The sequence below is a fragment of the Megalops cyprinoides genome, chromosome 2 (genome assembly GCF_013368585.1).
Source record: "Megalops cyprinoides isolate fMegCyp1 chromosome 2, fMegCyp1.pri, whole genome shotgun sequence".
Lineage (NCBI taxonomy): Eukaryota > Metazoa > Chordata > Actinopteri > Elopiformes > Megalopidae > Megalops > Megalops cyprinoides.
This window is the reverse complement of record NC_050584.1, coordinates 43,867,313-44,007,471: the sequence shown is the minus strand read 5'-3', so window position 1 is coordinate 44,007,471 and position 140,159 is coordinate 43,867,313. Positions and strand designations below refer to the sequence as shown.

The 140,159-nt window shown below is 39.6% G+C and overlaps 9 protein-coding genes across 14 annotated transcripts in view; 6 read left to right on the top strand and 3 right to left on the bottom strand.

The window, feature by feature from the left end:
- The first annotated feature begins 7,643 nt into the window (after positions 1–7,643).
- ctdspl3 (CTD (carboxy-terminal domain, RNA polymerase II, polypeptide A) small phosphatase like 3) lies at positions 7,644–15,915 on the top strand. Its single transcript, XM_036522732.1, has 11 exons — positions 7,644–7,935; positions 8,665–8,782; positions 8,936–9,067; positions 9,421–9,529; positions 9,797–9,908; positions 11,275–11,361; positions 12,523–12,585; positions 13,095–13,174; positions 14,926–15,052; positions 15,180–15,275; positions 15,704–15,915. Exons 1-11 carry the CDS (start codon positions 7,828–7,830, stop codon positions 15,767–15,769), a joined length of 1,098 nt encoding a protein of 365 aa, XP_036378625.1. The 5' UTR covers positions 7,644–7,827; the 3' UTR covers positions 15,770–15,915.
- Positions 15,916–26,391: 10,476 nt separating this feature from the next.
- On the top strand, positions 26,392–28,916 carry LOC118771365 (transmembrane protein 79-like). Its single transcript, XM_036519344.1, has 4 exons — positions 26,392–26,665; positions 26,774–27,325; positions 28,327–28,540; positions 28,646–28,916. The coding sequence occupies exons 1-4, from the start codon at positions 26,392–26,394 to the stop codon at positions 28,914–28,916; spliced, it is 1,311 nt and encodes a 436-aa protein (XP_036375237.1).
- A 599-nt stretch (positions 28,917–29,515) lies between these two features.
- Positions 29,516–34,751, bottom strand: LOC118771360 (proprotein convertase subtilisin/kexin type 4-like). The gene is made up of 16 exons (XM_036519331.1): positions 34,599–34,751; positions 34,390–34,494; positions 34,149–34,250; positions 33,881–34,003; positions 33,713–33,789; positions 33,421–33,509; positions 33,130–33,302; positions 32,507–32,719; positions 32,239–32,339; positions 32,031–32,134; positions 31,757–31,874; positions 31,307–31,486; positions 30,684–30,808; positions 30,298–30,417; positions 29,893–30,030; positions 29,516–29,661 (listed from the first exon to the last, which is right to left on the bottom strand). Exons 1-16 carry the CDS (start codon positions 34,749–34,751, stop codon positions 29,516–29,518), a joined length of 2,067 nt encoding a protein of 688 aa, XP_036375224.1.
- A 7,215-nt stretch (positions 34,752–41,966) lies between these two features.
- On the bottom strand, positions 41,967–45,779 carry gamt (guanidinoacetate N-methyltransferase). Its single transcript, XM_036522123.1, has 6 exons — positions 45,473–45,779; positions 44,173–44,318; positions 43,969–44,032; positions 43,730–43,797; positions 42,741–42,851; positions 41,967–42,454 (listed from the first exon to the last, which is right to left on the bottom strand). Exons 1-6 carry the CDS (start codon positions 45,645–45,647, stop codon positions 42,314–42,316), a joined length of 705 nt encoding a protein of 234 aa, XP_036378016.1. The 5' UTR covers positions 45,648–45,779; the 3' UTR covers positions 41,967–42,313.
- Positions 45,780–50,896: 5,117 nt separating this feature from the next.
- Positions 50,897–72,161, top strand: dazap1 (DAZ associated protein 1). 3 transcript variants are annotated; one of them, XM_036520771.1, is made up of 13 exons: positions 50,897–51,024; positions 53,664–53,704; positions 57,339–57,505; positions 57,827–57,892; positions 58,432–58,539; positions 58,827–58,875; positions 62,394–62,476; positions 65,351–65,477; positions 65,853–65,882; positions 67,557–67,709; positions 67,815–67,982; positions 69,534–69,623; positions 71,499–72,161. In XM_036520771.1, exons 1-13 carry the CDS (start codon positions 50,993–50,995, stop codon positions 71,666–71,668), a joined length of 1,284 nt encoding a protein of 427 aa, XP_036376664.1. In that variant the 5' UTR covers positions 50,897–50,992; the 3' UTR covers positions 71,669–72,161. The 3 variants fall into 3 exon arrangements, with proteins under 3 accessions (XP_036376664.1, XP_036376663.1, XP_036376665.1); XM_036520770.1 differs by having other exon boundaries at positions 65,351–65,504; XM_036520772.1 differs by lacking the exon at positions 69,534–69,623 and having other exon boundaries at positions 65,351–65,504.
- A 4,555-nt stretch (positions 72,162–76,716) lies between these two features.
- Positions 76,717–80,608, top strand: rps15 (ribosomal protein S15). Its single transcript, XM_036521734.1, has 4 exons — positions 76,717–76,760; positions 77,367–77,452; positions 79,159–79,393; positions 80,449–80,608. Exons 1-4 carry the CDS (start codon positions 76,758–76,760, stop codon positions 80,560–80,562), a joined length of 438 nt encoding a protein of 145 aa, XP_036377627.1. The 5' UTR covers positions 76,717–76,757; the 3' UTR covers positions 80,563–80,608.
- A 4,198-nt stretch (positions 80,609–84,806) lies between these two features.
- On the top strand, positions 84,807–99,176 carry dpp9 (dipeptidyl-peptidase 9). Of its 2 annotated transcripts, none has more exons than XM_036521095.1 (21): positions 84,807–84,927; positions 88,291–88,381; positions 88,584–88,822; positions 89,421–89,533; positions 90,130–90,303; positions 90,404–90,572; positions 90,853–90,963; positions 91,607–91,735; positions 92,425–92,486; positions 92,590–92,690; positions 93,279–93,456; positions 93,765–93,924; positions 94,216–94,295; positions 94,393–94,545; positions 94,742–94,877; positions 95,716–95,861; positions 96,065–96,211; positions 96,515–96,667; positions 98,055–98,197; positions 98,675–98,786; positions 99,046–99,176. In XM_036521095.1, the coding sequence occupies exons 2-21, from the start codon at positions 88,326–88,328 to the stop codon at positions 99,136–99,138; spliced, it is 2,655 nt and encodes an 884-aa protein (XP_036376988.1). In that variant the 5' UTR covers positions 84,807–84,927; positions 88,291–88,325; the 3' UTR covers positions 99,139–99,176. The 2 variants fall into 2 exon arrangements, with proteins under 2 accessions (XP_036376988.1, XP_036376987.1); XM_036521094.1 differs by having other exon boundaries at positions 90,401–90,572.
- Positions 99,177–102,823: 3,647 nt separating this feature from the next.
- On the bottom strand, positions 102,824–110,710 carry LOC118772770 (angiopoietin-related protein 4-like). The gene is made up of 7 exons (XM_036521367.1): positions 110,128–110,710; positions 109,036–109,146; positions 108,799–108,880; positions 105,825–105,938; positions 105,155–105,250; positions 104,315–104,593; positions 102,824–104,224 (listed from the first exon to the last, which is right to left on the bottom strand). Exons 1-7 carry the CDS (start codon positions 110,626–110,628, stop codon positions 104,040–104,042), a joined length of 1,368 nt encoding a protein of 455 aa, XP_036377260.1. The 5' UTR covers positions 110,629–110,710; the 3' UTR covers positions 102,824–104,039.
- Positions 110,711–130,697: 19,987 nt separating this feature from the next.
- The window catches only part of kank3 (KN motif and ankyrin repeat domains 3), a 16,191-nt gene continuing 6,729 nt past the window's right edge, over positions 130,698–140,159 (top strand). The window contains exons 1-4 of one of the 3 annotated variants that reach the window (XM_036522004.1): positions 130,698–130,835; positions 138,240–138,346; positions 139,148–139,232; positions 139,312–140,159. The exon at positions 139,312–140,159 is cut by the window's right edge and continues 1,069 nt beyond it. In XM_036522004.1, the coding sequence (XP_036377897.1) occupies positions 139,196–139,232; positions 139,312–140,159 (885 nt within the window). In that variant the 5' untranslated portion in view covers positions 130,698–130,835; positions 138,240–138,346; positions 139,148–139,195. Of the gene's footprint in view, positions 130,836–135,818; positions 136,386–138,239; positions 138,347–139,143; positions 139,233–139,311 lie in introns of those variants that run through there. The other 2 variants (XM_036522003.1, XM_036522005.1) reach the window with 2 other exon arrangements.

Below are 140,159 nucleotides of genomic sequence, written 5' to 3'. Positions count from 1 at the left end.
CCTGTTTGCAAGGGTATGCAGGGTGAGGAATCCTCACCCCACAATCAAATAGGAGACTTCACCCCTAGGTCCACCTAACCTGCTGTACATGGAGCTCTATGCATTCAAAGGCAGATTGCAGTGGGAGAAGATAGGGTAATGGGAGAATGATTCCATGATTAACAAGCCTTAATGTAGTCCTGGAATAGGAAAGGGTTGATCGACATGATGTAGACCTCAGCTTTAGACCCAAAGTTGGTCTCTGTGCCACACCTGCAGACCCTGACTGCACTGCTGACATTGAATCATTCTGATGATTGATTCCACATGCTAGCAATCCAGTGACATTAATGATATTGTCTTTACTCTACCACACCAGCCCAAAACAGTTCACAGGGAATGACTTTAGAATTACTATACATATTACAGGTTCATATCTACCTAGATTGAGGTGAATAAATCCAATTGATTGATTCATTATCTCCATAATATTCTTCCCCCAACCTCAAAACAGTAATCAGTGGTGATATGCAATTATAGAATCTTAGCATTATCCTGGCATATAAAGGTTTCTCCTGTTTCCATAGTGATTACATGCATCCATAAGGGAGCACTTTGCACGTTTGTGATCAATCATGCTTGTTTAACCCATATGAGAGGAATCAAGTATCTGTAGCCATCACTCCATCTTAGCAGCTCATCTTTTATTCCGGTACCCTGCCAAATTGTACTGCTGTTCGTTGCACAGACATATTTTCAGGGAAAGAAAAGTACAATCTGAATATTTAGTTGTTATGACTATCATTTATAGAGTAATACCTTTCCCAAGTACCATTATATGCAGTGTATCTTTGTTAGACCCCTGTTGAGAACCACTATAGGATCCTCTATTTGTTGTACAAGATAAGGCCATCTGAGCAGTGGATATTGTACAGTCGGAGAACTGGTATCCAAATGTCATGACCAGCTGCTATGTTGTTATGACTGTTATTTCTCAGAATTAAACTGTTACATAAAGGGAAATTTCTTGTGTGCCCTGTCTTCCATTTTCCAATGGTGGGCATTTTATTTGCCCAAGGGCTTTTTTCCTCACTCTTCATTGATACTTTAACCAGCAAAGTTTACTGGCACACTGTTCACAAGAAGTCTGTAGCCCTTAGCCCCTCTCTTAGCACAATCTAGCAGATTGATAGTGGTCTTGATGTGCTTTGCAAGGTACATGAATCAGTCTGGTGGCTACAGTGGTTCTCACTCTCTGGTTTACAAGTCAAATAAAGAGCATTCATTCTTGTAGGTTTAGTTTATTTAAATATTGCATCCGGTCAAAGAAATGGAGATAATATTTTTCAGTAACAGTCTTATTGGTCCTTGTGAGATTTGTTTTTCCAAGCACTTGGAACATATTGGAAAATCTGCATGAGATAATCATAGCCCCTTTACAAAAGCCCCTTGGAAAATCCCATGCCATGAAATATTACAAGAAATTAATTATATTTATGTCCTCTATATTTGTCTCATTTAGTTTTCTCAATGTAAAGAATAAGCAGTTAGGGAAAGTGTCCTCCACTCTTATCCATTGTGTCAGAGAACTCTGTGCTTGCAAGATACTTTCTTGAAAGTCATATTTTCACCGAGCAGGGCTCACACACAATGATAAACTATAGATGACACCAGACTTACCAGTAAGTTTCTGTTTGTACGCTGTATTCAGTCACACTGTACAGTATATGCCACATATCAACTGCTGTGCAAAAGTGTAGACATTTCATTTTAGACATGTTGTATTTTATAATATAATGCATAGGAGAACCAAAACCTTATACTTTGTGATAGCTTTTTGTGTTCTCCTTTCTTAACAAAGGTTTTCCTAGCACAACACACCCTTAAGTCCTGATTTAAAGCGCAAAGTTAATGCTATTAATGTATGGATAGTGACACCTGGGCCTTCTGCAAGCTATGTTGTCAATGCAGTTCTTGTCCTTCTCTTCATTATGCCAGTCATTTTTAGTATGGTTCTTTTTTAGATGGCTTTTTGGATGGGATTATCATTGACAGATACTGCTTCAATGTTGAATTTGCTTCTCACACTTTTAAAATCAAGTCATGTAAGCTATTTCTCTCAATGTTTTGCCCTCTTTATGCTAAGTAGGTGTGAACATGCATGCATTTTAAGTTCTAAATGTGTCTAACATTTTTGCACAGCAGAGAGTGTGTGTATATACATACATGTTTTATTGTTACCTCTGCTGTCACCAAATAGAGGGAAAGATTTATTTTCCAATTATATGACTCATGCATTATTCAGGCAGGAAAGCTCATCCTCCAACACTAGCTACCAAATGTCATTGTGCAGGGCAGAATTACAGCAGTCCTAATGGTCTTGTGGTGTCTCCAGTTCTTTTGCACAGGTTCTAGCTCAACCCAAATAAAGCATTTCTCTTCATTCTCTTGATAAGATAAAACCTGCCTGAGCGAAACAATGTCTGGAAAACAATGTTGCCAGCATCTGTGCATGACAGTTCTTTCCTGTGAGTGCTGATAGAATAGCAAAAATAGTGTATGTAAATTTTATTGTCCAGGAATCCTTATTGGTCAGATTCCATTGTAATTGTTCATTGTATGCATTAACTATGGTCCAGAAAAAAACCCTCTGTATCAAAGGATTGAAAAGATACCGATTTCCCCTATTTTGACCTCTGGTTGACCTTTTAGAGAAAATTCACTTGCTCTGAGAGTGCTAAACGTCCTTGGCAATGTGGACATAATATTGCTGACAAAAGTGTAGATGTTGTGATGTGTTGTGGCAAAAAAGGATGGGGTTGGTTGACTGGAAATCAATCTCAACTGTCAGGTCAGTATTACTCTTCAGACTGACCTCTTAACCTCCTGGTCCCTTGGGAGATATTCAGGTTTATGCCAGATTATTGCTCCATTTTAAGTCACCAGGGTGGAGTGTACGCAAATAACTTAGGTACAAAGGCCAAAGCTGTTTTATCGTTTGTTTGAAACACCAAGGAATACAAAACCAGTACACTGTGTGCGTGTGTGTGTGTGTGTGTGTGTGTGTGTGTGTGTGCGTGCATGTGTGTGTGTGTGTGTTATATTTAGCATTCTCAGGGAAGATTGATTTAGTTTGCTTTTAAATGTTTATCAGGAAATGTTACAACAATGAATACCTCATCGTCCTCTATCCTGTAGACTCTGATTCTGAAATGAGGGCTTCTCTACCTCGCAAACAAGGTTTTACAGATTTTATCCAGTGGGTCAAGATGGTGTACTTCTGGTGTACCACCAGAGGATGCTCCTGCAGGAGAAACAGATTTTTCATAGGGGCAGAATCATGTCAGAATGTCTAATTGTATCAGCCGTTTCACTTTGGTTGGTGAAATTGTTTCTGTTGTTTAAAATGTATGAGGAGACTGAGGAAACCTCCACTGGTGTGTGGTTTCTGTCGTTTAGGCTGGCACTTCGCAGCAGTTGGTGTCATCTTACATCTTAGTTGGTAAAAGGGGTTCAATACTGGTGTTTTTAAAGTAGGGTCATTAAGAGGTATGAATTGTCAGAAGGATTTCTGACTTGCTTTCAGTCCACTTGTTGTCATATGCTGTTTTATCAGTATGGTTTCTTTGTAAATACTGAATTTGCGTGTATGTCCTAGGGTTGTTCTGTTCTTTAGCTGGGCATGCATATCAGATTAGCTTTGCTAATAAGAGGCAACCGCTTCAAAGCTGTCATGCAAAGCTTTTATGTGGGATGACTTGCATGAAATTAGCATAGCCAATCAATTCAAACTAAACAGGATCTTCTCCCTGCCATTAACAAAAAAGGAGCCTGGATTTTTGTAACGTGTGATTATTTGCCACACCCCATGGCAGAGGCTTTAGTGCACAGCAGCTTTTGTCTGGACTGTTCCACTGACGTGCATATGAGATATTTTGGAATCTGCTGACTGTAGGGCTTTAGGTGTTGGTCCTGCAGTGTGGGGGGTGGAGTGGTGGTAACCCACTGCCACCACCTAGTGGATTCAGACCACCACTACAACAAACTGGTATGAATTATGAATTATGAATTAAATTATACCTTATCTGTTTGATTACTTTTTTGCACATGACATAGTGATTCATTCAATTTGAGCATCCTGCTTTTCCTTTTCTGCCACTTTTATGAACATGAGATGAATTAAGTATTGGGTTTTATTTACACTGTTAGGAAAAAATGGAGTTGGTGGAAAAGCAATTTTTTTTAACCCTGTAAATAATGAAACAGTGGAAGATGTTAGGATTAGGTTGTCTTGCTTGTTATTCCATTGTCTTTTTTTTTTTTTTTTTTACAAAATTTGTAATCATAGATGCCTGTTACCACAAAGCAATCACTGCTCCTGTTCTTCAGTATAACAAATCAAATAGTGACAGACAAGAGGGTACAGTGTAATGCTCTGACTAAATAATAACCTGCTTTCATATTTATTCAACAATTCTAAGGATGTTAAAAATGTTTCATCATATAATTAGTCAGCGTTATAAATCACCTCAGATGTTGCAGAAAAGATTCACTCCTCAGTAGCAGCTGTGGTGCTTATGAAAGGCCTATTATGTATTCAAATGGATAATTCCTGGAATGGTTTAGATGAGCTATCAAAAATGTGTAGTTTCTTAAACAACCAAAAAGGTTATGTCGGCATTGTAGTCAAGTGTGTTAAAATACTCATGTACACCAGGGTTCAAACTGGCAAGAGCAGGGTGTACAGCCTTTCTGGAGAGTTGCTGGCCCACTGTGCAAAAAATTACAAAAAAACAAAAAATGTTCTTCCCAAGGGGTTTAGTTTGATTAAAATCAAGCTCTAATCTAAGAACCCTTGAGGTGAATTCATCTGTAATGAACTCATAACCACAGTGAGACCTGCTATTATAAGCAGAATTGTTTTCTTTTAATGTGGAAGAAGCTAGCTTTTGTATGTTTATTCTGGGGTATCTATTGCAAGGATTGCAAATGAGAAAATGCCACTGAATTTTTGGCCTTATATTTAAGACAATTCATTAAAAGTGCAAGCTTATTCTAGACAACTAGGTCAGGTAGATTGTATATTGCAGGGACAACCAAACTGTATGTGAAGACTTTGAAAAACAAAAATATTAAGATAAATAATGGATGTATTTTTTTCTGTAATCATAAGATGCCTTATGCTGTGACAATTCTTCTTTGAAATCGCCATTATATAAAATTATTATTCTTTAAAAAAAAATGGCTTTTGAATTTTTTTGTTCAGTTTATTCTTTCTGTCGTTAATGGTCAACAGTACTCCAATAAATATTATTTTAGAGTAATTGACAGTAGAAAAATGAAAGACTTAAAGGTAAACCTGAATATCTTTAAGCTCTTGATTGTGGGTATATATGAACTCTTTTAATAAAGATTATTTTGTTAATCATGTACAAAAAAATTCAGAATATGAACAAGGCATTTGTCTTTAACTTCTCAGGAAATACACTTCTACCTCCAGTTTTTCAAATTCATGCATTCTAGGGCTACAATTTAAAGTGTGCAAGGGGTTGTGTTATCATTTTCAGGGTGATAAAGGGCATCTAGAGCTGTCGTTTAACCTAGAAGTGTCATTTAAAATGTATACATAATTTGAGTCTGAAATGATCAGATTTTTGAGAGAGAGGTTCTTGGAAAATAAAGCACACATGAAATGAATGGCCTTTACAGGGATGGTGTGTAAATGTTTGGTACATCCAAGCATTTTCCTGGGATTTATTTTCTTATAGAACAAACCTACAGTCAGTGCCCTTTAGGGAACAGTCTTCATGTAGCACTTTTGATTTGAACAGTTTTGTTAAAGGAAAAAAATCCTGCTGCAGCCTACACACAATCTTTGGAGAATACTTTAATATATGTGTGTTCCTGTCCTGTTCCTGTGTGATATTTCTGATTTCCCATACTAACACCAAACTGGAAGCTGCTTGAAATGAGAGGAAATATGTTGGATTAAGTGTAAGTGTGTGACATATCATGTTTGTACAAAACCAATTACCATCAAGGTGCAGCACAAATTAGCTTCAACAACATGTCCTTATCATTTTGTTTCTAGAAAGAATCAAATGTAATGTAGCCTCTTCACAACTTGTGAAATATATTCAGAAGGGTAAAGAAAATTGTTGCCTATTTTGTAAAAATTGTTTGTATGCATGACTAGAAGGTTTATATCAAACACATACAAAATTTGAAAAAATCCTCCAAGAAAGTCAGCAGATGTTTTTACAGTCAATTTTTGGAGGTAAAATAATGAACAGGTTGCAGCACAAGATGATGATGAATGTGTAACAAATTTAAGGAAATGTTCATATGTGAATTCTCAAGATGTTGAATTTTGAACTGCACGGTTAAACATGGAGTCACATAATCCACTTTCTAAAAATACACTGTTTGCTTTAGTTTCCTTATTTGACTGCTTGAATTGACTGTTGGAAGGCCTTTTTTTCCAAACCAGAAAAAATGGTTTCTGGCATTGATCTACTATGTTTTTGCAATGTGAGAAATCATTATACAGCCTCAGTAAAAAGGGTGTGTTTTTACTTTCTGTTTTATTAGCCTTGTCTTCTATACTAATGTACAGTACATTGTTGCTCTCGATTTTTACAAAGGTTAAGGTATTATTGGTTTGTAAGTAATTAAAGAGCAAAATACAAAAAAAGTTTTAAAGTTTACATTTTCTATGGCATAAATCATATTTCCAACCTCTAAATACTAAACCAAAAATGGAGAGTTGCAACTGTTAACAAATAAATACTAAAGACTATTAATAAAGTACAGTTCTGATATTATGTAGACTGTTGGTCTTTATTGCTGTTTCTCTTCTGGTTCAGTTTCTTTATTGCATCAAAATACTGAACAAAACTTTTCCTTTGAAGCTTATCTCACTCTAGAATCGACTACTGTAAATTCTGTAAAAACTTCTTAACAATACAATATGCAATATGACGAGGAATTGTTTAGAGGTTTTGTTTATTAGTTTAGGCATAAAAATGTAAGCATTTTGCAGTACAGTGAACTTCAGAAGGATTTGTTGCACATAGATTCCTTTCCATGGTTGTTTTCTATTTGGATTTGGGATTGGACTGGATTCAGTGGATTGATAGGCCGTTGGCTTTTTAACTGTCATACGACTAAAGGATATTTTAAGAGACACTTATGACTTACTGCGTTTTCATGGGCATTGGTTCAGGACAGGCGTTCTGAGCTTTATATCCCTGGTTGCGCTGCTTGTGAAAACAGGTGAAAATTGTGCCAATAAAATGCTGTAGCAATGTATAGCTGCGCGCTTGGAGACTATGAATGTGCCACCTAATCAACCGACGAAACATTGTTGGCATCTACGTTCCTTTTAGGCTCCATCCATGGTAGATTCAGAGCATGTAGGTTAAATCTATAAGAGGGTCTGATATTGCTGTAGGCCAAATGTAGTGTAGGAAATACATTTCTCCAACTCTAGTGCGCATCGCATCTGTCGACATGTTAACCCACTTTCAAATGCATGCAACCATGAAAGCGTGCTGTGTAGTGTAACGTGACTGCGGTATCACGGGGACCGGATCAGATTCTGCTGAGTTGTCGCACCGCCCAGTCAGCTGGTTGCTAGAATGGTTTTGGTTCGGCTAGCCCGGTAGATTTAAATGAATGACGCAAAATGGAAGGCGAGAGAGGGAGAGAGGTCGAATACACATGAATAATCCATCCAATCATATGAAACCGTAGCTCAGATTAATACCCGTTAATTTTATTCAGGTTACAGACAGTTCATTTATGTGGTATTTGCCGGGGTAGGTTGCCCTCTCGTACTCTAGGGAAATGATACTTCGGTCTCGAAAGATACCTGATGGCCCTCCAACTATTCATCGTCGTAAACGCTTCTCTACCAGGAGAAAGACACGGGTGGCAAACCAAGCGAAGGAAAAGGTAAGCGCTGGATGTGTGCTATAAAGTTCAGTTAGATAGCTAATACGTTATTCATACATAGGTCAGGTGTCACAGTTTATTCCACGGTACATTGATAGATAGCGAACCAAGTAGCTGGGTATCCTAGGTACTGTTTGGTCATCCGTTTCTTTTCCATCAACGTCCAGAAAAATAACCATTTTTGTTGAAAACAATATGATGATTCTCGGCTCAAAAGCGGTAGCTGGGCAATTAACTACACTGTGTTGTGGTTACGTAGCTACCTAGCTAGCCGTCTCAATACCGTACCATATATGAAGTTACCTATAGGCAAATGAGACAGCTTGCTCACTCTGACTAGCGAGTTTATGAAAACAATCACGCTATGGTATTCCTTCAAACGTGCTTGAGAGGTTGTATTTCACGAGCATACTAACTAGTGTATTTCACTCCACAAGTAGGTCTGGGGGCAGGAGACAGTTAAATATAGGTCGACAGTCTGGGGGCTTTGTCTGTCTGTAGCCAGCTAAGTAAATGTAATCCATGTCTGGTTTCTGTGTTGTGGTCATGCTAGCATTACATTTAGTTAAAGCTTCTGAGACAAATTCTTAGGTTTTTTTTTTTTAGCAAATTATGTATTATATACTACCTCCTATATTGGTCACGTGTGTCTGTTTATTTACGATACAAATCTGCTTGATCTGTAATCCCTGACGACCTCTTGCTCAATGCATGTGCCGCTGTGTGCAGGGCAAAGAGGGGGTGGTGTCAGACAAGGCAGCACAGTACTCTAATGGGGAAGGGGAAGGTATCCCCGTTGTGCAAGCAAGAGCGAGAAGAAGGGCAGCGCCGTGTGAGGACGACAAAGGTACATGAGACATTGCACAATGTTTGCTGTAAGCTGGCTGAGTATTGCATTGATAGGAATAAACACAGCATGTGCTTAAAAGGGATTTGAAAGAAGGGCAGATCACCTGCTGGGCGTTTGACCTTGCCCTCGTCTTTCCCCTCTGGAGTTTAGATTTCATGATGCCAGCCTGGTGCCGAAAGCGGAATGTGCATTTTGAGACAGGGGACAACTTCTCATGCACTAATATAACAGTGCAGAACATTTACCCTCCAGCTGGGTGCTTCCCAACACCAATAAAATATGGTAAGTGGACTGGAGCTCATTGTGCTGTCTGTGTTTTGGTCAAGTTACCTCCTTTATCATGTGCTCTCACTGGTGAGGATGGTGCAATGCTTGTGTCTGTTGTTTTTTAATATAGCTATAAAGATCACCTCTGCAGTTCGCGTATATATTTGGCTGCTTCTGAACCAAATCCAAAAATTTTGAAATACATTACTTAATAAACAATTGTGTTGAAGATGTAAAGTAACATGTTCGGAGACACGGTGTGTGTGGGCTCCCCTGAAAGTAACATTAGGAGAAGGAAAATGTTTCTTCCCTCTAAGGACTGTTAAAGGATAATGATAGCTAAGAGTGTGGCATCTTCCTCTTTGAAGGTGTGACGTGCCCTGAGGAGGAGCTGATAAGCGTAGAACAGTGTGTGTTTGGATACGATGCTTTCAGCTCACTGCAAGACGAGGAAGAAGATGACGATGTGTTTAACCCGTGAGTCTAATGCTGAGCGGGCACCGCTTTATTATATTCAGAAGTGTTGCATCGTCATATAGAATTTCAGATCTCTTGTCCTGAAGTCACAGGATATATATTCATATTCATTCATATTTCATATGTTTATATTTCTTACATCTGATTGGATGGGTAGTGGTCTCCAATACTGTGTGTGGTTTTGTTGTCTTATGTCCCTCTATAAAATATGTGGGGAGATCAACTAGCAGCTTTTCCTCAGACCCACTCTGTTTCCTGTCTGTCCAGGTACCACTTCATCAAAAACATTCCCCCCCAGTCCCAACAATCTAAACCTCGCACTCGGGACATCCCAGTCAAGACAAGGAGCACCCCACAAGCCACACTTGTTTTGGATTTGGTAAGTTTTTGCCTTACTCCAAAAGTACTCCAAAGCATTATACTCAGCCTATCAGTGTGCTCTGTACTTTGGCCTGCTGCATAAAATAAACCTGGGGAAATTGTTTTGTTGGATGTACCAAACAGTAATGAAGCTTCCTTAACTTACAGTATGCAAACAAATCCTTGTCTGAGTTTGATTGTCAAAAGTGAACTGAAAGCTACTGTTAGGCTCTTAATAGATGGTAATAATAATAGATAATAAAAATATATAATAAATGATAATAGCAAGGTCATATATTGATAGTTTTTCAGAGAACAATCCTCTACCTTTGCCAGATGATTACTGCTCTTTTTAAGGATAATATTTTACCTGGGATGGTATGCATTCAAGCAATTAAGAGTTGTCAGACCTTGACTTTTTAGTACAAAAAACTCACCTAAAAGATGAATGGCATCTGTAAAAGATCTTAACTTTTATTATGACATGAAATCCTGCAAATGGAACATTATGATCACATGCCATTCATTTCAACCAGTTAAACTGATGTTTTTCCAGAATGAAGTATTTTGCAAAAAATGCTGTTGAATCACTCTGCATATTAATTCTCACTTATTTGTACATTGATATAACAGATGTGCCTCTATACGCATTTGTGATGAGGAATGCCTAAATAGTCCAGTACCATCCCAGAGCAAAGCAAGGTGGAGGAGCAGCGAAAAAATGAAAAAGGGACAGATTTGTCTGTTGTGAAGCTTTCCCTTCATGTTATGTACCAGAGGTGAATGTGAAATGCACTGGCATATCTCATGAGATCACTGTCTTCGAGAAAACAAGTTGGCTCTGATTAAGGCCAAGTTATTTTACATTACATTACACTATTGGTATTGTGTCCAAAAGGTTGCCAGTTCAATTCCCCACTTAAGCACTGCTGCTGTACCCTTGGGCAAGGTACTTAACCCACAGTTGCCTCAGTAAAAGTAAAGATGCACACAGTTCTTTCCCAAACAAGATAGTACGTTTGTATTGTTGTAAAGCTCAAAATCTTTCTTTCCCAGGTGCAGGCTCACTGCCTTTGTCCTGCTACCAAAGCTTTTTGCTTGCCATTCATAACCTGTTAGGAAGGCTACTGAGCACAAATCAGAAGTACTGTTAGGGCTAATAATTATTGATTTCTTCACATGACTATCTTTTATTCTCACCCTTACACATAGCGCAGTTTTGCCACAATTCTCAAAATTGTTTTCATGCACAAGTCACTCTGTGGCTTTATGCATACAGACCCCAATGTATTTCTTCTTGATTACTTCGTAGTTTTATCAAGGATGTCTTTTGCATATTGCTCATCCGTGAATAATGTCTTGTTTTGTGTTGTTGTGTGTTTCAGGATGAGACGCTAGTCTTCAGCTCATTGAATGTGATTGAGAATGCAGAATATACTTTCCACACCCACTTTCAGGATCATGAGTACAAAGTGAGTGAAGCATGATTCCTCTAATTTATTCTGTGTTTATTGTATGTTTCTTACTTTTAATTTAGACCAATCATCTGACAGCAAAGAGATATGGATGATTAAATCCTTAAATGGGCAGCAGATGTCAATAATGAATCCTCCTCTAGTAGATGCCGTTTCAATTGTGATATGACTGATTACTTTGCTGTGAGAACTGTAATTGTGTATTGTGCAACCCCCAATCATGCAGTGTAAAAGGTGATATGAAAAATAATGTGTAGAGGCTGTAAGGGGAAAAAAAAACCTTTGAAACTCTCATCATCATTCAGAAGATTCAGCACATGATTGAGCATTCAGCATGATTGAGATTCAGCACACAGGAAGGTACTATTAACTTATAATTATGTAGTGTCAATAATTATGGGCTTTAAATGAAATGGGAATGTGCATATTTAATAAAGGCAGATAAATCACTTGTTATTGTGAAAAGGGTACTGGATATATTGTAGAAATTGTTACATTAGTCCTCTGAAATACTTCTGTTACTATACAGCAACAGTGTTTGGTTAAGATATTTTTCTGCTTCAGACTTGCTGCAGTTAATTTAAAAACAGTATGTAATAAATGCCCAAGTATATGAGGCATTGTTTTGTAAATACAAATTGAGGTTGATGTTCTCATAGACAGATGTTATGCACATGTAGAGAAACATAAAGTTAGCTTAGGTTATTTCAATAAAACCAATGATTGTGCTCTTGAAAAACTACCCTGCTTCCTACCTACAATAGCAGTATGATAAATGGGAAAAGAAATGCTTAATGAAAACATATCCTGTATTTATTTTGCTTTTGTCACCAGAGTAGCACATGTACCACATGTAGTGGTTGTTGACATGTTCATTAATGTTACTACACGTCATATAACAGCAATGCCTCAGACAACTATCTGTGCTGCAAGGTAAAGTGGCTACTTTCCTTCATAAACAGCACAATTGTGTATCATCTCTTCAGTTTCAGACCAGATGTAATTTTGAAAATGGTAATTTTTTCTTGGTATTTTTCGCATGACAACAAAATTGGGAATGAAAGACTACTTGCTCCCAATCATTTTGCTAGTTCGATTTGCTAGTTCAGTTCCCTTTTCAGCAGGAACCAGCTAAAATGGTGTTTGTTTTTGCTGCAGGTCTTCATGATCCTGAGGCCTCATGTCAAAGAGTTTTTGCAAAGCATGTCAAAGCTCTTTGAAGTAAGTTTCTTACCTTACAAGTTTTTGCGAAATCATTTGTCAAAAGAACATCTGATCCTCTTTGTCTGAAAGTGGCTATGACAGTGACAGCCTCTAACCCACTCTGCTTTCAACTTTCAACATTCAGTTTGATTTCTATTTTGAAATTCAGAATTCCCACTTAAAAAATAACCCAAAAGTTGTAGTTATCATGTGTGTCTAATCAGAGTTTGAAATCAGTTGTAACCATCCTAGAAAAGTCAGTATATGTTGAAAAAAGTATTCAACAGTGAACCTCTTCACGGGTGTTTGGAAAGTACCAATCACACACTAACTTAATGTCCCCTTCGAGGCTAAAGTTGCAATTTCTTGGTATGTCAAACAGTTTTCCTCAGTTTTATTTTCTTTATAGAACCATCCGAGGTACCTTTTAATCTCCCATCCATCCACTGTGTTCAAATGATGCTGCTGCTTGCAATTTTGGTTTGGCTTGACTGTATTTCTCTTCAGTGTCAACTTGTATTTTTCAGATGTTTGTTTATACCTCTGCCAAGAAAGAGTATGCAGAGAAGATCCTAGACACACTGGATCCTCAGAAGAAGCTGTTTCGGTAAGCATTTTTCCATCCAATTGGGATTGAATAGTTTTTCAGTATACGTTTGTCATAACAAGTATTGTAGTATTTTACTCTACAGCAAATGTAGCATTGCTGTCCATATATGATTTTTTTTTAAACTGTTATCAGTAATTCCAAAACCTAGTAGATCAGTTTCCCCTGTACATGTGTCATGGGTTACATTTTGTCTGAACAAACTGAGTGTAAAATTTGTAATAAACCACAAATTAGGTGACATAGTTTGCTTTAATGTAGAGGATGTGGCCCGGTCAGAGCCTACAAATGAAGAATTTTTAGATTCACTTCCAAATGATACTAAATATAATGTCTCTTCGACAAATCAAAACAATAGAGGCATTGTATTTTTGTGTGATTTTAATGAAGTTAAGTCACCTAAAGCAGTGTAATGTTTTCCAAATTTCACTATTTTTAATACTCTGTTGCAAAGTGTTATCAATCCCAGAACTGGTTGCATGCCCAATGGTAGAGTGAACCTGTTGAGCTCTTGTGTTTTATTTTTCAAATGCAGGGAAGGTAATTTTGCATCATAAACATGCATGCTTTCTGTATGAATGAAGTGACAGCCAAATGATGTGAACCAATAAATGCTTGTCATTCAAATAACTGGATATACTATAAAATGTTGGAGAATATTGCTGCAATATCCTTTTACACTTGCCTAAAATTAGAGACCCTTCATCTTTACAGGAAGAACCACTGAGAATACTAGTGAAAATGCCTAGTAACGCAGAGAAAGGCCAGAGTAAAATATGATTAAGTCAGTAAAGATGTCAGTAAAGGCTGTGAGCAATATCCATTGTAAACATTACAATGGCTCAAGAATGGAAACTGGTGCTTTTTGGCATGAGAAGACAAGGCTAGCAAATAACAAATTCTCCTTATCCTGCTGCAATCCTAAAAGTTCAGAGCCTTTATCCTGTACCACAATAAAAACAACATTTCAAAAAGAACCAAATAGTTTTATTTGTGTTATACCACAGCAGTACAACAGTGTCACATCGAAACAAACTTTGGTAAATAAAATGCGTCAACCTCATACTTGTGCAAAGAAACAGCTGTCTGTTGGCTGCACTGCCCCCTGCCTGACTGGAGAATGCTGAAGTTAAAATGAGCTTTATTTTTGGCAGCAGCAGAAGAACCTGCCAACAAACCACGGCTTCTCCCGGAAAGCCACTTCTGCCACCTTACATTTAACATTTCTGCTGCTGCTGCAGTGCTGGTTTTTGTATACAAGCACTTTAATATTTCAGACAGCACAGAAATATTTTTGATCGGGTAATTGCTGTTTTTGGCTTCTGTTGAGCATACTCTACACAAGTTAGTGGAGAGGCACAATTAGTTAATAATTTCTTGTGATTTTATCTAGCTAAGTATGATATCCATGTGAATTTGTTATGTTTATGCAATGTTACGTTTATGTGAATTTGTTATGTTTATTTTATATAGAAAAATGAGTAATGATTTCAAACTGTAATCAGGGCGCACCTGCTGTATGTGGCTTCTAACATCAATTAAAATATGCTTTTATTCATTCATGCTGTATAAACATAAAACTGTAACATCTGTTTCACAATTGCTTTATGTGGTTATGTGCTGTGCAAGTCAAATACAACAGACATATGCCTTTGAAGAGATTCCATGTCATGAAAGAAACAGGCCACACTTCTTATACTTAAATTATCCAGCTTTGTTAGAATTGTAATCCTCCTCTGTTTTCCCTGAAGACATCGTTTGTACCAGGAGGACTGTGCTTGTATTTTTGGCCACTATGTCAAGGACCTAGACGTGCTGGAGAGAGACCTGGCAAAGACGGCTGTTGTGGACAATGCGCCTCATGCCTTCCCTTACCATGTAAGGCTGTTTTGGTTCACGTGATGGTTTTATTTGCTGTTTGATTTTCTCACAACACTTCTGGTAAATTTTAGCTTGCAGCAAATTTAAATTTCGAGATGAACTTTGTTTTTCAATTTGTTTGTAGCTGATGAACATGATCCCAATTAAGAGCTGGGATGGGGACCCGGAGGACAAAGAACTGCAGAAGCTGATGCCCTATCTCGAGAAACTGTCAGAAGCAGTAAGTCAGCAGTGTCCTGGAGCCTCAACTTGCTGTGTTTATCTTCAGTGTCATTCTTCTTAACTAGTACAAGCAAATCTTTTCTTTAAGCACAAAAATCCTGCAGATTTTCTGTAAATAGGGAAATACTAAGAACCTTAGCGATGTTTCTGCCTGCATTCAAGATCCACGGGAAGCCTACCACTATATGAGGCAATATCTGTGCCAAAAATTAATTATTGAATGGATTAACTCTATATCTATCTGTCTATATTTGACATTTTGAATAAGTATTTCTCAGCTTGATTGAATATGCATGATTTTCATTAAAAAGCAAGATGTGCTCATTCATAACTGTTTCATTAAAAATCGGTACAGCGCACATTTTTTTCTGTGTTGACTGTTTCAGAATTTTTTTTGGTAATTACAGCATCTGTCTACTTTTATAGGATGATTTTCGGCAGGTACTGAAGAGGAGGACAGATCATTTGCACAGACTGCTGTCTGAAGACTGATTAGTGCTGTGTGACTAATGAGTCAATTGGTGACACTTATCCAGTAGACTGCTCATATAAAGCACCTTTCAAGCTTGTTCTAAATTGCACAGGTTTTAGTGACATGAACACTAAATGTGGATGGCAAATAATTTTAAAGGTTAGTACAAGGGAACCTGATGTGATGGATGACATTTTATTTTTAAATTAAATGCTAAAAGGATTCTTAGTTTGCATTTATCGTTAATTTGCATTTATTTTTAGTTTGCATTTATTGTGTAATTTATTGTGTACATAAAACTTGCATAATGTGTATACCTTATTCCTCATTCATTTATTTCATATAATTTCATTTGTTTCATATAATTCATATAATTGGGCAGCAAGGTGGCTCAGTGGTTAGCACTGTTGCCTCACAGCAGGAAGGTCCTGGGTTTGAATCCTGGCTGTCCCAGGTTCTTTCTGTGCGGAGTTTGCATGTTCTCCCCGTGTTTGCGTGGGTTTCCACCAGGCGCTCCGGTTTCCTCCCACCGTCAAAGACATGTATGTTTTGGTTAATACTCCTGTCAGTGCACTTGACCAAGGCACTGGCAAAAGAACTGGAGTTGGTCCCCAAGCACTGCACTGCGGCTGCTCACTGCCCCTAGCTCCTGGTGCGTGTGTGCTCCTGGTCTGTGTGTGTGCTCACTGCTAACTGTGTGTGTAGGATGGGTCAAATACAGAGGATGAATTTCCCCATGGGGATTAATAAAGTATACCATTATTAGTATTATTATTATTATTATACTGTTGGATGTTTGTACCACTACCTGGGCAGATTAAAAGCCGAGCCTATTTAAATTACTTATTTTTAGTCCGAACAACATGCAGCATCATCATGTGTTTCAAAAATAACTGCTTTTTTCCAAGAAACAAAATTATCAATTGTACTCATATCTTTGTCATAAGAATTTATGCATCCACCTTTGGCTGGGATAACATATACTATATGGCCAAAAGTATGTTGACACCCTCCTAATTATTGAGTTCAGGTATTTCAGCCACACCGATTGTTAACAGGTGCATAAAATCAAGCACATAGCCATGCAATCTCCATAGACAAACCTCGGAAGTAGAATGGGTTGTACTGGAGAGCTCAGTGACTTTAAACGTGGCACTGTCATAGGATGCCATCTTTGCCACAAGCTAGTTCGTGAAATTTCTGCCCTGCTAGATCTGCCCTGGTCAACTGTAAGTGCTATTATTGTCAAGTGGAAGCGTCTAGGAGCAACAACAGCTCAGCCACGAAGCGGTAGACCACGTAAACTTACAGAGCGGGGCCGCCAAGTGCTGAAGCGCGTAGCGTGTAAAAACTGCCTATCCTCTGTTGAATCACTCACTATAGAGTTCCAAACTGTCTCTGTCTGCAACATCAGCGCAAGAACTGCGTCGGGAGCTTCATGAAATGGGTTTCCATGGCTGAGCAGCTGCACAAAAGCCCAACATCACTATGCATAATGCCAAGCGACGGCTGGAGTGGTGCAAAGCACGCCGCCACTGGATTCTGGAGCAGTGGAAACGCATTCTCTGGAGCGATGAATCACGCTTCACTACCTGGCAGTCTGATGGACAAATCTGGGTTTGGCAGATGTCAGGAGAGCGCTATCTATCGGAATGCACAGTGCCTACTGTAAAGCTTGGTGGAGGAGGGATAATGGTCTGGGGCTGTTTTTCAGGGTTTGGGCTAGGCCCCTTAGTTCCAGTGAAGGGTAACATTAATGCTACAGCATTCAAAAACATTTTAGACAATCGTATGCTTCCAACTTTGTGGCAACAGTTTGGGGAAGGCCCTTTTTTGTTCCAGCATGACTGTGCCCCTGTGCACAAAGCAACGTCCATAAAGACATGGTTTGACGAGTTTGGTGTGGAGGAACTCCAGTGGCCTGCACAGAGCCCTGACCTCAGCCCCATTGAACACCTTTGGAATGAATTAGAACGCCGATTGCGAGCCAGGCCTTCTTGTCCAACATCAGTGCCTGACTTCACAAGTGCTCTTTTGGCTGAATGGGCGGCAGTGTAGCATAGTGGTTAAGGAGCAGACCTCGTAACCGAAAGGTTGCAGGTTTGATCCCCGCTGGGCTGCTGCTGCTGTACCCTTGGGCAAGGTACTTAACCCACAATTGCCTCAGTAAATATCCAGCTGTATAAATGGATAACATTGTAAAACAACTGTAACCTATGTAAGTCGCTTTGGATAAAAGCGTCTGCTAAATGAATAAATGTAAATGTAAATTCCCACAGGCACACTCCAAAATCTTGTGGAAAGCCTTCCCAGAAGAGTGGAGGCTGTTATAGCTGCAAAGGGGGGGGGAGTTGGGGGGGGGGCAACTCCATATTAATGCCCATGGTTTTGGAATGTGATGTCCAATAAGCTCATATAGGTCTGATGGTCAAGTGTCCACATACTTTTGGCCATATAGTGTAGAACACAGCAGGAAGCATATCTTCTTTATTATGTTGTGGCAATCAGGAATTTTCACCAAAATCTTTCAGGGAGAATTCTTCCAGTTCCTTCTGATTTTTTGGTTTGCTTTTCTTTACTGCTTTATTGAGTTAAAACCAGAAAAGTTCTCTTTTAAGGTCTGGAGCAGAGGTCTTCACAGGTCTAAGTGATTATATTTGACTATACAGGAATCAAATGTTACAGTCCACATCCGACCTGACCAGACCATATTTAAGGTAAACAGAAATACACTGTGTAATGTGCTTAATATTCTCTCTGGCCTGTTGAAAAAAAAATCTGTGAAATTAAGCAGGATGTGATTTTAACTGGGTTCTAATCCAATCTGTTCCAATGGAACTGCATTGCAAAGGTATTAATAAACAGATCGCCACCCTTTGGAAAAAAAGAAGTACTATTTTGGCAATTAGTACTTTAAAAAAACAAGACACAAAGAAGAAAGCTGACAACTGCTTAGCTAAATACGTTCCATGTTTTAACCAGTTAAAGCATTTAAAGGCCAAACAGGCAATTGAAACAAATGGCTAGGTGCAGAAAATGTGCATGTAACTATCTGAGCACTTGGCGCGCTTAATGTAACATTCTCAAGAAACGGAACTGAGGAAGCTGAAGCTCAGCAAGTACCAGAATTTTTTTCGAAACCTTTCACACTGGTTTCTGTTCCACTTGTGCTGTTTTTTCACATTAAATTTGAAGACTTAACTCACAGACTCCTGAAAGACAGCCAGTGATCCAGCTAGAGCAAGTTACTGAAACTCCACTGGTTCCATTTTGACTATGTACATTCTATGTTGCCTTCAGTTGCTCCAATCCTCCCTGAACTGACTGTCAAGACTGGGAGAACTGGGACAAGCTCACTGGCAAGGGTTATGCCATGCACAGTCAAATGGGGCTGTGTTTACAAATAACGAATGGATGCAATCCATTTCTACAGAGACCTCGGGATTAAGCTTTACAGTTAACCCCAAACAAGCATATGCCATCCTCAGGGCAAAGGACTAGTCGTTACTCACCTGCATGTATCTCTGCACTTTCCTGGCAGATTGGGAGCCCAGTGACAATACTTCATTTTTCACTTTGCATCTCATGAGATGGAAGGCGTGCATAGCCAATCCCAGTGGTGGTGTGCACTACACTGTTCAGACCAGACATGGGCAGACATCACCCACCAATTTGCCTTGTAGGAAAATGTGAAGTGGACCAAGTTATACTTTCTCATCCTTAAGCAGTAAAGGGATCAAACCTCAGTGCCTTGAACAATGCTTCAAAATCCTTGAAATGCTTCAAAACTGTCAGGGTGCAATATCTTATTCACCAGGGTGATTGGTTCATATGGGGTATGCCTAGGAATCAGGAATGCCTACTTCCACATCCCAACATGGCTAGATTGCACATGACTTCTGTGTTACCTTTCTAAACAAGTAATAGAAGTGTGGTTGATAGAAGTATGTATGGTTGTCTCCATCGCCCCTCACAAGGTCCATGCAGTCCTGGGATCTACAGGACTGATGTTTGAGGATTCTGACTTGTATGATGAGTGGCTTCAACACACCATCAAGAGAAAGGTCTATCCACCATAATACTCTGATGTCACATGTTGGTGTGACACCAATATAGATTTTGCAATACTGTTCTGTTGGGCCTTATACTTTTGTCTCCTTCATAATCAGCCTTGTCCTAGCAGTCCTAAGATGATATGGCACAAGTGTGTTCCTGTTGGTGCTGAAATGGCTATGATATGGGGATATCAGGCAGCTGTATCTTGCCACTATTCCTTCTTTTGTGTCAAGGGTGCTCAGTGTGTTTTGTCCCTGGCCTTCTGAGAATGCAGTTTACCGCAGTATGCTGATCACTGAGTTTGTGTGGGTATAGTAGACTGTTGACTGTTGTTCTTAAGTCTCTGTCTCAGACAGTACTTATTAGAGCCAGCTTTGGTATGTATGTGACACTTTATGGGACTTTGCTTATAAAGCTGGATTGCAGTACTGTAAGTTGTAGTCTCAAGCGGACTCAGCACTCTGCTCCAGGGTGTTCCTGTTTACAGCTGGTTTGCTCCACACTGCAGCATCTACTGTCATGTGAGTGTGTTGTTTGGGGAATTGGTTCAGTTGCTGAGAACATCATTTGTACCTATATGCCTCCTTTAACCCTGACAGGTCACTCTTTTGTGTTGGCAGTGTTCACATTCTCTTCCTTGTAGCATACTCCACAATGTTTTACAGTCTGCTATACAGCCCAATTGCTGTTGTAGGAACCATTCGTATGGGTGGTATGGTAAGATTGTTTTGGTATGTCGCTTACCATGACAACCTCTCCATACATGCAACAGCACTGATGAATTGATGTGAGATGAATGCAATCTTCTAATAGCACTCACACAGGCAACAGAAAAAATCTTGTAAAGACATCAAATAAGATTAACTATACACAACTGAATGAGCAACAGAGTCAGACCAGGCTAACAGTACTCCCAGACCAGTGAATGAGCACAACACCTTTCAAGCTCTACCACAAGTTAACTTGTGCAACCTGACTAGACAGCCTACAAACTAAGAGAAGGCAAGTATACACACTACCATACATCACAGTCACTAGATCACAGAATTATTCACACATTGTGATACTACACATAAAATAACCAGCAAATAGCAGGTGCTAGGGGGTGGGGATTGAGGTGAAAGCAGGATGAAAAAGAAAGAACTCACCACTGCAACCTGAGAGTAGAAGGACAGTTGGTTATCAAGCATTACCCCAAGACTTTTGGCAGTAGCAGTGCTATTGGTGAAAAAGCTTGTAGAGTTTAGGCTGAGGGAGAGGTCTTGAAACAGGGAGAACCTGGAGGAGATGTAAAGCATCTTATTCTTAGCCAAGTTAAGCTTTAGGTGGTGGTCCACTATCCACAGTGAAATATTCTATAGGCAAGCTGAGAGTCAAACATAGACTTGTGTCTCAGATGGCAGAAAACACAGGAAACTTTCAGTGTCGTCAACATAGAAGTAGTAGGAAAAGCCATGGGAGGAGATGACAGATCCAAAAGATTGCATGTAAAGACGGAAGAGGAGGCAGAGCGCAGAGCCTTGAGGGACACCCATAAGCAGGCTGTGGAGTCTAGACAAACCACCATTCCAGGACACCCTGAAAGAGCTTCTAGAGAGAAAGGATTGAAGCCAAAGAAGAGTAGTGTAGCCAGGGTAGACAGAAGTAGGGTGTGGTCCACTGTATCGAAGGCTGCGTATTCAAGAGTTTTAGAATGATGGTCTGCTGGAGAGGTGAGGGAATGGGATCTAGGGCACAGTTGGTAAATCGGTGTGATGTCAGGAGTTGAGTAACATCGACATCTCAAAGTGGAGAAAATGTAGAGAGAGGAGGGGAGGAGAGTGGGAGGGAGGAAAAAGAAGAAGAGGAGAGAGATGAGGGCTATAGTGACTTGAAGTTTTGAATGTCTGTAGTCAGTTGAGGTGTCTGCATGTATGCCCCCCATTTCCTCCTTCAGTAAAAGAGTTATTCTGAAGCCTGCTGCATTCTTCATCTACCTACGTTCTATAACTTGAGGGATTGCTAGGACACCATAATACCAATATCTCTCTCCCTTACACTTCCAAGCTTTACAGGTAACCTGCTAGCTAGCAGGTATGTTTGGAATCACATATCTCTAATTCCCAATACTAGAGAGATTGACAGGTGCCGTCCACAAGAGTGATGTGAGAGCTCGTAGCTATAGTAACAAAGCAGTAGGCTGAGAATGGTCAGATTTCATATCAATTTAGATCATGGTCTTACACACAGGAGTGAAGAGGCCTTTGAAATGAACACAGAACTTACAGCACAGAGTACCTAATCTGTATACACAATGTATATGTCTGTATATATAGTTAAATGGCAGTCTACTGGCAACTAGTCCACGACCAACCAGTAGATTGCTATCAATGGGTTGAGGGCCCCTACCTTAGACAAGTATAGTGAAAATTACAATTTCTAGACCAGATCCAAATTTTGCTGCCTACCCTGCACCACGATGATGGTTTTAATAAAATTTCAACAATGAAATCCTCTCTACAAAACTGGGTACTTCAGTCATATGAGCAGTAGCAGTAGTAGCTGTAGTACAGTAGTAAGAGACGGGGTGTTTGTATGGAGAGGTTAGTGGAGGCAAAGGAGTGACTGGATCGATGGATGGTGTTGAGGGCTTGAATGGATGGATAGATAGATGGTGTAAGGTGTAGTAAACATGGGAGAGATACATGGTAGCTGGCATGCCTGTAACTGTGAACAGCTGAACATTGAGCAGCTGGTTGGCCTGTACCTGTAGGGGTGTCATCTTGGTGGTACTCGGATGAAGCAGTCTCTTCTGACCCCTCTTCTCCACTTCCTGATGATCAATAACCACAGACTCGTGCACATCACCTGTGCCACTAATTTACTGTTACATAACAGCTATGTTGTCTGTTTACAGACAACATTACATAACAACTGTGTTGTCTGACAGATGGACAGTTGAGTAATCTAGCTAGTTATCGGGCATATTCTGCTGGCTAGCTCGCCCCCTATTAGTAGCCCAGTAAATTAGCTAATGTGAGGTTAGCAAGCTAGGTCAGGCAGGGGGATAACTAGGCCTACCTTCATCGGGTGATGGAATTTCACTTTAAGACACATCTTCGGTTACGAGGTAATCTTACATCGGGCTCAAGTCCAATTTCTAGCCTGCCCTCGGACATTGTGCACCTGGTCATTGTCCCAAAATCTTGTTTAAAATATCTTGTTAGAGAAAGGCCGACGGGTTAGAAACCACTTTATTATTTCATTTTCTCATATCTTCTTTTCTTTAAGAAAAGCAGATATTAGTGTTTTTCCCCAAACACGGACTTAACTGGTTGTTCTGATGAATTCCCCCTCTTTCACTGTGTTCAGACCCTCAAAATGTCAAAGTTACAGTGCATATCTATCTAAACATCTCATAATAAGCATTTGAGACATCCTTTGAGACATGCAGCATAAAATCCTTCTCTTGTTCACTCCAAAAATGTTGCCTTTCACATTTTTTTAAGACATAGGCTATTGGCTAACTAGCGTTGGCATCTGCATCATAAGAAATGTTAAAAAGAAAATTATATTTCAGCGTGATTAATGTGTTTAGTATTCCTACAGTAATGCCACATATCCTAGTGTGATTATGTTAATGGTGATTACGATCTTAATCACATTAAAATAATCAAGGTAAGGTGTTTACAGACTCAGAGTATTGTCTTAATCGCATCAGCCTATTAACGTGCACATAAACGTGGCCTCTCTGCTTACTGTTGCATAGGCCTACTTCATTTTTTTCCTTTTCCAGGGGAAATGTTCATATATTAATACATCTCAAATACAATAATAAATCTATAATGAACTGGCCAGGGTATTCCTATCAGATGGGAATGTTATAGTTTTACCTTTATATTTGCTCCATTATCTTGCCTTTGATACCGATGATTTCTGTGCGGGTGCTGACAAACTTGAACATCTTTGGAAGTATTAGGCCTATGTTGCAGGTTATTTACATATATGTGTTTAATGTGCATTTCAAACGTAGCCTAGACAAATCTAAAAATGTTCGTTCATGTGCTGGCTTTTGTGTAATTCTCCGCAACAAAATGTTCCATTAATTGATATCAAATTAACACATAATGATGTTTCTTAGCTGTGAAAGATTATAACCTGGTACAACTGAAGATTTAACACTCTTATAAACAATATTTATAGCCTACATATGCAGTGAGAGAACTGTCAGTCTGCATTGTTCAGGTTTTTATATTTAATTTTAAAATCTGAAGTATAACAAATCTATGTCAACTATCAGACTAGCGATTTTGCCTAACTGGCAGTCCTCTTGCGATGCTCTCCCAACCCATGCTTTCCGTGGGCTACATGTAGCTGGAAAACAATGGTGCATATCGTCTGTATTGCCTCTGCTCCAGATAAAATCATCTCCTTTACAAATCATTCACCTCTCAGACACAGTAAAAGAAATCCAACGACCTGGCACAACGTGCTTTCCGACTGATGTTTGCACTTTTTTGCGTCATGCTTCGCTTTTCCAAACTAATATCTTAAATATACATGCGAATATGCTTGATATGGGTTATGGATAATTTTATTGCAACGTCAAAAATACGTTTGGTAGTACAGCGCTTAATGTTGACCATTGGGGCCATTGTTTCCTTGATGCTGACAATCAGAAGTATGGATACGACGGAGGAGCTCATTGAAACAAAGGTAACTTAATATAGGCTGCCACCCGTAGGCCCACCCCTCCCAACATCCCAAAGATTTGTGATTAATCACATTTTTATTGTGTTCCTGTCTATAATGAAATATTCTGTACTCTACATACAGAAAGTGTGTGCTGAATGCTACGTGACAGTTGTAGTAAAATATACAAGCAATGAAACCAGCAAAATAAAAATATTCCTTTTAAACCAGCCTACGCACAAACGCCCCCTCGGATATATCCGCTACGCAGTTATTCGCTCCATATGGTCAATGTGACGTGCTTCCAAAAAACTATGTGGGCGGGTTTTAAAGTGTAGTATTTTGTCTGACTTGAAATTTGATTCAGTAGTTTGGAGTATTGAGAGGAAAAAGTGAGCGAAAGATAAGGGGAACGTCTGACTGGATCCGACGTTGTTAGTGTATTTTGAACTTAGAATCTACTGAATAAACCCACGCATTCCTTTTGAGTTCCCCCGAAAAGTTTACAGTAAGTTGAGTTTTAGCAGCTTATTCTAGGCTACTCTAACTTTAACGGTCAGTGTTGGAGACGACGTGTGATGCATGCATTGTTAAGATTCATTTATGCATTTTGCTATGGCTTTATAATTCCAGGAATATTTCTTTTTGGGGCTTTAATGTTAGTTTCTCGATTTATCGGAACACAGGAATGATAAAAAAAATATCGCAGTAGGCCTATTATTTGGGTTATTTTATTTTAGATTTCTGGTAATCTCCAGTTAAAGTTCTAGCGGTCATTTTATCCGGGCATGTTATAAAATATCATTATTCACTACTGTGTGTATTTTCTGTGAAAATATTAGTTTATTTTTTTCTGCAACCAAGCACTTCAGTCTTGTGATTGCTCCTGCTCCATTACAGATATCTGCTCATTGTGCATATTCTACACATGCAACTTAGTTGGGACATAAGCTTTCGGTTACCGTCAGCTACCTAGAGCATTCAAAGTAATGGTAGGTGAAGTAAACGATTCTAAGTTGGAAACCGTTTCTATGCTGAAGTAACTTGTCTTTATTATATTTTTCTCTTGATAACCCATAAGAGTTTTTGCTTCTATAGGCGCAAATTTCTTTGGCAATGAAATAAAACAAGAACAAAAGGCTATATTAAACTTTAGTGTTTGAGATGTTTTTTTTTTTTTTTTTTTTGCACAAAAAGTAAAGCACGTGAACTTTCCACAGTGTTCTGATGCTGTTACGCGGGTGGGACAATGTGCCCTAGTTATGACGTGTGTGGATTTAGAGTACCTTCCACTTGCGTGTCGGTCTTTAAATCAGAGTAGGACCCGCCCGCCAGTGTTGGCCCGGCGGTCGAATCCAAAAACGAATTCCCAGATGCTCAAATTTACACAGCAAATGGCTGACGAAAAAAACATATTGACTGAAGCTGAATCTCAATAAAAGCCATTGCTTTGTTCACATATTGGAGTTGCATCTGGATTGATAAATATTTTGTGTCAACCTATTTGTTTCATGAAAACTTTTTAAATTGTACTAGAAAACCAAGCCTTTTCACCTCAGATTAGTGTGTTGCAGTGGAGCAGGGGATTAGCTAGAATTAACATAATGCAGTTATCGAAGAGTTCGCTACCATGTACAATGTTTTATATTTCCCACACAGTTAAATGATCCAGGCCTCTTGGCATTACTGCTATAAAGCTTCATCAGAGTAACATCACTGTAATTTATGGCAGTGACTGCTACACTGCCACCCGTTCCTAGTAGTACCACCATTTGCATGTCATTTTCTTTGACTTATACAAGTGTATATTCACTCTATGCTTTAGATGTGATATATTGCACAGACATGCCCTGAAAACCACTATATGTGTGGCATATTTGATTTCTGTTACAATTATTCTGTAGGCTGTGGGACAATGACATCAACAGGGCACCTAGCCAACAACCACCATGATGTTAAGGAGTTTGACAGTGTGAAGGAGTCTATCAGTGACATCATCAACCAGCTACAAGACATAGACCCTGCCCGACTGTCCTTCTCCCCATTCCTGGATCTGGACACACAGATCTCCTTGGCTCCAGTGTCAGACAGTCCTGAATCTTCAGTGGAGGAGCTGCGCTCCCCCTCTCACTCTGTGCCTGGTTCACAACACTCCCTAGAGCCATTGACGACAGGGGACCATCTTGACCGTAAGTGACGTGTTCTCTGTTGAATGCATGCTGATGTTGAATGTACACCATAGAGTGAGGATTCCTTTGGAGATGTCTTGGAATATCTGTGCATTGTCTCTTTGACAGAGGGTCTTTCCTGCCAAAGTCGATCCTGTGATAATTTCGCAGAGCCACCTCAACAAACGGAGCAAGGAGAGCTGGAGAACACAGTTGCCAGTAATATCCCTTTAGAGCAGACACTGGAGGAGGATCCTTCTGAAAACTATAACAGAGCCCCACTGCCAGATTCTCAGGGTGACATCCCCAATGGCAGGGACAGAGAGCAGTGGAACCCCTTGGAATCCACCAATCTAGAGTCAACAGTTGATGAGGACCACCCACTCATCAGGGCCCTACCAGAATGCATTGAGATGGGTGTCTGGAACCCACAGGAAGAAGGGGAGTGTGAAGCCATTCCAGACAGTGCAGAGAGGGAGCGCTGCTGTTGCTGTAGGTGCTGCCGAAGTGGCCGCATTCCAGCTCTGTGCTCAGTTCTGGCATCGCTTTTGTTTCTCCCAGGGATTCTATATGCTCTCTACTTCTACGTACCCTTGGATGCCCCTCATTGTCCAGACCTGGTCAGCCGCCTCTCTTTCACTCTCCAGTGTTGCGCTGTTGCAGCTGTACCCGTTTTGCTGGGTATGTCAGAACTTGGTTTTGAAATATCATAGACTGAGTTGTATAGTAATTGTCATTATTTCTAGGGGCCACACACATTAAATATAGTATGTCGCGTGATTTTTAAGTAGCACAGAAAAAAAAGAAATATTGAAATATAATATGTGAAAACTGATTTAAATCAGCTGATGTAGGTCAGTGGATTTAAAGTCTGTTAGTGTCTGGCATTCCAGTCATTAATAGGTCCCTACGGGCATAGGGTAGTCAGAGTTTTATAGGGAGTTCAGAGAGGAAAAGTAAATTCCTCTGCTTATGTAAAGAAGTTGAATAAGGTGAAGGTGGTAGGAAGGTGTGGCTAATTATGGAGCTAGGTTTGGAAATCAAAGCAGGGAAAGGCCTGAGGACCTGTTTACAAAGTTCAGAGATACTTGTACTCACAGACAATAAGAATAAAAATAGTGGAAAGGTAGAAGCATCCAAAAAAGGTCATCTTTCAGCACCTTTGACTTTCCTGGTAGTGGAATATTACAGTTCCAGTTATTTACATAAAAAACACCAAGTCCTCTGGCAAACATGATAGTGAGACATTTGTTCTTTAATTTAGGTGTGTTGTGTGATGTTATGTCAATTATGTAACAAATTAATATCAGGGCTGATGACTGAATTCAGGCAGAATTTATTGTTAAAATTTGAGGTGCTTTACATTCAGCACTATTACTGATGAACCTGTTATTTGCAACTGTTAGTTTTGCACAATCAACAATACAATCATGAACATGGTCAGTGGTGTTCTGTATGCTATGACTTTAATGCAATGTGCATTATAAGATAAGACTGTGTACTAAATGACAAAATGTAACATAATGTAATGCAGTCCTTGGTGAAGCTTAAGGACTTAGTTGTAACAATATGTACTTTGTGTGCAACATTACTTTTACATACCCAATAAGGAGGGAAGTAAGGCACAGCTGCAAATCTTGGTAAAAACAACAGCTACACTAATCACACTCTCTTCCTCTTAGGCATGCTGACAGGTGCTGTGTCCCGATTCTGCACTGCATCCTTGGACCCAGTGCAGGTGATCCCCAGAGCACCTGCCCTTCTGCAGCTATTTGTTACTGCATCCTTGGAACAGCTTTCTCTATACACCCTCAACCTTGTTGTCTTGGCTACCTTTCTGCCCCAAGCCCAGCTGAAGGTAGTGCCCATTTTGGCTGGAGTCTTTGTGGGAGGAAGGTAATAGTTTGGAGTGAGCGGAGAGCTATAATGTTCTCATTTTAAGTTGTTTTATTCAGTTTAAAAAAACCTCTCAATGTGTTTTTTCCCTCCCTTCTCTCTCAGGCTTGTTTACTGGCTGTCACTCCACGTCTGCAGCTCATGGCGAGGGTTTGGCTCAGGGCTTACTTTTTTCCCACTCCTGGTCATGGTGGTCTTCAACCTTTACTTTCTGTTTGAGCTTGGCTTCAGTAAGCTCTTCCCTGGAACTGAGGACACACTTTCTGTCCTGACTACCCCTTCTCCCTGGCCACTGGAGATGCCCAGGGGGTTAAGAGACACAGCAGATCAGTTCTTGCCCACAAACCGCTTGGACATACAGAGAGGCAGAGGATAGTGTTGGGCTCTGTCCCTTGGAAACTCAGCTTGTTCCAAAAATATTCCATTCCTGTGGTCTACAATTTTGCACAGCTGCATAAAATACCATTACCACTAACCTCCAAGCTAGTAAAGCCTAACTTAAGTGGCATTTTGTTCCTTATAGAGTTCACAGATGTTTTATGTAGATGAATATTCTGGACCTGAACTTTGGAAGAAAGCTTTTTCTTCTTCAGCTGTGGAAAAAGTCTGAACTACAGTTGTGCTTTAAGTCTGTTTTCATACAAGCATGGCTAGTAGCAGTATTTAATGTTTTCAAAACACACTTTGGCACAGAATTTACATCAGCACAGGGATGAATACTGTTCCAATTTCTCTGAAACTTTTGGTATAACCACTCAACAAAATTTTAAACCTTAGACAAGATTTATTTTCACTTCAGATAAAAAATTAATGACTAAAATTCAAGTCAACTATACTGTAAAGCTTTTAAATGCTGGCTTATTTCTTGTTTTTATATTCACAATAGACCAGACTTCCACCCAGGACCTCTGAATAAACAAGGAAAACTAAAGTAAATATTATCTTTTGGCTTCAGCAAGCTTCAGTTGAAAGGTATCATGTCTCCTGGGAGTTTTCTGTTATGTCATCAAAAGTGCTGTTCTCGTTGCCTGTTGTCTGATTGTCTGTGGACACACTGACTGTCACTGTGTCCACTCTGATGACCTGACTGGCATTGCTGCTGTTGTTCACCTGGTTTGAAGCTGTAATGCAGGGTATGATGAGTGCATTCACCATCCATGCCGTGGCCCATACCAGGAACATGACCACCAGGGGGCCTCCCAGGAGGATGCCAAGCACTGCTGCTGTCCGCTCCATCCTATCTGTTACCTTCCGTCGATGATCCCAAGGGTACAAAGGAAGGCTACAGGTACCCAGATGAGGGTTCAAAGTGGAATAGGGTGGACAATCTAAACAGCTATTCTTTTCCTCACCGAAGCAAGTATGGCAGCTCCGGTGGCATGGTAGGCACTTCCTTTCAGACTGGGTGCCGTTGCTACCTGACTCATAGTAATGAGGGGGACAGGCCTCCAGGCAGATGCTCTCAAACATATATAAGGGGTAGACACACTCTGAGTCAAAAAAAGAAAAAGAAACTCTTTGCTCTTGTTTTTGCTACATGTATTGGTTTAAATAACAATTGTCAGATATAAAGATAAATCTTTTAATCATCCAAAGTGGTTTTGTTTTTGTTTATAAGGGTTGTGTCCAACATTTACAGTAATTTGGTTTTATCTACATGCTAGATTTCAGAAATGTTGATTAACTTTCCAGACAGCTATCATAAATCAATGCTCTAAAGCATACTGGCCAGCACTGTAGGGCACGCTGGCACCTACCTTTACAGGTCCCATTGGAGCTCCAAACTGCACACTGATGAACCACTGTCCGCTCCATGCGACGTCTGATCATACGCTCCTCAGTCCCATACAGTTCTAGTTGGAAGTGGGTCAAGATTCCTGTAGAAATATGGAAATATTGGTAAGCAGATATTATTTTGACCAGATAAAACCACCCAGCCACCACTGCTGCTGGAAAGATTCTTTACTTTGCCCATCCAAATGAACTAAACAGAGTTCCTGCTTTGAAGAAAATGCATTTCCTAGGTTTCTTCTCCCACATACTGAAATGAATCCTGTCTTCATATTCCCACCGAAGTAAATGTAACTTGGATGCTCCTTCACTGTGTTGAAAAGCAGTGTTTCTGGTTTGGGCCTTCATTTACCTCTGTTGGATAAGTCTCCCTTGTTTTCTATTTGGAGAGTCCACAAGCCACTAGGGTCTTCATCCCAGCTATGTATGCTCATAAAGGCCCAGTCATCATATCCCCTTGGAGATGTATCAAAAGGCCTGAATAAAATAACAGACAATGCAAGGAAAATACTCAGTTTCCTCCATCTCTGATTCTACAACAGTTCACAGTTGCATTACACAATAAGTAAAATACATTTACATTTATTCAGTTGGCATACGCTCTTATCCAAAGCAACTTACGAGTGAGGCAGAGTACAACACAAGCAAAAAAAATATTTATGTACAGTATGTTACAGGGGGCATACCTCAAGCTTCTTTTACCCTATTGAATTTGGTATAAAAGTTTCATCCAACTTACTTTTAAAAGGGTAATACTTAATTCTGAATCACTCCACTTCCCAATCTGTTTTACAAAATTAATCCTCACAAATGCATGACTATACATAAGGCAGCCATAGTCTTAATCACAATGAGGGTGTTGTCATAGAGTATATACTCTTCTTGTATAACTGTTTACTCCTATACGTTAGAAGGTAAACTTGTGGACTACACAATGAACATAACCTAGTTATACTGTTAGTGTCTATTCCATGCCTGAAGGTGACCAGATGGGAGCGGGTGCCCAGTGGACTGATGAGAATAATGGACAGGTCTCCTCGTCGGGTGTAGGACAGCGTGAGCCGTGCTTGGATGTGTTCCAAAGAGCGAATCCAGTTCTTGGTCCTCAGGCAAGCTGTCTCATTCCACTGGAATACCAGCCTCCCACGAATCTCACTAAAAAACAGACAGCCAACCAGACATGTAGGGACAGCAGATCAAACAAGATGCCCATCGGATTAGTGTTCATAAGATGAAGACTAAACCTTTATTAGGAAACATTTATAGGAACAGCAAACTGTTAGAACCTGATTCAACCAATATTTACATTTTCTCACTGCTTTCCATACACAACCTGTCTCCTGAAGTTGATCATTTTAAACACAGCTCTACTGAATTGTCAACTTTCCTACAAAACAAAACTACGGATGTTACTATTTTCTTTACTGGGGCCTGGTGATGACATCAGTGAGGCACTTCCTCTGAGGTTGTACTGGTTTCCATTTCCTGGCCAGGTCAACCAGCCTCCCAGCATCCAGCAGCCCATACCCATAGTAATGGCTGACTACAATAAAAGACAGCATTTACAATTATGCATATCACACTAGTAAAAAGTACACATTTTAAATGAGATAATTTTTTGTGTAGTTGGACTTCTAGTCCCACCAATTCCTCTGTTTTAGAAAATATACTCCTATCATTTAACTGTCCACAATCTCACCATGTCTCCCCACTCCATTTGTGTGCCAGTCTTTGGTTCTGAGATCAGCTGGTCTAGATGCCCGCACTGTGATGTGTTGCACATCACGCCAGGTCAGTGTAGGGCTGCAGGAGTGGTTAGGGTATTTCAGTGCTTTCAGTTGTCTCTCATAACTCAACGATTTTTCAAAATGCTTACTGAGCTCTAAAAATTACAGGAAAGTAATTACTTTGCCTCTAAAGCCAGTGCAATGATTCCAGCAGCCAGTGGAGCAGATGCAGAGGTTCCTGTATGATCAGAGGTACAAGAGTGTCGCAGGTCTGTGGTGACCTGGAAATGGGAGGAAACAGGATCAGGGAAAATGGGCACGCTTTTGTCAACTTCAGCTACTTTTGTAAATGCCTGTCATGATACATACACAAATAGGCAGAGGATCCCCAAGCTAAATTGTGCCTGCTACATGCAGTCTTATCAGCTTACAGGATAAAGGGTCTTACAATTCTGCGGTAATGCTGGCTGCCACCACTGTAGATGGCTGTTATAATGGCAGAACAAGGCTCGCTGTAGGAGGGCACAGTTCCCCTTTCAGTTGTACTGCCAACAGAAAGAGTGTATATGCTGTTGGCATATCCATCACAGTTGCAGTTGTCAGATGTGGTTCCACCATTTCCAGAGGCCCATACATAAATTGAACCCAAGCCACTGCGCCCCTGCAAAATAACATTTTATCATCAGGTTACTATTTTTTGTTGTTGTTGCTGGGAACTGAATGGGCACAAAATATTTGTTCTCATCACTACTGCTGTAAAAGGTTACATATTAGATGACATATTTTTTAGCTCAACAAATATGTAGAGAATATACATTATTGCCATTTGATATACAGCAATATATTTCTGCTTTGCATTAATATATCTTAAATGTATTTACAATATATTCTTGGACTGGACAACATTTTTCTCAGTATATTACAATATATTTCATTTTCATATTGGCATCAATAGGGGAATCAAAAGTGGAGAATATATACCAGGTACTACAAGCCATTGTATTATAAAAATTGGGAGCTGAAGTGAGTGTGCTAAACCAGGTCAGACACCTGATTCCTACAGTATCGTACATTACTTATGCCTCTGACAAAAGCCTCAGAGGCCAGTGTGCTAGGCCCATCCACGGTACTGCCATCATCCTGGGGGCCCCAACTGGCGCTGTAGATATCAATGTGCTCCGGATTCAAGGTTAGAGATTTGGCTTCTGTTAAATCAGTCACATGACCATCAAGCATGCGAATACCTAAGCAAAAAATGTACGAAAATAGAAAACAGGAGAATCACAACAGATATCTATTCAACTAGTGACTGAACGATTATTCATAAATATATGAATAATATTCTGAGCAGTCACCACTTGCCACCAATCTTAGCCTGATATGCTACCACAACTCCACACACACTGTTGTTCGCCGCTGCTGCCACCTGTCCAGCACAACGTGTCCCATGCCTATGTCAAGTAGAGGATCAAAATCATCACTCATAACTGATTATGAACAAATATTCACATATTTTTTCTGGGCTATCACAGCAGACTTTCAAAAATATTCTAATACATGGGTGTTGTTCTTGGTAAAATTACAGAAATTACATATTAATGTCCTCATATCTACCAAGTGTTTTGCAAAGCATAATATACCCCCTTCACCATACCTGTTTTCATCAATTTGTGTGTAGCGAGGTTCTGGATTGGCATCATCATCATTCATGTCATAGCTGGCCTGTGGATCCTATGAAAACATGAAGGCATGAGAGTGTTTCCTAATTCCCCTTCCCACCAGATCAATCAGGTTTAAATCTTTAATATTCAAAGGAACTCACATAATTTTCAAAAAGGTCAGGGTGGCTCTTCTCAATGCCATCATCTAATATTGAAACTACAACTCCTTTTCCAGTGTACCCGTGTGCCCAGGCTGCCACAACATTCAGATTAAATGCTGTACTCTGGGGGAAAAAACACCACATAATAAGGTCCACTGAAAAACGTCAAAGGCAGTTAGTAGTGAGCAAGTGGGAAAAAAAACTGTTATAAAATCTGTAACCATCGTGTAATATTGGGAAACTGAAGTAAATTACTTTTTGTTCTCACCAAAAACCATTGCTTGCTAAAGAGGGGATCGTTGGGGGGTGCGCCGTTAGAAGGATGTCGTCTCCTTCGAGTCTTCCCAGATTGTTGCGCGAACCACAAGACCTAAAATAGGACAAATTAAAAGAAAACTGTAAAATGAAGCATTGCCTTCTCGTGTGTTTGCGTGAGGGGGCATTTAGTACATCGTTACCCAAAAGTAGGCCTAACCCAGGTGGTAATTAAAGGTTTTGTGTAGGCCTACCTTAGGGTCCTTTTTCAGCCGAAGGTTATATAAACGGTGCGATTGCAGTGATCGTTTTGCCACCCCTCTCTGCTTCATGTGGTAGTAGCTTCCATCTGCAAAAATCTTGAATGCATTCACGTAATTAGCAAAGCTTCCGACGAACAATGTTTTATTCTAATCTGGTTGACATTAGCGTCTTCAAACCACAGATTTGTTATAAATGTTACCTTCCCTAAATTGAGGAAGCCGTATTTCCATGTAATCCTGTCAATTTGCTCAGGGACGTCATTTAAATGAACAGCCCAGCTGTTGGTATAGATGCGTTCTCCGAAACAAACTGTACAACTGCACAGAGCATTTAGAAACCAAATGATTTTCATTGTGGTATGTTCGTCGTATCGCAGGGCAATAGTTTTCTTAATGAACATACTTTATTAGACATTTCGCTGTTTAAATCGATGTTAATAACAGTAAGCACAAATTTGTGTTATCGTGAAACCGTTTTCTGTAACGGCTAACGGGAAATTTGAACATAAGCACGTGCGGAAACCGATCAGTTTCAATCTCTTGAGTCCTATTTGCTAACTCGACAATTTGCTGTACATTCGGGCATTTTCATCCAGTTATTATAATGATGGAATCGTTCAGACTGTTTACAAGTTTTGATATCAGATAGGCTGTAGATTACGAGTTATCAGGGTATCTTGGTTATCAATCCAGATTCCCGGAGGATTATGTAAACAGGGTTTCACTTAAACAACTTCTCCAATACTTCATTATGGCTATAACCTTATTTAGTCAGTCTGTCATTTTTAGCTTTTTGCTTTTTGTAATGATAATTACTGATGAACAATGTGGTCTATCTGTGCCCTCGATTCATTTTTTGCTACTAAGCGCATATGTCTGTCAACTGCTTTCAAAGTCAAATCAAAGTCAGCATTCAATTACAAAAGGTATTTGTGCTAAAATTGCCTATACAAATAAAGGTGTTTAACTAGGGTCTGAGTATTGATGGTGTGTTGGCAGATAGGCAATATAATTGTTATTATATGAATTAGAAAGTACATTCTAACCACTGTGGTTCCATTATAGCCACATTATACTCACTTTGTAGTTAGAGTATAATGTTAAAATTTCCATTGAAATTAATTCTAATCATTGGGGTTTTTTTTCCTAAAAATTAAATTTTGACCACATAGGTCATCCTGTGTGAAATGAAACCAGTTTTAGCATCCCACATTTGTCTTGAAAGTTGGCTCATACACTTGTAATATGGAGACTGACAACATCTCATTCATTTTGTAAATGCATTTGTTAAATGCTGTCAGTTTAAACATTTTGGCCATGTAAATAACATAAATATTGTCTTCAGTGTGATTATACTGATGTGAGGAGGTCCCTGTGCTTGGGCCTGTCTCCTCTTCCTGCTTACGAAAGATTAGAATACTGAGCTGTATATCCTTAACATATGCAGAAGTCATTTCCATCTTCGATGTGCTGTTTCTGTTTTCAGTCAGAAAGGTATAGAGCAGTAGCGTCGTTAGGTCCGATCATTCGGGGCTATAGCCCCGAATATTTTAAGCCTAGCCCCGAATATTTTTGCCCTGAAAAAGGAGGTGTTTATAGCAAAACAACAGACAGACTGTGTAACAGAGTGGAACTTGACTTGCAGCGTCCAAAGGTGTGATAATATTTATTATAAAGGTAGATACAACCTCCCCAACCTACCGACGCCGATCTCCTTTCAAAAAAAAAAAAGACAAGCCCCAGGCAAACTTGACTTAGCCCTGGATCTTTTCAATACCTAGAAACGTCCCTGGTATAGAGGATAAGATCGTTATGTATATCCTCATAGTTACCATTTAAGCAGTGCAAACAGAATTTGTGAGCAAGGGTGATGGGATGTCTAGGGTACTAAACTAACATCACAGAGCCGGAGAAGCCTCTCTGACAGCAAATGCAGTCTTCTATTGACTCATAAATTTAGCTGTCTTAAAAAAGGTAAGGTACATAGCAGGTCCAGACCTCTTTCAGCAATTTCACAAAGCCATGATCATGGAAACATCTCTTGAAAGAACTTCTGAAGCCATCATTTGAGATAACAGGCCAAGAGGTCTTTATTAACCATATATGCATAGATATTCGTGGCATGCCAACTAGGCAATACATGTGGGCTATTCTTGAAAGATGATGCCTTTAGAATTTACTATTTTGAAATTCGATGCAATGTTTTATAATTTGCTACAAATTTCAAAGTTGCAACTAAACCAAATGACTTACAGGCACAATTTTTGGTTGTGGTTTTAAAATTAGTTGTCTCGCACCTACTATGGCACCTACCAGAGTGTATATGTCTGTGGTATATTATGTAATGACTCTTACTATTGCATTGTGACTGTTTTAGGATGGTCTCTGCTTTCAGCCTAACCCTCTTGTATCCACTTTTGTAAGTCACTCTGGATAAGACTCTCTGCTAAATGATTAAATGTTGGAAGTCTTCTACAACACTTTGTAGTTCCCACTTCAAACAACTTACATAATAGTGATAGAACAGGCAGCAATGTGGTGTTAGAAGTCTTTTTGAGTTTGGCTGGAATCCAGTTGCTTTCAAGATACTAAATAACTATGTTTAAAATACCATAACCATGTTTAAATTTGATGGTTTATGTCTAAGTCCTGCAAATTTGCCTTCAGTCAGTTAAAAATAGTTTACCTTCTCCTTTTTTGGATAGTAAATGTTGAATGTGCTACAATGACTTTTTTGGCTACAAAGTTTAGATGGTCCTCGAGCCATACCCCCCTACTCTCTGATTGGCTTTGGGTTCAAAAACTGCTTGTCAAAGGCTGACCAAGATTACACGTGCAAAACTGGAAGAGAGCCATACTCCATACTATGCCCCAACATGACAACTAGCATAGCAGACTGAATGGGTTTTCTGAGTTGATTATTTGTTTGAATGTAGTGGTGTCAGTTTAATAATAAAATAAACTTAATACATCAACATTGGATGGATTGGACATACTTAGTAAATCAACAGTGTGAAATTATAATATGCTTCTTAATAAACCTAGGGATATACATAGAAGGGTATACACAATAAAGCCTGTCTGCCTTCCCTGGCCTTCAACTCCAGTCACTGGGGTGCAGAATCAGCCTTTCTACTTATTATTTATGTCTATGGAAACACTGAGAGATGAAAGTGCTTAACTTCAGAGCTGTCAGAGAAAAAATGACTTTCTAGTTTCGTCTATAGCTTTGGTAATTACTGCCATCCACTGGCTAACTCTGGTATTACATTTTAATCACAAACTGAAAATGGCATTTTAGGAAACTCTGTTCTTCTATATGACTATTTTGGAATGCTGCTTTTGGTAATACGGCCCAAATTGTTTGTTGTATCATGTTAAGGGCAGACCTATATTTCCAAGTTTTAAAAAAATAATTATGGTTTATATATGTAAATTAACTATTTATGATTTAAGTTTTTATGGTTTATATTAAACGTAAATAGATTATATGTTTTTATACTTAAAAACTTTCAATTGTACATTTCAATCCTTCTTATTAAGATGACATATTTGTCACCCAAATAGCAATGTTGTGCTACCAGCTTAGCTGCTTGAAGTTCTTGACAAAAACTGTGTTAGCAGGTAACAATAATTTAGGTTTCTGTTAATGCCGAGTTAGAGTTCAGGCAGAATTTTGTATGATGATTTTGTTCAATCTTGTTCTATGATTTTGTTTTGATGAATTAGTGTAGATGTTTTTTTGTGCTTATTTATAGAGAAAACTGATAAGTGGAATAACCTGTCCAGTAGTATTGAAATTATACAGTTCTACTATGAACTGTTAAACATGTGGTGATACATATATCTTACATTGATCTTTGTAGAACTTTGCAGAGCCTGTTCAATGTTTGCTGTGCAGACTATTATAGGATGAAACTGAAGTAGAGAACAGGGAGGAAATATTATTTGTTAATTGAGTGAACAATCTAGAGGTTATGGGAAGGACTGCATTGCTCCATATGTTTCATTTATTTACTTATTGATTCACTGAGATAAAAACAGTGCTGTGACTACCAAGGCCTTTGGATTTCTAAGCAGCAAATGGGGGGGTGGAGAAGAGATGATCTTGTGAACTACACATGTTGGGTAAGATCTCAGCTACAGTGGCTCCTAAAAAGCCCCCCCCCCCAAAAAAAAAAAACCTAAAAAAACCCTTATTTTGACAATCTTGTTTTTCACTAGACAATATTGCTTGCATCAGCAAAGGTCGTTTCCTTGGAGAAGTGATTAGCAAGTACGATCAGAGATCAACAATTTTGCAATATCCTAGCAGCAAACATGAGCGAGAACCTGCTGGAGAATTTAGTGTTTATCTTCCCAGCAGTTCTCTGTAGCCCATTGCATTCAACATGGTGTGCTTTATAATGGAAGTGATGCACATGCTGGCACCATGCCACGACATGGACTTCTTTAATGTAGTGTTCAGAGCTAGCTCCAGACAGGCTGAGGTCATGACTGTTGCTGAGACCCTGACCAATAAAATGGCCCCTTGCCCGCTGCAAGATATTGCTCACGAGCACTGGACGAAGTAAGAGTTAGAGCATTGTTCTATGCATCGAAAGTTAGTGGGTTTGTGTCTAAAGTAGGCATTGCATATTTGAGAATGGTACAGTGCCTAAAATGTCATGGTAAAAAGACAGCAATATAAATGGGTAGTAGTATTCTGTAAAGTGTAAAATTGGAAAGACTGGGAATATCTTGGATATGGATGTTAATTACATAAATAATTTATATCATCTGCTGCTTCTGTGTAATCTGTTCCTGGTTCCTATTGTATGGAGATAAAATCTTGATGACACAATGTATTTTTGCTGTCTTGGAAAATGTTGATTAAAGATGCATAATACAATATGTCACATTATCTCCTTGTATTTTTTTCCTTTATAGAGAGCAAGTCAGATGATCAGTTTTTTTCAAGACTCTATAGACACACAGTCAGTGATACAAGGGTTTATAAACGCTATACTGGAGGCAGTGCAGCCAGATTGAAAAATCCAGATTTGGAATTTGACCTGCACCTCAGGCCTTTGTGATAAGTGTCATGCATCTTTAATTACAACATTGCATAAGGTTTAATGTTTCATATGAAAGATGGAGCCTCTTACAACAACAGAGGACTGATTTTTGAAGCAACACAGTCATTATTGTGTCACCGTTACAGTCATTACTGCAATCAACTAGTTACTTTTAAACAGCCAGTTACTTTACAACCCAGTCCTTCAGAAGTTTGAAAATAATGATCTATGTCATCTAGTCTCCAGATTTGAGTGTGAAGCATATTTGAAACCTTTTCTGAGTTTGGTAAATAATTTGAAGAGACTCTTTTTAATATTAAACTTAAATCTTTACATTGCTTCATGAAACGTCCTCAACACAGCGCTGAGATAACTGATCATCTGGGCAGCCCTCTCTTTATTTGCCCACCAATACCATGTCCAGCTCTAACCTGTTTGTCCCCATCCAAGTCCTGGTAAGGAACAGTCATATTTTGCTTTTGAGACAGCTGTGCCAAGAGGTGGCTACCATAAATCCTGTATTGTGGTCCCGCACTGCGGCTGCACTATACTGGTAGATATATTGCTCAGGTGTTGGAAATGAGCATCTGATCATTTCATTTCAACACTTGTTTTGTCAATATTTTTTCACTTAAATGACTTGACTAGCCTTGGTTCGAGTTAGCTGGTGTCCATTTTAATTGAACAGCTGTTTCTATTTTGGTTGAGCAGCTGTTGCTCTAAGTGTAATCCTGTCGGCTAGAAATCGTACACCCTCAAGACATCCAAGCCCTAATGTTTATATCATGTTACACTCAGTAATATTTAATCTGTGTTTCCAGTCTGTTTGTTACATGTTAGATGCGAAATACAAGGAAACCCAGTTTTATTGGAAAGTTTTACCTGCTTGTTTTGTGTGTTCCCCTCATCCTGGGCTGCCCACCCACAGCAGCAGCCTTACCATATGGCACTTTGCAGCCGCTGAAGATGATCAAATCTGGAAAGAGAATGAGTATCTGGTACCTCAGGTGAACATTTAGCACTCGCTCTGCTGTGTAAGGAACATGAAAGGTCTGTACCAGGTTGTACAGCTCACTCCAATCACCAGTGTCATCACTAGTTGAATTAATGGAAATTTCCCCTAGCTGCTTAGGCAGCACATTAGCTAAGTCTCAGGGGTGGTGTCGCCCCTGAAAGTGCTCTCCTACCTGCAGTCCTACTACCTTTATGTAGGATCCAAACTCTTCTACCATTGTACATCTTGTAGATGTGAATTTGCCTAACTGATTTGACCAGTGTGTTACTTACCCTGGAGATGCTCTTAAGGACAGGGTACCTGCAGTTCCTGGTTGTAAAAATGAAATCCTGTATTATCTTATTTCATACTAAACTCATTTAGGCTAGTGACCATACTATGATCACAGCACACTTTTTGCAAAAAAAAGCATGCTATTATGTAAATTCAGTGCTGAATTTGCTGGGTCTCAACTGCCATTTGTAGCCATTTTCAACATAGCAGATAGTTTGTTTCTCATTGTGATTCAGTTGCATTTCATCTTAATATTTCAAAAATTCCCAATAACAGTAATTTTAAGTTCATGAGCCTGAATCACTACTACAAAAAGCAGGAAATGTGAGAAAAGGATGCATCTTAACATTATTCAAGGTCATTTGCATATCTTTACTGAAGCAATTAAAGTGAAAGTGCCATATTGAATGGTACAACAGCAGTGCCCCAGATAGAATATGAACATACAATCATCTTTAAAAATACATCAATTCATAAATGGAAAACAGTATAAAAGTTTTAGCAGGTTATACACTAATGGGAAACCGGTTCCATATGCTGTCATTCCTATCCCATCACTATAAAACTTCCTTACATAAATGACTGCTGAAATAAATGTAAAAGAGTATGGATGTTTTTCCTGTAGATTCAGATGAAATGCTTTTCTAAAAGCGGCTTAGAAATAAACCTGTCAATGAAGTCAAAATTTGCTGAGGAAAGGTAGTCTTTATGCCCTGCTTTTGAGACTGTTCCTTCTATGGCCACCAATGTTATCACTTGCTGAACTCACCAGCCTTTTATTTTGGTAACTTTATTCTGCAGTGTAGTTAACACTATTATGTGGCTTTTCAGTTTGAAAGCTATGCAAAGATAAATTCAATGAGTGTAAGCATACATACTGTCTTACATTGAAAAAATTTCATATTGTCTGTTAATGATATACTTGTACTCTGAACTATGGTAAACTTTGTATAGGGGAATGAAATGCATGCAAATGCAAACACAGTAAACAATTTTGCTAATATTTAAACATATTTATAGTATGAAAAGTCCTATTTTATTCTTTTTGGTGCCAAATTAAAATAAATTTCATGTATAACTTTTCTTAAAAAATAAAATCAGTGTGGCCGTTCAACCTGTATTTAAAGCTTTTTGCTCCAAATACTTAAACTATCAAAGGTGGTTAAATTGTTTACTATTTATAATGAAGAAAAAAGAACAATGTTTATTCAAGTCACTTTATTAAAATTTTATACTGTCAACATCCATAAGGGGTACTATGCACCAAGTGAGGAATGCCATCTGAGTTCCCAGTAGGTTACAGCAAAGGTAAGAAAAATGATCAAGAAGAAATATCACTTTAACAACCAGACTGATGAGAAAAACAAGATACCTCTACTACTATTGTTAGGGGAGACATTGAGGGGGGGAGGTGAGAATCTAAACAGGAATAAATCAATACAGATTATCACGGAATAGGCACTTATCAATCATAGGAAACAAGAGAAGAGGAGGTGTGGGTATAACAGTTTAGAAATGGGGGATGAGATGGAAGGTTATAAATGTATGGCAGCAGCTGGTGTCTTTATCCTCATTCCTTGAGGATTGTAGGTGTGATCATCTTGTGAAAGGCATAGTATTTACACTCAGAAGGGGGAATGATATCCAACAAAGTGGCGCTCATCTTCTCCTTCTTGAAGCCTGCCTCAACTAGATGAGGTACCTGAGTCTCCTGGAATATAAAGAGCACCACAAAATCATGGCAAGTTACATGATGGGGTATAACAGAGTGCATACAATCAAAAGACTCCATTCGTGAAAAGCATTTCCTGTGCTTGTGGCTGGAGACAAGACCAAGGTTTTGTCTGCCACCTCTCACCTTGTATTGCACAACTTATATAAAGAGAATAAAAGTGTTATCAGTCAGTGGGAGAGGACTGCTTGAACACAGCACTGGAAGGGTTGCCATATATGGTGCTGCTGAGCATGCATGTAATTATGTACTATAGGTGACTCACCTGGAACATGGTTTCGATGTTATTATATTTAGTCTTAAGAAGCTCGCCCCAGGATGTCAGGTTGCAATAGGTCAAAACACCACCAGGTTTCAGCAGCCTGTGGGCATGGGCCTAAAAAAAAACATTTTTGTGTCAAGAGGAGCTTTTAGGAAAATGTGATAGGGTGACTGGAAGTGGATAAGATGCACCATAATAATACTTCTGCTCAACAGGTAGAGTAGTATAATAGACAGCATATTATTAGTTGAATATTTACATATTTGAGAGCTATGACTTGCTGGGATTATAGCAAACTTGGAGGAAACTGAATAATACAACAGCATGGAGCTTTAGGCTGATGTGATCTGCAGGTCCATGTGAAAACAATTGCATCATTACACCCCCATTGGCTGTTGAGTCTCTTACTTTTTGATTTAACTTAGATTTACTTCCTGTGTGCATTGGTGCATGCAGAGGGAGAATGCATTGTCCCATGCTTGTTGAAGTGACATGACACCTTCTGTACTGAAATCAAGAACTATTAAAAGAATACTTATAGGTATTTTGCACAGAATAATGTGAAATATGGTTGAACTTGTTACAAATGAATATGCTTTCTGCTTCTGTTCGCTGTCATGTCTTTTCCACACCCTTTTTTTTTAAAACCCTCAAAACATTTTCATATGACTCGTGTTTGCCTTTGACCCCTATATGATCCACCATACTGCAAGTATGTCACAGTTTGCCTTAAAAACCTCCTTTGTGCCATGCTAAGAGCCATGAGTGACACTAAACAAAATAAACTAAATCTGTTTTTCAAACTGAGCAACACAGCTGGAGAAGGCCAACTGCTGGAATGCTTCCTTCTCCAAAACATCTTTTATAAGTTAGCAAACTTGTGTTCCATTTATGAAATTTCACACGTTGGACTTAGCCTTTAGAGTAGCCGCCACTGTCACAGTTTTTTCTTCATTTTCAGAAATGCAAAAGTGAAGGGATTAATGACTTACTTTGATGAAGTTGAACTGGTGTGTGTGCCAAGTGTCCTCAGACAAAGGATAAGTATCATAGAGAATGCCTGAAGTACAAATACAGTAATGAGCTGTAGTGCAACATTTGCTTTCCATGTAAATGCTGAGGCCAAATACTCATATACAGCATTGAACACAAGATATCAACATAACATCGTTGCCAATTATATTAGACGTTCATAGTATTAAAGAAGCTAAAACTGATTTAGAAGTCTTACCATCAAAGTGTCCATCAGGTAGGGTGGGCACAACCTCTTCCCATAGGCCTTTCAGAGGAACAATCTATAAAGACCAAAAAAGTAAAGAAATCAAGACAAGTTTTAGTGTTCTTTACAATAAATAAATAAAAAAGGTCATCTTTGTGCAACCATACCCAAAAAGAAGCTTTGTGGCAGAATAATTGAATGTAGTGAAAATCTCACTTTGTGTGGCTGTATCTTGGCCCATTCCTGCAACCTCTGGAAAACCCCATCATTGCATTCGATTATCCAATGCTCCTCAATGGGAAAGGACTCTATCTTGGTGGCAGCAATAGCCATGCCAAAGCCTATCTCAAGAACTCGACCCCCTGCAAGACAAAGCAGAGTGAAAGCCTCATATTCCATTTGTTGCCAGAATTTGCTCAATGTAAACATTTTGCACTTCACGTCCACATTATCACAGTCTACATTTTACGACATTCTGGAGTTGATATATTAAGTAGTACTGTGAAAAGCATAAATATATGCAAAGGCTAAAAACCACATACAATGTGAAACCAAGCTTGGTAAATTGGTGAGAATGGAGCAGGTTTAGACATATGGTAAATTACTCCATGGAGTTCCACAGCGCAGTGTAAAAATAGCCTGAGCTGGCAGAACTAAACAAACGGGAGTGCCTTGAACCCTACTGCCTGCTGTTACTGTAAACTGCCAAACTAAATAGCCATGTGCCTATCGCTCCACATATCTTTCCACATGCAATACTTTATGACCGTATGGAATATTTGCTCTTGCCTCTCTTTCTGAGTGTGAACACCGTTGGTATACTGAAACAATTTTGTTAAGAGATACCAAAATCACCTTGTATGAGTTTAATTTCAGCTGACATGACTAAATGTCCATGTCCTCGATACAGTCGTTACATTTATCAGTGGAGAGTCGAGCGTAGTGAACCTGTCCTGGGTTGACTTTTCCAGCAACTCCACCCCCTTGACCTCACGTAACTGTGTTGCATAGCTGATTTACGGCTGCTCTGCAGCATTCCCATGTTCTTAAAGTTCTATATCATGGTTAAACAGTAAAAGAGTGGGTCGGCCGATATCACCGATTAATAATTTAACAGTAAATGCGATCGTTAAAATTACGATCACATTCATTAATGTCTGCGCAGCAGCAACAGCTGCTGTCATCGCCATATTATTTTCAAGTTTAATTACTTCATTGTTAAAACTGCTCTAGGAAAACTGTGTAAATTGTTGGCTTTATATTGGGTGGATTTACCTCTTCAGATGTATCAAATATGTTACTATGTATGACACGGCCAAGTTTGCACGGAGGAAAAACCCTCGATCTAACAACCCATAGAACAGTGGGCAAAGTATTTCTTCACTACTATAGCAAGCAACTAATTTATTATAATCAGCTGCACAAACCAAAAATCAGTTCGATTCCAGGGTAACAACTTTGCACTTTACAAAAGGATGAAAACAGCTGAAGTTTATTTTAACGTGTTTAGACATACCTTTGGAAGCTGCTACAGTAGCAAGCTCGTGCATGTATGGTGTCTCCCAGCGCTCCATCACCGGTTTGCCCATAATCTCGAGGTGTGTGTCCGCTTCGTTGTATTGAGCGCTCGCGTCGGTCCATACTGGCTTGCAGTTCTCTCCCTTGGAAAATATAGGTTGTGCGGTACTCATTTTAAGCTGTCTGCAAATAAACCTGAATGGTAGGCCAACTAAAAGAAATCTGTTGACAGACGACAAGAAAGCAGGAGAGAGAAGCGACGAAGCCTGTGTGTGAAGCGTGAAGAGGGAGCTGCCCAGAGAGGCCGCTAGGGTTTATAGTGGGCAGGACTGCTGATCTTGCAAGACACTGTAGGAGTTGATAAGTGGAATTCACTGTCGCGGGGGAGGCTGAGTTCTTGGACAGCTGGAACAGACCGTAGGCTACTGCACGTGTCTTTTTGAACTCTTGTCCTTTCCTGGTTTCTGTTCACACTTTCTGTGACTACTACTACTACAAGCTAATATCACTATCAACATTCATCATTGGTGTAGGCTCATCATTTTATTATAAACGGATACCAAAAAAGTTACAGAAGTATACACTGTATTTTCAAAACTCTATAGTTCAATAATAATAATAATAATAATAACAACAACAAGGCTATTATGAAGCATTATAGCATTGATTATAGGGTACCTATATAAAATATGTATTAATATGATTGTACTTTTAAAATTATATAACATACAAGCCAATCCCAATAAGGTTACAAATTAAACTCAGGGTATGCAATGACTACAGAAGTGACCTTTTAAAAATCAAACAAAACACATTCAGATTGTCTTATCACATTATACTGATAATTGACTTGTGCAAGCTGTGTGGCCAGTATGTTATCCACTCACAAAGCAGTACCTCATTTAGTAGTTGTAAGCCATTTATATTTTGTCTCTGAACGGATGTTGATGGGCAGGTGTGAACACTGAAAAGACACATTTAAATCTACACTGATCAGATCTGCATAACTACATGATCTGTGTCTAATAGACACAAATGTTCTATCAGAATGAGATCCGGCAGTCATGATGTCCAGACCTGAATGTTGCTTTAGAAGCCTTCTTATCCATAATCATGCTGAAATGTCAATTTTCAACAAAGCTTATTATCAGTGGGAAAGGGTCTTTAACTTTTCCAAACTGACATAAAAACAGCATTTTCACCTGTTTAACTCCCTACTTAAAGTCTGATAACTTAATAAGTATGCACTGTAGAGACATGGTTCAGTGCTTGGTGTAACCCAGACAGCCATGGCCTTAAAACTGTAAAATTGTGTGAATTTGTAAAATTCAGTTTAGGTGTGCAATGATAAAGTGTTCAAAAAAATAAACAAAAACAAAGTAAGATAATCACAAAACTAATGATCATTTCTAGTAAAAAATATTTTTAATTTACATTGACATTACATGAGCTAGGAAATGCTTTTTGCTACACAACTTCTCCAATGAACACTGCAAGAATTTTTAAAATTGCAAATATTTTAGAAAATGTTTTCTGGGCATTTTCCATATAAAACATAGGCTACAGAAAGTGGTGCCGTCTCTTTAAATTGCCAACCTCTCCCTCTGTTAAGAATCAGCTGGTTTTCCAATATATAGCTCTGATATGGGCTTCCTTTCTGATCTCCATGTTTGAAGAATCAAAAAGGTGTACTGCCAGCACTCTAAATCAGGGTGTCATCACTTTGATTCCAAAGGTGAACCAGAACAGCCTTTCTATAGAAAATTGGAGGCCTATCAGTCTGTGGCATACTGATGCAACATTATTTGCTTTTGTATTTGCCAAAAGAGTTAAGTAAGGATCAGAAGACAGTATTGAGGAAGAGCAATCAGAATTTATTCATGGAAGACCTATTAGCAGTATTAATAGATTGATTTTAGGTATGGTTGATTATGATTGCTACATACTGGATGAGAGTTGTATTACATTTATTGAATTTTTCAAGGCAGTTGACATTTTGGAGCAGGGTTTTATTTTTAAAGCTATGGAATTTTTTTTTTTGGTTTTGGCTGTTCAAACATAATACAATTGTGTACAAGTTCTATGAAATTAACACCTGGAACCTCTCAAAGTTTTGAAACTGGTCAGGGAATAAGGCAAAGATGCTTGAGCTTCCCTTTTTCATTTTTGTCTGTGACCTAAACAATGACCATTCATATAAAAAAATACACTTTGAAGGCATTTCAGCTGTAGGAGAATTTAAATTATGTCAATTGACAGATGATACACCTGAAAGATAGGAATGTGGTTAACAAAACAGTTAATTGTTATAATCTCATGTCTGTAAATTAATATTAACATATTTGTTTTGTTTACATGTATATTTACATGTCATTTGGCATCTTTATCCAAAGCGAAGTGAGGCAGAATGCAACACAAGCAAAAACCCACATAAGGAGTCAACAATATTAGAAGTGCAGCATGACCAAGTTTAAATACTTATCCAGACGAGGTACAAGCTAGCTTGTAGAAATAAAATTGCATGAAACCATTGACTCATTTTTTTTTTAATGGAAAACAAAGTTTACTGATCTGGAGACCTGGAGAAGGTATGTGGTGTCCCTATCAAAAATAATGTTACTCACTTAGGAACAGTAATTTGTAAGGATGAAAAGCAGTGAAATTATTTGAACTTTAACACAATTATTGATAAAACAAATAAAAATTCAATATGTGGTTAAGAGATTTATCATTGAATGGAAGGGGTTTTTTTGTTTAAAGCTGAAGGGATATCAAGGCCAGTTTATGAATCTTTATCTGCTGATATGCCTCTGAAAACCTCCAAACAAATGGATAAAATACTTTTTAATTTCATTTGGGGAATAAACCTCATTATTTGGAAAAGTATATTTTATGCAGTACAAAAAATGTTGGCTTTGAAGTTTTGAATTATGAGATGTTGAACAACACATTCAAAGTTAATTGGACTTTACAATACTTTAAGAATCAAGATTGTATTTGAATACTTTTCAGAATATCTTTTTAGCTTAATTGGTGGCATTGAAAGTTTGCTGAAATGTAATTAGATCATAGATAAGATACCTGTGAAATTAACCGGATATCATAGACAAGCTCTTTTGGCATGGGCGTTGGCTTACAAACATAATTTTACCTTTCATAGATACTACTTTTTTCATTTTTTAATGAAACAGTTTGATAATCTTTTGGTTGGACACTTACTAAATAAAAATTCATATTTGCTTTCATATGGTGAATTTCTTGATGAGTTCAATATCCCAGGTATAAACAAAAATATGCCATTGTTTTTAATGCGATTCCAAGAGGGGTATCACAATCCATAACCAACTCAATTGATAATAATTTCCTTTTAACAGATATAAAGGGAAATGTATTTATTGGTAAACTTAATGTTTAACTGATGTTACATATCCACCAGCAAGGTTTTTTTGATCTCCAGTTTTTGGTGACTTGGACTGAAGTGAGGTATGGAAGACCTCATGCTGTGTAAATAATAACATAAAAGAAGTCTCTTTTAAGATATTGAGTGGAATATATCCTTTGAAGCATTTCTTAGAACATTTTAAGTTGAATATTTGAAATTTTTTGTGATTTTTGTGTACTAGAAAGCGAAACAATTTTTCATCTTTTATCATTGCATATACAATAAAGTATTTTGGATTGGTGTGGAAAATTTTATAATAAGAAAAAACTTGAGAGTAATTGAGATCCAAGGTGTTGATAAAATGATATGCTTTAGTAATGATGTGATTGAGAGGGATTGAGTTTATTTGATAGAATTACCAATGAGGAAATTAAATATAGTTTCTACATAAGGTTCTTTAAAAAAGGCTTTTGCTTTGTAACTCAGCTATGAACACCGCATTCATGCAGCCCACACTAAATGGGAGTTTTTGAGATGTCCTATCTTGATGATTCCAAGCATCCCATACTTTTTGAATGTCTCCAATCATTGTTCCTGGGATTGAGTTTGCCTCTTGAATACTTTTCTCTCAGAAAGTCATGGCATGTCCTCTTTCTGGCCAGATAGCAACCATCCCCCAATGGCCTTGAATTTCTTGACAATGCATGCTACACTGTAAACTCATATGTTCAGCTTTTGTGATTCTTAAAAGCATTGCTTGACTTTTGGTGGTCAATGACCTTTTGCCTGGAATTTTCAGACAGCTCTCTGACGTTGAGCATTATGATGTCTGGTGCTGCTAATGAATTACTTGCTCTAAAGTGCGACTGCTTTTTATACCCTTGTGGTAATATTGGTGTTGTAAGTTCATTTCTACACAATAGACAGTTGATGCTGGTTCACATTTACAAAGTTTTATTTTACAGAATCTCATGCTGTGAATAAATATTATTTCAGAAAATATAAAATGTCCCCCATATTTATCTGTACTAATTATTAAAAAAGGAATAAAACATGATGTAACAGAAACATGTATTGATGTTTTATGAAAAAGTATATATTGAAACTTCAATCTTCATAGAACTGCAGAGAGCTAATCTAATGAATGAATGAATGAATGAATTAATAATTTCATTCCAGAAAACATTAAGGTCATGTTTCATTGACAGTTTAAGTAATCTCTTTAATAATATCCAACAAAATCAAATCTACACCAAAATTCTGTTTTTTTTTTTGAAATACAGTGGAAACGTCTGAAACAATACAGAAACATCCACAGGCTTCCCATTTTAACTGTTACATTCTTGAGCAAGTGTTTACATTGAATGTGAAAATGTCTTGTTCATTCAATGTTAAATGTTTGTGTTACAAGTGTTTCCTGACGATTCTTGTGTGAGGGGTGGGGTCAACAACGGTTTAAACTTGAATACCAGTAAAAATTACACCTACTTATACAGAGACAGGCTTTTAATATAGGATGGCTAAATGAAGCTGAAACAACATACTGTACATAAACATAAACTGCACCGCCTTCCTGAAAAAGTCCGATCAGGACAATTCATAAAGACGCATATGGTACATATACGGTTGCAATGGTTTGTTAACTGCTAGCTGCTTTCTTTTAAGTCATGTGCCTTAAATTGTGATGTATGCTTGACATCATACTGATTCATGTTTCGAGAGGCGAAACTATTTTGCAAGGTTGTATGTACTACCTTATACAGTAGCTACTGTAATTTATACATTTGAGAAAGTGGTTGTACGATAAGACAGTAAAAGGACAGAGTACATGTGACAGAATAATAAAATCTTGATATTTCATAAGGAAACTTTTAATAGCTCGCACATAAAGTGTGTTTGTTCTATGTAGTCTATGCGATAAAACGGCCTATAACTACATGTCCCATAAGGCTACCGTCTGTTTGGGTGACGCTTTACCCCCTGCAGGGGGACCCCGTGGCAATCGCGTCGTTGTTGCGCAGATTCAGTTTGAACCTGGAGCGGAGTGACCTTCCCGGGGTGGCTAGTTGAAGAGAGGCAATACCACCAGCAGACCGGTAGCTATACACATCACAGTCCGCAGCACCAGCCGCAGAAATGAATAGCAACTTAGCAGGGGACGAAATCGGGTAAGACTTAACATGATATCAAGTGATGAGATCCAAACGAATAGTTGGCTATATAGCTTGCAAGCTGCCGATTCAATGTAAAGTACCGGCCTGCGCCGGAGCCTCGGTATTGCTCAGAAAGGGGCATCTTGTAACGTTAGCTGGATTAGCAGGCTAACGTTAGCTTTATTCGATATGTCAGATTTTGTAACATCTCGTTAATGATGGCGCCACAATTTAAACAATGTAGTTAACTTGCTAATATGTGTTGTGTAGAAGTATGAGATGGAACTGTCATCTGGATTAGCTCGCTCAACTTTAAAGTAACTATTCTTGATTGCTAGCTAACAACATCAGATAGCCAGCTAGCTGAGTCAGAGTCTCACGGTCAAGCAGAATAGGTAGCTAACATTAACTTAACATTTGCAAGCTAGTTAGATCTAACGCGAGCTGTGTTATGTGTTAGTTCTCTCTGATAAGCGATCTAACTAGTTAGCCAAAGTTAACTAACTTTACAAGATCAGGATTAATCTTTTCTTGTCATTGCTAGCTTGCTCGATAACTTGAAGTGTTTTACTAGATTAGCTAACTGGCTAAATTACGTTACATTGCTATCTACTGCTCAGAAAAATATTTCGCCGGCAACTTTAACTTGGCTAGCTCCAGCCGACTGAAACAAATGAACAATTCAATTCAACTAGCTGCAGAGAAAGTGTCAATTTTGAGAACAACGCTGTCATCTAGCTAGGCAATTTCTGACGGTAAATTAGTCCCATCGTTGCATGGACCTGTCACTGTTTGACATTTGTGCTCGGCCTCGTTTGTAACACACACACCGACAACTGTGAAAGGCCATTACATACGACAAAAATGACTGAAAGAAGCAACTACCAAGCTTTGAACTAGCTAACGCAAGGGCACGGTGTAAACTGATGAGCAGGAGGGACGTTTGCAAGCTATCTGACGTTAGCTGCACTAAAATAATGTTCCAGGAGTTATCTGTGCAAGCAGATTGACGGCATCGAACGCTTGCTTTTGTGATATCCCGTTGTCATGAGCTGAAGACGTGATAAAATGCACGCTGAAAATTGAGATACACCCTTGTGTGAAAGCTAAGGTAATTTTCAGAGTGTGTGTGTATTCGATGACCGTCTAGCTAACCCATTGACATCAAACGGTGGCGAATGTTAACGCCGGGAGACGTGGCAAGAATTTTTTTAAACAAGACTTTTATTGTCCGACCTTAAGACAAGCTGTACCTTTGCGGCCACGTTTGGGTGCGGAAACAGCAGATTATGTAGTATTAGTTAAACTGAGCTAGTTAACTCGTACGTCGTGTAACTATATTAGCTAGTTTGCTAATATTATTTTGTGAACAATTCAAAATACGAGTAGTGTATTGTAGCTAGCCAGGTCATTCACTGTTACTTCGATTTTCAAATAGTGTGCCATCGCTACCATGTTGTACTCCGCTATTATGAATGGGTTTTTCTCATCGTTGCTTCAAAATTAATATTGAATTCGAGTTTACAGAACAAGAAGCAAACTGAATTGAGGATAGTAGTTTAGAAATGTACCTTATAAGTGGGATATGGTAAATTCAGCTCTGTCAAACGTCAGATGCGTTCACGTAATAGTAAGCGGACCACAGCGATAGTTTCCAGTGTGTTTCATTTCCTCTACTCGCGCGTTCGTGCGCTAGACATATCTACTACGTGTGTAGTGGCGGAATCATACGTTAAATGAACATTTCCGTCGGTGACAGAACTACTCAGAAGTCACGGAATCGTATGTGTCCAAAGTGTATTTAAGACAGTTTACTGCATGTACAGCCACTGTACAGGAATTGCTTAAAAAGGATTACTAATGATGTCCTGATGAGATTCGTCTTAACATCCAGCCATTACTTTGCTACTGCACATTCTTGCTTTGGAGCTGTGTTGCAAATGCATGTCCGGTGAAGGTGATAGTGTTGAAACGAAGGAGGGAGATGCAGAAAGCAAGAGGGGTCAGACGTATTGTACCAGTGAATATCAGGTTACTCAAATATTCTGGCAGAGGAAAGAAAAAATCTGTTCAGTAGATCAGAGAGCATCATAGGTAGTGCATTCTAATGGTCACATGTTGCTTTGCAGGAATGCACTGTAAATCCATTAATTTTACGCATATGCAGGTGTTTAATAGATGTAGCAGAACTAGACTAGTGATTTTCACTTTTTTCCACCACAAATAGGTTGAGGGAAATGATTGATTTCCGTGACCCAAAATTGCCAACATGTTTTGATACAGATTTCATGAAACACTAATCAAATTAGGACAGAGTATGAATTTGTTTTGAACAGACTTTTCCTGCCTACTAGAGATCACCGGTCATGTCTTTTGGATGTGGCTAAAAGTGTGAATTACACCCATATAGAGATAGGAAGCATTGCATTAGAGGCAGGGTTATTGATGCTGTTGCCATTGTGTGCAGTATGTTTAGCGATCTTTATAATTTAAATCATAAAGGAGACACAGCACTTGACATTACTTTATTTGAAAACCATTGCCACATAGCACATTTGATATTGTGTGGATACAGTTTTGACTGTAGTGAAGATTTATGCTGTGTTGTGTTTTTTACTCTGCACTCTGTTGACTGCACATTTTCCTCATTTTAGGAAGCTCTTTGTGGGTGGCTTAGATTGGAGTACCACGCAGGGTAAGTTGATAACCATCCAACTTCCTTAACACCTTAAAAGATACAATCCTGCTGGATAAGCTTGTCACCTTCTGGGACATAAAAACCGTTTCTGCACTGTTAGTGAATCCCAGATTGCACATATACTTTATCCTTTCCTGGATTTGGGGCAGAAAATTGGAAGAACCTTAAGATGCATAGGCAGGAATTTTGGCCTAAATTTTTGGTGTCTTTATAACACATGTGTTGCATACTCAAATGTTATCTTGTTCTAGATTCTTTGAGGTTTGATTGCCTTCCACCTTATCACAGTGACAATAGCTTTGCCAACACAAAAGCATGTTTTACACTTCCAAATGCTCTTAATTTGGGACAGTGCAGTATGATAAACAGCAGTTTTGAGTTGCTTTTGTCCGGTTCCTTTCCTCTGATTTCACACTCGTTCAGACTTGGCCCGTTTTATACTCCGAAGAGGACGAAGGGTACGTCTGTAGCTCAGAGGCATCCGGAGCTACTGTCTGAATCATGCACGGTTGGGCAGTTCTGCTACAGAGCTTTCACTGCACACTGTACATGGTATTTTCTCAAGTCGAGTGCTCTAGTCATTGCGGAGCTCGTTTCTTTGGCACCTCCCTAGGGCTTTTAATGACGAGCCAAGCAATTATCAGCCCTCCACTTGCTGTGAATTTTTGTGTCAGAACCTGTGTCCTTCTGCCCTCCAGGATGTAGTGGCTGTTGTTTGAACAGTTATTGGAGGAAAATGCACTGTGAATTAAATTGAGCTTTCAGTTTCACTTGCGAATTTGCTTACTTTGTGAAGTGGTGAAATTGTGATGTACCTAACCACGTCTGACAAAATACAAAGTACATTTTATATGGGCTGCCAAATAGTTCTTAAAATAAACGATGTTAAGCAGTTTCTGTTTTCACCTTCAGCAGAGTAGTTGTGTAAGCTGAGCACTTAAAGTGACAATGTGTTGTTTTCAGTATCCCTAGCAGTGTGTCATGCCTTTGTCAAAACCTTCCTGTGTTGCCACTATACCAAGCTTATCCTTTGGGATCAATTAACTTCTGTCCCATCTGCGAGAAGGCTTTTACATGGTTTCCTTATTTAGTGTTACACCTGTAATGCATGGATTAACTTATTTCATTGCTTTCAAATCATTTGAATGCATGCATTTTTTCTTTTTCTATATACTGCATTTTCTTTTTATTGTATTTTCCAAATACTGTAGTAAAAACTGAACAATGTGAATAAAGTTATCAAGGGTCTTTGTACAGCATTTCTCAAATCACATTGAAATACAGTAAAACATTTTCTTTAAAAACCAATGAATACATTATGCATGCATAATATTTAATTTATGATACATATATAATCTGTGAGTGTTGTTTTTCATTAACCACAACAAACAGACAGTTTTCCATAACAGAAGTTGTATTACAGGGGGTGGTAGGACTGTTTTAGGTTAATTAGGTTGTAAGTAACTGGTATGGTGTCCTGCAGGAAAATGTAGGTCATACCTGCGGCTTCATGCACCTGCTTTGTACTTTCTACATGTCTTAAAAAAATACAAATGTTGTACTGAGAATGCAAATTCATTAATCCAGTGATGTATTTTGAGATTACTGGGAATTGTTTTGGGTGTTCCACAGAAATAACAACAGTGACCTTTAGGTTTAAATCTTTACAGATGTTTACCTCTGGACCTGGACACTGGGTCGTCTTCAGTGTCCTCTCTAAAATCATTGTCACTTCATTACATCCATTTACAAGAAAAGAGAACAGTGGCACTTGGACTTCATGTATTCACAAGTATACAACTTGTAAGGATGTATAAGTGGTGTTATTTTGACAGAAGACCTAAACACAAATTAGATGTCCACCATTTTTATTATAAGGTAGTCGCTCAATAAGCAAAACTCTTAAATATTACTCATACAAAATATCATCGGTTGTTAGAATTGATGATGTTATAGATGTTAGAAGTGATAGTTGTTAGAACTGTGTTGGTTGGTCTGTTCATTAATGGCAGCTTTCTTGATTACATCATAGAAATCATAATCCCCAGGCCATCTAGCTGTGCCTTGAATTCATCACAGATCACACATATTTATGTTTAAGCAATACAGGTAGCTGGTTATCTGGCTAGCTGGCCTTACTCTGTGTGTTTAATAAGAGCCTCCATATTGCTATGTCTCTGTAGCTAGATACATATCTAGCTAGCTGTATTTTACCCCAGCAAGACAACAGCAAAAACACAGCTGTACAGATTGCAAACGAGGGCAAGGTTTAAATCCATTGTCAATGCAACTGTTCACAAGCTATCCCTGTGTGGTAGCTTACCAGAAAGTTGCAGTTTTGCAAGGAGCTTTGCTCTTGAACACAAATGGGTAGTTTACACATTACAACTCCTTTGATGTCTTTTTTGTCCATACCTTTGGTTCAGTGTTTGCCTGCTTGGGGTGAACTTTTAAAATCTTTAGTAATGACAGCTGCTCAGTACAGTTGATTAACTTTGTATTGGCATCGTTTTGGCTCACAACTGCATGCCAAAAAATATTGTTTTTTTTTTTTTACCTAATATGTGTACTTCATTTTGAATAATGTTCTGAGATACATTTTACACTTACATGTGTTATAATTGTTTCCCTTAAATACAAACAGTCAGTGAAACAGAATCAAAACAACTCGTTTAATTTGGTGTTCAGGGATGCAGCTGAAGACTCAAATACTTCAGTTGTTACCTCAAAAAGAGAAATGCATAAATGCAAAAGATTCATCTCAAAACTGGGGTGATTTCACTGGAATCTTGAAAATTCTATAAAGGCATACAGGAAAATAAGATCTCATAAACATGTTCATTGGAAGCTCAGACCCCTTGAGTCTTCAAAATGATAGAAGTTTTTTCTTATGTGTTGTTCTGTGTTGTTTTACAAGCGCAACTGAAGGAAGTTTCAGTAGTGGTAGTTTCAGATGTTTCATTGCAGAAAAAAAAGTAATTGAAGTTCCTGTCTGTTAAGCTCCAGGCGAATGCCTCTGTAAGGCATGACATATCACTGTTATAATTTTACCTCATTATAGTGCACCTGAGCAATTTTTAAATGTGTAATGCTGCTGCTTTGACCATTCACTAGAAATCCAAAATAATTAGATATCCATTGCTCTTTAAAAAAGCCTGAATAGAACAGGGAAAAAGAACTGCTTTAAGTTAGTGATGTTCAATGATGCAAGGAACACGTTACCTTAAAATGCATGTGCTTGGAGTCATCCCAACACTGGGGGATTTCACAGAAAATGTTATTTTTTTTAATTCTGTTTTGCTTGTGATTTTATCTGAGTTTGCTTATGCATTTGTTATATGTTTATGCACAAAGCATAGTTATTATGAGTGATTGGGCTAATATATGACACATGCCCCCTAGTTTTTGCACATCATAACATCCTTTCTGGAAGAAACTCAAATGGCACAGTCCTCCTAAATATACTGAAATATTGAAAAATACCAAATGTTCTTGCTAGTTCTGGTCACTATAGGTAGCTGGTTTGTGGACGTAAATGGAAAGTGCAGGGGAGAACAGTGTATGGGGATAAATGTGTTTGTGTGTTCATCAGCTGCCATTCCACTAATATTAATGTGCTCTTCCCTACCAGAGACGTTGCGAAACTATTTCTCTCAGTATGGGGAAGTAGTTGACTGCGTCATTATGAAAGACAAGACTACAAATCAGTCACGAGGTTTTGGGTTTGTGAAGTTTAAAGACCCTAACTGCGTGCGGACAGTGCTAGAGACGAAACCTCATAACCTGGATGGTAGGAATGTGAGTGTCTGAAATAGAATCTAGTACTTGACCTGACAAAAGGAAATCTTCTATTTGTCATTGCAATGATACATATTTTTAGTCAAAATAATGATATGTTTACTATTGAAGATTCATAAAACAAAAATATCAAAGCTTTATCAAAGTAAATCTTTTATTTTGGAGTGAATTTATTTATATTGTATTGTAATGGTGAATAATTTAGCTTGTTCTGGATCTCTTCAGAAATAAGATTCAGATTTTAGTTGAATTTAGTTTAGTTGATTTTTTTTGTTTTGCAATTACTGATGGAAATGGCAAAATGTCCTCTTTTAACATCAGATTGACCCAAAGCCATGTACCCCCCGTGGAATGCAACCTGAAAAAACAAGATCAAAGGATGGTTGGGTAAGAAGTGTGTTTTATTTAGACTGCACTGGTTCTCAGGAGGAATACAAGGACACATTAGTTTGGAGGAGCAGTCCTGGTTCTATGTGTTTCAGCTCTCTTGGGACTGATCTGCCAGACATTGATACTTTCTTTTACAATCTTCTGTTAATATCCTGGGCCCTGCTTGCCTATAAATCTGATGATGAACAAGTCAGTCTGATTTCAGATACTGGATTTTTAAATTAAATTATTTGCAGGTCATTGTTTCAAGAAAAAACAATGAGGTAGGGAGGTAGCTCAGCTCTTAAAATGTATCGGAGAAAAAGCAGAAGAAAGTACAGTTGCAGTCTCTGGCTAGAACTAGTTGCTTTGAAAAAAATTATAACTGTCAATCCAGGTTTGAGAGAAGAATATTTCATGTCAGTGTTTTATCTTATGTTTTCACTTGCACTAGATGATAATGCTGTCTTAAACATCAAACTGCACCATGTTTATTTTTGAGATCTGACGTGGTCTACTTAGAGTTGTCTTCATTGATTTTTTTTTTGTTTTGGCAGAAGGGAAGCAAAAGTGACAGCAATAAATCAAAGAAGATCTTTGTTGGTGGAATCCCTCACAACTGTGGTGAACCTGAACTCAGGGACTATTTCAGTAGATTTGGAGTGGTGAGTTGTGTGAAGATTTAGCAAGAATGGGAAGCTTTTTGTATCAGAGCGAGAAAGGGGGATAGGTGGAAATGTTGCGTTACAGTGAAATAGTGGTACAGGCAATGCTGAAGAAAGATAAAGGAATAAATATTCTTCCCTTTTTAAACAGAATCAATTTTGGGGATGTGCCCACAGTGTGTTGATTTGTCCTGTCAGTGTAAGACAAGTAGTGCAAGTTGTGCAGTCCATTGGTCATTTTTATCCTGAGTGGTTTTATTCTTGCCTCCTTGCTTGTCTGGTTATAGGTTACAGAAGTGGTAATGATCTATGACGCGGAGAAACAGAGGCCCCGAGGTAAAAGCTGATCCAGTTTTCTTTCCATAACTCCATCTACAATCTCATGACAAACTATTCCGACCCAAAGACGAAGGCCGCATTCGAAATCCACTGATTATTATTTGTCATATGTTACTCTGGTGGGACATGCCATGTTCATAATTCACTCACTCTGTCATGGATGCTGCTGCACTTACCATATTGCACTTTTTCTTCATGTGATCAAGGATTCACATGGAGAGAAGGGAAATCAACAGCATCGCCACGTAGCTCACAGTCTGCAGTTTCTGATCATGGTTTTGTTTGAGACAATCATTTTCTGAAGCGTTTACAAAGTCTCATAAATACTTTTGTAGTGTAAGTGTAAAAAAAGCATCATTTTATAAAAATGTGGTCAAAACAGCCTTGCAGTCTTATTTTGGCCTATTGGTTGAAAAATGACTGATAACATGTTATACATTGTTTTTCATTTCGTGCTACATTTAAAAATACACAAATACAATGTTTTGTAGGTGTATCGAATACTTTTAAATACATTAATTTGAACCTTAAAATTTTATAGTTTACAGAAAATGTACGTTTGAAATGCATCCAATCAAAAGGAGCTGGGCAAACAGAATTCTCCTTACAAACAGCAGTGATTCTATAGTTATATAGTACATCTGTATGTTCCTATGTCAATATAATTTATATTCAGAGGACATTTGAAATAACCTCATTTTATAATATGATTTCAGCTGAAAATAAGGTTTATAGGAGACCTTACTTGACCGCTTGGATGCAAAGTATCAGTTGACTGCGTGGCTCAGTTTCCTCAGAAAAGCTATAGGTGCTTCCACCTGACTTGTCCTACATAATGCTGATAGAGTGGTTAATGATTCCCTTCTGTGTTGAACATTGTTTTATTTGTTCAACACTAAATCAACTGTAATCTCTTTGGGGGAAAGTCAAAGGAATAGTTTGTCATCTGAAATTTTCTAGTGTAATTCAACTTCAAAATCCACGTGATGCATTTGTATATTTTTTAACGGAAGCTCATTTTTATGTTAAGTATTGAGTAAGTTTTATTTGTTTATTTTAATTTAGACTCAGCTCTTGACAATCTAAATTACATACTAAGTGTTTTCCCGTATATAAAAGATAAAGTATTTTGTAAGTAAGCCCTTTCTATCTTTCTTTTTCTGTCCTCTCTCTCCCTGTGAATTGTTTGAGTGTGATTAACGGTGTCTCTTAAGATTTGTCTTTTCTCCTCTAGGTTGTTGTGTACTAAGTTGTACCACAGAGGTACAGGCCAGTTGTAAAATAGCAGGGTTGGGCTGGTAATGCCATCAGTTGGGTGTGTAAACAAAGTTTTTGTTTGTTTTGTTCTTTTTTTTTTGCTTTAATTAATCATTTGTTTCTTGTCACTATGGTAGTCTTTACAAGCTAATCACTTTTAGTTTTAGTAGCCCTCCACACTATGAACTAAAGGAAGGGAAGGACTCATTTTATGAAAATTACATTATTATTAAAAAGCAAATGTGTCACAGAAAACACAAATTAAATGATAGATGATTGTGTTAGTATTTGATGTGGACTTTTCTGTTGTACAATGCGAGTGTCTAAGAATATTCATTTTGCTGTGCAGTTAATGTTCAATTGCGATTTTACCAGAATGTTCATGGTTTTCACATTAGCTCATTTTAAACATTAAGTTAACCAAGTTAAGAGTTGTAGAGTAACGACAGAGGACACAGAGATAGTATTTTTAGTGCATCAAGAAGTTGGGGAATACTTGACTTAATATCGGAGATTTGAAATCCCTCAGGTCCCACAGGACACTTAATTGAAATCAGGTTAGGTCCCCCAAGTGAAGATGTTCTCACAACCTACTTCTGCAGCTTGTGAAAGTTCTTGTATCAAAATTTAACTGGTTCACTTCACTCATGTCTAACAGCTGCAGGTCTTGTAAAACTAGTTTTTCATTCATGCGGATAAGTACGTTGATAGTATATGATAGTAATATTCAAAGTTGAAGGTCTATAAAGTTACAGCAGCCAGCCAAAATGAGTGATGGGCAATTGTTTCTACCATTTAATAATATTAAATTAAATTTCCATTGTGTGGTAGTGTTGATGTCCTTCAGGCCTGGTTCAAGGTTATTCAGATGCCAGAAAAGTTAATATGTCTTATGTTGTAAAAAAATGGATTTGTCTGTGACACGTCCAAGGTTGTAAGCTCTGTTTCAGCTGTCAGTGTTGGCTCAGTTGGCAGTGTGGCTCAGAGACTGTTAGGTCCCGTTAGGTAATTCATCGTAATTACATGGTTGCATATGAGGCTCCCTGGCACAGATTAATAACAATTGCTGTGGAGTTGTATGCAGTGGCACACAGCTCAGTCTACACCTCTGGCTACATGGGCCCAGCTGTCTCACGTTAGATCAGTCATTCTGTCATCTTTTATTCAGAGAGGTGAGAGATTTCATTGCATTGAACAGGAAAGCTTTTGGGAGGTTGCGGGTCATTTTTTTCCTTAACAAAGCCATTGCCCATTTTATTCATTTTTGTGTGATTGTACTTTGCAGTACTTATCTTGTGTTCCATTTATCTGCAGCTTGTGTGTGTCTTTTGATTTTACAAAAATGTAGCAAGAAAACGTTGTCTACACCCCTTAATGATGGCATCATCCATAGTTTATATAATTTTTCAATATTTCTGTCAATGCATTACTGATTTAAAAAAAAGAACATTTTGGCCTATATCTTTGTGTTGTAATTGTAAGCTATTTCTTAATTTTCCATTATGGGCTTATCTTGGCTTGCCCAAAAAATAAGGTTCTTGGGAAAGCTAGGAGAAAGCTTTAGACATTGTACAATTTTTGGTTGACCATTTTTTGTTATGCATTAACAATGGCTGCTGTCAGCATTTGCTGCAAAGCAATACACCAAGGGGAAAATCAAGGTGGGGTTCGGATGAGATGGCATGGGAAGCTGTGCAAACACTGCAGGCCCAATTAGCATTTTTTTTTATTTTGCCTGCTCACGATTGAGACTGCTCAGTGAACAATTTGGTCATCCATAAAAATAAGATCTGAATCTATAATGGGTGTACATTAACTCATCACTCACCATAGACTGGTTAATAGTTTTTAAATCTCACTTAGGAGTAGTTAACCAGTCAGCAGATTCCTATAATTCTGCCTTGGTTTTCAACATCATATTTAATCTTGCATGTAATTCGGGCCACCATTCTTTCCAATTTTATATAAATGCTAACATTCATAAACTTCAAAGTAGCATTGAGTAGAATAGATTTATCCTTGCTTCCTTTTAGAAGTCCTGCATCGGGTGACTAAGCACCTTTGTGTGTACAGGGTGGAAGGCGCTGGCGTCTCGGGCCCACCAGCTTACATTGTGCTGCAGGTCTGCGACGTTATCCGAACCCCAGGCGCCTCTAGCCCACTCTTGATGGAACCCCTTGGGCTGCCCCCGATACTGTTCTTCATCTTGTGTTGTCACAACGCCCTGCTACCTTGATTCACTCTTGGTCGTTGGCTAGGTTTTGGATTTATTACTTTCGAGGCCGAACAATCAGTGGACCAGGCTGTCAACATGCATTTTCACGACATCATGGGCAAAAAAGTGTGTAGTTGTAGTTTTATTTTACCCTTAAGATCAGACTGAGGCTTGGGCGATGTGCAGTATTAGCTCCTCACAAACTAAAACTTTTGTTCTTTAGACCAACTTCCATAAAAACGTGGTTGTTTTTTCTTCTCCAAAAGTGCCAAGCCATTGGTCTTTACTTTATTTGTTCTTTCAGCTGCATCAGAATGTTGGTGTTTCAGTTCCATTTAAATATGTGAGGTAACATATTTCTGTAACCTCATTCATGTTGTTAATGCATTTTTTGAGGATCAGCCTGATTTGCCTGAAAATCTGCCTTTACCTAATGAGTGGCACTTAAAATACTATAGATTAGAAAGCTGAACTGACCAAGGCTTATACCAGAATTTGATTGGTTTCTGTAGAAAAATACTTTATGGAAAAATACTGTATGGAACTTCTGTAGTCGCCCAAGGCTTGGTTTAACAGTACCACTCCTTTAGGAAAGGATGTTTCATGTCTTCAGTTCCTATTACAAAGGCTAGAGGTAGTTGTTACTTTGAATGGGGAGGGCTCGAGCTGGAAGGGGAGTTAACAATTAAAGCTGAATCCTGTGTCCACCAAAGAGTTTGCATTGAACTTTGCCATACAAAAGCTTCCTAAAGGACTGGTAGCTATTTTGATTTTTCATTCTTTTCATTTCTTTTATGTTTTTGCCAGGTCACTTACTGTTTGAGTTCCTTAAAAGATTTCTTTAACAAGATGTTGTGTTAAAAAGGCAAACAAAAACCTCAATTAAGTGACCTCAGATTCAGAATCTCCATACTGTGTCGATCATTTCTGAAATTGACTTGAGTTTGGCGGATGGGGTGGGGGGTTTGGATCTACTTAGGTTTTACATGGGTTGGTATTTTTCAAAGACTGTCCATCCACAGTATATATTCAGTCTTTTATATACACTGTTTGCTGAGCATGCTTGCTTCTGTTTATTTGCTGCATCCTCACAGTGGGGGTTTGAGGTTAAGTAGGACTTGGAAGTCATAGTCCTGTAATATTGGCAAGCAGGTATTTAATTTATGACTCTCCGAGTCAGCATTAATATGCATGAGCTAAATGCTTAAAGTTTTACTTCTTTCCTAGTCACACTGCTATTTATGCCTGAAGTTACTGGTCTACCAACAGTATTATGCAATACTGTGTCTATGACATAGATAACCAACTTGAGGAAACTATCAAGAACTGATTCACTGTGGCAGTGAATATCCGTTTTCTCCATAACTTCAACATCTTTAGTCGTTTTCGTGGACACTTATTTGTTGAATTGTCCTCTTATGACTTTTCCAAGCCAAACCCATACATGGGTGAATATTGCTTATTGCTAAAATAGCAAAGTCAAAATTTTGTTCAAATATTTTTTAAAAGATAGGCGAGCAGCAAAGTTGTACCTCCCTTACACCCATTCACTCCCAGGCCTACTTTTCCTTTCTCCTTATGCCAGCAGTCTCCTTGGCTGTGTCCTGTTTTCCAGAAGGAATCAGGACTCTACCTGAGCCATTGTTCTTGATCTGACATTACCTTGAGCGGGGACTTGAGGGGGTGGGGAATGTAAGTTACAGAATTAGAAAGTAGAGCACATCAAACTGTGTTGCAAATCCCAACTCTGGTGTTGGGGGGTGGGGGTGGGGGGAGCACTCATAAGTCCTGGAATCCATCACTCGAATCCCATGATGCCCGGGGGAGCGGGCCCAGGTAGATGTAGTGCGGGCTGCAGGCCACTTGCTGAAGCATGTGTCGCTAATTAGGTCGACAGAGAAGGAAGAGGGGAGGCAAAGAAAGTGTCACCGTGTTTAAACTACTTTCAAACAGAAAAGAATATCGTGAGTAGTTTTCCTCTTGCTGAAGGTGACCCCAATAACTCAACCTCTTTAGAGTCTATTTCTGTCTTATTTCCCCACTTTTCTGTCCTGGTAACTGGTGCTACTTCTGTGGCTGAAACGGCTAGTGATAATTTAAAGAGAAGTGTTTAGGTGGCTGGTCCTTGCCTTGTATGCAGTGGTCTGAGCTGTGATAATCCCCGCAATATAGGTTTATCCCCATCGTTAAAAAAGGGTTAGGTTATTCAGGATGCACCCTGAACTGCATTTAGCGGCTTTTTTTCCAGATAGTAAGGGGAAATAAAAGGCAATATTTTGGTTGTTGGGAATCAATTACCAAAGCAGCGTTGTTTTTCCTTTCTCTGACACAGTATGAAGATTCATCTCTAATTTGACTTTCGACTTTGACCATTTGTATTATCTGCATGTTTACTTTGTATTGTTCTGTTAGATTTAAGGTCTTCTTATCACATCCATTCCCCTCTGAAATTCTATTCCAAGTTAAATAAAATTGAGGTTCTTTAAGCGTTAGCCTGGGAAAGGTAAGTCTTGAACTTCCATTAGCTGCTTATTTTCTAAATAGACCAAAGGGCCAAGGCACAAAATGCAGAAAGGATATGGCATTCTATGTTTCTCAGGTATATGTCTTTAAAATGGGGAGGAACATTTTCCAGATCAAAACAGTCTGTCGCAGTTGTCTTTTTTGTAATTAATATGAGCTCATTTTATAATTAATATACTTATTCAAGAAACCCTTGATTTAAATTTTAAAATTCATAAATACTCATATTTTTAATTTTCTATTTTGAGTACCTGAGAAACATATTTAAGAAATCCAAATTAAAGTGTGTATGAATATCTATACTTCTACACTTTATATATACCATTTGTAGGCCCAAATAAGTCCTAAAACTAAAATTTCCTTTTAAGTTCCTTAAAGCGGTAAGAGTAATGCTATCTGTGGGTATGATTTGATAGGGAAGGGGTTCTGTCATTAAGGTTTGTCTTGCCAATTACTTCCTACTTGTCCTGTCTGTAGGTGGAAGTGAAGAAGGCTGAACCTCGGGATAGCAAGGCCCCTGGTCCTGGGCAACCTGGAGCTAACCAATGGGGACCCAGAGGAATTTTGAGTACAGCCAATGGCTGGTCAGCACAGCCGGCTCAAGGTTGGCAACAGAGTTATGGGCCTCAGGGTGAGTGGGGGAGAAGCTTAGAGCAAAGAGCATGTCCAAAAAACTGTGTACACTTTCATGCTTCATTCCTTATCTTCACACAACTGCCCAAAGTGTAGTACATATTCATATTAAAATTATCTAATCATGCTGGGCTGCCATGAGAGGGCTGATAGAAAGAATGCTATTCCTGTAGGTATATCCTCCTAGTTCATGGCACTGTTTGTTTTTGTGAATGACATGGATGAGTGCTCAACAGAACTGCTGTCTCGTGAAAAAATGTGCTGGATCATTTAGCCTGTGAGCAACTGAGTTTTATGAAGTCATTCCATGTGTCCAACTATAATGCTTCTCTCTCTTTTTTTAAAGGAGTTTGGGTGTCCACAGGCCAGCCAATAGGTATGTTTTTTTTTCATGTGAAAATTTGTTTAGGCACTGAATTTCTGCAGTCTCTCTGCTTGAATGTGTTTCTCTTGAGATCAAATAAATCGGTCATGTTCTGTTACCATTATCTAGCAAAGATGCTTGACAATTTCTAAGTCAAGTTATCGAATAATTACATTATTCGATAACTTGTCAGTTGCGATCATTTGTCAGTTCAGTTCTTTAGTATCCTGCAAAAATGCTTGTCTTATTGGGCTTTTGGGCCTTATGCCTTTAAATATATGTGATCAACAGTATACATCTTTATCCAAGGAGTGTTTTTTTCCCCAGTTTAATATATTGTTTGTGTTTATGTGCAGGGGTTGCCTTGCACTTTGTATTTTGCACTTGTATTGACTGTTAGTCCCCCGGATAAGTGTGGCTTAACAAATGCATAGTATTCAGAATGTGACCTGTAACAGGGGGCAGTCTCCTAATTAACCCATGGAAACAGAACTATGGGCTTCAAACTTGTTTTGTGCCAATGGAATGTGCTGTTTTCTAATCATCCCAAACAAACATTTCTCCCTACTCATCGTTTTGACCCTCTAGATTAATGATAAATGGGAACCTACTCAATATGTGAAATGTTTGCAAAAATCAACATTGTCAGCAACAAACCATGCCTGCCTGTTTATGTAGCAGACATGAACTACTAAACTGTTAAAACACATAGAATACACAGGCCATGAGTTACTGAAGTATGCTAACATTTTTTCTGCTTTAGTGAAATCATATGATACTATAAATGTGGCCTATCAGTTGTGACCTTTACTGAATCGATTATGTATCAAACAAGCATACTATGGTTTGATCAAATGTGTGTGGTGGCAGACACGACATTCCAAGAACTTTCAGACTGACTGCTGCTTGCTGCTGACGGACTATTCTGGTCAATAGTCATATTACCGCTATGATCAGTAGTGTGTCCGCTGCAGCCTGCAACTGCTGAAGAGCCAAGTGTATATTTGACTGAAGTTTTGTCCCACTTTGATTTTGCTTTCTGAAATTCCTTATGCTTTTGTTATTGTGGGAAATTGGCAAATTTCTGCTTGACAGAAATTCCAGAGTATGTCAGCTGCTAAAGAAACCTTTGTACACAGTATTGTATACTGCTCTTTAACAAACAGGAGTTATGGAGTCCTTGAGTTATACTCTTTTTACATGTGATATTGTATTAAGTACAACAGAGGAAAAAGTTTGCATAAATATGCTTATTTTGCCAGGATAGACCTAGCAAAATTCTAAATTAGCCCGTGACTGAAGTAGGACCCTAATCAAATGTGTTGTCATTGGAAGTCATGAGACATACACTGGACTTGTGCCCAGATAAGAACTAATGTGTCTTGCGTGATGTCTGCCATGATAAATGAAGACCACTCTATACCACTAGCAACCACTGAACTATGTCTCATGAACTGGTGTTTGTTTCACTTGTATTTTGGCACATTATCACCTCCTTCGTATTGTAGCATGTTCAATTCACATTCATTTTTCCAAGTATTTTCAATAATTTTTGCTCCTGTTACGAAATGGGATTTGTACTAAGAGAGCCCAGCAGTGAACTGACCATAGAAGTTGTTTATGGTCATGCATATAGTAAGTGTGCAGTTGCCGCTTTTTGTTAAATGTGTCTTTCTTCTATGTTAGGTGGGTACGGACCCCCACTTCCAACAGGTCGAGGAGCCCCTGCACAACCACCATCACCTTTCAACGCTTTCCTTGTCACAGCCACCCCCACAGGGGGCTTTGGGGCACCTCAGGGATATCCACAGCAGGGGTATGGCACCGCCCCCCAATTCGGTTAGTGAAAGCACCTAGCAAAATATCTGTTAACATGTGCATAGATTTGTCTTTCTGCCACAAAAAATCTTATGTTTGTATGTAAAATTCTGGTTTTTGTTTCAGGGTACAGTTTTGGTACCCCTCAAGGTGATCAGTTTGCCCCACCAGGAGTGCCTCCCCCTCCCACCACACCTGGAACTGGACCTCTGGGGTTTGCCCCTGCCACCACTCCAACTCAGGACATGAGCAAAGCTCCCACAGGACAGCCTGACTTCCCTTACAGCCAGTATGGTAGGTACAGTCCCCATGCAGGCCTCAGCCACACCAGTTACACTGGAACTGCATCTGTTGGGTTTGTCCACTTTGTGGTTTTATCTCGTTCAGTTTGAACTACCCCGACCACAGCTCATTAATATGACCCACACACGAACAGGAGCTTGCAGTTGGTGCCATTCAGCTTGTTGCTTGCAGATTGAAAATTTAAAATGACGACATCACATGCATATTAGCTTGCACATCCCTCTGCAATGGAGAAGCTATAGAGGTTACCCTGTATGCAGTGTCACATTTTTAGGATTTCCAGGTTCACTTTGGAATGATGAGGATGATGATGATTTGGACAGGTAACCGATGGTAGGTTGGAATTAGATCATCCTTCCTTGCTATGTTGTTTTGGGAGGGTGGGGGATCAGTTGTCACGGCTGACATTTGTTTCCAGATTGTACTATGAGTAACAGCATTTTGGAGAAAGCTGAAGAAACCTGGCATATGGCTAACTGCAGCCAGCCAGTTCTCTGACTTTGGTTTTTTTTTTTTTCCACTTTTGAACCATATAAACTCAAGTGCATAAACCATTTTGAGAAAGGAAGCAATGATAGGATAACACTGACAAGGCTATCTGGAGTTTTTCATTTTAAAAGAGTAAGTATCAGTTGCACTGTTTAAATCAAATGATAAAAAAAGAAAGATTTGTTGCAATAGTACAATACTTGCAAGTACTTGCAAGCGTTTGGAGAAGATACTGAAATTTTAAATTTAAGTGAATTACCGTCTTGTTTTCAGCCTTACAGTGAAATCTGGCCTTTAGATAAAAGAAAATATTTAGAAGCAAATTCACAATGTGCGCTCAACATTTTAATGAAGGCATTTTTGAAATACTGCCTTCTTCCGTGTCTGTGTTTGTAATCTTTATGTACACAATATTTCACCCCATGCAGGGGCCTCACAGGCACTGGAATAATCCCCTTAAGATCACTCTTGAGTAGTAACAGATCCCTCACATTATGCTGCTTGCTGTTAAAGGTTGAATTTATATTAATTCCGTAAAATTGCTTCTCATCCCGTATGCTCTCATGACCGCGGTTCATTTTCTCACATGCTGCGCCCTCTGGAGATGCAGTCAGATATGCGGACGAGATTATCAAATAGGCCACGTAATGGAGCGTTCCATCACTGTACTGTACCTCAGCCCAGTAGAAACTGTGTGACTGACTCCTCATCTTGTTCAGTGTGTTGTGTGCTTCTGCTCTGCTTCCATCCTGCAGTTCATCTTTGGGCTTTGCTCTCTGATTAGAACAGTGATGACTCGGCACCGAAGGGCAGCAAACAACCCGCTCACTGCATTTCTTTGTAATTACAGATGGATCACTTATTGGTTAGTGGTTTAGCAAAGTCTCAGTGCAGTCAGATGGAGTAGAGGTTTAAGCAAGGTGTCAGGACGCGTAGTGACCAGAGCGCTGTCAGCCACCTGGGTAATGAATGGGACCATCTCCCTTAGAAGCAATGTATGAACATAGGCTCTCTCTAGGTTTAGTCAACCTGGTCTCCTCGTCTCCCTAATAGGCTTGGGTAACTATCCTCAGGACCCCTCTGCCTACGGACCAACGCGTCCTTCTCACAGTTATGGTCAGGATGAGCAGGGATATAGTGCAGGTAGGTGGGAGTATTGCTTTTACAAACACAAAAAATAGCTGATACTGTACAATTGATAGTACCGTAAAGCTACAGTTATGTAAGAGGTTTTTGGTTTTTGTTGCTTAAGTCTCCGTTTTTGTGTGTACATACATATATTGTGTAAATATATATTATATAGTATATACACACCTTCAGTTTTCTTCATAGTATACTAAAGTACAGCTATCTAGTGTTTGGGGTATGAGCCAGTCGTTGATGATTTGCCATTGGGCTGGATTAATTGAAGTCTTCTGAAAATATCACTGAGGCCTGGCTCTCACAAGGTATGAAAAAACACACTACATGTTGATACACGATTGTAATAAAAAGCACAGTGCTGTTTTGCCAAAAATTTGCTTAGGGTAGAAGACAAAAAGTTAGTTTTAGGTGCAAGCAATCTTTCATGCCTCGTGAGAAAGCAGAGATTTGCAGGAGGGCACTTCTCTTGTAATAGCTGTAGTTTATTATACAATAAAATACGCTTCTTCAAACTTGTCTGCGTCTTCTCTTTGCATTGCTTTGCCGGTAAAAGGATGATCTAATTGTCATGAATCTGTATGTTTCACCACCCACTTTTTGTTTTACATTGATGTTTTTTCCTCTTCATTATTACGAGTTCCAGAGTTGTGGAACTTGTAAGCAAAGTGCAAACTTGTTTCGTCTTGGTTTACAGCAGCCATTCACAATGTAGGCCATCCATGTTCCTTGTGCTCTCTGTTTCCATATATCTCTTCTCATTACAGCTCAGAAAGTAATTTTCTGAAGGTTGCTGTATGAAAATTTTAATTCTACTGACAATGTACGTACATTGTACCCGCATTTCTAAATTTTATTTCAGTGTTGATCAAGCCAATAAACTAATCGTAGATCTTTTTTTTTAGCCATGGAAAAGGTTTGGTGCCTTGCTCCATAATGAGTAACAAATGTAAATCCCCCCAGCTTTTCAGTCAAATGTGCTTGTGTTTTGCATCGCATTTGAGTGACTTTCTGGGGTATGGGGAAATTAGAATGCCTTGTGTCAGCCTTATTCCCGGAAGACTACAGATTATTAGTCCTTCTGATGCAATTGTTTCCAGGGAGATGGTGCCATCCAGTGTCTGTTTCAAGAATGTGTGTGTGCTTATGGCCTCCTGATCTGCTAAATCTAAATACAAGTTTTTCTTTTTCATTCTTTAATGTTTTTCTGTTTGGTGGCTCACACTAATTCACATGTCATTTTTATTTACCTGTACCTGATTTGATCATAATCAGTAGTGATCTGTCTTGTAATGTACTGTGGGGGTACAACAGTTGATGCAGTTGTATTTAGGGTAATAACTTCTGAATTTAGTCCCTGTAAAGGCTAATGCACACAGAATACAAGTGAATCGTGTGAGAGTAATTTAAATATAAATTAATTTTTAATATTAGACAAGGCAATCTCAGTTAAAATGTTCAATTGCCACTACTTAATTGAAATGACAGTAGGACAACCCTTGGACATATCTAGAGATATATAAAATTCTGGTGCATTGGTCAAAGAAATGAAAATTAATGAAAATATCTAGGTCTGCACTCTTGAATCCTTATTGATAACTCTGTTCCATAGAACGTGATTCAATAAGACAGTCAAATATTTTACCAAGAGTTGGTTTTGTCTATGTTTTTTGCATTATTGATATCATTTTTTAATTGACAAAGAAAAGAATTCTAAGGAACAATTCAGGAATGCAGACCTACAGTTTTTCATTTATTAATGTAAATAAATGGGTCTTACCGAATTTGAATTACCCTTGATGGCTGTGTGAAATGCACATTTACTTCATTGATTTTCACGTTCTTAAGTGCCTTCCTCCGCCCCTGGTTTCAACACAGGCTATGGCCAGGACCTGAGTGGGTTTGGGCAGAGCTTTGCAGACCCCCAGCAGACCCCCTCATATGGGGCCCCAACAGCACAACCCTCCGCGGGACCCCAGCCGACAGCCAGCAGCTTCGGCCGTGGACAGAACCACAACGTACAGGGCTTCCACCCATACCGGCGCTGAGAGTCACGTACACCGGAACACAGCGTGCAAATGTCAGGGAAATATGTATTCTGTTCACAAACAAAACTGGATTTCCAGTGTGATGATCTTTGAACGTACACACATACATATACACATACGCATACAGATACACACACACACACACGCACACTCTCACTCAAGTACAAAATGGTCACATTGCCAGGGATTTCATTTTTGTTACAAACACAGACATTCACACACTTGATATAAGAGAGCAGACTTTTGAAGAACCTTAATTGCAAGAAGAGAGGATCTTTTGTGGACTTTTCCGTGTGTTTTATGGAGGACTATTTATGAACTGTTTTGCAATAGATTTTGACTGTCTGGTCAAACATCAGCACAGATAAAATATGCTACATATAAAAATGACAACAGGGTCTCCACTTTCTCTTCAGCTTTAATTCTTTTAGGGAAAAAGAAAGAAAAAGAACTTCAGGTTTTTATTTTTCATTTTGTGATTTTTTTGTTTACGTTCTGAGCCTTTTAACATTTATTTGAAGATTTCAGTTCAAAAGTAGAAAAATATATAAATATATATATTATACACAAACTGTGCAATTTTTTAAAAAGAGAATTTTGTACTATTAAATGTACGCTTTGCTTGTTTTTTTAATTTAAAGATGTAGACTTCCCTCAGGTGGCTGTTTTGGTGCATTTTGCACTTACACGAAAAGAAAGGAAAATTCATTTCAAATAAAAACATTTTAAAAATACTCAAGTTAATTGTTGTCACAACTTTCACTATTCCACTTCCTTCCTTATTCCATTAACTCCTTACAGTGTAGACTTAACAATTGGCTGAAGGTATTAGTGCTTTGAATAATGATTTATTTGAACAGATTTGTGGTGAATGGTGCCAGTAGCAATTTGTACCATGTGTTCATTTAAGGTGAGCCTTTAGTGCTTTAAATGATCAAATAACACCTTGATTCTATTGATGTAATTGAGCTTTTTCTAGGTCAGTCAAGGTACTAAACCTAGATGTGGTCCCCAAGAATTTCGTTAATTCTACTCGGAAGTCCAGTTCTATGGACAAATGGTACTTGCTATTCTTTATTTCCAATTCAGCAGGATACTGTGTTTGGACACCAGCCCCTCCTTTCTCTCTGAGAGCCCACAAAAAGGGTGATTAGGTCCATACTAAATCAGTTGTAACCCCCTGGGTTTTAAATGTGGAAAGGTTTTTCTTGGATGGAGCTGATCTCTCTTGTGGAAATTTACACTAAAAGAATTTTTTCTCCATAATTGGGAATTCCAAATAAAAAATTATTTTTTTCCTCACTAAACGGGGAATCGTGAATACATGGATTATATAAAAGTACATTTCAGTAGTGTGCATTAAACAGTTTGGAGTTCCTTTTGAACATATTGTAGATGACCTAAAGTACATAAAAACTGTTCAATGATTATTATTTTCAGTGGTCATGGGTCTAAAAATTAATGCAGATTTTACCACTGCTGAATATTCGGTGTATATGCCATATGAAGTTGATCTTCTTAACTTTTTCCCTGAGTTTTAATCTTTAAAATGCTTTTAAATCATGGATAATTGAATATTTATTTGTTGTTGGCCAACTTTGATCAATGTATCTATTTTAGCATTGTATATAAGGTTTGATGAACCAAAATCTAAATTGTGTGTATTTTGTTTGGTTTTAGAACTCCTAGATAATTGTGTGAAAATAGAGCTTTTATTGAATTGGATTTTAATGCAGCTGCCTTTTCCACATAACATCTGAAAGATGTCTTTTCAGATATAAAGTAGACTTTAATATGATTTCTATGCTGAGATCAATAAACAACTTGTTGTATCTGGCCTGATCTCACACAACTAGTGTTTCCTTTTGCATTCCTCAGTTTCCTTTCAGGTCACATTAATTTCTCTGACCTGCCAAAATGAATTCCTTATTAACATATATTTTTGTTGTGATCCTTTTTAATCTAAAGAACAAATTCATCAGCATACATTATTATAGTGGATTGTGTATATGTGTGCACATCAAGACATCTCTGTTCACAAACCATCCTAGAGCACATAAACAATGAGCTTTTAATACTGCCACTCTTGGTGATTTATTCTCTGTAGATGCATTATTGCTCTTCCATCTACTTCCTGTTATGGCTGCTACAGTGACACTACTGTGTGACAACTGCTTTGTCAGAGTAATTCCAGTTAAAATCTAAAGTATAACATGTTGTTGCTAACCTTTTGGTTTCATGGATATTCCAACTGCAGAGTAAAGAAGTGGTTCTACAGTGGAGAAATATCCATTTCCTTCATGAATGTCTTCCTCTGATGTTAGCATGACACATTCCACTGTAATGCATGGTTGGTGTGTGGACACGATTTATACCTTCGTGCAACACTTCAATTTTCTTCTAATCTCAATGCAAGGATATTTAGGTGACTCACATGCCTTGCATCTGCTAGCATACTGAAATTGTGGATAGAAATTCCACATAGTAAAGCATAAACCAGGAAAGTACAATGGGTATAGTTGCTTCTAATGTGTGGTGCATTCTAAATTCAGAATAAGTGCTTGTTAACAAATACAATAATACTGAAAAAGCAAATAACAATAAGGAACTAAACTAACAAGAGTGACAAATTAACAACAGAAATGTGGGTTATTTACAACTGGTACCGAATATACAGAGTAACATGCTGGAGTGCCAAGTTACTTAATGTGAGAACAAACATTATTTATTGTAGTACTATAGGTAACATTTTAAATTCCCAAGGTGTTCTCTGAAAATTCTTACTTTCATAAACATGGTAAATTTGCAGAACATGAACTGAAAATTACTTTTGAAAAATCAGTTCTTGATTGTATTGATTTACTATTTGTTCATAAATTTGTTGACTGGCCATCACTTTTTGGAATGCAACACTTGAATAGAGGCTACAGCATTCAGCAAGTGGTTCTACTGCAAGATACTCATTAGCTAGCTTGCTAGAGAACTCATAAAATTAAAGCCATGATACTTCTGGTTGAAACTAGTAAATGCATGGAGACAACACTACGAAGGAGGAATCACAGCAACCCCCACTCCCGCTACCCAGGAAGTACCCATAGACTGAAGTGACACACGCTGGAGTGGATGCTTCCTGAAGTGGAGTGATCATGTGATCTTGTTTTTAACCTTTAATCAAATTTTCTTTTCTGACTTTGATCCCTTGCCAGTCAGTCTGCTTTGCTATTATTGTTTTCTTGTTTTGTTGCCTGAGGTTTTACTGGTTTCCTTTTTTACATTGTCAGTAATACATTCAAGTCCTGTCCGTATATTACAATAATAATGTATGAAGCAAATAACCAGTGCTTTTTATGGGGTACCTAGTGTGAGCACCATGCAGTGTAGTCACAAAAACTACAAGCTTCCAGACAATAATAGGTGCCATTGTTACTCAGATATCTGGATGAGACCAGAAAGTCCACGAGTTGCATCTATTTTCCAAGCATCCGTCTTGTCCTTTCACCCAGAGTGCCACGTTTGAATGACGCCATATGACCTGTCTCTTTCCAAAAAAAGTGTGAACCTGTATGGAACCCCTGAAAGGACACTTTCAAATTAAAAAGGATCTCTCTAATTCTCTCTAATAATCATTTGAATCCTTAATTTCAAAATTTACTCCTCAATTCTGCTCAAACTCAAATCCTGTCATTTCATAATTTGTACCCTCACTTTACTTAATCAAACCTCATAATTACTCCTTCAAATTAGGATCCCGTTTAGTATTTTGAGGGTATCCATTATGGAATCGAGGGGTCCATATAGTATATTGAGAGTTCAAAATAATTTGAAGGTATGAAACATTAATTTTAGGACTTAATTGTATAATTTGAGGCACCCAGTTAGTAAATTGTGACTTCAATATAGCCATTTATGGCAACAAATTACATGAAGAAATATTTTGTGATATTCAGCTGAAATCCCAGTGGTGTTGAAATGAACCAACAAAGAAAACTGAACTATATCTGAAGGAGAGCTGATACTTCCTGCACTGTGAATGCAAAATAATTGTGTTTCTCCACTCTGGGGTTATGTTCCAATTAAACTGAGATTGGTCCTCCTAATGAGAACTACTTGTCAAAATATCTAATTGGAATTGCAGGTATGTCATCCTTCAGGTTGTGGGTTGGTGGGGCATACCCAATACCTACACAGCACTGAGAGTTCAGGCTATCCTCCGATTCCATACAGACATTCGCCTCTGTATTATACACCATCATTTGAGCACATGGAATTCATATACAGCTAAAAACTGGACAAACTTTGACCATTTTGCATTTATGTGTTACATTCTTTTTCTGTCCATTCTCTATTTTTATTTCCTTCTGCATTACATCATCACAAATCCTCTGATACCATAATTCTTCTCACCATTAATTTACCTTACCTGAATAGCCAAAAGTTCATTATATTCAGCCTGTAACAACTGTTCATTATAGCCTATTGCAAGTTAAGTGCCTCATTGGACATGAATTACTGTATCCCTGCTTTACAAACTGTGGATCAGTCATTAATGTGTGGCGGCTCCAGCAAAGATATGGCAACAAAATTCTGAAGTAACAGCATTTTGAATAGAAGCAGTTTATACACAGCAAAGTCGACCCAGCTGCACATACCACCTATATGGTATTTTTCATGATGGATATTCATTAACTTCATTCTGTCTCATGGTACACTTCGTCCAAGTTTTGAACCATGAGAAAAATATAATTACTATAGAAAAAAATCAGCACTGTTCTATTGACTACAGTTCATTGGTCTCCTTTTCCCTCTAGAAGATTTAAAAATTTCATTTCACCTCCCTTTATAGGTAGGACAAAAACTGCATTTGTCTTGCCAAAACATATATAATAACACATACAATTCATTAATAGCAATGGACAAGGAAGCTACAGTAAGCTGTATATCTATAATCTATCTTCTTACTCCACCTTGATAAACATATTATTATCCAAAACCGGAAGTTATTTTACGACAGTGACGGAAACATCAGCAATCACGCGATAATAGGCTCAACGAGAAGTTAACCAGCCTTTTCCGCAAAGGCCTTGTCAAGATGGTGGGTAGTAAGTTTTTTGTAAATTTAGGTTTGAGACCATCTCAGTCCATCATGCCTAAGTAGAGATGAACTGTTCCACTGTAATCGTACACCACGACGTTTTAACGTTCAGGAGTTGTAATAAAGGAGTATTTTGTGTTTGATGTTTATATATTTGCTCCATATTTGGGTCCAGCGTCTTCACATTTGTTAAGAGACTAACGTGAAGTAGCCTGGTTGCCTATAAGTTTTCTAACCGGGTGTAGTAGACACATTTTGTGTCACTTTTTCAATAAACCTTGGCACTGAGGTTATGAGCGTGCTTGCAAAGACTATTGTCAATAGATAGCATGGTTTATAGTCTCGAGCTGACACAAGTCATCGGCAGCTCCTGTGTAGTCTAGCTAGCTAGAGAGGTGCCTGTCCGCTCGTCAAGGTTTCCCTAATTGTCAGCAGTGCTAAAAGAAGTGATAATAACGTAGCTATGTTTTCATGAATGTTTCGGAATGCTGTAAATCTCCAACTTCGCCATATCAGGGTGTGTTGATTGTGAATATTTTGATGAGCGATTTGAGTTCGTTGTGTGTTGCCGTGAGGCTTGTTCAGTCGTTTCCCCCTTTGCCTCAGGCGGACGTTGAACAGAAAAAGAAGCGCACCTTCCGGAAGTTCACGTACAGAGGTGTGGACTTGGACCAGCTTCTGGACATGTCCTAGTGAGTGCCCTCATCTACCTCTTCAGATTTCGCAGATAAACTCAACTAACATGCTTTTGTCACACATGTACCTTTATGTGGTCAAGAGATCCGGCGTGCAAACATGAGTTGACTTAGTTGGAAAATATATACAAATCCTGTTTATTGCCGTAGGAAAACATGAATGAATGCAAAATATGTCACTCCAGGTTTTCCTTTCTTGTTTAATTACGCGATGCATAGACGTGAATTTGGCTGAATAGATGAAATGATTTTTAAATCATGTTTCAGGACGATGAATAAAACCTTGCTTAATTATTGTATCCTCTTCACTCAAGCCATAAAGCTGTAACTGTGTTGTCCTGTTCCAGAGAGTCTTTCGCTCTTCTTCTCAGTCTTTCCCTGAGTCAGTCCCTTTCTTCATAATAGAGAATGTGAAGATACGTCACACCGTGTTGCATGTTGGGACAGGGGCACCATGTTGTGAGGAACTCGCTCTGTTAGCCTGTGCCTGGTAGGGTGGTTACCTGCATACCTTTTGTTTTGTTTGGCTCAAAAATAGTTTAAATTGTTCAAATCTGATGGAGGGAAGAGATGGAGAAGGGGAAAGAGAAAGAAGAGGGACCCTACTGGGAGAAATTAAATCGCAGTGCCAAGCAACGGTATTTGGACAAACTAATAACAATAAATAACATAGATCCATATGACTTGGCATCCCAAGATTACAGACCCCGATGCACTACTTCCACTCACATACCCGGACATTGTAAATTATCCCGTTTTTGGACTGAGTGCATACACTTTGCGTGAGTTAAAAAGTTATAAATTCCTAGAAGCTCATGAACAGTTTTCCAGTGTCTGGGTGCAAGATCTGCTAATTCACAAGCCAGCAAACTGCGAGAGCACAGTCATACTTGCAAAGATAAGGTGGCACTCTTCTTTTTGGCCCAATTATTAAACCAAACAAAATACAAAACTTTCAAAAACAGTCCGTAATGTGATTGTTTTATTGAGTCATAGGCAGTGGGTTTGATCAGTCGCTATATTAATAAAAAGGATTTGCTATAATCTTGGACCTCCTTCGTACTGCTACCCACACCATCCGGCATCTTTGCGTCGCCTCCTCAACCTGCTTCCCTTAGTGTTTTTTCCATGTAAGAAAGGTGAAAAAACGTATTCCATTGTCCAGGTTTCTCCCTGAACAATGGTGTGGCCTACTATGGCAGTTCTTGATGCAGCAGCACTGAGCTACCGTGGCGACGTTTTTCAGAATCATGACAGAAAATCAAAACACAGCCTCCAACTCAAGAACAGAAAGACAGCGGGATCCTCACAAGATGGCGCGTAAACAAAATTCAACACGGCGTGACGTCAACTTCGCATTCTCTATTCTGGTTCTGTGCTCCTTCTCAGGGTGGTCTTTGGTCTACCTTGAGTTTTCCTTCCCTGGAATTGCAAGGCAGCTTGCTGAATGGATATAGTAATTTCTTTGCAAATGTGTCGTTCATTATAAAGTTATGTGTTAACCCTGCCATAAGTGTGAAGTGTGACAGCTGGTGCAGATGACCATGGATTATAAATAATCATGCTTTGGATCAGTTTTTGGTGTTGAAAAAATGAAGAAGGGGGCGTCTGCTTGCACTGAAATGATTCTGAACGTAGTCTGTTTATGGTAGAAGACTAGTAACAGTGAACTCGATGTGAACCGTTTCCTCCCCCTCTGCTAGTGAGCAGCTGATGCAGCTGTATTGCGCCCGTCAGCGGCGCAGGCTGAACCGAGGTCTGCGACGCAAGCAGCAGTCCCTGCTGAAGCGTCTGCGCAAAGCCAAGAAGGAGGCCCCGCCCATGGAGAAGCCTGAGGTGGTGAAGACCCACCTGAGAGACATGATCATTCTGCCTGAGATGGTGGGCTCCATGGTTGGAGTATACAATGGAAAGACTTTCAACCAGGTGGAAATCAAGGTGATTAACTGAAGCTTTCATAACCTGCACTGTGATACAATTCAGTTTTGTAAACTTCTGTAGTAGAAGTGTGGTACTGTGCCTCTTGTAAAACTGATAGATGGAAACCAAAACAAATTATCATATTTGATATAGCCATAATTCCATGTAGGGTGGTGGGCTATTGAATCAGTGTATACAAGTTCAAGGGGGACACTTCACAGATACTTTTAAGTTACATTACCACATATAAAATGGGCTAAGGTCATTTTTTCAGTCAGTGGAAATGAAACCTATGAGGCGTTGGCAGTGTCGTAAAGTTATAAGAGACATTTGCTGTTCACAAGGGATGCGTTCTTGAGATTATGGCAAATGCGGAAGTCCACAAATACTGCACAATACCATGAAGACTTTCCCACAGATGATTTGTACAAATCACAAAAGATACTTAATGTAATAATGTAATAAACAAGTGGTTAATTTACATAATCACAAGCAGTAGTCCTCTGAACTTCCAATATTTGGTTGGATCTTAATATGAAAAAATCAGAAAATTGAGATGCCAGTGAAATGTAAGTTGTTGTGTTTGTCTTGCTCCCACATCTGTTTCATGTTTCACTCATGCACACAGTGTGTCATTGCTCATAACAAATGTCTGCTTAACTGTTTAAAGTACAAGAGGCCATAGAATTAGTGTTCACATGCATGATATTTCTTACCTGTGTTAGTTGTTGGAAATCATTTATTCAAATTAGTTGCTGCTTATTTTGTCATCCTAATCAATTTGTGAAGGCATGTAAATAGAATGTTTTTATAGATCATAGTCTGTGCTTCAAACTCAGAGGTCACCAATATGAATGGTACTGTATAAAGCCATTAAAGCACATCAGGCTGTTAGTGCCCATGGGTGCTAAAAAGGCACATCGGACCTGCATGGAAGAGTATGTTTATGAATGCAGTGGATCATACTGACAGATTTATATGCATCTACATGAACTCAGGTCTCATGTGGCAGAAAAAACTAAATCAATCATGTACTTGTTACCCAGCACTAATGTTCTCCTATTTCTTTCCAGCCTGAAATGATTGGCCACTACCTTGGAGAGTTCTCCATCACTTACAAACCTGTTAAGCACGGTCGCCCTGGTATTGGAGCCACCCACTCTTCTCGCTTCATTCCTCTGAAGTAGAACTGGGGTGGTTTGTGGATGTAAATAAATGACTTCCAACACAGTATACCGTTTCTTGTCCCTTCATCTTTACGAAAAATCCTGTTAGGTTCAAAGTTGCCTGGTAGTTTGAGGTTAACTGGTTGGGATGCTGCAGTATTTGTGTGCATACGTAGTGTAGATAAACCCCATCTTTTTCAGGGAACAGGCACTGAAGATGCTGGAGTCACTCATTTTGGGTTGGAGTAGTTTTCTCTTTTCATTTTTAGACAATAGTAAATCATTGGCACTTTCACAAATGACAGGATTGCAGAGGGTTACATATAGATCATATACTATTCATTGAAACTGAAGTAAGATTTTGGTCCAGATCCCTAAACTAACTCACTCAGTGCAGCATAAGATAGCACAGATCCTCTCACTTAAGGTATGCCAATACCTGTATTCATTTGTCTAGATGGCCTTAGTGTAACCACAGTTCTGCTTGCAGACTTCAATTGTCACTTTGGCCATGGCTGGCCAATGCAGCAATTGGTGCTTCTAAAGAAACCGGTGATGGGTGATTGAGAACTGTTCTTGCTAGGGAAGATAATGCAATTACCAGACCTCCTGTATTTCACCACCTGTATGCTAATTATTGTCAATCCTGATCAAAGCTCTGTATCAGTATAAAGAATGCTTTCACTAAGTGCTCGGGGTTCAGATCGACTCCGCTGAACCCAGAGTGCGTTTTCACGTATTTCTGACAACTGCCGTTCCTGTAAATAAGTCTTTTCTGCGAAGATCGGAATTGCGCCTGTTTTTCCTTACACTGATTTTGGAACATCCTGAACTCTCGATCTGTTTAACCAAGTCAAATGTGTTATTTTAATCTCAAGTGCCTATAAGGTCCACTATATTGGATAATCTGCCATTTTGAATTCCTGAAAAACAACTTATGAATTGTTACTTACCATCAACCCTAAATTCTAAGTGTAATTGTGGAAGGGACTTCTGTCTATTGGAAAGGAGCATTGACTGCATAGACAGCAGTGGAAAGTGAATTTTCAGCATTTGGTGTATATATCTGGAAATGAGTTAATCTCATTCATTCTTGGTTCAACTACTACCGACCACATTCAAATATGTGTCAGCCCCTAAAGGTGCTGAGATAAGCAGTGCTAACAGTACAGGTCTCAATGGAATGCAAGATACCATAACATAAGATACAATATATATTCTCAAACGTACTGCATAAAGAGATTGGGTCATCACTGGATGGTGTTAAGAATACATAATGCAACATGGTAAAGATTATGGACACTACTGTAGTAGCAATGGAAAATTAATTTTTCAACATTATTTAAATACTGAAAAACATTTTCTTACAGACCATATGTCAGATCAGATCCATGAGCCTTTGGTCTAAACTGCAAAGGAGACTCATTTTAAAAAATTACCTGAAGTCAGCCAGTTAATTGAATGCATTGTATTTATTGTGGAATTATGAGTAAACAATGTTAGAATTTAATTAAACTTGGCAGAATGGTTAACCTTAATGAGCAGGTGTGCAGAATGACCAGTTCATCAATTGCATTGTAGGGTGGTCACATTGAATTTTGGCTAACAATTTTTAAAAAACTGGTGATAAATCAACCTTTTAAGAATTTGCCCACATGTTCCTCTTATAAGGTAAACCTTTAACATGAATTACAGAATTCTGTCATGTGGGATTTCTAGTTTTCAGAAATGAGTACTAGTAAAAAGAATATGTTTTCTCATTCTTATGTTACATGCTAGAACAATTCACTCAAAATTTGCTATGCAAAATCTTTGAATCTGTCATGATTAAAAAGACTTTAAATATCCTATCTTGAGTTCAGATTGATGTGAAATATGGTATATCATACCTTTGAGGTGTATCTAAATTGTAAAGTGATTATACCACATAATGCAACCACATGAATCAACTTTAATGAACTTCATTACAATTGACAGTGGCTGATAATTGTCAGTGTTATTGTATTATAGAATTTGCTCTGGAATTACATTTGTCCAATGCCAGAGAAGACTCAAGTTAACACAATCTCTAACTTCGATTGTCACTTTTTAGATGCCAGTTTTTTGATACAGTCTTGAGAAAAACAGCACAAATTTTGAACTTCAGGCTGAAACATACTATACAATTACCCAAAAATCTATGGAAGGGATGATCATTTTCAACTGTTACTTTATCTCATAATGTACACAAAGACTAGAAGACTTGTATCGTACAAATGCATCAATGATTATGTTTTTTCTGCTACAACCCTTGGTCCTGTATGCAAATCTATTTGCAAGTTGTTTGCATGTCTTGAACTTTTGCAAATGTTGTAGGAGCCTAAACTCTGTTCACTGTACATATCACACACATTTAAGATCTGGTTATCCCCTCTGCAGAACTAGACCTGTAAATACCACAGGAGTCAAATAATATGTAATTATTGCAATGCAGTGTTGTATTGAGGAACGCATTTCATTTTCAATTGCTCAAAATTTGATGAGGCAATCTTGGAACGGAAGCTGCTCCTTTGAGTCAGATGTACAGTGGCCGGAGAAAGTATTCACCTCCGTTGGACTTTTATTATCAAGAAGTGGAAGGAACACAAAACTACGCATAATCTTTGTTGAACAGATCATCCTCTAAAACTGAGGATAACACTGAAAGACCTATGATTGTATTTGACTTAGGTGGGAGAAACTATGAATAAGACCGCAATCACTCAGGTCACAAGAAGGAAGTCATACAGGGGTGTCATATAAAGTCCTGTTTGGAGTATGCAGAAGAGCATGTAGGAGCCTCTTGGACAATGTGGAAGAAAATTTTGTTTGATGACATAAAAATGCTAATTTGGCCGTGATGCAAAGCACTATGTCTGGCAAAAGAAGGGCACTGCTAATCACTCTGACAACACCAACCTGTGGGGCTGCTTTTCATCAGCAGGAACTAGTAGGCTTGTCAGAACTGAAGGAAGAATGGATGAAGAAGAATATTGGCAGATCCTTCAGCAAAAGACTTAAAACTGGGATGGAGATTCAACTTTCAACAGAACAATGACCCCAAACACAGAGCCAAAGCAACCCTACAGTGGCTTAAAAACAAGAAAGTGAATGTCCTTGAGTGGCTAAGTCAAAGTTCAGACCTACACCCAATAGAAAATCTGTGGCAGGACCTGAAGATTACTGTACACCAACACCACCACTCCCCAACAACTAGAGCAGTTTTGCATGGATGAAATTAAACCTGCAAAATGTGAAAAGCTTGTGAAAACTTACCACCAAAGACCCATGGCTGTAATTGATGCAAGGGGGGGGGGGGGGGGGGGGGGGGGGGATACTTATTCAAACCAGATATTTATGTTTTCTACTTTTCATTCAATTTTCTTTTTCAATAAAAATAATTTTCCTCCATTAAAGTCTTGGATATGTTTTCTTAATTGTAGGGTAAATATACATTCAAATGCATTACACTTTCAGGTTGTGGTAAAAAAAAAAAAAAAAAAATGTGGTAAAATTCCAAGGGGGGTAAATACCCTCTCCGGCCACTGTATGTGTGTACCTATCTACACTGGGTTTTTTTTTTGCTGCATTGACATTGTGTTTAGCTTTCACGAATGAATTGTGGAAGTATTCTGTGAATATGTTCAGTGTATTTGGAAGTATTCGGTGAATTTGTTTGGTATTTGGATTTTCTGATTGATGTGTGCAATATATTGGAATATTTTGTTCTAGAATTCTTTTCTTGGTGAAACTCTTCCTTATCCTGTGAACCCGTCACCTGTGTTCTTGGGGCTGAGACTGATGTGTTTTACTTAAGGCAAAATATTTTTCAACCAGGCAAGTGTCCCATCCTGGGTCTCAGTCTGTTTTCCACAGGTTTGTACCCAGCCCCGTGGTTTTAGGTGGTATGATCACAAAAAGATACTGAACATGGCATTACTGCAAGAGGATGACTATAGCATAGCTAAACACAATTCACAAAGGATTCGAAATTCAGGGAAATCGTCATAACTAGATTCAGTAGCAGTCAAAGACACGAAATACAGTACAGTCTTGTGAATTACTACATGCTCTTGAGGTATCCACCCAACCAACTAGATAGCCACATCACGAAAACCAAGCTGCGCGTGTATTAGGAACTCCAGGGCACCTTTCCGGCCTGCCTTGTTCAGCCCGGCAGTAATCGCTCCCGGGTTAAAGGTTCCTGTTGGTTGGGCATTCCCTGCCTGTTTCCGTGATCGCTTTATTGACTCTTCCTGTCGCTATTACAGGCCATGGACGCAATCCTTCAAAATTATTATTTTTGATATAAGTAGATCACGGATTGGAAACTGGTGTGACAGTTAATAAGGGACTGGAACTGGATCTGTAAGTACCCTTTACACGACGTTGATAGATGGCTGGCTGGCTAGCTAGCTTGTTAGCTGGTAAAACTGCAGCCATAGCTGGCAAGCAAGCACTGAAGGACCGACAATGACTTCACATTAGCTAGCTAGCTAGTTAGTTAGCTAGCTAGCTGATGTATTCTAATGAATGGGCTTGTTACGTTTAGACCTTTTCAATAGATGAACTATTCGAAAGCCAGCTTCAGGAATCATTTGCCTTGACGGCTACCAAACTTGAAACGGTTGTAAAACTAACGTTATTTAACACGTCTTAGATATCTAGCTAGCTGGCTTGCTGCTGATTTACTTTGTCATCGGACCCACTGTGGATCTAGCAAGCTAACGGCAGCTAGCATTATTTACGTAGCTTGTTACCCAATGCTAACTGAATATGGTTAACTAACAGCACATAAAGGGCCACTTGGCTAGCGTCAACTGGATCGGTAACCTTGCTAGATACCGCTGCATCAGTGGCAGTAATCGTCGTTCACCATTTAGCTGGCTAGCTACACCGCTAGCTCGCTAGTCGTTTCAAAGTATGCTCAGTAGCTAACGGTTGATACCTAACGTTACCTTGCTAAATGTGTCGTTACCGTTAACTAAACCGAAGTTAGCTACTAAACATTTGCCGGTTAGCCTGGATGGGCGCCTAGCAACTTATTTGTGCTTCGGTTTTTATGATGGTGTAACGTCACACAGGGCAAGGTAAATCAAAAGAACTAGTCAGACTGGTTTACAGTCAGCCTCTTGTAAGATTCAGAATAAATAAATAACTTTCTAGATTGCTACGTTTGGATCGACAAGTAGGTAAGTCGCGTCAGTGACAAATAGCTGCACCGCAACCCCTCCCTCTCAGTCAGTGGGAATTACTAGATAATAAGTTAGCTGGTGACATGTCGTGAACTTGTGAACTTCATGAGAACTCATTAGACAATATTCCAGAGCAGCTAACTTGTATTATTATTATTATCATTAATGATTTATTATTATTATTAATATTATGATCATCATTACCATCATTATTGTTCGTTGTTTTGTGGTTGTTATACAGAATGTATTATATATGTAATACATTTATTTTTGCAAAATTCCACAGTGGACACGAACTGAATATTTAGGTAAACTGTCCAGGTTATTAATAATTGTATTCAAATCTCATGTGCTATTCATGTGAAAAATGTAGTTTATTATGTTGTTCTTTTATCACAGTGGTGGGTCAGTAACAAGAATATGCCCCAGATCTATAGCCTGTTTTTGATAGGAAATATGACAGCCAGCCATTTTCACATAGGTAGCTAAATCTCTGAATCCCAGGCTGAAACACAAGGTCATGTCAATATAGATCTTTATATAGATATAGATTTTTCTTAAATGTACAGTGATATACAGGATTTACAATGTACAAGACATTGTAACAAACATCACTAAAAGATATATAAAACAGTTTCTAAATTCAAACACAGCTGAATATTAACAGTCGCTCTTATTGAAGCTGTTCTTTGACAACCGCTAAAAATTCATGGCCAAATCAACTGGGGGGGGGGGGGGGGGGGGTTGCTGTGGGGTAGATGCTAGTGGGAAAAACAGATTATGCAAGCACCAGGTATAGTGGATCCATTAAATTGGACATGAACACACAGAAAAAAAAAACGAGAAGGGGATCTGTGCAAGTATTGCAACATTGTCAAACACTTCAGCACCATGTGTTTGATTTTCTAAGAGGATGTAGTAGTTTCATTCATTAATGCCAGTGTGACTTTAATCTGCTTGAATTGCCCCATCATTTTCTTAATTTGGATTCAAGAACAGAATGGAGGTACTTGAGATATTTGAACAAGGAGCTTTTTTGGAAGGATAAAGACAACACTGGAAAAATATATTTAAATAATCTTGGCCTGACAATGATAAATATTGCTAGAATGTACACAAACCCCTGTCTTCTCAAATGAAAGCACAAGTTAGTATATTTGATACACATAACACACCAGCCTAATAATGTTGATGGTATAAATATGTCAAATTCCCTGTTTTCTCTAATTTCTAATTCCCTAATTTCCTGTTTAATTTCCCCAAAATGAAATGGGTCGCAATACATGATTCATTCATAACTCCTGCCATCAGGTGTTTACTTGATGTATTTTCAGATTTAACAAGACAGTTAAGCCTGGATCAGGTCCTTGTCCATGAGCATTTTGAGACTACTGTGTCATGTAGGGTACTCTGTTGTGTTTTAACTCAGAGTAGTTGGAACAATAATGATGGTTGTATTTCACATAGGATAATTATTCTGATGGTATTTGACAGCCTAGCCTGAATGAATCAGAAATAATCATATGGTTATAATGAGGAAGTTCAGGTGAGGACAAGATTCAAGTTCAGAGAGTAGTGCAATCAAGACCCCATGTGGAGGCCTTCTCTTTGTCCTGAGATGTTTCTGTATGAGTTAGTTCAAAGCAATGCTGTCAATGTTTTCCTTGCTTCTTATAACAGTGTTGTAGTTTGCCCTGTGAAATTGCTTCTCAACTTATTGCACCCTGAAAATTTGGAGAGAGAGCAGGACATTCCTCATCCTTGTGATATGTTCTGGTAGAGATGCCAGTGGTATGTAGTGTAGCATCACTGCAAGTTTCACAGACAGAAGGAGTGAGACCAGTGCAGCAGGAGGGTCTCCCATATGAGATGTTCTGGTGCTGTAACTCAGGGAAGCAGTCCAGAGAAGAATTTTGTCATGAGCCTGCCCATCTCTTCGGTAGAACTGCCTGTGGCCTGTTTTTCTGGAAAGTCTTGTGTTTTATAGAAGTTTTGCCGAGCAGAATCCCATGGCATTGTACTTAAGTGTTGGTGTTGGTTTTGTTTGGGGCTGGAATTGGCCTTTTTATCCTGCAGTATTTTAAAATAGTCATTTGCTGTTGTCCTTTGGTTCCAGAAAATGTCTTTTTCTTAGAAAAACATTACTGTTATACATGTTTAACAAAAGCTTGGTGTTCTTGGTTGTCTGTTCACAAAATGGCATAGCATAGCAAAGCTATTTTCAGAATGGTTAAATGGTAATGCTGTATAGTTGTTTCACAGTTTATTGTGTGCACGTATAGTAACAGCTGCATTTGGGCAGCATGTCTGGAGCCTTGTCTTTTGAGAAGTTGGGTTTTGGTAAAGTTGATGGAATTGGTAAATATGCTAGTTTCCCATTTAAGTAAATGCATTATTCAGGTAAAATAATACAATTTTTTGCAAGGAGGCCAGAATTGAAATGATCAACATGGAGACTTTGTATTGAACATTGTATGTAAAGCATTGCATATCTGTATGTAACAGTGGTCATTTCTTCTGTTTTATCTGTTTTTAGGTTGCCAAATCTGGTTGAGGCTTGTTGGCCGGTTAATGCATAGAGTAAAGAAGGTCAAACTTGAAGACGAAACCGAAGGTAGTTGGAAAAGGTATGCTTTCATATCCTTGGCCTGGGGGGCTGTTAATAATATGAAGACTTAGGGGTAAGGTATTTACACTAATGTTTTAACTAATACGAGCCTTGTAATGGGCTGAGGGTGTGATAAGCCTACTTCTTTTTAAAATTTGTGTAATTTCTACAGTATTATGTTTCTGCTCTGTGACGCGGTGTAACTCTCATTGTGCATTCAGTTTTGCAGCTGTCAGGATGACTGCCGTGGACGAGCTCTCGGACAGCACAGAGGTAGTGGAGATGGAGGATGTCCCCTCCCAGTTCTTTGTGGAGAAACACTCTTGGGACGGCTTACGTGACATCATCCACAGCAGCCGCAAGTACTCTGGGATGATTGTCAACAAGGCGCCCCATGACTTCCAGTTTGTGCAGAAACAGGATGAGTCAGGTCCCCACTCCCACCGACTCTACTACCTCGGTGAGCTTGCCATAACTATTCAAATAAAGAAAATGTGTTTTGGAGTCAATACTCCAGATTTTCTGTGTTTGAGTGACGCTGGCCTTCATTTGTCATCAGCACAGAGGGTGGAGCATGTTAGTTTAATTTTTGAGGCCTTAAAAAGGAAATTTAATTGTCTTTACAAATGAACAGAATATCTGCAGGAGGCTGGTTTATATTTAAAACCAGTAACCTCTTGCATAGTATGAGTGTCATATTTTAGCCCAAGATACTATATTATGTGTGAAAATAGCTTTATTTCTTTTGATCTCTTGAGTCAGTAAGAGAACAGCTGTACTCTTCAAATGCAGATGAATGTGTTTGCTGTCTTCCCAATATCTTTCTGTGCTTAAGTTGAAAATGAATTATATCCCTGTGTATGTTAAAATTTATAAGGATTTTGATAAGTATAATTTTGTGGTGAGGAAGAAGTCCATCTTACCCACACTTCAAACAAGAATACTAACTGCTCTTTGAGGCAGGATATCCTGCACTGTGTTGAGGGGCATGAAAGTTCAGTCCACCGTCTCTCAAAGGGCCATTCTTAATTCTTTCCTTTTGTGCCATGTCCAATCAGGAATGCCCTATGGAAGCAGGGAAAACTCACTACTTTACTCTGAAATTCCCAAGAAGATCCGAAAAGAGGCCCTTTTGGTGCTATCCTGGAAACAGATGCTGGATCACTTTCAGGTAAGCCTCTTCTGTCTCTGCTGCTGCTGCTCACCTTTTTGGTGGTGTTTCACCTTCTTAAAAGTCTTATTTTTACTCTGGTATTTTGATCCCAAGGGAGGGGTTAGGAAAGGTTATGACAATTGATCTTTTCTTACGCATTGGTCAAGGGCAGCACAATTATGAGCTCAACAGACAGTTAAAAATGTCAGTGCCATATATAATATGGCATGGTGCTTTACCAGTCAAACTGCTGAACAAAAGTGTTTTTGTTGGACTTGACAATAATGCATAGGGTAGTCCAGGATACTGATGAAATTTACATCAGTGAAACTCCACCTACAGAAATCACAACATGACTGCTGTCAGCATTGTTTGCAACAGTGGTTTCCCCTTTTTAAATTGACACGGAAATCTTGAGTTAAATGTTTTCAGGGCAAAGACCATCCAGCTTTCTGTAACTTGACAAATGACTGAAGTGAATGTTGAATGGAGACCTATACTTTATTTGAGTAAAATTGAACTTTGGATGCCAGTAACTGTTTTTTGGTCACTGGTCAGGGTGTCACTGCCTCACCCTAACCCTAACCCCAACCGTAACCCTGTTGCTCTCCCAGGCCACGCCCCATCATGGAGTCTACTCCAGGGAGGAGGAGCTCCTGCGAGAGAGGAAGCGGCTGGGGGTCTTTGGCATCACGTCGTATGACTACCACGCCCAGAGTGGCCTTTTTCTTTTCCAGGCCAGCAACAGCCTGTTCTGCTGTCGTGATGGGGGCCACAATGGCTTCATTGTGAGTATACAAAGCAGAGGGCATGTCCTGAGCATCAGTGCTGGTCATGCTGTGTCCTATAATTAACCCCTATCTACCATGTAATTTTCTTTTTTAGCAGACCTCCCCCATGAAGCCAGTGGAAATCAAGACGCAGTGCTCAGGGACTCGTATGGACCCCAAGATATGCCCAGGGGATGCCAGCTTCATCGCCTTCATCAACAATAATGACCTTTGGGTGGCCAGCATTGAGTCGGGGGAGGAGCGGAGACTGACCTTCTGTCACAAAGGTCAGATTGCTGTGCTCATGAAGGATAGACTGACTGCTGATTTCTTTCACATCTCCAACTTTTTGCTAGCGGTGCTACATTTAAGTGATAAGGAGTAAAGCCATAGGTTATGCTATGTACGCCCATTTGAAGCGCAAAAATCTGTCTTACTATAAATGAAAGCAATCGGATGTGATAAGTTTATTGTAATCTACAGGCCTTTGTAGTCTTGCTGAAGTATCTAGAGGAAGGATTGATGTTGATGCCCCCAGCTGTGCCTTTACCATCTCCTTCATTGCAGGGTTAAATAATGTAAAGGAGGATCCCAAATCTGCAGGCGTAGCCACGTTTGTGATCCAGGAGGAGTTTGATCGGTTCACAGGGTACTGGTGGTCTCCGGCTGCACCAGAAGGTGAGGAACTGTCAGCTCAAAGCCAATGGCACAGGACAAAGATGGTAGTTGCGTTTCTAGACATATCTTGTGTATAAGATGTGTGTGTGTGTGTAAGAGATGTAAAATACTGTATTTACTGTATTTATAAACTCAGAAATACCTGTATAGAAATATAATATAGAGTATATAGAAAATATAATATAGAGTACATAGAAAACTCAGAAATACCTTAGAAACAGGTGGTTCCATATAGGAAAGAGAGTTCCCTCCATTTTTTGAAGAACATTGCACACCATGTCCTGCAGGCTCATAACCTGACACCCTCCCAGTTAGTGAGAAGTTGCCTGCATCAGCCAGTGCTCTTCATTAGAGTGAACTGAGAAATACCAAACCCTCCCGATAAGAAGCCACTTTCCATGTAGATAGCTCTCTGATCACATAGATTCCAAGAATAATGCCGAAAAGCGTCTTATGAATTTGTCAGTTGGTTTGCTCATGGTATGCATATAACTGTTTAGAACGTGAATGAGTGTCTGCATCATCACACATGATCCGTTGCAATTGGAGAACTATCGACAGAAAAGAGCTACTTTTTATAGTATTAGAGGGTTTCATTTGGATTTATTTGAGATAGTAGGTCAGCCTTCTCTCTTTGTGTCAGACTCAGATGGAGGGAAAACTCTACAGTTGCTATATGAGGAGGTGGATGAGTCTGAGGTGGAGATTATTCACGTCCCCTCTCCAGCTTTGGAGGAGCGGAAGGCTGATGCATACAGATACCCCCGCACAGGTGAGGCGTCTCCTGCACTCTGCTCCCACAACGTCCATTGCCAAATGTGACTGGGTTTGAAATCGGTAAAGAATGTGTTACTTTGACCACTTCCCTCCTGATTTTAATGTTTCTGCAACTGCTGTGACATTTTAACAGTAGCCATTGTAGCACTGGTGTTTTCATCAAAATATCTTTTTATTACATGCCACTTTACCACAGTAGGCATCCACGTGACTTTGTTTTTTTTATTTTTTAAATTTTAAAAATTTTTTTATCAAGCAGTAAACCAAGATCATTTGAACTTCTCTTTTGGTCTAAGAGCAGCTCAGTGGAAAATAAACTCTTTAACTCCTTAGTGTTTACATGTCCTACAAATTTAAAGTTGAATGATTTTGAACCAAGTGATTCCCTTAGGAAATGCAATTACTACATATTTTCTACATATTTTACATATGTTCTGTCGAGTAAAAAGTTTTACTTACATTTTTCTGACACATTGTTGTAATTAAAAAGCTTATGACACTGCTAAAGGCTATGGGTTTAAAACTTCAGCTTTCTCAAACTGGCTAACCACAGTAGTCACCACTACAGCAGGCCTACACTGGCAGTAAACTCTCATATCTTGAACCCATTTTGACTTTCCAGTTTGTCGTTCTAAATGTAGAGGAATTCGGTAATAAAATCATAGTGTATTTTTTTTTCTATAGGCAGTAAAAACCCCCAAATCACTCTCAAACTGGCAGAGATCAAGACTGACCACCTGGGCAGGGTGAGGTTTTTTGCTTGGTTATTGTGCCTGGATGGAGGTTTTTGTGCTCCCTTGATATTGTGTCCCTGTAAGATTGCTGATTCGTGCTTTTGTGTGTGTTTAGATTGTGAGTACACAGGACAAAGAGCTGGTTTTGCCGTTCACAACACTGTTTCCTGGGGTGGAGTACATTGCCCGGGCAGGCTGGACCAAAGATGGCAAATTGTGAGTTTTAAACACAAATGCTACACTACAGGTCCAAACTACTCAACAGGTCGCTCTCACCTACATTAGAATCCTATTCTAAACCCAGTGTCATACTACTGTTATTATGTCCTTCTAATTTAATTATGAATATAAAATACAGTTGCAGGCTGTTTGATAACAAAGTGAGGGGGAATAATATCCTCATCTGTACTCACAAACAGATGATGCGTTATATTACATTTGCATTTTCATTTACATTTACGTGTATTCATTTGGCAGAAGCTTTTATCCAAAGCGACTTAGTAGGACAGAGTACAACACAAGCAAGAAGCCACATTTTCTTAGCAGGTGCTCTTATCCAGAGTGACTTAACTAGCTTACTTTTATCCATCATATTTATACAGTTGGATATTTACTGAGGAATTTCAGGTTAAGTGCCCACAGGTGGCACAGCAGCACCCCACCTGGGAATCAAGCCTTTGGGTTACAACTCCCACTCTTTGTGACTGCACCACATTGCTGCCCAAGTCTTGCATCTTGGTGTCTCTGTCCATGCCTGGCATTGTTGTGAGGTAATGTGTGTTCCTCTGCCTACTGTCCCTGTAGTGCCTGGGCAGTGCTGCTGGACCGTAGTCAACAGAGGCTGCAGCTGGTCCTGCTGCCCCCGGCTCTCTTCATCCCCGTGTGTGAAGACCCGGCCCAGCGGCAGGAGAGTGTGGAGGCCGTGCCGGAGAGCGTCCATCCTTTTGTCATCTACGAGGAAGTTACTGACATCTGGATTAATGTGAGACCTGCAGAGGTGGCAGGGGGGCTCTTTGTGCTCACTGCCTGAAAATCCTTGAAACTGTTTTACAAGTAAAATTAATGTTGTTGTGTGTTGGATCTGGTGTTCAACTGCTGCACTTTTCAGTGCCGGTTATGAAACTGCAGAATAGCCTTCTTGAAAGTGCCATTATTATTATTTTTTTGATGTTCATGTTCACATTGAATGCTTAGTAAGCCTTATCACTGTATGACTCTTTATCTGATATGCTTTTTGAGAATGCTACATCTGCTGCTTTACAGCAAATATGCTTTCTTTAATGCCAACAGGTTCATGACATCTTCTACCCATTCATCCAAACAAAGGATGAGGAGATCTCCTTTCTCTGGGTGAATGAGTCAAAAACAGGCTTCTGCCATCTGTACAAAATCACGTCTCTGTTACAACCAGGCTGCTACCAGTGGTCCAGGGACTACAGCTACACTGAGGGTACGGAAGAGGCCTTGGGCCTACATATCAATCAGTCTTCTTTGACTGTTTTATAAACAACATGAAAACAGGAATATGTACATTGCTCATATTCAGGGTGCAAAGAGAGGATGTAGGAATAACAGCCTTAGATAGAACTCTTAAGTAGTATACTAAGGCTTCTTGTCATCCTCACATTCTTAGCTTTGTATTGACCAGAGGAATATTATCCTCAACTAAAGGGGTGTCATCCTTGCAGCTGATAGCTGAAACAGAACCATAATTTGGTTTCTCTGGATGTCTCTGCTATAGGTGATTTCAAATGCCAGATAAAGGATGAGGTGACCTTAACCAGTGGGGAGTGGGAGGTGCTGGCTAGGCATGGCTCCAAGGTAAGCCCAAGAGAAGAGGAAACCAGTTCATTGTTTTTGTCGATTTCTAAACAGCCGCATACTCAAGAGTCTGTTCTTTCTGCCCTTAAATGCACAGATTTGGGTGAATGAAGCCACAAAGCTGGTGTACTTCCAGGGCACGAGAGACACCCCTCTGGAACACCACCTCTATGTGGTCAGTTACGATTCCCCAGGGGACATTGTGAGGCTGACTAAGCCAGGCTTCTCCCATAGCTGCTCCATAAGCCAGGTATGAGCTCCACGCTGATGAAGCTGTTCAGACACCATTTGCACAAGCACATTAGTTGATGCAGTGACAGGAGTGTTCTGTCTCTGTCCCTGTCTTCTTTCAGTCCTGAGCTAATTTGTCTGATGGTAAATGGCAGATATGATGGTTGAACTCTTAGTAATCACATGCTCTCTTTTGCCCCCAAATTTCCCTGCAGAACTTTGACATGTTTGTCAGCCACTATAGCAACGTGAGCACGCCGCCATGTGTCCACGTCTACAAACTGCAGGGTTCTGACAGTGACCCACTACATAAGGAGCCCGAGTTCTGGGCTAGCATGATGGAGGCCACAGGTGAGAGGAGTATAGTGCGGTCAGTTGCACCACACTCAAGCTTGACATATTCATTAAATAAAAATGTGTTGATTAGAAAAAGTGGAGGATATCAAAGCTGGAGGTCAGTTTTTGAATAGACAAGTGTTAACGGGTTAATTTACTTAACTCTGGACAAGAGAAACTTGCATAGCTTACATTTCTACATGTTACCTGTTTGTCCAGCCTGATATTTACTGAGACAATTTTGGCTGGGTACCTCACTCAGGGATACAACGTCTGTGCCTCATTGGGGAATCAAATCAGCAAGCTTTGGATTACTTGCTGTTTACCACTAGCAGTGGTGTCTGTGTTTCATGTGTCATCAGTAGGGGCTTGATCACTGAACTGTGTCCCAGTCAACTGGAGCCTCCAACAGTGAACTATCAACTGAAAAGCTGGTGGGGTTACCATTTGTGTTTCCATTGCACTTCCTTTCATGCAAAGGTTACTCATGCCCACAACCAGCCAGTTGTGGAACAAGTCAGAAATGATGCTGGTACAACCCCTAGGGTTCTTTTGACCTGAGGTGGTTGTGAGACAGTGTAAAGCAGGCTGCCATCTTCATATTAAATATGGCTCAGTTTATAAAGACTGACAGCCAGTCAGTGCAACACATCACTTACTACATCCTGTGGTATCAGCCTACAACCAGTGTTATTATGGTGCTGAAAAAACATGTGGAACTGGAGAGTTCTCATTCAGCCAAACAGGAAAGGCAGTTGGAAAGTAACAGGATTCCATGGACCTGGTTCCTGGTTCTGTCTCTGCCTGTGGGAAAGGTCCCATTGATTGATTGTCCTTGTTTTGTGTGTTTCAGGTTGTCCTTCAGACTACATCCCACCTGAGATTTTTGATTTCCCAGGAAGGTCAGGGTTCCAACTATATGGAATGGTGTACAAGCCACACAACTTGATACCTGGAAGGAAGCATCCCACAATCCTCTTCGTGTATGGAGGGCCTCAGGTTTGTAGTATAACCGCAGCACCTTTCAGCTAGTACTGCTATTGGTTTGCAACAGTAACAGGTGAAAATTGAGTCTTGGATCAACAAATGTCAGTGTTTTAGCGGAAGTATGCAGCTCAAGAAACTCATGCAGCTCATGCAAAATCATAGAGTCCAGAGGAAATCAGAAATACAACTGTCCATATTGTCTGTGTGTCCCACAGGTCCAGTTAGTGAACAACTCTTTTAAAGGAGTGAAGTATCTGCGCCTGAATACCCTTGCATCTTTAGGCTATGCGGTGGTGGTCATTGATGGGAGGGGATCCTGTCAGAGGGGCCTGAAGTTTGAAGGGGCTCTAAAAAACAAGATGGTAAAGAGGATTTGTCCAGAATTTGCTTTACATTAATTGGTGTTACTGTATGTCCAAATACGACTCTGTGAATCCCAAAATCAGTGGTGCTACCAGTGATCCACTGATGTGAACTAATATTGTTTTCCTGTAATGAGCAGTGTTTTGATTGAAGTCGGCAAGAGTATGTGTGGTAGTCCCACCCATTATGGGACTTTTGAAAGTTTGCTCTGCCATCACTTACACTTGTACATTACTTATCCCATATTGGGTGGCTAATCTTACCTATTTGACTTAGTTTGGCTTTGTGTGTGCTGTGTCCAGGGCCAGGTGGAGATTGAGGACCAGGTCGAGGGTCTCCAGTTTGTGGCAGACAAGTACAACTTTGTTGACCTCAGTCGAGTGGCCATCCATGGCTGGTCTTACGGCGGCTTCCTGTCCCTCATGGGCCTCATTCACAGGCCCAATGTCTTCAAGGTAATGCGACTCAGGCTTTTCTGTGATGACTGCTTTGGCCTAGCTTTTTTTTTTCCTCTGGCTCTGATTTTGACATGATGTAGTTTTGTTTAATGCTTGTTGTTTGACTGATTTTTTTGTCTCACAAAGTTCATGTTTTCTTGCTAAGTTGTCTGCTGAAAGTCTACTCCCCACAAAGTAGAATATCCCTGACCATTCCGAGAAAGAAAATGCCCCAAACTGGGTATTTTGGACAGGTTCAGTAAGAAAGAAAATGTCAGGAAGCAATTCTCTGCATCTTGGACTAGTGGTCTCATGTCTGGTCTGTAGAATAGGATATGTAAGTATCAGTGGAGTATGTTACCAAGCAAAAGTTAAGTTCAGGCCTCAGGCTGGTTAGGGGCAGTAACAGGATTCTGATATTTACCTTGGCCTTGTTTTTAGGGCAAAGATCAGCCATTCTGTGATGTAGTTTGTGTGTATCGCACTTGTATAAGGTACAGGAATGGATTTGAGATATTTTGCTTATGTATACAAAGCCAGGGAGAGACCAAACAAGAGTGCCTTGTTTTGTGATACACTTCTTTACCCTAGAAGAATCAGGACAGTACCACAGCTCAGGACAGACAGGTTCGTGAAATAGAGGAAGTGTCTGATTTGTTTCAGTGGTTGAGAATTTGCCTGAAATTTGTCAGAAAAGCTAGTCAGACATTGTCTATAATCGAAGGGCTTGTGATAGTGCAGATGTGAATGTAGGCTATTTTAGGTTTATGGTTGCTTTGTGCTCAACAGGCATATATGAAAACCGCACTGTATACAGACATCCCATGATGTGCAGATGACGGCACTGTGTGTAGTTCACTCATGTACGACAAAATTGATCATATGTACCCATACAAGCAATTCATCCAAATCCACTAGGTGGCAGGGATACACTATCCAGCACAGTAGGTAACCACGAGAGAGTCTCTGAATCAGTCATGTATGTACAAAATAAAATTTGAGCTATCATATGAAACAGAGGCACCTCCCTAAATAAAGCACCGTTATGCCTTAAATTATATCCAGTTAACAGTTATTTATTATTTTATTTGCTAGGTAGATTAAATCCCTTTTTTCCTCTAGCAACAAGCTGCTGATGTGGCCAAAGTTTTCTTTGCTGAGTATGGAGGTTTCTTTTTGGACAAATCACCACATGTTTATCTACTGCCTCCCAAAGGAATGCATGATATTGCACCTTGCATTTGCTTTCAGTTGCAAAATCTGCTTGGCACTATCTCCTTGTGTTAAGATTTTTTTCATGTCTGTGAAATTAAAATGATTTAATATAACAGCATATAAATCCAGTGTGTAGCAGTAAACCAGAGGAATGTTGCCATAACCCTGCCTTTCTGTTAATGTCACCCAGGTTGCCATTGCGGGTGCTCCAGTGACGGTGTGGATGGCATATGACACAGGTTACACCGAGCGCTACATGGATGTTCCTGAGAACAACCAGCAGGGTTACGAGGCAGGATCAGTGGCACTGCATGTGGACAAACTGCCCAATGAGTGAGTTACTTTGTCATGTGGCTTATAATGCATTCAGTCCTATGCATCAGAGCCATCAGCACTAGTAGTGCAGTCAGATATCCATGATCGGTTTTGCTGCTAACAGTGGCCCAATTGTTTATGCGATGTCTAGGAGAACAGTCTACTTATTACTTATTTTGGTTTCTAAATAAAATGTGGCATGTAACACAAGTGTATTTCCGTTACATTGAGACAGGGCAGAGATGACTATGTAACCATATACTTTGTCCATGAGAGACTCAAAAAGTACCATTAGTTCTTCAGCCAGGCTGCTGTATGAAAATATGCACCACAGCATAATACCATTCACACAGTGATATGGTTTCATTTTTGAATGTGTACACATGCTAAGAAAATGAAAAGTGGAATTTGGTGATTCCTGAGGCATCTGGCATATTTTTCTAACTCTCTTTGGCTGGTCTGTAAAATTTTTAATGCTTCTGATTTTCCTCTCAGGCCCAACCGTTTACTCATTTTACATGGATTTCTTGATGAGAATGTGCACTTTTTCCACACCAATTTCCTGGTGTCGCAACTAATCCGTGCTGGGAAGCCATATCAGCTACAGGTTTGGACTATGTTTTGTTCTGTTTGCTCAAATTTGTCATTTTGTTGCGGAAGCTGCACCTCCCTCCACCAAAATGAATGGTTGTGAGTGTCCACAGTAGCACAGCAGAAAATGTGAAAATGTTAACCTGTCATTTAGAGTAGATGGAATGTGAGTCAGTGTTTGTGTGCCCTGGCAGTTGCATCACCCCATTTGATGTGTGTTTGCCTTTTCTGTGAGTCTGTACCCCTTGATAAGGCTCCCTCTCTCACACCCACAGATATATCCTAACGAGCGACACAGCATCCGCTGCCCAGAGTCAGGAGAGCACTACGAGATCATGCTGCTGCACTTTCTACAGCAATACCTCTGATATGGTCAGCTCCACCCAGGACAGCGCCTCCTCCTGCCCCCCCCACCCCCCCCCCCCACATCACTCACCTCCATCCCCCATCGAACCTCCTGAGCTCCTGTACTTTCCTCCTGAGGCGGACAGCTCGTCCCAAGCAGCCAAACACCCCCACGCCCACCCCACCTCAAAACCATGTGCACATTTCACCCTATTCACCTTCTCTTTCGCTTGCTGTCTGGAAGGAGGGGGATTTTGAGTCCAGCATGGGGCAGAGGGTCTCCCAGCCCCATGTCACAACCTGGAGCCATGTCACCTCTAATAGAAGAATGAAAGAAAAAGGACACAAACACAACTCTTGAATGGAAACAATAACTTACTTGTAACTTATAATTTTATTTTATTTTTTGTTTTGTCATGGTTATTGTGCCACTTCCAGTTTCCCAATTCTTTTCTGGAGTGCAGATAAGTTTGCCAAATGTTTTTTTTTTTTTTTTTTTGTCCGGTCAGTGGCTTAAGACAGCACATAATGAAACACAGGATGCCCTTACACACACACACACACACACGCACACACCCGAGCGCACGCACATACACTTACATTTTACTTCTATTCATGTCTGTATATGTACTTCAGAGTTTTCATTTTGTTTTATTTTCTTTTTTAGCCCTGCAGTTACACATCAAGGTTAAAATGGTTTCATTCTGTGAGCTAAACTTAAAACCTCGGTGGGGGGGGGGGAATAAATTAATAAAAAAGTGGCTCTTAGTGAAGGAAACCACCCACTACTACCTGCACCCAGTATTTTAAGTGTGTATTATTAAAAGAAAATATTTTTATGAATTCTTATTCTTTTATAATGAGTGTAAAATGTAGATGCTCATTAAACTATTGCAATCTCTCTCATTTTCCTACTTAAGTTATGTAGAACTGTTGCTGCATTTGCAACCATGGAGTAGGATGGAGGCTTGCCTACGTTAGGTGTTTGCAAAAGTGATGTGACTCTGGTATGCTGACAAAACTTTTTATTGGAAGAAATATGTGTACAGCTGTTAAGCATGCTGATAGTTGAAATGACATGCTTAACATTTGAATAATCACTTACAACTTACAAGTACAATTCAGTAAATCCAAAATTTGCTTTCTGATTTATGACATGCATGTATGTTCATGAACATTCATGTCAATTCCAGAGCAGAGAAACAGTTGCGTGCTTCCAGGCCAGTCAATAGAATGTCATATGTGTCTGACATTTATGAAAGGTTCAAATCCAACAGTTCTCTTGCACTGATGTATCAGTAGCCAGTTTTGTAGGAATGGGATGTTGCATGTAATGTGCCAAAGGCACTGTAGCTTTTTTCCTACGCAATGCATACACGCAGTTAAAGAGAAAAACTATATTTGAAAAAATTCAGGCACTTCTTCATGGCCACTCTGGTGAAGACTGGTGCGAATGTATTTTTCTCTGCTTTCTGGAAGAAGAGATTCCAGTGAATTAATATCCTGCAACTGTTTGTATTCATCTTTTACTGGTAAGTGCACCTGCAGTGAAAGTAGTGATAGACTAATTTAATGAAATTTGAAAATAAGCAATGAAGTACTCTCATTTCATCCAGTTACAATCCTGTAGATGATATAATTGTGCCACAAATCCAAGAATTCTGTGTGAGACATGCATGCATTCCCTTGCCCACAAGATTAGCTCCTATCCTGTAGCTTCTTCAAGGCATTGCCAACAGTAGGATTGGGGAAGAAAACCTGTAAACCTCAACCCTACTCTGATTTATGTCTATCCACCCTCCATCTGAAAATTGAACAATTACTCTAATGCATGTTACTACATTTCTGCTTTTTTTCTGGCTATTTTTGTGCCAGGAAAATGGCGCTGGACTATAATGGTTTACAGGCAGACTGACTAGATTCATCCAGCTGTCAGAATGACAAGGTGAGCTGTATGAGCAGTTTTATTTTCATTTTGGTTTCCAGTTTTTTCCTGCTACCTAGAGAAGCGTTGGATTTGTGATTCTTGGTCAAAATCCAATGCTTCTCTAGGTAGCAGGAAAAAACTGGAAACTGGAAATGTCAAAAGAAAGCCCACATGTATTTGTAACGGGGGCATTAAATCACTACCAAGGGTAGGTGGAGAGTCTCTACAGGGCATCTGCTGTCACAACAGGGAATAGTTGCCATAGCTCGTCTAGGTGATAGATTTTTTTTTTTATGGCAGTGTGTGAGTAACACTGGTGTCATAAGGGAAATTAATGACACAGTAGGAGGCAGAACAACCTAAAAAATGACCAGATCATACCATACTGTTCCCATCAGTCATGTATTTTCATCATGGCTGCATCAAGTGCATCTGTTTGACATGTAGGAAATATTTTCTTCATCTATTCTTTTTCAGCAGTGTAGACCTTTTGGCAGTGTAGTCCAGCTGTAGATTTGCAATCCAAAAGTACAGTCTAAGAGGCATGGGGTCTGTATATAATGAAGTTAAGGTTTGTCTGGGTAATTCAAAACTTGCAAAAATTCTAGCAAAACTGATCCAGTGTTTATTTGAGTCCCAGTTCTAACTTCTTGTTTGTTATGCATCCATTGAGGGAAGGATGCACAGATAAATTGCTGCAGGGCATGAGCAGGGAAGAGAGATCATGACAATGAATCAGATATATGATGCACTTTCCTCACAGGTCTGTCTGTGAGTCTTAACAATGGGTCAGAGCGAATTAGTGGGAAGCTAAGCTAGTAAAGCTTTATCTGAGATATGCAGCATTGAACTTGACGGACAGAAGCCGCTTCACCTTGTTTACAGTAGGCCTAGTAAGCTGATAATTTTCTTAAGGCACGGGGATATGAAAGCTTGACACGTGCCTACAAGAGCCTGTGCAGAAAGATTTGCTTGATCTCATTCAGGATCTTTGAGGTGGTGTACATTGATCAGAGCCACCACATACATTTGATTGAACTCTTCTTATTAATTGGATGAAGACTCAGATGTTTTATATATCCCAGAATTCTTGGTGCCAACATTTTACATGTTTTGAAGCGCCATTGTTTCTACTTGCTGCTGCTGCTGCAGAGATCTGGCATACTGTTATTGTTAAAATCTGGCACATCTGAGTGGAATGATCACAAAGCTTTTTTCCTTATCATCAGTGCAGGCATGACTCTGGCCTTACATGCCCTGTCCCACATGCCCTTCAAGATTCTTCCCACAATCCCTCAGCAAACAGTGTTTGTTGTATGTGTTTGTTCCAGAACACACAAAGGAACATTTCCATTCAGCATCTGAACTGTTTTTCAAGTCTGCTGATAGAAGAGTGATTTTTTTTTTATCTTATCACAGGATATTGTATATGTATGTGTATTCCACGCATTGGTATGTTTTGATGCACATAATCCTTGGTTTTGAGCAAAATTACTCTTCCAGATCTACTTGTAAGTGATATAGTTTATGGAGCATGTTTTATACAGGATTTAATTGAGCCTGTTCAATTTCTTGCTTGTATGTTTACATCAAAAGTGGATTGAGTCACCAGAGATTTGAATTGATGATACCTTCTGCACAGTAATGGTCAGGCGTCTGAATACTTTTGTCCATATTGTGTATCTATAGACATGGTAGGGTCAAGGATACAGGACAGCCATGTTCAAGGTCAACAATTTTATTCAATCAAGGCTAACCACTTTTAAGCCCTTTGTTTTTATTGTTCATAGAATCCGCTTCTGAAACTAGAAACATAGCTTATAAAACAAACTTCAATGCAAATATCTATGTTCACTTTTTACATCATTTAAATTACAAATATGAACAAGAATATGAGCACAGAAAATACTGCAACATGAAAATATATTTTTTGCACAAAAGGTGGATGCTGTCCTTCAGGACACCAGTCAATGTGACTGAGAGAAAATCTCCACATGGTAATGAGTGGAGCGAGGGTTCACTTGGATCCAGAATCAAATCTGCACATACAGGCAAGAGCCAGATTTCTGAGAGGTCTCAGCATATGCATTTATCACTTTATACATTTAACATTTTTTAGCGCTCACAAAAATATCTGATAACATGACAACTTTGAGTTTCACAAAAAGAAATTTTCTAATCAAGAAAACATTAACTTATTCTAGAAAACATTCACTGTGTATTCAGTAATTCCTTTTCATGGTTTATTTATTCTATTTAAGTGGATAAACCCGCTTTGCCTCTTTTGTGCCCAGCTCTGCTTGTATGCATTTCAGTACACTTAGTGAGGAAGGGGGCTGGAATTTGAGGGCAGTGGGGTCATGATACACTTGTTCCATGTGACAGAAATCAGACTTGATTTTGTGCAACTCAGAACTGCATCAGAGTAACCCCTTCATGTGGGTCTTTATATGTTTTAATGCTCAGACTTAAATGAGCAACGCATGCTAGGACATGCAACATTCTGCTACATTCAGTATTTATGACACAGTACAAAGGAATACAGTAACAAGCTTTTGGGGAACAGTACAACAATCTCCCAAAACTACTGAGCATTTTTAAATTGCGTTGTTGCATATTTTTTGCATATTGCTGCATATCCAACTTAATTTACAAAACAACAAAACATTGGATTCATCTGCAAGGATGGAGCTATGTAATAATACAGTGCTTTGGTCCCTGCTTCTGTAAGGTTATTGCTGAAGCCAGGCAAAATTCAGTTACTTTGGTCTCTGCATAAGAACATGCAAGTATCCACTGAGCTTTGCACCAGATGATCTACCATGAGTCTTCTCTCTGACAACCATGTGAAAAATTCTGGCAGCCTACCTCTGTTTAGACTCTACAGGATCCGTACTCCAGGCCAGTCAGTATCAGTACTGTATGTTCCTTTTCTCCCAGCTTCCTGTCAGTGTTTTTAATTTAAGAGGAAAGATTCAAGAGAACCACAATTGCTCCCTATGACTCGTAATCAATGCCAGCTGGGGCGATCTTCATGGTGGTGCTCTTCAAGGGATAGTAGCGCCCTCTCCAGGTCTTCCAAAACACCCCCTGCTTCCTCTGGTGCCTTTGCTTGGGAGGAGGGCTGCTGAAGTACTTTCCGTTTAGGTTGGATTGCCCACAGTTGCTAAACCACCAGCCACCTTGGGTAGAGAGAAAATGAAAGGTTAGGCTGATCATCAGTGATCCCTCTGTTACTTTTATGATCTAGAATTTAGGCGATGGGGACGTACCGGAGAGGTGCTTGGCACAGTTGGTATCCATCTTCTGATCATTGTCTCTGTCTTGGGTGGAAAAGGGAAGACCGGAGGGATCTGTACTCAGGGCACTCTCCAGGTTAGCAGAGGAGCCCTCCTTCAGAAACAGAGCGTAGTTGCTCTCCTCCCCGCCGAGGCGGAATGGGTATCTGATGGACTGAGACTCATCCTTCCAGTCAGAGATCTCCACCTCCAGAATGTAGTCGCCTTGTTTGGACAGGGTGTGAATCTTCTCCAGCCCCAACCAAAACTCACCTGAAGAAGTAAAGAAATGCACAGAGGATGAGACTATATCACATTCTGTTGAAGAGTTTTTGATTAAGAAAGCTCTACATAATAATATCTCTACACAGCTAACAACAATGTTTGAGGTGTTTTGAAGTCAGATCGCTCTGACTTGTAATCTGTTAATGGAATCCATTGAAAATAATAGGAGATTTAGTCACCTGGGGTGATAGAAATCCAGTAATGACTTTAAGAGAAGGAATTAGATTATGTTTTCCGGCCAACTCTGGATTTGTCAGACAGACAGTCTTAATCTTGACATCTAACATCCCTTGTAAGTGTACATCATTCCTTTCTCATTATATTGCACTTAAGTGTGATAATAGAACAAAGTTAACTGTAGGGTGCTGCAATAAGCACAGTCCATTTTCAGTGTGCCATAGTTTAAGATTTATTGTTACAAATGTATTATAAAAAAGTAGATATGTTGTTACTTGTTACTTTTTACTCATCTATGGAAAAACACAACTTTTGTGGATACTGAGGAAAGTTCTGGCAAAGTACAGTTCTGTCCAAACTCAGTATATTTACCATTCAGGTTGCCAAAGCCATTCCGGTAGGCCTGCCACACCTGGTCAAAATCCAGAGAGCCGTCCTGACGCCTCTGAATGACTGTCCATCCACCTTCTGTGTAAAGAGAGGTAAGGCAGAATGTGGAGGTCAGCTGGGGGCTGTTTGTTTTCGGGTTGGACCGAATTTAAATTGGAGCCACAATGTGTATGAAGAAAGACTCAAGCTCTTCTCATCAGGGGACACAGCTAACTATCTGCTACCAATATCTGTCAAACCTGATCATTTATAACATAGTATTTAGTAGTTAGCCATTCTTCAGATAGACCGTATTTAAGTCTATTGAGAGTACAGGAGGACTTTTTGGTGCTGTTGGGAATTTTCTCCCTTTGTGGAACCAAGTCGGGACCTGTGAAGTAACACACTGATGACCATGGTATACCAAATGGCAGGTGTGAACATTCCCATCGGGAAGTTCGTATCACACCTGTATGTCATGGGGACACCCCTTTGGTTAGCTACCAGGGACATCCCTTTGAACCCTATATGTGGCCAGGTGTCTTTAACAGTCAGAGGGCTATTACAGAGTGTGTGTGTGTGTGTGTGTGTGGGAATGTAAATACAAAATGTAGTTCAAACAAAATGCGATTTAATAGAATGGAACTGGTTCAAACCTATCAGTGCCACTCACCAGATGTCATTTGACAGAAAACTTCAAAGGGCTGTGAATTGACTGGCTGGATGATGTACACTCCACTGATGCTCTCACCTTGCAGGGACAGCTCATGACAATCTGAGGCTACCCCTGGAACAGGAAAGGAATACAACCTTGAGTATTGACAATTCATCATAAAATGGATTTCTGGCACAGAAATAGTACCATAAAGCAAAGAGGGGTGACCCTAGTCCTTCAGGGCTCCACAGTCTGCTTTTTTATACCTCATCACAATTGCTTCATTAAAACCATTATGTAAGCCTCACCTGCTCACTAGATGCACCTGGTGCCAATTAGTGTTTAACTGAAAAGTAGGTGTAAAACCTAGGACTCTGACCCCTGGGGACTGAAATAACCCAGCCCTGCCATAAAATATTTTGTAACTGTGTAAACCATCAGGGCAAAGTCTCTGCTTCTGTTCAGCTCAGTTCAACCTGTCATTTGGTATCCACTGAAACTACTCTAAAATGAGTAACCTACTATGTGTTATTTGATTCGCCTGATTTCTAAGGACTGTTTATCTTAGTGGTCATGGGAGAAACAAAACAGTGCTTGATCCCCACACTCCTTGAACTTCAGACTGTTCACAGGCCACTCTGCCAACACAGAGTTTGTTTGTAGGCACTAGGGCAAAAGTCAATTTTGTTTTCATTTTGAAAGATAGCTGTGAGCTTTAACCTCATTTTTTAACCTCATATTTAATTTACTCAATCACTGTCTGAGAAAGCAACCCTAAAACAGAGTCACTCACTTACTGACTAACTCACTACCATAGCAGTGACATACTAGCACAAGAAGTGAAAAAGGTCATGAAAGTTGAATAGTCAGCTGTTGAATAGTGGCTGATCGACGACTGCTGTCACCTGCAGAATAAACAACTGATTTCCTACTATCATATGAAATTTCAAAATACTTAATGAAACAGCATTACCCTCAGTTGTGACAATTAGTGCAATTATCATTGTGCCACAAATCATATCATTTACTCCTCTTTAAGACCTTTGTACTGCTGTGTAGTATTTGTGTGTGTACTACAGAATTTGGTCTCTATCAGGAGACAGAAGCAATGAGTTGTGACCTTGCATTAACTGACAGTTTAGGAGGTTGAAGGCTGCCTTTCTGTAAAAGGACTTTATACTTCCTACATGGCCATTGCAGTGAGCATGAATTGTATCCAAAATCTGTTGCAGACACCCCTAAGCTCCCAAGCCTGAGTCTGAGGTTGGCTACCTAGGGCCAGCTGGCATTCCTCAGGCTAGCTGGTCACACTGCCTTCACATGCATGACTGCCAGCTAGTGACATCAGGTGCATGGCCCCTCAGTGCTAAGACATACGCTGCTGCTAAATGGGGAACAGCACAGTGGTAAGGGCAAACATTTGCCACGTGCCACACTGTTGTTATTTTTACATTCATAAAAATAGTGGAAAAGACTACATCTCTAAATGTATGACATCCACCACAGCACAACTATTATGGTCCTCTTTATCAGCAACAACTTGCTAATAACTGCAATATAAAAATACAATGTCCTTATAGATATTTAAATCCAGGTCATGCAAAGGAAATGTTCTAATATTGCATGGAATACCAATTCTAAGATTTAAATAAATTAATATTGCAATACTTTTTGTAACAAAACTATGGACTAATGTGTACATTTAAAGAAACAACTAAATTTCCAAACCTTTGTAGCTAGACAATGTTCTGAAACATCAATGTGACAAGAAATATCAATAATTTTGTGCTCCTGGTGTTTCAACTGTACAGGCAGACTTCAGTTATTACAAAATATCAAAGGTAATCCCATTCTAATGATCCCTGAAAGAAGGTAATGATGTGATGGAAGGTACCCTGATGCATAATTTACAGGGTGTTACTAACAGGACAGGTGGGGATGCTGTTAAACTTTGGCACACTTCTCAATCACAGCAGCTGTAATGGTGGAGGAATGTAAGGAATTACCCTGCTGGACTTATGGTAATAATCATGAACTCTCACCCATTTGGGTTCCAGTCCAAAAATAGTTTATGTTACAGCAATTCCTTCTGACAGCAGAAATTTTGCTGCAAGACATGCTTTATTGGGTACATTATCAACATCCTGCTTTTCCTTCTCTTAGTTCACCATTCACCCAATCACAGGCACAGCATAGTGACTTATAGACAATGGAAAATCATTTACAATTAACCCACTGCTGATCTTTAAAGATATTATCCTTATGATATTCCCCAACAATCACTGTGGTTCAACTAAAACCAATGATTCAGTAATTTTATTAACAAATTAACCAATGTTTCTAATTGGCAGCTAGAAATTGACTGACCTAAATCAGATGAAATTAGTTTTGACAGGAAGCTCTTAAAATAAACACAAGTACATTTTACCTCAAGGATATCTTGCTCATGATATGGTTCACTCTGCCCCAACTAGGCTAAATGGCCCACTGTCCCCCTCCATAAAAACCTAACTTGAGCTTGCCACTGCAAAAAGACAAGTTATTCACAGTTCCAATTCCTGTACACCGGGGTCTGAACTCTTGCTCAGATGGGAGTCAGACAACTTCGTACAGTCTGAATGAAGGCACTCATTCTGAACATGGGTGTGAAACAGTATCAATACAAATCACTTTACTGGGCAATATTCAAGCCACCCCGGCCCAAAAATCAGATGCTGTATCTGCTTGTTTATAATAAGTTAAGTTTTCCACAACTTTTAACGTTCAACAACTCTCTACAACACTTACTGCAGAATTCAACCTTCCCCTAACTGGCTGTTTGCCAAGGTCCGAAATCCCTCCAAATCCAGATTTTGAGCATCTGAAAAGTCTGATCGGGTCCAGGGCTATGGCTCTTTCACAAAACCGCTTTATCAGATTATGCAGACATAAAAGAGAGACGTGATCAATTATTACGAACACGTTTTCGAAAATATACATGTAATGTACTTACTCTTCGACGAATCGCCTTGAGCAGTGCTTCCACTGAGAGCGGCTTCTTCAGTTTTGCGTCTGAGAGAACGATTTTCTTTGATCTGAGTAAAGAAATGGTCCTTTATTTAGAAACAAATTTATAACTATGCGTTTCCCATTACTATTGTTTCGTAAAACTCACTTCATGCTCACACTTTTATAAAAATACATATTAGATACATTAAAACATATTCTATAACGGTTAGTTCATAGCTACCTGGTTATGAAGCGCTCGGATGCGTACACTCTGCTTTTCCAGTTTTTCCTGTTGTTGACGGATTCTCTCCATTAGGTCATCAATACGTCGACTTTGCGCCTCCAGCATCCACTGAAATCAAGTATCGAGGCAAGACAGTTTCCCTTAGCTTCAAGAACAATTAATAGGAACAGAGCAAAGTTTATTTCATTATTTTTTCAATTCACAGCAAAGAGTCACATTGCTAATTGCGGGACATTTCTGGTTGTCAGTTGTTAGCCCCGTATTTGCTAACAAGACAGCATTTCAGAAATGCATCTAATTGATATCTAAATTTCAAGTATTTAATAACAATACTGTAACCACTCTTAAATATTTAACGACGCGTTTTCGCTGAAAGCGAACCGTAATGCAGTTATGACAAGTTATGACCATGACCATGGCACGTGCCATTTCTTTGACCATAATTATTTCCCTGTTGATGGCCCCTGAGCACGTACTATTTCCATGTTCCAAACTGACTCCACACTTAGTACAAACCCGCTGGCATCATGCCTTCTGAATCTTCTGTTAAACTTCGTGCTGACGAGCACGATTTATCGTATTAGAATCCGTACCAATACGTGACTGGATTTCAGTGCCTCCCTATTTCAATAGTGGTAGAACACATTTGATTGGGCAATCTTTCTTGCGATATTATTCTCGCCTAGAGCATGCTACATATCACATTAGAACCCATTCTTACAATGTTTCAGTTCTCACATCATAATGACGTTGTTTCAAGTCATACTAGTAACGAAAATGTGGATTGGCGTACTACACAGGGAGGTTAAACAGTCAATTTGTATGTAGAGTTTACCATATGAGTGTCAAATATGCATGTGTAATTAACTCTAATTTGAGATACGATCATTCACAGGTAAAGCTACAAGGCAGAGAAAGCACAGCTGTACTTCTTATGAAGCTATAAGACCCATTTTCTCTAAGCTGGTTTGTTTTAACATTCAGTTGTCTCATATGATGGCAAAATTTAATGCTATATTTCATTTCACTTATTTGAAAAGAGAAATCTATTGAATCTACAGACATCAAAAATGTGGGTAATTTACTTACCCGGACAATGTGGGCGTCGGTGTTGTTGACGATCTCTAGCCCCTCTCCCTGCAGCATGCCATCCACCTTTTCCTCCAGCTTGCCTATCCTCTCATGGACCTTCTGCCGGTCTCTCTGCAGCTCTTCAGCTCTCTCCCAGAGTTCAGAGGAGATATTGAGTACTTGATTCTCTCGCTCTTCCAGCCCCCGTGCCTTGGCTTTCAGTGCCTCTCCATCTTCCTGAAGACGCTGTGTCTGCTTGCCCAGCTCAGTCACTGTGCTGTTGAAGGACCTGAGCTTGGTGGAGATGTCTCTCATCTGGCCCTTGGCCTTGTCCACATGCTCCTTCAGGCCGTGGCCCAGTTGTAGCAGCCCATGGGCGATCACATTCATATCATCCCAGGAGGCGTACTGTGCCTTCTTCTCCTTCCCTGCTGCTGCCTTCCTCTCAAATGGGTAATTTGACACCACGCTAGTCAGCATGGCCATGCAAAACATGAGGTTTGTCAAAGCAATCTTCATCTTTGCTGGTTTGTTTTCTTTGGTTCTCTTGCCGTCAGTGCTTATAAGTATATTACAGACGCTTGCTTTGTTTAGTGCACATGAGCACAACGTCTCAGTGCACAGAGAGCGGCAGTTAGCTTATATACTTTCTGAGCCCTGCACTCCTGCACAGAGGCTGCTCTGATTGGCTGTCCCTGCTCGTAGGGGTGTGTACAGCTCATCTCTGGTTTCTTCTCCTCCAGTATGCAACTCTTCCTGCAGAGGATATGGAAAAAAAAACCATGATGCTACAATACAGCCTGTTGCTCTGTGCCACTGTTAAACAACAGTGACAGGACCTCTCATTGATTTTAATGAAAAAATAAACAAACATTAATTTCATGTACATAAAATATATGTAATATGTTCTAGGAATAAGTCAAAATGGGTTTAAAATTTAAATTCATAGACTGATAAATTACCATTTGTAGATTTGTTTTTGGACCTCTGCAGCATAATAACTTAAGTTCAGTTTGAAGTGATGTGAAGTTTTCATGGTGATTTCTAAATCTTTTTCTCCATGGAGGTAAGCTATCCCTAATTTCTATGCAATATAAACAATGTTTCAAATTATACAATTAATGTTGAATATGTACTTAGCTATTGCTGATTTTTCTCGCTCAGAAGTTTCAAAGGAATGTGGTGTTTATTTAGAAGTTACTTGATTTTGTTTTGAAGGCACATAAGCAAAAGTTTGAATCCCATCTTACTAAATAATAACCCCTGTTTTTTGAAAGTCCTAAAAATAATCAATCGACAAAAAACTCCTGTCTTTCTTTACTGCTCATTTTTTCCCATAGTGAATGTGTGAAGTTTACGTCATAGTTTCATCCCCACCTATCCTGTTGCTGATTTTTAAAAAAATGTACAAATATGAACTAAAAAAGGCAATTTTTTTTTTACTTCCATGGACACAGCTGGTGATGTCTACAGTGTTGATGCTGCTGATTAAGTCAGGTGAATACTGTAGTCTGTGAAGTTGTAAAATGCTGCTTTGAGACAAAAGCAGTAAGAAGTAGGTTCACGATCAGAGAATGGCAGTATTATACATCAATTTCACAAGGCCAGAGCTGACAGCCTGTGTACAGAGGAAATGCACAGGCAGATCCTTACAGGAAAGTTGTCCAGCTGCTATCTTTTGGATCAACCCTATCATATATAGAAATTGAAGTACACCTCTAATTTTTTGACAAACCATGCATTGTTTTATAACAGAGCTCAGTATTGTTGAGGAAATTGTACTGTTGAGAGAAAAGGGTGTTTGGTATGTCTTTAAAATCACTTATGGATTTATAGCCACACTGTGTTTATGCAGTTTTCTCTGGAAAATTAAAAGCAAAAGATTATTTAGATTGTAAGGATAATGGCAAATTAAAGTAATGCAAAATATTAATTGGATGAGTTGATATGAATTAAGTTGAATGAATAAATTTTGACCACTGTCTAAAAGTTCAGAAACCAGTAAACAGCCTAGCAGCCTGACACCCTGATGGTGGCAGCATTTTTTGTTTGTTATTGAGTTAGAAAAAATTAGTATGACGAAAGACATATCATACAAAAGCATGCAAGATTTTACAGGGAAGGAATTTGGGTGCAAGGTTGGCAGGTGAAGTGAAGCATAGTGTGCTTTTGAGCTGAGGGGCTGGGGAACGTGTCCCATAGCTACCCACTCCCATCCTGCACGTCCTGAAACACCTCGAGGAAACTGCTGACGTCTTTGATACCTCAGACGTGTTGTAAACCTTCAGGAACAGTGGCAGGAAGATGTTTCAAGTGCACGAGAGCTTGGTGTTCTACTGCACCATGCCCTAATTTAGATGAATGAACCTTTTCCTGTCTCTAGTCATCTACTGGAGCATATCAACAATAGACTCTTCCTGTGAAGTACGTACATTATTTTAGAGTCACAGACAATCATGAGTGTAATGCAAACCCAGTGCATTTTCTTTCTTGCCTGCTTTCGTAACGTAGTCACATATAATCATAATATGAAGCAAATTTGAACTTATGATGCCAATGAAAATATATGTGATTTATTTATAGCATATTTATTTTTTATACATAGAGATCTCACAAGGGCTTCAAAATGCACAAATAAATCATGACTTGTTAAGAATCTAAGGTGTCGTTGAATTTTGTATGTGGTTTCAATATGGTCACTGAGAAGGACTGTTTTAAAAACACCACCAAGGGGACCACTGATGATGACCTGCAATGTGTTTGTTCCCCGGTTTATTACAGCATTCTGCCAATTTACTGATCCTGTTGCATATTGGCCTGTGTTGGCTGTCCTTGTTTAAAGTGTAGGGAACTGCCCTCAGAATGATCCCTATTCCCTATTGTTTGCTTGGCTGTACTGAATCAATTAAGAACAAATTGAATTAATTAATTCTGTCTGCAAGACTTTAGACTTTTAATACAAACATGAAACATACTCATGTAATTAGAAAAATCAAGTAGTTTTGAATGAACTAAGGTACACATCCAATGCTCTTTTGCCTTTAAGGTCTATTTGGTGCCTGGGTGGTGAGGGTTCCAGATCTGAGGCTGCACTGTGGTCCCCGCTCGTTCACTGGTGGGTCAGTGTGTGAAAGGTTGTGCTAATAAATCACGTGCCCGCTGCCCCTCGCCAGCACCTGCAGGTGGAATGCAGCCTTAGGGCTGGATTTTAGCAGCGCCACACAGCTGGAGTACAGTGGTAGATTCACCCCTTCTCCCGTTGTGAATTAACTGTCGAACCTGCATGATAAGGCAACTAGCCACAGAGAGTGGAGGCTCTAGAGCATGCCAACAAGATTGGTTATTACCTGAGTTTTCATTGTGTGTTTAGTTGCAGAGGGTACCAGTACAAGCTCAGTAAAAATCTTCTCTGACAGTAAATTCAAATTCAGCCATGCCAAGTGACCTAATAGGAGGGGAGAAAGAAGAGTGCCTGTCCTGTCCAACTTAAAAGTCGAATTTACTATTATTCTGCACTTTGGAGGCTGACTGCTAATACACTAATAATCAACTAATAATTCAATCCCTCAGGAAATAAAAAAATACTGTAATAATGAGAAGCAATAATAACTGATGGTTGAACCTGTGATTTGTTAATTGGATAAAATGCATCTGTTTATTTTCTCCAGTTTCTCAACAGGTTTTGACGAACTACTTTCATACCCATTTAGCATACTTTAATATACTTCATGAGCACAATGTATGCAGGGCCTTTGAATTAAGCGAATTTGAGACAAGCAGACAAGCAATATCAAGGATTCTACAGAGTTTGTTTTAAACTCTCCACTCATCTTAGCACATTACAAGGACTAAAACAGTATGGATGACTGCTAGCAGGGTGACCTTTAACTCAAATTCTAAAAAATTTGAGCTATCTCCAACATACAAGTATTAACTTGTGCTCTTGCTGCTTTTTAACAGTATCTCCTTAGTTAGCTTATGTATCATATTTTAAAAGGAATCTCCTCCATGGGTGCATGAGGTGCATGAAGTAGTTGAGTTGAGGACATAGACATAGGAGTGAAAACAGTGTACTGTATCTGATGTATCAAGGTGCCAGGGTGGTGTCTATACTGGCACTTGGCCAGAGGGTAAGCATGCCGAGACGTGACTGAAATTGCAGACATAGCACACAGTTTTCAACAGGACGTCTAATGAAAAACACAGGCATTGCAGGCTTTACATAGTTTATGCTTACAATGCAGATGCATGTACTTTTATGTTCTTGTTTTGGAAGATTATAGGGCAGTAGATTCAGAAATGCAGTCATAAAAGCTAAAAATGGACCACTACACACCTTGACTGTAAGCGCTTCAGAAATTTGTATTGTCCGGTGATTAACAATAATTGAAATCCCATACAGCAGGGAGGAGCTATATAATAGCTGACAGCTGTTCTTTGAGTACTCAGAAGAGGATTACTTGAACATTCATCTGAAAGTTGTCCTTATTAGTATCTTGCATTCCTCTGTTGCTAATTCACTTAGCATTTCCTCAGACCAAGGTCTGTATTTTCCTGACCAAGAAGTGCACATTGTGGGTTGAGGTCTGTAAATGAGAAGAATAACTAAGATATTCCAGCGGTCACAATGTCTGTCATCAGAATGTTGGTTACCAAGTAAAATTGTTTCAGTCAGAACTCTAATATTTGAGGTTATAACTGTGAGACTGTGTGCTGAAAGGTTGTAAGATAGTTTTGGGCACTCTGAGTTGAGCATTTAAATATATGTTGAAGGTGTGTATATTCTGTTCTGGGCTTTAGGTCTAACTGTAACTGATTCTGATGGTACAGTTGAGACACTGCTGTATACACAGTAGAGTTCAGTGTCCTGTCTCCCATTGGGAAACTGGTTGGTCTTTGGGCTCAATGTCTACGTGTAATGGACTTTTCACTTTTCAAGTACAAAACTATTGTTTGTCTCTAGTGGATATGAACTAATATGCCTATTAATAGAAGAAGCTTATTCTGTCAATTTTTTTTTGAATACATGGACCATCTGGAGCTATTGAAAGTATTTGAATCCTCTAAAATCAGATTTCTGAATCTGATTAACTTGAAACATCCTACCTAAGCCTCAAATATGTTGGAATTTAGGACCCTTTCAAACAAATAAACACCTTAACCTAGCAAACATTCTTTTCAAGTTAGCAAAATAAAACTACACCCTAAATAGTATTTTCACCATTCTCATTATGTGTAATACAATGTTTAAATTTTATTTCATAATTTACAAGTTTTTTTCTGTTTAAACTTTGCAATGGAAAATGGACTGTGAATATCTGTCAATGTGAATCAGAAATCAGAAATGTTTGTGCTGTTGTTTTTCTGGCTTATTGTTGTGTTTGAGGGAGGGAGACCTACATGTTATAGCTCATCAGTGCTGTTGATAGTGTAGAAGGGGACATTACAATGAGGTTAATGATCTGATGGTACTTGCAAGTAGGAGCTTTGCTTTTCAGTATAAAGTCTATTACTGTCTCCTTGTCCTACTTTAACCATAAGCTATTTCCAAGTTTAGGAAATCACATTCAATTGCTGTAATATGCTTTCTTTTTCACTTGTCTGTTATGTGCTTCCTACAATAGGTTGTGACACCATGTCAGTGGTTGGTATTGTATGGCTAACTAGCACTGTAGCCACTGTACTAATGCAACAGATTATCAATGATTTTTTTACTGTGTTTGTTTAAAATGTGCAAAACAGATTTCTTGTGCTCCTGCCCACATTGACTCTTTCACTCCTCCTTTACCCCCATCTCTGTAGATGCAGTGTTTCTTCCAACAGTAAAAGGGTTCTTTCCTTCAGATGAGTGATACACTTAGTCAGAGCTGTTTTATAATGGCTGCCTTTCTGCCCCTCCTCCCTTGTCATGGATCCAAGTGCTTTTTTTCCGTGTTCACTCAAGGAAACTTGTTTTTCTGCATGTGAAGTGTTTTTCACTCCATCCAGCCTTGGCATGCCTAATACTGCCACATGTCAGGTTGGTATTTTGGGATGTCAGGTTGGTGATTTTTCACCATAGAAATGTGAAAGCACAGTACAGCAACACGGCATGTAAGGGTTTCAGTGTCAAGCTCCAGTGGCTTTATAATGAAGTGCAGCATCATGCTGAAAAGCACCGGTGTCCACTCCTGGGCCTAGAGATCCACCTGAGGCTTTTAGAGAGATACCTGGGATAACAGGTTGTTTACCTATGTTGTGCATTTCAGCAGTGAAGGGAAATGAACATTGGAGTTGAATAAATTCTCATCTTCTTGCAGATTTTTATTTTAAATCAAAAACACAAGGGCCTTCTGGAAATACCTGCCAGAGACCATGAAATATGAAATGTATTATTCAAAACCAAAAGATCTATGACAAGACCCTGATATATGAATCAACAGAAATTTTCTGTTGTTTTACTTAATGTTATACCATCAAATACTTTTTTTGTGGTAGCCTGGACAGTTGGCAAATATAGGGAAACAAGCTTGAATTTCATGGGTGCTTGAATTTATAGAATGGACAAGACTGTCACATATGAAGACAACATGACATGTGCCAAGGTCTTTTGGGTCGGTGTTGGCTGGTGAGATTTGCATGTTATATAACTGTGCACAGCAGCGACTGTAATGTTCTCTCTGGACACATGAATCTGCCAAAAAAGTGTAATAAAACACGTGGTGACAAGAAGAGCATTTCTAGAATGAGCTCAGTAGTCTCTACTTGCTGCTGTCTGCCCTGCCACTGTCACTCTTCAAACACTGGAGGGGTGAATCCCCTCTCCATATCCTCTCCCGTGCTACCGTATTTGCTCAGATCAGATTCCAGAATGGGAACATGCAGCACCATCTCACAGGTCACTACTGTTACATGTGATTGACGGACAAAGCACACCAACCTCCCCTTGGCCTCCAAAGGATCCAAGTGATCTGGAGTCATCTGGGGCAAGGGAGAACAGTTGCTTCTCACCCTGTCTATGGAACTATGTCAGGCCATGTTCAATGTCAGGGTCATGCAGTAAGGTTTGCCATGAACATGTGCCCACTGTAGTCAGGTCATTTTCAGTCTGCTTTAGAGCCAGTAATATTTACTCTGTGCTGGTGTAGTGACAAATTCTATAAGAGCAATCTGTTTAGTTTTCAATCACAGCATGATATTGATAAAATTATTATTAAATGTTTGAATGGGAGTCATATACAGGCTCGCAGGGAAATGTTCCAGATGTATAATGTCTAGCTTCCTTCCAGTTTCACAGGTGTGGCAGTGAATTGAAAAATGCTATGTTTTGGTTCAGGCTGTAACTATCACTCTTGTCGTAGGCAGATGGCACTGTATGATTTGCCCCATAGCCTGCTACAGCCCCTCAGAGAACTTTAATACACCAGTCCTATTTCCTCCTCTCAATGAGTGACTTGTGCTTCACAGAGTAAATGAATAGTTTACTCTGTAGTTTACTCTGTAGTAAATCAGTGGAGGGGTTTGGTTCTTGGTTCGGTTGTTAGCAAAAAAGTTTGCCTTAAGCTTAATATATGTAGTATGATTCTTGAAAATGGTTTCTCTCACACTACACAAAATTAACTAGCGCACATACTGGGCATTAGGGTTTGGACAGCAGCCTCATGAGACAAAAGACGATAAACAAAATGATCAGGGAAAGGAGGGTTCTCACAGTCGACTCAAACTTGAGGGTGCCAGGCTGCATGTGCAGGAAATTTGGGACAGGGGGTTTGATATACCCACAAAGGAAAAAGTACAGAATGTACATCCTGGCAGGGTTTTATTTTTGTCCTGTAAAGAGAACATAGGACTATTCATGGAAACTTGTAAAATGAGAACTATTGCAATGCCAGCGCTGTTCTTACTGTACTTAAAAAATACTTCATTTTCCACACTGATACAACTTCCGTTCAGTATGAAGAAATGTACATTTGAACATGACATGAGACTTGGCACTTTTGCAGTTGGATGAATGTCATCATATTATCTATAGATCCATGTGTTATCTGCTAAATTGTTTAAGGAAAAATATCTTGTCTATTTAAAATAAATGAGCAAATTCTAACACTCAGTTACAGGGATCCCATCTTGCCAAAATCCAGTTAAGTAGTCTTTAGTAATGATGCCAAGAGGGAATGAGTTAGATGCTCAGCCCTACTGTAATTGCTTTCACTTGTTTCATAATAGGAGCCATAACATGGCAGAGCAAAGTCATGGAAAATCTGAGTCACTCAAAATGCCAACAGCAAAATCCCAAGGTTCCATTCAACATTATTGTCTACTTTTCTGGCAGTCTTGTAGACACCTCTGTATGTGTTGTGTAGGTCCTCTGGCACCAGTTATGTAGGCCTACATGTCCTTATGTTATGTACTACTTATGTACATGACTGTTGTATTCTAATTATAGCATAACTTAAATAGGGTGGGCTTGTCTTTATTCATAGGGTATGCTGCCAATGATTATAGTATAGCCAAGAAACTGGATATTGCAATGTGCCAAATCTAAAATATGTTTCTCTCTACAGTTTACTACATGTGCATATTGTAAAGCAAGGAACATGTTTCACAATGAACTTTCCATTTCCATTGTTTTTTCATGCTTTTTTCAAGTAGTTTTTTCATTGGCTGAAATCCTGTAACAGAAATGTAAAAATATGAATAAGTAACTAACACTAGTCCTATAAAAGTCCTGTTTAGAGCAATGATACTGATGAGTTTCATCTTGGCTGAAAATTGGTGTTTGGTACTTAGGCCTACTTCTAAAATCTAACGAGAACATGGCTTTATGTTTGAGATCACAAGAAGCCACTCAAGCTGCTGGGTGCTACTCTTGCTGATGGGAAATTTCAAGGCAAAGCTTGGCAGAGACCATTTGACTATGAAGGGTACATCCAGATCAGGGTTTCCTTAAGCCGGTAATTACCAGTTTTTGCCTGGTAAAATTTATAAAAACCGATAAATTAAAAACGTGCCGGTCAAAATGTCTGGTAATAATGCTCATACAAAACGTAGCTATAACAAAGGCTATCCCTAAACATAACGTGTGTTTTGACAGCGTGTTAACAGCCTACAGTACAAGCACTTATTTATGAGTTCAGCGAGCTGTACCCCAACTGGGCTACACTGGCTAAAATTGCCTGTGTTCTGCCCATGTCAAGCGTGCCAGCAGAGAGGGGCTTCTGTCTGCAGAATCAAATTAAGTGTGCTCCTTTTACAGAATGAGTGTTGCACCACTTCTGTAGTTTCATGTTTTACATGTTGCACAAAAGCAACTTGTTTGTACTGTTTGGGCACAAACTCACTTCACAACTGAATTGTCTCTTTTGGTTTATTTAACTTTACATACAGTCAGCTTGTAAATATAATCTGTGTCTTCGGTCTTTATTTACATTTAGACATTTAACAGGTGCTCTTATCCAGAGAGACATAAGATGACCAATCCTAAGCATCCCAACTGATAGTACGAGTCATTACACAACATTCTGTGCTGTAGTAGGTCCAAGAGGGAGTTTGAGGATATAGTGCTTTTACTTGCAAATATATTTGAGGATATAGTATGAATGATCACGTTGTGGGGTTAGCTGAACCAAGATACAGCTTTAACAGATGAGCTTTCAGTCTGCAGCAGAGGTTGGGCAGTGGCTCAGCTGTCCTGACTGTTATGGGGAGCTCACTCCATCACTGTAGGGCCAGTGTATATAGTAGATTTGTGAAACAGAAGTCAAACCCTTTTGGGAGGGTATGGCAAGATGACCGGAGATTGTGGTCTGGGAGGAGTGTAAGGTTTGATAATAGATTGTAGGTAAGAGGGTGCAGTTCTTTTTGGTGCACCACAGGTTATGACCAGAGTTTTTTCTGGGCCACAGCTGGTATCCAGTTGAGGGAGAGGTGTGAACAAGATGAGTAGCAGTACTCAACTGGGGAGGCCAGATGTGAGGAAACTGAAAAGGGGAGAGTTGCAGTCAGGACAAGACAAGGGCCTAAACAAAGAGCTGGGTGGCATATGTAATAAGAAAGGGACAGATTTTGTGGATAATGTAGAGAGAGAATCGGCAACTCCTGGTAACAGATGCTATATTTTTCATAAAAGACAGCCTGTTAACCAGGACTAAACCAAGATTCTTGGCAGACTGGTAAAGAACAACACTAGAATCAGAGGAAAGATGGACTAATCAGAGCAGATGTCAAGGTAGGAAAGTACATAGGCTACTGATAATACGTTGATCACAGAAACATATTCCTCAGACATTTATCACAGGGAGGGTTTGCAGTCTATGCTTTAAAGATTTATTTGACCATTTTCTCTTAGGACAGTGACAGCCTTTCACCATACATGTGGATGACGGTTTCTGCTAGGATTTTTTCTTGCTGGTCCGGTGTCCGGAAAGAATTTATTTTACCAGACAAATTTGAAACGTACTGGTCACGTTTCAATAACAGCCTATGTTACAAACGCAAATATAATGTACACCTAGCTTGAAGAAAGAATGACAATGACCTCAAATCAGTTTGACTATTTAATGAACAGTAATGATTAAGCAAAATGAACAGTAAGAATTGAGCAAAACCTCAACATTAGCCCCTAAAATGGAGGCTATTACAAAATATCTGTAACTTGTAGGCTAACATCTGTAGCCTGTTTAAAAAAAAGGCTAGGCCTACATGGCATCAAATGTAGCCTATAGGCTACCAGGTTCATTTTATTTTCCCCTTTTTTTCATTGCGGCAAAGTCCTCTGCTGCCGACTTGAAATCAAACGTGTCCAATGTGTTTTTGCAGCTTGCAATGCACATAAGCCGCATCACTCTCCTCCTCCAGATGATTTCACAGCACCTTCTTAACCCTTTTGCATGTAACTTATTTTTTATACTATGTAGCGCGCATGTTGCGTTACATGGTTCGTTATGTTTTCATTAGCGTTATTAAGCTTCTCATAGTTTTCAGTTAGCATTTGCTATATTTTTTAATGTTAAATCGCTGTTTCCTCAAAGCTAAAATTAGCTAGAATTTTTCCAATCTAGTTTTCTAATTGCACCGGTTTTAGCATACACGCTAAATGGCTAATCACACTGTGTGACCGTACGCACGAAAGGGTTAATTGACCAAAAGCATGACATTCTGGCCATCATAAATGGAATTTGTGAGTGGATCAGATAGGATACGTGTACATAATCACTACTGACCTCTGTATCATGAGAGAATGAATCCACCCTGACCCAACCCCGCAGTTTTCTTTGTTGGAAACAGATCAAACTTTTATTAACTGTTGGCTTGTTGTCAGCCAAGCATCCCTTTTGTTTCTGCAACGCCCTGTGCAAGTGACCTATTTAAAATGTTAGGTTTCTGCAGCCCCTAACTTGACACAGTAAATGCATGCAGTCAGACCCTGTCTTTTGGTTTCTATTACTATTATTTCTAGTACTATCCCAAGCATCTTCGTTATTAGTTTTCCCAGTTTGCCCCTTTGTATCATATCTGATACCCACCACATGTTCATAAATCCGTTCATAATTTATTTAGCCTTTATTTACTGGTACTGCTAAGAAGAAATCTCTAATAGAGAAGATGACATCAAGTCACAGTATTGTACCTTTTGTTGTACATAAATGGAGACCAGGTCATTTCTGGCCTGGCTTTCTCGGTTATTATAGACTGTTTTAAAAGAGAGTAGTTCTCGGTTGTCCAGCTGAGTTATGTATTTCCTCTGATTTCTTCATCAAACTTCTCTCTTACATCACGAGATCATGATTACATGATTACAATTTTTATTTATATGTTTAAAATACACCCACTCAACCCACTCATTAAAAATCAGTATTTTACTGAAGGGAAATAATATATGCCACACACCCTACACTGAAGGAATGGTAGAAATGTTTTGCAGCATCAGAATGAATCAGTAAGGAATGCAACAAAAATGACTTTGTAAATAATGGCATGAAGGATTTCTTTTTTTGTAGTAACCTGCAATAGGTGCATGCCTAAGGAAAAAAATGGCATGACTTTTGGCTTTAGACTATTTCTGTTTGCAGTCCTCTAAAATGTCTGAAATAATAAATATAGCATATCCTGGAAATACTGTACCTGCACAGCATGGAGTTAAGATGGCCATCTGAAAAGGCTATTGTTATTGCTGTTTGTTTAAACGCCACTTCGTTGAAGGCTGATAAATGGTACGTCTCACTGAATAATTAGGTTTTAGTGTGCAACCATTAGTGAGAGGAAAAGGATCTATTGTTCAAATGGGTGCTGGGCTCTAGTGCTCCTATCTGTCCTATAGTTACCTCCAGGCTTGATTCACATCTGTTTCTATCTCCCTGGAGCCGTCTAACCAAGTATGACTATCCTGACCGGGGTCAGGGTGACCTGGGTCATGCTGACATGAGGCCAGAGCAGTAAAACTTCTCCCTCTTCCCCAGGATGTTCCCCCTGGAGTACATCCTCAGCGGGGAAGTGCTGGTGGTGGTGGTGTGTTGGGGGGGGGGGGTATTTAGGGGGGGCAGCAGTGGTAATATTGTGTTCCCTAAATGCTTCCCTGCTATTCCAGAACACACATGTTGCTTGAGTTTAGGATTGGAATTTATTGGGAAACAAATGCAGCTGCTGAAAAGTACAAAAGCTCTTCTCCTGTGAATGGACCTCCTTTGAGTGTGTTGCTACCATTAGGCCTGAAAGAGGTGGCATTCACATGTTCCTTCTAGGAAGGCGTGGACGTGTTACAGCGCAGAAGGTGACTCTGAGATTTGACCCTGGAAGCATAGAATCCCTACCCGGAATGGATGGTGTTTATTACACAAGTGCCTCACATAGCTTTCATTCAAAATGGAGGATGTGTGTTAAAATTAGATGAAACTTCAGAGGGGAGCAACTAGCATTAGTGGTTTGTCTTTCTGAGCTGTGGCTGTCTGTCCCTACTTAGAAAAAAACAAACAGTGTTCTTGGATTTTAACTAGTAGCAAACTGCTCAGCCAGGCATTTGTTAGAGCCATCAGAATTCATGAACTACTAGAAAAAGAGAACTTCAAAATACATTACATTATATTACATAACATTATTGTCATTTAGCAGATGCTTTCATCCAGAGCAATGTACATATAGTAGGTTACAATTTTATCCATTTATACAGCTAGATATTTACTGGGGCAATTGTGGGTTAAGTACCCTGCCCAAGGGTACAACAGCAGAACTCTAGTGGGGAATCAAATACAGGAAACAGAATACATAACATGCTATGTCCAGCACAATCCAACAGTTGAAATGATACTTGGTATGATACAATCCTAAAACAAACTTTTCACACAGGTATTTCAAAATAAAATATGTACTATGTCATGAAAAATTTGAAGGCTGTAAGCAACACACTAGCCTTTTAATCTGAATGGCTCGAGATTGCGATTGTCAAAAGTAAACCTAGCCACAGTGACACAACTTGACTTTTGCTAGCATACTGGGTGTGGCTAGGTGTTGCCAGGGCAACCGAGAGCTACTCCAAGCAGTTTGTGCTCATGTCTGCTAAATAATAGGTGCTGGATAAATGTGCCACATGTGAGGTGAATGTGAAACGTCCGGTGAAAAGTTACTGACATCTGTGAAGCTGTCCTGTCCTGAAAGCCTAGAAACAGCAGCAAACAAAAACAGGCCATCAGCCACTCAGGCATTGAAGCATAACTACCTTGCATGTAATTTTAAACATATGGCTGGTTTGTTTGTTATGCAGCAGAAGAGCTGTTGACGCTCAGTGCAGATGCTGTTGTCTTTCCGGCCTGATTTTACCCTGCAGTTACCTCTGTTGTTTTTGCTTTTTCTCAGAGCGAAGCGGGCCGTGTAGACATGAGGGATGGATCCCCAAGGGAGAGTGAGGAGACTGAGGAAGAGGCAAACACTGCCCTTCCACCGCAGATCTGTTTTTCACAGCACAGCAGTGATCTGCCCTCTGTCATCTCCAAACTCTCATAAACCTGACATCTGGATCTTTCCACCACCCCCCCCCCCCCCCCCCCCCCCGCCCCCTAACAAGGTTGTTTTTGACAATTTGAGTGATGTGTTGGCAAGCTTGATCTAACTCCATATCTTGATCTAACTCCACCCCCTCCCCCACCTACCCCCCAAAAAAAACAACACACACACACACACACACTGGCAAACTGTCAATAAAGAAACAACTGTATCATAGCATGAATTTCTGTTATGATTTATATTGTTTGATTATTTTTACAAGCTATTATAGGCAGTACATCAATTCCCTCCAGGCTCTTCAGGAGGTTTTTTCTCAGCCAGCCTGCAGCAGCTGTTCATTATATTTTCTCAAGCTTATAAGTGACATGGTAGCATTTCAAATATTAATGAAAATGGTGTAATGCTTTTACATTCTTAGGTGATCTTGCGAGCCTACAAGAGTAAAATATAAATATTACAAAAAATCATATCATATAAAGAGTACTATCCTTGATTGAGTCTTTGGGATTTAAACTTTTAGTGTCCATGGTCACTATTATTTATGTGTGTAAATACTTCACATCTGATCAACAGCCCCTCTTATCTACAGTAATATACATAGTTTATGCATTTTTACATGGTATCCATTTATTTACTTAGGCAACCTGAGTTAAATACCTTGCCCAAGGGTCAAAGGATGGTACGCCACCAGAGAATCAAACAGGCAACCTCTGGGTAACCTCCCTTGCTCCTTACCACTGCGCTACAACACGAAAATGGGTCATATGGTTTGGTGTCAGTGCACACACTATGCAGGTGTGGACTTTGGACTTTGTTTTGTATATTAGCAACTTGCATCAAAGAATCAGTTGTTGCTTACATTTTTACTTAAAGCCCAAGTCCACTTACAGGAAATCACAGAGGAGGAAAACACCATCCCCTCTGGTTACGCCTTTGAGATGTCTGCCAGCCACTCTGACTGCCAATGCAAACTGCATATCTTAAAATTCCCCTGCCAGACCCAGCTTACCAAAAGAGCTTTGTACAGTCAGAGGTGCTACGTTGGAATCATTCTTCAAGGTTAATTTTAAATTCTGCTGACTGATCACTCACAAAGCATTTTCAGTCTGCCTGGTAGGGGTGCCTCCACACAGCTAAAATTGGTTGGGATGTGAAATATTCTGCCCTCTCCCATGCTCATCAAAACCTGATATGTTCATGGGGTCAGGGCACACATTGTATAGATCACTCCCATTCACTGAACTAAATATTTGTCACATTTTTTCCAGCTAAGAAAATCAATTAACCAGAAATTAAGCATTCTTGCTACAAAGGTCAACAAAGATAATTAGCTGTCTGGAACATGTTTCTTTCTTTGTTTCTTTCTCCTTCTTGGTCTTGCTGCAGATTTTGCAGAGGTTTCTCTGTGGCAGAATACTGTTACTATTGTAACTGATACTGTCCTTGAGGAAGCTGATGAATAGAAACATTGTTGTGAAAAGTACTTTGTGGCTTATGGGGCCAGATCCTTGAGGAAGATGTGGAAAAAATGGAAATTCTATTCATAAATAAATCTTTGAAAAGATTTTGGTGTGGTTGGCTTGTCCCACCTCTGTCTAATGGAGGTTCACAGCAAATTTGCATGATAAAGCAGAGGAAAACAACTTTAAGAATGGCTGTATTTAGTGCAGACAGAATACGTTAATACAGAAAATACTTAAATACATGTGCAGTGATGGTACATGCTTAATGCAATGGTGCCCTCTTTTGTGAAACTGTAGAATGACGGGTAATTATCATATGAGAGTAATGGTCTTCCCAATAGACATGCCCATGGTGCATACTGGATTCTAAGTCATAACATAGAGAGAAAACCCACACTTAGAATATATGAATTATTTTTTAGGTTGACCATTTTGTTAATTTCACCTCTCCACAAGTCAGGCTATACACATAGCTCTAGTTTTAATACGCACAACACACTACATTGTTCTTCTGTCCTCTCCCAGCTTCTTCATTCACAAATTTACACTCCTTGCTGACTTGTGCTGCACAATGAAAGCCTAACTGTGGTCTGGAAAACTGAACATCTGGCAACAATAGAATCTGTTTGTGTTTTAAGTCATGTAATTAAAGATCAGCAAAAACAAAGACATACTCTAAACATAGAAGGTTACAGAAATACAGCTTATAAACAGGCCTAATTTCAAAGAAGAGCATAATGCTGTATTTTATATGGCTGGAAAGGATTTTACACAGTGAGACACAGAAATACATGAAGTAGAGAGAAAGAATGAGAGAAGCTGAAATAGAGAAACAGAGGAAGGGCTTACTGTTGAATAAGGCAGTTAACTTCATTTCCCCCTGTTTCCAGCTGTATACAAAGGTTGCAGACTGTGTACGATTACACTGTAGACATTACAGTTTGCATTGGATGAGGCCATTATCTAAGGTAATATGACTTAAAGGTGTATTCTGCCTTTGTTTTATGCATCAGATTATTAAGTATTTTAAAAGAACCAATAGAAGTCACCACCTGTAAACCTTTTATACACAACTGCATGCTCCTAGTAAAGATGAGAGCTGGCACACTTTCACAACTCCTCCTGTAGGTGTATGCTGCTCATTGTTATAATCAAACATTGCCCAAATGTGGGGGTAGCACCTCCCCAAACCGAAATGTCTTCTTAACTGTGAATAACAGGTCAAGATATGTTGGTTTGCTAATTAACCTTTTTCTCTGAGTGGAAGACCATCAGGGGGATGCATAACAAAGTGCAATATTGATGCCCCTTGGTGATCGGATGAGAGTTTGTTCTGTAAGACACACTAACATGCATGTTTGTGCACATGCATGACTGTATATCACAAACTCAGTTTCTTCAAATGCATCAATTTGAAGCAATGAAATCTCTCACAGAGAACAAGCTAATCTTACATTCTACCTCACACAGAGAACAAGCTAACCTTAAAGTTTTTATTGTAGAACTACAGCCATTGGGCTATGTGTAGACATGCAATACTCTTAGTGACAGGAAGAGCAGGTGATGTCAGCACGTTTTTTTACCAATTTAACAAAGCAGGATTAAAAGGGGGTGCATTATTGGTACAAATGACTATGTTTCAATTCTCAGGAACTGAACTAGTTCCCTGAACAGCACACTTAGGCAGCAGCTGATGCTGTAGTCAAAAAACTCCTATACAGGAAAGCCCTGGAGCACAGCACTCACCAGGGAGAGGATGCTGCAGCCCAGGGAAAAAGAACCACACACAGACTTTCAGAAGAAGAAAACCCTGTAGAATTTCCAGTGACCATCAGAGGCTACAGTTCTAAGGGAAGGCAAAGTATGATTTCATAGGTCAAGACTGACTCAGGTAATGTCCAAAGCAGAGACTTAGAGCCAACCATGTTCCCATAAACTGCATCCTTCAAAGGCATTGGGGGAAACAAACTGAACAGCCTAGACACAATGGAAGGGGTGGCAGCAACATTCAGACACTGTAATCTGGAAAACATGGATGCTACGGCCCACATAGCTGCAGCCCATACCTATACCAAAGAACAAAGTGTGCAAAGCACTTTTGTAAGTCGCTTTGGTTAAAAGCATCTGCTAAATAAATAAATGTAAATGTAAATGTAAAGCTGCCCCATACTTATTGAAATATACCCTCACTAAAGATGGCTAAGGAAGGACAACCTGCTTGTCACAATCCGGTGGGATGGTTTGACAGACATGAAACTGCTCCTTTCACCTATACACTTTGGTTTGGCTCGCATAGGTTACAACCTGAGCACAGCGTGGAAATACTGTAATCCTAACCTTGGAGAAGGACAGAATAAGGCAAAATCTAAGGATTGGATGATGTTGAAAGAAGACGTCCTCCCAGGTGAAGATTGCTATATGATTGTGCTGTGCTGTTTTTAAGGATGCTGTTTGTGGGCACATAGTTGGCTCTAAATCTATGCCTCAGATAATAGATGAGTCGACCTTGACTTACCAAATTTTACCTGTGCAGGCAGAGGGTGCAAGATTGGGGCAGTGATCGGGCTGAGGAGGTGGTGGTGATGAGGAAGCTCAACCAAGCGCTACAATTCCTTCAAGAATTAGGAGACCATGCAGGAGGACAGCTTCAACAAGCCTGAGGAGAATCCGTGTAGACAGCCATGTCCCCTGTGACCGTTTTCTAGCACATGCCTGTGGTTTAAGACTGCATGGATCGTAGTGTACCTCTGCTACCTCGGGTCGCCTCTGTGTCCCGAAATACAAGGGCAGCATCTCTCCAACCTGCCTCTTCTCAGTACCGGCTCCACACTGGTGGAATGAGCTTCCTGCTGAGATTCGGACAACAGACTTCCTGGGCGCCTTCAAGAGAAAACTTAAAACTCATCTTTTCAAGCTGTTTCTCTAGCCTACCTTCCTCACTATCTGTCTCTATCTATCCTATCCCTATTTTCAAAAAAAAAAAACACTCTACACTAGCTTAGCACTTAACTTAATGTCTTACTGGCCTCTTGTAATACTTCACGATAACTACTCTTAGCATAGTGATGCGCTTATTTGGAAGTCAATCTGGGTAAGAGTGTCTGCTAAATGATGTAATATAATGTGTAGCTGGACCTCAGAGAGGAGACTGAGGTCTATCCTCATGTCCCAGATCGCTGTGCAGGGCTCAGGGAGTGAGGAGGTCAGGTCTACCCTCTTTCCTCACTCATAAATAGTACATTTATCTGCTGTGGCTCATGCAGCTCTACAGTGGCATCAGCAAGGGTTTGTATAAGAGTGGACCATTCATTTGTCTGAGCAGGATGGGTACGCAGTCTCAAGACACTTGAGTGAAGAGGATGGGAGTTCAAGCATCCTCAGAGCTTGAATAGAAATATGTCTGTTTTTATGTAAACTAGGGACTAGATGTTGTCTTTCTGTGCAGGCCCAATAGATGTATCTACGCATTTACATTTGTTTGGAACCTTTTGGTGTTGACGTACTGGCACCAGTTTGGAAATTTAAACAGCTGAAGAGAGCCCACTAGACAAGGATGATCTCAGAGCATTTTGGAATTGAATTCTCTAATGTTTTATCACTGCTTAAAATACTACCAAACAATGGGCTCCTGAAGTGAGCTTTTCGCCTTCTTGAGCTGCCTGCGTCCACTGTTACTCACGAAATGTTTTCAATGGGACTGCTTTTTCTTAGTCCCATTTACACCTAAGTTCATTGCTCAAAGTACCAGATAACATAAGAAGAACAAGGGCACAGTACGCATGGGTGTCTGTTCTCCATTATGCCTGTACGTTGCCATAATATTTTACTGCATGTACATAAACCCACTATCATTGATGGGCAGCTTAATGGCAGCTGACTAAGTGAAAATGGAGTTTGTAAACTTAAAATGGCAAAACATTTTGTGGTCCAAATGAAGCGAACCTACATTTAAGAACTTGTTTGAATGTGCACCGCATAGGATTACGTACAAATGAACTTGTGAAAGTGATATTCAATACTCTATATATACTCTATATACTATATACTATAAAACTCTACAGAATTTCCTGTTTGCATGGGCTTACGCCACAAGCTTCTAACGTATGTTTGTATCATGTAAACAAGCAAATACTACGTGGTCAAAGCAATGTAACAATCATGTAAAACTGAATCTGGTTAGCTTCTCTTGAAATACTCTCTTCAAACGCTAGAGGGCCCTCTTCTAAAGGGTCCTTCACTCGCTCGCGTGTAATAGTGTGATTCAAGCACATAAAACCAAACTAGAGCTGAAGATTCTTGATTCTCGCAGAGGAAAAAGGAAACGGTAAAGGACAACGGATGGCGCGGTTCGCAGAGTAAAGTTATGTCTGTTGTCAGCTGAATTCCAGCTGCCTTGTTAACAAAGCATTTTACTCTGCTGAACATTTGGGTGAAAAGTGGTTTATTAATCCTGAGTATTCTTCTCCATAGATCGTTCTATCATTACTTCATTTAGGCTGTTTTTGGAAACAACGGAGACATTCTGAAGAAAACAGTGGCGAGTAGTTGGGCATATTTGTCGGCCACACTAACGTTAACCGACTGGCAAGTCATATGACAGTCTTGATTATAGGCCTGCTGCGTTCGATGTGGAGCGCTGAAACTGAAGTCATAGAACAATGCAAAAAGGACAACATGGGAGCATTTGCATCGTTCAATTTTATTTTACAAGTTTACAAACTATAAGTAAACGTAAGGTTTTGAGGTCAAGGAAATTATCATATTCATGCACATACGCCTACATGTACAGACGTTGATTATAGTAAGCTGCAACAAATACATCCTTTTAAGAAGATGTGCAATAGAAGCCTGGTTAAATAAAAATACTTATTCAGCATATATGCCATATATAATTTCCCATAACTCTACATTAAGCACATACGGTGACCTATCAGTGATTACTTACAACATGAAACATGACCATCGTTGTATCGACCACCAAAGCAGGCTAAGAGTAGCCTAACACCCTATACTAAAGGTGGAATCCCCCGTTCGCCCGTTCAAACTGCTCTGACTCACCCCCCCCCCCCCCCCCCCCCCCCCCCTTACAACCATTGGCCGCGGGCCCTCGGAACCAATTGGATCATTCCTGCGTCTGTCATAGAATGAGAACCCTTTGAAGAAGTGTTCCTTCAGCAGCGAAAGTGAAGGGTGGCATTTTTTGTCCTCTGTCTCATTTATGCCGAATATTTCTTATATGAAAGTTTTGAGGAATGTTTTGACTATTTTGGTACTTGAAAGTCAGAAAAGGTAAGCTAAAATACGTTTACAATCTAAAATAGCTCATCGGCGTTGGCAATTTAGATAGCTAATGTTTTGTGCTGCCTTCTACACTTAACCCAGCCGCAAGTCTGAATAGGTACACTTAGCCATACTTCTAGCTAGCTATAAATAATAGGAACGATGGATGTATGAAACTTGCTTTATGTTGTCGCATTTCGCAGTTTAGCGGTACATAGTGTATATGTATGCGTGTACCGCTAAACTTTCAACGTGTTCTCAACTCACTGTCATCTGCCCATCCGTCCAGTAGGCTAGCGCACTTGGAATTACTAAACCGGGATTTAATGCATTGATTTTTGGATGTTGTGTATTCTGTTCTTCTGCATACATTGTTGCCAACAAGCTTCCAGCGATGGAGCTGTCATATCTGTAGTGATAACTACAAAGAAATGGAACTGGGCGTGCAACGCAGAGAACGCTTTTAAGCGAGCCAGTGAGCTACCGCACCCGAGATTTCTGAAATAAGATTACGCTCTTCGAAAGGAACTTAATTTTTACCAGCACGGATCAAGCTCCCTTTTATAGATAATGCCAGGTAAGAAGAAAACATTCTTAATGAAAGACGCTCTGACACATTCAAACAGTTTGAAGAGGACGTGCCTCTTTTGGAGTGAGTTTTGGAGCGAGTCCAGAGACTAAGTTTGAAATCGTAGTTCTATAATTACGAGGACCCCATCCCACATTACTGTATGCGTAACACTGTAACACTGGCTGCACGTCTTGAGACTTTTGGTGGTTGTGCTTTCCATCTTCGTAATGCGTTTGCTTTGTGATCAGCTGATTAGTCTGAAAAGGACATTTCCTCCCATAACTCCAGACAAGCGCCCGCCTTATATTATGGGTTTTTCGCGAAATTGTCTGTGGAAGCATGTGATGCTGAGACCTTCATTAACTGATTATGTACTTTTTCCGCCGTCAGTTTTAGCTGGTAATCCTTAGTAGCAGTACACTGGAAGATTTGTTTGGGCTGAAACAAAAGTGAAATCCTCACCATCCGTTTTACACAATTAAAACAACTGATGTTATATTTGTAAACGCTAGGGCACACAACTTTTCCTACTTTGAAATTTATTGTTCCCCCCTTTACCTTTATTTTCCCTTTTTGTACATTGCTGTTCCTCATTTAACTTTTTATTTGGCAGAAATTAGAGCTGCCCTCCATAATTAAATGGCCTGTTTCCATCATGTCAGAAATTCAGACCCATGTCTCCCATCTACTAGTGCTGTTACTAAAGAAAGGTTTTGCATATCCTGACAAAGCTAGAAATTGATTGTAGCAAATCAACCTGAAATTCTCGGTATGATGTTGATGTGATAAGCTCTCAACAACATAGATGGATGTACAAGCAGGGTAGACTCTAGACTTTGGTATGACTTCAGCGTGCTTAGCAGGCTCAAAAATAGAACTAACTTATCTCTAGTGAAAGGGGTTTGTACCCTTGTGAAAAGCAAAACACTCTTAGGAATGGAGAACTGGAGACAACGTCCTGGCTGACGGAGGATTTGGCTTGAATCTTTTGAATGTTTCATTTTTTTCATTTTTTACATGCTACAACCATTTATGCACATTTCTGTATCCACATGGAGGCACATGGAGTTCAGTGTGTAATTTCACCTGGTGTTTGTTATGTATCATAAATGCAAGACAAGAGGGATTTTCAAATATATTTAATAGGGTTGATGATTGATATTTAAGCATTTTGTATGTTAACTATTTTGAATGTAGTTGTATTGTCAGATTTGGTGACAGTTTCAATCTGAAAGGTCAAAAGAAAATGAATCATAGGTGTTGTTGTGACGTCAAAGGTTACATTTCTTATTATTTGACTGCTGTCACTGGCTTATATTGAGGAACACATTTAATCTGAATGCTGGTTTAATACTGTAAGGAAAATTGTCCTATTGCAGTGTTACTAGTGAAATGATTTTGCCATCAAGATTCTGTGATCCATTGAGCATCTCTGTTAGTTCAGTACAGTCTGGGAAAGAATACAGTTTTAGCAGATGTAAATTCTATGCATATCTCAGGTTTACTCTTGTGTATTTGCTGTGTAATTTTGAAAATGTGTGCCCTTGTACTCAAGGATAGAACCAGATAAGCTAACTTTTAGAACTCATTGGTGAATGAAGCACTTGACTTGTATACCCAGCTATGACATGTCAACTTACTGTCAAGTTGATGTATGTGTATTGCTGTTTCCGGACTTGCAAACAATCAAATAAATTTGGTATTTAAAAAAAACAGCAGATTAGCAGACATCCTAATTGTGCAATAGATCGCTCATAGCTTATTGATACTGTGAAGGCAGTCTGTAGCTATTGGTAGCTGGCCGGTGAAGTAAGCAATAGTTTAATTTTCTGATAGCTTATAAGCTTCTTATGGTATTGTCCCAACAAGCAATCTCCCCAATGCTTTTAGTGTATCTCATTCAGAATCCATTTTACTGGGTTTACTTACATTCACAAACGATGTAGATATGCTAAGTCTAATATATGCACTCAAGTGCTTTCCTTTCGTGTGCAAACACTTGGATAATCTTCAGTTTTAGTCTAAAAGTTAATTTTCAGAAAAAGAAAAAAGCCAGAATTTGCACCTTGAATCATTTCACAGTATTAATTCTGCTATTTGAAATTTGTAACTTTAGTTCTGGCACTTGTCACATAGTTGTGAAATTATTTTTATAACAACACATAGGTAAGGAGAGTGCTTATTTTGATGTTCAGTATAGAAACCACTCAATGTTTCTGTTTTTGCTGGATGTTAAATTGTTATAGATTTTACTGTGAAATCACTACTTCTTTGTAATTTACATAAGAAAGAGTATGTCTAGTCTTATATTTCATTGTAACCCAAGGCACTTGGTTGAACCAAAGTTAACACAAACCTAAAATCTGAAAAGGACTAATTTGGCTAAATGTAATTTATTCAAATGCATAATGATATAATGCATGATTAGGAGTAAATCTCAATATCCATTATATTAATTTGGAAAATGACAAGTTAAGGTGAGGCTTTTTATTGCAGGAAAAAGCTTGGAACCCTGCTCAGATATATCATTGACATCAAAACTTGTCACAAGATGCAGAAGCTTTAGGATATTTCTAATTGGGCATTTGTGCAAAATTATTTTGAAATAAAAAAAATTTGCTCTGTCTAAAGATTGACTGCAAAGGTATAGATTAAAACTTGTTTAAGATTACAGATTCTGAAATGACAGCCTGAAAATAACCTTGGCGTCTAACTAACTCTCACAAGGAGATGCCTCTAATTGAGTCTACCGCCTCGAGATGCTGTTTATTCCCTTTTAAAGTGTTATCAGCTGCTTTTCATAGGAAGAAACAATTTACCAGAGCTACTTTTGGAAACACTTTACTGCATTTTAATTCTATTGCCAGTCAGTTTCTTAGCTCGGTCCATTACTGTGTTATTGTTAAGGATGTGTTTGTTGGCTCATGAGGAACATCACTGGGCATTTTTCCTTTCACTTATTTGCCAGAAAGGCATAGACTCAGGATACTCACACTAATGTGTTCATTATATAAAAGGTTAAGTCTGAGGCATTTCCCAGTAGCATACTGTTTTACCTTTTATAGCTGTGTTTTATGGAACAAAGCTTCATGAGGTCAGTGTGAAAGCAGAGGACCAATGTTTTTCACTGTAAAGTGTGAACATAATTTTTTAAGTAGTACAATTTAATACTAAGTACAATTTAATCTAGGTGTTCGCATAAGATGAGTTAGCATTAAATAAGCACAAATTTTGTGCCCTGATCAAATGTCTCTACATATTTGTGTTAAAACCATCAGCATTTTTAGGTAAACTCCAGTGCACCTGGGACACAGGTACTGCAGTCGTTATGGTGCATTTTCACCATTGGCTGTGCCACATAAAATATTATGAAATTAAATCTCAGAGTTTCATCATCTACAGTCCTGTTTTATAGACAGCAGTTGACCCTTAAGCACTAAACTGAACCAGGTAGGATACTGATTGTTGGGCAGTTGACATGAATAGGCAATAATCATTGAACAGCATATTTCTGTGTTAGTGAAAAACTGTATTCTTGCACTATTTTCATTCTGGGTGGGTCACACTGTCACATATTTTTCTGGCACAGCTCATCTCCTGTAGTTTGTGTCTGTATCCGGTCATACCTCAGTGCTACCACACACTATCCTCAGTATCCTTACTGCAAACATATTTGATGTGTCAAAATCATTCTTTCCAAAGAGTTAGAAAAATGTTTCTGTTTTTTTGCACAAGTAAAAATATATTTTTACTTGTGCATTATAAAATGGTTTGTGAACTCATCTCCCCTTTATATTTATTTATATAAAATTTTGTTTTTTTTTGTCTTCCTGTTTTGAAATCCTTGCATGTAGTTTATTTGTTTAAATTTATTTAACCGGGGTCACTGAAATTCCAAATATACTGCCATTGATATTGCGCACATCTTTGTCATTTCAGCTTCTATTTTCTCTCAAGTAAAGAAAGATAAAATAGAACTGTTGATGGTCTGATAGAAGCTGGCCCTTTCTTCATTACATGTAAGTGTTTTTCAGTGGGCACCTGCGTTTCCTGACCACTTAATTAGTTTGGCAAGTTCAGAGCAGAAGTGTCGGCTTTTCCGGCTGTAATCACTATTGCCATTGGCATTAGATTGGCTTCAGACCAGTATGTTGAAGCCATTGTTTTAATCATGAGCAAAAAATAGCTCCGCACGTCAACTTTCAATGGATCTTAGCCAATCAGATGCCTGGCAAGATGAAGTTGTACCAGACAGTGTTCTGTATTGTGCATCTCTGACACCGACAAACCCTTTACCCCTCCACCCCTCATTTCATTCACTGACATTTTGAGCGCTGGTGGACTCTGGTGCTGTGGGGAAAGGTTGTGGGGGCGCAAGGGGGGCTGGAACAAGGGGACCTCAGAAAAATTGCAGACAGCGTTACTTAACCACAGAAGTGGCATAATGCCTTATTGTGGGGATAGAATGTGTCCCATTGTGTGTGGACCACAAACGGGACTTGAGGGGATGCGGGCAGTCTTCTGGGACTGAAGTTGGTAACAGCTGTTTTAAGATGGTCTTTACATTAGTGGAACTAGTACTTAGGGGTGCGTCTGGTGTTGAGGTTTGTTTTTGTTTTTGCTTACTTTTTTTGCTATGCATGCCTGATGTACTTTTCAATTTGTAAATTATTCATGCGTCACGTGAGCCGGGGCCTTGCATGTGAGAGCAGCAATGTGTGCGGGCGTGCCTGTGTGAGAAGAAGTGCCGTTGTGTCACTCCGTGTGTTTGTTCAGCTCCTGGCCTGCTTGTCTTCTCCCTTGTTTTTCCACCGGCCTTCAGGAAGCAGCCTCTGGCAGTAGCGATGGGTTTTCTGGCAGAAGCGGTCCTGAGTTCCTAAAGCAAGACAATAGGAGGCTTCCCTGGGGGCTGGGGGGTGTTCTGGAACCTGCTTCCCCTCAGGAAACTGCAGATTTATCCCAGCAGCTCAGTGAGGGACACCGCGAGAGTGAGTTCTCATCGTGTCCCAGGTTTTGGATGTGTCGTGGGGTAACTGAGAGCAGTCTGACTGTATATACATGTGTGTCTGTGTCAGGGTATGTGTGTTGCTAGTTTGCACTCATGATTGAGGGGTTTGGATGCTCTCTTTGGTGCTAGTCTGATGGGGATCCGTTACGTGTTTGTCTCATGTTTCTGGATACGTGTGTTTTAGTATGGAAACTGGGCTCTGTAAGTTCATGTTTGTGGTCATTGTCTGTTTTAGTACATTTTGGAGATATACTTTCTTTGTGTCTGCGCCAACTTCAAATGGTTTATCAGTCAGAAGGCATATATAGTTTCTCTCTGAGTTCAGACACAGTTCACTCCGTGATTCAGGCAGGCCTGAAAAGCTTGGGGCCTCACTTCTCCATGAGCCATGCAGACCCTTTGCTTCCTTTGTAGGGGAAAGGGAGGTGCAGGGGTGACATCAGCTTTCCAAAACACAGCTCCTGTTAATCGCCAGCACTTGAACAGAGCATTTCCTGAGGATTTCACACACAAACAGTGAACTATTGTACCAGCATGTCAGAGCTCAGACTCTGATGTTGCAAAAGGAAACCTTGAGGCTGAATAATAACTTAAAACATGATAAAGAAATGTCCTGTGTGGACCCAGAAAGCCTCTCCAGATCCTTGTCCGCGAGTTGAATGTAGAGACATTTGGCTTACAGTTTTCAGGAAAAGTCCTTTGACTTCAAACAAGTACTTGCAACGGCAGCTTGTGCTGATGTGCTCTTTTGTTGTTTGTCCCCCTACACATCCTGTATGTCCTGTATGTCTAAGGGGTGGTCATAACATCAAACTTTATGTATGCGTGTGTGTGTGTGTGTGTGTGCGTGTGTGTGTGCGTGTGTGTGTGCGTGTGTGTGTGTGTATGTATGTATATCTCTGTGTTTTGAAGAGCATGATGAGGGGTACAAAGGAATGTGTTTTCGCCCCCTGCCCTGTAATTTACCGCCTGTCATCTGGCGGTGGAAAACACATTTGAACACCTCCTGTGTCTGCTGGGAACAGGAGGATGGGATGGATGCAGTGTGCGGCCCTGCACTGATCTGAGGAGCAGGTGTGATAGTGGATAGAATGGGGCCTCTCAGGATGACCTGCTGTGCCCCTGTCTTTAGTGTCCTCCACATACATTCATGTTGTGTTTTTTTGGGGGGGGGTGTGGGGAAGAGGGGAACTTGGGGTTGCAAATCTCATGAAGAGGAGAATGGTACGACTGGGACATGAAGATACTGGATGTGTTGATGTTAACCAGGCATTCAAGATGCGCGTGACATCACCTTTTCGGTTATCATTAGCGGTGAACGGCATTCCTCATTGATAAGCTGAGTGTGACTGCAATGGACATGGAAATGGGAGGGGTTTTAGGGTATTAACTAATCCACTCTAGGTGGTACAGTGCTGCAGTGCTGTTTTATTGGAGCTCCTTGCGTTACTGGCTCTATGACATGCACACACGCCGGACCAGGTGTATTTATTGTAATGGCATTCCTTCCCATGGCTTTTTCTGAATGTGAGCCATCCCAGAGCAGGGCACTGAGCAGGGTAAATAATGACCCTATATTACCAGCAGCTCTTGCTCTGTGGTAGAGCTCCCTTGTTCAGATATTTGAGGAGAACCTGCTGCAAGTCCCAGCCTGGTCATGGGGGCAGGATGTGAGGAGGAAGTGCTCTGTGGAATGTGCCTGGGGCTGTGTGGAAACAGATCTGTGTGTGTGTGTGTGTGTATGTATGCGTGTGTGAGTGTGTGTGTGCTTACACGCATGGTGCCTGTGTGGAGCCTACTTTAACTCTGGTGGGTGTCTGTCCACCACTTCCAGGGGATGTTGTGAGAAGCTGTACTGAACTGTCAGAGCACTGGACAGGAGAGGAGAGGAGCCCAGCGAGAACCAGCTACCACTGCGCAGACATCTTTATGGTTCCACGAGTGGGTGTGAGGGAGATAAGTCTATTCTTACTTGCTTTATCTGAAACATCATTGGTGGCAGTGTTACAACAGCACTTTATTGACTGAGAGAATAATAACACTGAAGCATATTACTGATGTCATCGATTTGAAAACCTTGAAATACAAGTGACATGAATTTGAATTTCAAATGTATTCTCGGAAATACACGTAAACGTCCTTGTGCATTTCTTGTACAATGGATACTGGTGTTTGTTCATTTTTTCTTGCTGCTGTTGCTCTAGAACTTTTGCCTAATTTTTTTTTCATTTAACTTTTGTTGGGCTTTCAGACAAAGTGCTTGGGGGCATATGATGTCATGGATAATCCCCTTCAATAAATCCAGCAAAACAAATATTTGAAAAGAACCCTGTCATTTCATGTTGTAAACCTCCGCTCTGTTAAAGGAACTGCTACCTGCCACATTTGGGTCAATACAAAAAAAGTAAAGTGTATATTCTGGAGCATATATTGTTTCCTGTCATCACAAAGCAGGTGTGCTCTGGTCTTTCCCTGACTACCTCATACTTAAAAATTGCGTGGTTTCATGTTTGGAAGGTGAAGACACTGAAGAGACCTGCCTCTCTTTTCATATATTTTCATCGGTGTCAAGTTCTGTTTGGGTTTGATTTTATTTTTTATTGCATCCTAAATTGGGCAATGAAAAATTCTGTCAATGATAGTGTTAATTATAATTCATACACACATACATACACAGCCTTGCAGACAGAATGGTGAATTGGAGCATCACAGTGAGTGAACTTCTTCTCTTTCTCCAGGTAGGGAGCTTACTGCCTCAGGGATTCTGATTGAAGTTCATGGTCGTATAAGATGACTCAGTCAGTCCAGGTTAATCAGAAACTACCTGGTAAGCAGCTGCTGTCCCACTGTCTCAGTGACTTTCTCCTAAGGGAGGTAAGCACTAATATGCTGTCTGTATCCTCCAGATCTTGGTGCCCCATTCCTGTACAGCACACAGGAGGAGGCGGATCAGGGAAACTCGTATTCTGTCCAAACTCCGTATGGCTTCCAGTTGGACCTGGACTTCCTTAAGTATGTGGAGGAGATTGAGAGTGGCCATAACTTCCGTCGGGCGCCCATCAACCCCCGACGGGGAGCACGGGCCACCAAACTCGCCCAGCGGAGTCCAGGAGGAGGGGGGCGCACCAGTGGCTGGACATCTACGGAATCCCTCTCCTCTTCTGCCAGTGAGGACGGTCGGGCGCCCCCCCTGCCCCCACCACGGAACCGCACCTCCTCAGCGCCCTCAGAATCGCACCCTCTCTCGCCAGTGCCTATTCTCAGCCCTCCGCTCTCTGCCGGGCTGAAGGTGCCGCCGCCGCCGCCAGTGCGTAACCCCAGAGTGGAGAGGACCCTGCTGGAGACCAGCCGCCGGCTGCAGCAGGAGCAGACGCAGCTGCAGCACAGCTCGCCCTTCCCACTTTCCGACCCTCCCAAAGGAGGTCCCAGAGAAGCAGGAAAGGCTGCCAGCGTGTCTGTCCCTTCCCAACTCTCTCCTGCCAGCTCTTTGACCCAGGATGTCCACCTGTTACACCCATCATCGGCCTCCCCCAGCTGGATCAGAGCCAGTCCTCACAACTCTGGCAGGAGCACCCCGGCATCTGGTAGCGCCTCCACCGCTGGGCTGGCCCCTGTCCCGCCAGGGCAGCTCCAGACTGTGCGAGAACAGATGGCGGCAGCTCTGAAGCAGCTCAAAGACATGGAGGAACGGGTGAAGGGGGTTCCCGCTTTAGAGAGGGAGGTGGCCAAGCTGCGTGCAGAGAAGGACAGACTG

Coding starts and splice junctions, on each gene's coding strand:
- rps15 (XM_036521734.1), top strand. Junction 77,453..79,158: donor CAGCTTCTGGACATGTCCTA/GTGAGTGCCCTC, acceptor CCCCTCTGCTAG/TGAGCAGCTGATGCAGCTGT. Junction 79,394..80,448: donor TCAACCAGGTGGAAATCAAG/GTGATTAACTGA, acceptor ATTTCTTTCCAG/CCTGAAATGATTGGCCACTA.
- dpp9 (XM_036521094.1), top strand. CDS start 88,326: ATGCATAGAGTAAAGAAGGTCAAACTTGAAGACGAAACCGAAGGTAGT. Junction 89,534..90,129: donor AGATGCTGGATCACTTTCAG/GTAAGCCTCTTC, acceptor TTGCTCTCCCAG/GCCACGCCCCATCATGGAGT. Junction 98,198..98,674: donor GTGGACAAACTGCCCAATGA/GTGAGTTACTTT, acceptor TTTTCCTCTCAG/GCCCAACCGTTTACTCATTT.
- LOC118772770 (XM_036521367.1), bottom strand. CDS start 110,628: ATGAAGATTGCTTTGACAAACCTCATGTTTTGCATGGCCATGCTGACT. Junction 104,594..105,154: donor TGGCTTTGGCAACCTGAATG/GTAAATATACTG, acceptor TTACTTCTTCAG/GTGAGTTTTGGTTGGGGCTG. Junction 104,225..104,314: donor CTGTGCCAAGCACCTCTCCG/GTACGTCCCCAT, acceptor TCTCTACCCAAG/GTGGCTGGTGGTTTAGCAAC.
- dazap1 (XM_036520770.1), top strand. CDS start 50,993: ATGAATAGCAACTTAGCAGGGGACGAAATCGG. Junction 62,477..65,350: donor ACGACATCATGGGCAAAAAA/GTGTGTAGTTGT, acceptor TCCTGTCTGTAG/GTGGAAGTGAAGAAGGCTGA. Junction 67,710..67,814: donor TGGCACCGCCCCCCAATTCG/GTTAGTGAAAGC, acceptor TTTTTGTTTCAG/GGTACAGTTTTGGTACCCCT.
- LOC118771365 (XM_036519344.1), top strand. CDS start 26,392: ATGACATCAACAGGGCACCTAGCCAACAACCACCATGATGTTAAGGAG. Junction 26,666..26,773: donor GACAGGGGACCATCTTGACC/GTAAGTGACGTG, acceptor TCTCTTTGACAG/AGGGTCTTTCCTGCCAAAGT. Junction 27,326..28,326: donor AGCTGTACCCGTTTTGCTGG/GTATGTCAGAAC, acceptor TCTTCCTCTTAG/GCATGCTGACAGGTGCTGTG.
- LOC118771360 (XM_036519331.1), bottom strand. CDS start 34,751: ATGAAAATCATTTGGTTTCTAAATGCTCTGTGCAGTTGTACAGTTTGT. Junction 34,251..34,389: donor GGCTGAAAAAGGACCCTAAG/GTAGGCCTACAC, acceptor GTCCTATTTTAG/GTCTTGTGGTTCGCGCAACA. Junction 29,662..29,892: donor GAGCTGCCATACTTGCTTCG/GTGAGGAAAAGA, acceptor CCTGCATTACAG/CTTCAAACCAGGTGAACAAC.
- gamt (XM_036522123.1), bottom strand. CDS start 45,647: ATGAGTACCGCACAACCTATATTTTCCAAGGGAGAGAACTGCAAGCCA. Junction 44,319..45,472: donor TACTGTAGCAGCTTCCAAAG/GTATGTCTAAAC, acceptor TTTGTCTTGCAG/GGGGTCGAGTTCTTGAGATA. Junction 44,033..44,172: donor CCAAGATACAGCCACACAAA/GTGAGATTTTCA, acceptor TGGTCTTTATAG/ATTGTTCCTCTGAAAGGCCT.
- ctdspl3 (XM_036522732.1), top strand. CDS start 7,828: ATGATACTTCGGTCTCGAAAGATACCTGATGGCCCTCCAACTATTCAT. Junction 7,936..8,664: donor CAAACCAAGCGAAGGAAAAG/GTAAGCGCTGGA, acceptor CGCTGTGTGCAG/GGCAAAGAGGGGGTGGTGTC. Junction 15,053..15,179: donor CTCATGCCTTCCCTTACCAT/GTAAGGCTGTTT, acceptor ATTTGTTTGTAG/CTGATGAACATGATCCCAAT.